The sequence below is a fragment of the Taurulus bubalis genome (genome assembly GCF_910589615.1).
Source record: "Taurulus bubalis genome assembly, chromosome: 8".
Taxonomy (NCBI): domain Eukaryota; kingdom Metazoa; phylum Chordata; class Actinopteri; order Perciformes; family Cottidae; genus Taurulus; species Taurulus bubalis.
In genome coordinates, this window is record NC_136596.1 from 8,425,581 (window position 1) to 8,539,432 (window position 113,852).

At 43.4% G+C, this 113,852-nt stretch overlaps 2 protein-coding genes and 4 pseudogenes across 8 annotated transcripts; 5 read left to right on the top strand and 1 right to left on the bottom strand.

Moving 5' to 3' along the window:
* Positions 1-724: 724 nt before the first annotated feature.
* LOC306740207 (nipped-B-like protein B) lies at positions 725-20,017 on the bottom strand (annotated as a pseudogene). Its single transcript has 23 exons — positions 19,892-20,017; positions 19,693-19,773; positions 19,466-19,566; positions 19,190-19,298; positions 18,985-19,067; positions 18,407-18,539; positions 14,227-14,370; positions 13,598-13,867; positions 13,308-13,406; positions 12,942-13,088; positions 6,344-6,478; positions 6,041-6,143; positions 5,783-5,937; positions 5,545-5,635; positions 5,154-5,327; positions 4,860-5,050; positions 4,471-4,578; positions 3,812-4,012; positions 3,263-3,409; positions 2,891-3,123; positions 2,592-2,766; positions 1,714-1,855; positions 725-1,380 (listed from the first exon to the last, which is right to left on the bottom strand). The product of its transcript is annotated as a nipped-B-like protein B (transcript).
* A 6,034-nt stretch (positions 20,018-26,051) lies between these two features.
* Positions 26,052-74,513, top strand: LOC306740208 (mitogen-activated protein kinase 4-like; annotated as a pseudogene). Its single transcript has 6 exons — positions 26,052-26,064; positions 28,686-28,768; positions 72,504-72,582; positions 72,846-73,059; positions 73,214-73,379; positions 73,563-74,513. The product of its transcript is annotated as a mitogen-activated protein kinase 4-like (transcript).
* Positions 34,132-36,651, top strand: LOC306739733 (mitogen-activated protein kinase 4-like; the record flags this gene model as incomplete). Of its 3 annotated transcripts, none has more annotated exons than XM_079221778.1 (5): positions 34,132-34,329; positions 34,638-34,737; positions 34,980-35,193; positions 35,352-35,517; positions 35,701-35,815. In XM_079221778.1, the coding sequence occupies exons 2-4, from the start codon at positions 34,641-34,643 to the stop codon at positions 35,404-35,406; spliced, it is 366 nt and encodes a 121-aa protein (XP_079077904.1). In that variant the 5' UTR covers positions 34,132-34,329; positions 34,638-34,640. The 3 variants fall into 3 exon arrangements, with proteins under 3 accessions (XP_079077904.1, XP_079077905.1, XP_079077903.1); XM_079221779.1 differs by having other exon boundaries at positions 34,638-34,716; XM_079221777.1 differs by lacking the exons at positions 34,132-34,329; positions 34,638-34,737 and having other exon boundaries at positions 35,063-35,193; positions 35,701-36,651.
* Positions 39,098-43,064, top strand: LOC306740087 (mitogen-activated protein kinase 4-like; annotated as a pseudogene). The gene is made up of 7 exons: positions 39,098-39,129; positions 39,939-40,053; positions 40,362-40,440; positions 40,703-40,915; positions 41,070-41,235; positions 41,419-42,334; positions 43,012-43,064. The product of its transcript is annotated as a mitogen-activated protein kinase 4-like (transcript).
* LOC306740088 lies at positions 46,699-54,559 on the top strand (annotated as a pseudogene). The gene is made up of 6 exons: positions 46,699-47,483; positions 52,156-52,270; positions 52,579-52,657; positions 52,921-53,105; positions 53,260-53,425; positions 53,609-54,559. The product of its transcript is annotated as an uncharacterized misc_RNA (transcript).
* Positions 57,834-60,258, top strand: LOC306740089 (mitogen-activated protein kinase 4-like). The gene is made up of 5 exons (XM_079222200.1): positions 57,834-57,964; positions 58,265-58,343; positions 58,607-58,792; positions 59,074-59,144; positions 59,328-60,258. Exons 2-5 carry the CDS (start codon positions 58,268-58,270, stop codon positions 59,841-59,843), a joined length of 849 nt encoding a protein of 282 aa, XP_079078326.1. The 5' UTR covers positions 57,834-57,964; positions 58,265-58,267; the 3' UTR covers positions 59,844-60,258.
* Positions 74,514-113,852: the final 39,339 nt, after the last annotated feature.

Below are 113,852 nucleotides of genomic sequence, written 5' to 3' on the forward strand. Positions count from 1 at the left end.
CAGCACCACCGCGTCCAACATTACTGTTGTTGTTTGTCTTGTCTTGTCTAATGTCTAATGTATGCACCTTCCACCTAACAAAATTCCTCGTTTGTGTAAACATTCCTGGCAATAAACGGATTCTGATTCTAATTAGCAGCTGAATCAGAAAACACTGACTTCTGTAATTGAAAAAGATTCCAGTGAAAACCCTCAAGCGTTGACTGTCTGACAAACATGCCGAGTGCACTGAAGAAAGAAAAAATAGAAAACGGTACAACGAGCGACGTTGACCATGAACAGGAGAAAGCATTGTGGAGACATATGGCCGACTCGGTTTGAGTCACAAACTCCTAAAATAAACGCTTCCTTTGCCTGCTATTTCATTGGTAATCAGCATTTGCCAGAAACAAGCGAGTCAAATTCATAAATTCCCAGATTATTGGGTTTGGATACCTGGAAGTATAAAGTTGAATTAATTTAGTTCTGATGGAGCTGCAGGAATGCTGAATAAACTCCAGTGTTTGCATTTATTTTGACCAACCTTTAACAAGTGGTGTATCGGCTGTAGACTTCCATTGCAATCTTGAGCGTAAGCAGGAGATTCAACGTAGAAAAACAACTAATACACCTTATATTAGGTGCTTACATCAGTCAAGAGAGATGTTAAAAGGCGTTAATGTCTGAATACTTTATTAAACTAAGTAGATATTGAAGAAACTGCAACATTAACAATAACCAATAGAGGAAAATGTGTAAATATATGGCAACCTGAACACTCGAGTTCTAGCAACCTGAGGCGAGTGCTGCCCTCTAGTGGCTTCGGTACAACACAACTATCAGACGAGGTGCAGTATGAACGGTGAGGATGTTTACAAACAATATATTGACTCCACCTTCAAACAATAATTTTCATCAATATCAAAAACTGAAAAGTGTTGACAAAAATGACACAAAAAACATTAAATACCAGAAATAAAAAGGACATGCGTTAAGGCTTCAAAACCTCCATCTTGATGCAACCGCCAGATATTTTATATTTAAATGCATCTGTATTGGCAAAAAACACCCCGCTGAATAATGTATACAGAGAAAACTGACAGTGACATTTTTGTTATTCTATGGTTCCAAGTCATATGATACACTTCCACAACTTGTTCAGAACTAACAAAGTAAGTTACATGTTTTCAAGATGGATAAAACTATAAACAAGAAATGACAGGGAGAACTCCCCCACACGTCCATCGTCTCTGAAAGACCTCCATCCTCCCTTTACAGGCTGTTTGCTTTGGACGTGAAGCTCTTCAAAGTTTCCCTCAGCTTCTGCACAGCAGCTTCATCCTCTTCCACATCCTTAGAGCAGGCACGTTGCACTCGGCTGTGCAGATCGTCCAGGCACTTCTGTTGTACAAGAACCACAGGAGTCAATGGGGTATATTACACGCATTGATGTATTAGAACGATACAAACGCAGGTACAGATGCGGCATGATAATGGGTATCAGACCAATATGCATGGAAAGGGTTAAGACGTCGAGTCACTGATGGCTACAGTCACATCTAAACCACACTGACAGACTCACAATGTTCGTATATCAGACATGTGCTTGTGATGCTAGAACATTCACACACATTTTCAAATGGTATTTTATAAAATAGTGTGCGTTTCAATTTCTCTCACGCCTGCCGTCTTTTCGTCTCCATCACTATAATCGTCATCAGTCTCTGGCCCTACCTGATTGTGCGTACTGGGTCCTGACATGGGGCCGGAGCCTCCCAGTAGGGCGCTTATGGCTTTGTTTCTGTTGGTGCTGGTCGGACGCTTCTCCCTCCTCATCCTTCTCATCTGGGTCCAGATGTTCCATCAGAACCTTGAACTGTTTGGAGTGGAAAAGACAAGAAACTGACTTTGAGATGTGTCATTTCTTTCAAGCCACCAGAGGAAACGCTTGGGGACAGCGTAAGAAGTGAAGCGCCAAGGCAAGGTTATACACGTCGAGGTTGGACACTGTAACGGAAGATGCCAGCGTCCACTTCAGAAAAGACTAGCCACCACTTTGTTTTGTGGTACGCGTCTACACTCAGCATTACGGAAAGAGCTAGTAAGACCTGTGACCAAGAAATGATTTCAAAACAAAAGTTCACTTCTGGTGAATGTGATCAGTAATTTCAAATTAATTAAGTCCGTCAGTCAGTCAATAATGAATAAATATAAAATAAATAAAACATATATTAATTAAATGAAAGGACTGGAGATTAAAGAAATTAAAGCAGCCAATTTAAATGTGAATTAGGTCTTGGCTAGAGAAAGGTGTCCACCATGAGGCAGAGTAGAATAAGTAAAAGGCACAGCCCGAAACCCACTGCGAGCCTCGTTATAGGTCAAAACATCATTTAACATGGATACTGGACTTCCTTGAACACTTAACCTGATGTTTTCACATTTTACTGCGTACTGTTAACTTTCTTCAGATAGTGAAAAATGACTTTGTATCTAAATGCTGATGCAAGTAATTGGTGAGAAGACCCAAAAAAGCAGATTAACTGGCAATCGGTAATGTCGGCCTACATAACACATTGGCAATGAAAGTCTGATACAGCTTTATTACTTACATCTAGGTACTGTCTGACGATCCGCTTCTTGACATCCATTGACAACGTGGCGCGAGCCATGTTGTTGGCAATGAAGTCAACGGTTTGTCGTGGGTTGAAGTGAACGGTGTTTTTACGGTTCACTGCCTTATCGTACACCTCGGCCAACTCTGTCGGGGAGTACTTCTGAATTTTACTGTGGAAGACAAAAAAAGAGTTAGAGGAGGTCATGGATTTCCCAAATTGGTTCAAGGTTGGAACTGGTCAAACTAATCCACCCTTAAAAATATTAATTTATTGTTTCATCATGTAGATCTCACCCGTCAGAGAATCCATATTGGTTCTTCAGATGCTGTTTGAGAACCAGGAGCAACAGGATGCCTTGAACCGCATTCGCAAAGTCCAAGAGACCGGTAGGATTTTCAGGGACGAGCCTCATTACTTTGTCCACGTCCTCTAGATCCAAATCGTCCAGATCAGATTCGGACTCTGATCTCCCGACAGGTTTTCTGGCCTTCTCCTTCTCCTCGCGCCTCGGCTCCTTTAGCAGAAGCTGGGCAGGAGAAATAAATAAAAATAAAAAAACTCCATATAAATACTTATATAACTATAAAGAATGAACATAAATCCATATTAAGATGCATTTCTATGACGCAGACACATGCAAGATACTTTTCAACATGCTATCCTACCTCTTTGAAGGTCTGCAACAAGTTGCTGCCAGAGACAGACAGGGTGATGTCTATGTGGTGCATGATGAAAAGAGGCTCCTCCTGGCTCTGGTATGGGAAATAGGCCATGTTGTCTGCTACAAACAGCAGCATGTTTACTTCCGTCTTCTGCAGAAAGAAAGAAAAGAGGGGAACAGCACGATGGAGTCAGTGCCTGACAAACTCACACTGAATGTTTGTTTATTTACAATTGAAATATTCATATTTGGCCAAAACAACCTACACTTCTGAAACTTGCAAGACGGTCAAAATAATTGGATTCAACATATTTCGACACAATAGCGTTCGTCTTTTCTCTTTATTTTCTTTGTTATTTTGTCTATATCCCCAAGAGTCATATTTATCACATGCACATTTTATTAAATTCTTGCCAAGACACATTGCTAGCAAATGCGTTTAGAAAAGAAGAAAAAAAAAGTGAGATTTTCCCTTGGCATGTTGTTAATGAGGAAATACTACTTTACAATTAGCAATGCCAATATATGTCGAGACGAGTGCAGGTTTACTCACAGAACTGTCATCGAAGAGGTTCAGCAGCGAGATGAGGAAAGCCCTCCGGTGTTGCCGGTTCCCCCGGATCATAGAGAAGAGGTGGGAGCAGAGGGCCGTGTTGGTCTCGTCCTGTCGGAAACCTCTTATGATGGTCCTACGAGACGACTGGAAGGCCTGCTGAAAGTTCTATGACATCTTCATCCCAGCCACCGCCTCCATCTGTGAAAGAATATGTTGAAAGAGAAGTGCTACAAACTCAGCATTTCAGAGAACGGTGGAGACGGCTGCTGCCAAGACTATCTGTGCCAATAAAATAATAACACTGAAATCTGTGTTACAGTGTTTATTCAGAACTACAAATGCTCCATCCACACTGTGAAAAGAGAAGAAAAAAATATTGTATATAGAATTTGGCTATAATGCTTTTTACATGTGTGCGCTCCAAGAGGTTTATCTGCAGGCCATTAATGGAGGAATAAAGTTCCACCACAGACCATTTCCTTCAGTAAAGCAGCTATGGAACATGACTGTATCTGAAGTGATCGGTATTTTATATTGTCATGGATATATCTTTAGATCACTAACATTCTACCAACGGTGCTGAGATGTTGCTGAAGGGGAGAACTGAAAGGCGAAGTTGGAATTCCTTAACTAGCTGGCATAGAACACAAACTCACATGGATGAATCCTGTGTACTTCTTGTCAATCTCCACCAGCTGCGTGTCAGATTTGTTCCTCATGCTGGGCTCCGGGTCTGTTCCCATTGCAACGAGGTAGGGCACACACTGCACAGACGGGACAAAAAAAATATGTTCATATTTCTGTTCATCAAACAACTTAAGTTGAAGTAAATAAGGGTTTAATTTTAATACAGCACATGAAATATGGATTTTTATTTGTTATGATTTAAGGTGCTCTCGCACACACAAATAAAAATAATTGTTTAATATTATATAAAAATATCGCTTAAATCTATGAACCAAATTCTCTCCATATGCATTATGAGAAAATTTAATGATTTATCAATTCCTAGAGGTGGTGTGGTTCGACAGCTTTTGGCTCTTACCTGCACAGGATGGATGAGACCCTGGTTGAGTGTGAGCGCTATGACGTTGAGAGCAAAGTGCCGCACACTGGACTGGGTGTGAAAGAACGCCTCCAACACCTGCTTTAGATAAAGCTGCATGATGGAGCTGCTCATCCCTGAAGAGATGTCTCCCATGTCCTTCAGATCCTCCTGTTTGGACAGTTTCTTCCCTGCAAGGACACAAGATAGGATGAGTTGCGCCAACTTTTACAGGATGTAGCACTGGAGTGCTGAATCAAACATCTTTTAAAGTACAGCAACAGCTTCACTTACATTCTCTGTCGGCTTCCTGCATCCGTGTGTCTTCCTCCTGAAGGTACGTCTGGAGGTTTTTGAGGATCTGGATTTTGAGGTTGATTGAGGAGGCACGGTCAGCCAGGATGCCGTTGTACAAGGTCTTCACCTCAGGCATAAACATCTGGCTGGGATGCATGATCACAAGGAAGCCTGAGGGGAGAGAATGACAAACAGCAAAGACATGTGAGAACAAGTAAGCAATGCATCTCCATCTACCTCATCTCCACCTGCTGGGGAATGAAAATCTGGATTCAGACACACAACATTCTACGCTGTCAGTCTTTCTGAACACTAATATTTGCACACAATTAACATGGTGACCTTTACATGAGTCAAACCGAATAATATTTAAAAACGGTGTTCTTGCCTAAGCCGATGATGGCTTTGGTCTCGACGTCCTCGTCCTCATGTTTGGTGAAGTATACCAGCAGCTCGAGAACTTTCTCCTTGATAACAACCTGTACACAACACACAAAACACCAAGTTGTGAGATGGTGTACATTTCAGTATTTCTAAATTTCCCAAACTCTAGTTTACTTGCAGCAGAGCCCAAAACTAATATTGCTTTCCACAGCTTAAATGTCAAAGTTGCAATGCAATCCTACCTGGTTTGCTACATTGAACTCCTCCATATCAAAATCAAAGTGCCGTGCCAGGGCACCCACAGTGAAGAGCGATCGCAGCAGGAAAGGCTTGTTCGCTACCAACGTCGTGCTGTTGGGATCCTCATGATGCTGAACCTTCAGCTTGTTAAGTGCTCCTGAAGAAAGAAATAATACATTTGAAGTTACTTGGATTATTGGTGTGTTCTATTTCTTTCCGTTTTTTGTCAAAATTAGCATTCTAATTCTTGAGCATTAAACTCACCACATCAGTGATGTTGAGGATCTTTCTGGTCATGGTCTCTTTGTCTTCATTTGGAGTCGGAGTAAACCACAACTTCTGGAATGTCTCGTTCACCAGTTTCTATAAACAGCACACATTCACGTGTCATTAGTTTTCATCTATACTTTGTACAAAACGTTCAATGGTTTTGGGGATGAATTTATTGGACCAGAGACGTTTATCTTAAAAGAGGCGTAATAAATAAAGAGAATCCTAATGATGAAAGAATGGATCTCACAACAATTAAAATTGTGGAGGTAGGTAGAGCAGCTGATCCATACCTTGATACTTTCCTCATCATTGACCCTGCGAATCATCCTCACACACATCTCAGTAACCTTTGGAAAGGTTGGCTGCTCCAGACAGATGTCTCTGAGGATCCTGATCACCCGTTTTCTTACACTGATACCAGTGTCCTGTAGTGATGGGAAGTTCGGCTCTTTTCTGAGAGCCGGCTCTTTTGACTCGGCTCCCAAAGAAGAGCCGGCTCTTTCGACTCCCGAACGGCTCTTTATTTAGGATCTTTTGTAGCCTATATTTTACCTTAACTTTGAAAAAAAAAAATCATGGTTTATGTGTTGAAAACCCTTTTGCTTTCAGTGTTTTTATGAGAGACCTCATAATGCCTAATTCTGTGCATTTATTCTGTGACAAAACCACTCTTACATTTGTTTATTTCAATTAAACTTTTTTTATTGCACAAATTAACAATAAACTTCAAACAAATCCACAGATTTCGCCTCTCCGTGAGTATCTGCCCTGTTTTGGAGAAGATTCTCTCAGAAGGAACTGATGTGGCAACAATACATAGTCTCCCCTCCATCACCTTCACCAGGAGTGGAAAGACTGAGGCCTTGGCCTGCCACCAGCTCAGTGGGTCTTCTGCTCTCTGGATGAGGGGCTCCTCAAGGTAGCTCCTCATCTCCATTATAGCATCAGCTGTCGGATTTCTCCTTGAAGCATCTCCTGTAGCTTGGTCATCAAAAAGCCTCCAAACAGCAGAGGTTTGCTGCTCCTCCTCCACTTGGCCCTGTAATGGTGGAGCTGGCTGGCTGCTGGGGGTGCATTTTGCTGCTGCTGCTGCTGCACTAATCCTCTGAAGAGCTTCATCAATAGCTCTACCATCACTGAAGGCAAGTTTTTTAAACCTTGGATCCAATAAGGTAGTTTCTGAAAGGACAGTGTTGTACTCCATCCGCAGAAATTTGCGGTCCATGGCTGAACAAAGAGCTGCAACTAATTCCTTCACTTTCTGCACAGTTACTGTCCATTGGTTCTCGGCTGTCACCAGCTGCAGACCTTTGCAAAGCAGGAGCATTTTCGAGGCTGTGACAAAGCTGAAGGAGAGAAAACAGCAACTTTTAGAATTTAGTTTTTTAAAAGTATGTGGCATATTATACGTGATGCATTATACTGTATGTGTTGTGTTTGCAATGTATAATAGTGACTGAATAGTAGTAGAGAAAACAATGCTTCAATGGTTCTAGATACCTGTCTGCACTTATCTCCACAGTCACCTCCTGGAATGGTTGCAGGACGGCGCAGACCTCTTTCACCAGCTCCCATTCCTCTTGGCTTAATGGCTCAATAGATGCGTTGATGAGGGCCAGGGTGGAGATGATGGCATCTTTTATTTCAAGCATTCGTTTCAACATATAAAATGTTGAGTTCCACCTGGTGGCACACTCTTGTTTGGGCCTCAGTTCAGGAATCCCCATTTGGCGCTGTGTGGACTTTAGCTTCTGTGCTGCTACTGTGCTTTTGTGGAAAAACTCCACAACAGCCTTCACCTTATCCACGGTTGTTTTGATCACCTTCAGAGCATCTCTAACCACCAGGTTTAGTGTATGCGCCAGACATCGGTGATGGGTCCACTTCAAAACTTTTATGGCTTTGGTGATGTTTGCCTCCTCCAATGAATCGCCACCTTAACGTGGTGGAGGAGTTTGAGTGGCTCAGTGATCCTGGGAGCTATGTTGTCCGGGGCGTCAGCCCCTGGTAGGGTCTCCCAAGGCAAACAGGTCTCGGGGGAGAGCCCAGACTAAGAGCGATTCAAAAAATCCTGATGAATTGCAGCCCACGGACTAAAGCTACCTCGCCCGGACAAGGGAAACCGGGGCACCCTCCCGGAGCCAGACCCAGGAGGGGAGCTCGTCGGCGAGCGTCTGGTGGCCGGGCTTTCGCCCATGGGGCCCGGTCGGGCTCAGCCCGAAGAAACAACATGGAGCAGCAGTCACCCCGTGGACCCACCACCCGCGGGGAGAATTATCGGGGTCGGGTGCTATGCAGACCGGGCGGCGGGCCAGGCAGGAGACCTGGGCGAGCCGATCGCCGGCAGCATAGACTAGCTCTAGGGACGTGGAACGTCACCTCGCTAGCGGGGAAAGAGCCGGAGCTGGTGCAGGAGGTGGAGCGTTACCAGCTAGATTTAGTTGGGCTCACCTCCACGCACAGCATGGGCTCTGGAACCAAGCTCCTGGAGAAGGGTTGGACTTTGTCCTTTTCTGGAGTTGCCCAGGGTGAGAGGCGCCGGGCGGGAGTGGGGATACTCACGAGCCCCCGGCTGAGCGCCGCTATGTTGGAGTTTTCCCCGGAGAACGAGAGGGTCGCCTCCCTGCGCCTACGGGTTGCAGGGAGTAAAGCTCTGACTGTTGTTTGTGCTTATGCACCGAACAGCAGTTCGGAGTATCCGGCCTTCTTGGAGTCGGTGGGAGGGGTCCTGGAAAGGGCGCCGCCTGCCGACTCCATAGTTCTCCTGGGAGACTTCAACGCTCACGTGGGCAATGACAGAGTTACCTGGCGGGGCGTGATTGGGAGGAACGGCTTGCCCGATCTGAACCCGAATGGTGTTTTGTTGTTGGACTTCTGTGCTAGCCACAGTTTGTCCATAACGAACACCATGTTCGAGCATAAGGTGGCTCATAAGTGTACCTGGTACCAGAACACCTTAGGCCGGAGATCAATGATCGACTTTGTAGTCGTATCATCTGATCTGCGGCCGTATGTCTTGGACACTCGGGTGAAGAGAGGAGCAGAGCTGTCAACTGATCACCACCTGGTGGTGAGTTGGATCAGATGGCGGGGGAGTCGGCTAGAAAGACCTGGCAAGCCCAAACGTGTAGTGAGGGTGAACTGGGAACGTCTGGCGGAGGACCCTGTCCGGGAGGTCTTCAACCCCCACCTCCGGAAGAACTTCTCACAAATCCCGAGGGAGGCTGGGGACATGGAACCCGAGTGGACCATGTTCAAAGCCTCTATTGTGGACGCGGCTGCTCGGAGCTGTGGCCAGAAGGTCATCGGTGCCTGTCGTGGCGGCAACCCGAGAACCCGGTGGTGGACACCGGGGGTGAGGGAAGCCGTCAAACTGAAGGAGGCCTTTCGGGCCTGGCTGGCCCAGGGGTCTCCTGAAGCAGCTGACGGGTACCGGCAGGCCAGAAGGGCTGCAGCTGCGATGGTCGCGGATGCTAAAACTCGGGCATGGGAGGAGTTCGGGGAGGCCATGGAGAAGGACTTTCGGTTGGCCTCAAGGAAGTTCTGGCAAACCATCCGACGGCTCAGGAAGGGAAAGCAGGGCCTACCCCAGGCTGTTCTCAGCAGGGGGGGGGAACTGCTGACCCGGAATGGGGACATCGTCGGGCGGTGGAAAGAGCACTTTGAGGAACTCCTAAACCCGGCTAACATGTCCCCCGGAGAGGGGGCAGCGCCGGAAGACTTTGGGGTGGTTTCTCCCATATCCCTGGCAGAGGTCGCTAAGGTAGTCAAAAAGCTCCTTGGTGGCAAGGCGCCGGGGGTGGATGAGATCCGCCCTGAGATGCTGAAAGCGCTGGACATTGTTGGGCTGTCTTGGTTGACACGCCTTTTCAGTGTCGCATGGGGGTCGGGAACAGTGCCCATGGACTGGCAGACCGGGGTGGTGGTTCCCATCTTCAAGAAGGGGGACCGGAGAGTGTGCTCAAACTATCGTGGCATCACACTGCTCAGCCTCCCGGGAAAAGCTTATGCCAGGGTGCTGGAAGGGAGGCTCCGACCGCTTGTCGAACCTCAGATTCAAGACGAGCAGTGCGGATTCCGTCCCGGTCGTGGAACAGTGGACCAGCTCTTTACCCTTGCAAGACTACTGGAGGGGTCCTGGGAGTTTGCCCAACCAGTCTACATGTGCTTTGTGGACTTGGAGAAGACTTTCGACCGGGTCCCTCAGGGGTTTTTGTGGGGGGGTGCTGCGGGAGTATGGGGTGCCGGACCCGTTGGCACGGGCTATCCGGTCTTTGTACGCCTGCAGTAGGAGCTGTGTTCGTATCCTCAGTAGTAAGTCAGACACGTTCCCGGTGGGTGTTGGCCTCCGCCAGGGCTGCCCTTTATCACCGGTCCTGTTCGTGACCTTCATGGACAGGATATCTAGGCGCAGCCAGGGGGCGGAGAGGATCCGGTTCGGGAGTCTCGGGATCGCCTCTCTGCTGTTCGCGGATGATGTGGTCCTGTTTGCCTCCTCGGATTGTGACCTCCAGCATTCACTGGGGCGTTTTGCAGCCGAGTGTGAAGCGGCAGGGATGAGAGTTAGCGCCTCCAAATCTGAGGCCATGGTGCTCTGCCGGAAACCGGTGGATTGCTCCCTCCAGGTGGGGACAAACTGCCTACCCCAAGCGAAGGAGTTCAAGTATCTCGGGGTCTTGTTCACGAGTGAGGGTAAGGTGGAGCGGGAGATCGACAGACGGATCGGTGCGGCTGCAGCAATAAAACAGGCGCTGTACCGGTCCGTCCTGGTGAAGAGGGAGCTGAGCCGGAAGGCGAAGCTCTCCATTTACTGGTCGGTCTATGTTCCAACCCTCACCTATGGTCACGAACTCTGGGTCGTGACCGAAAGAACGAGATCTCGAATACAAGCGGCCGAAATGAGCTTCCTCCGCAGGGTGGCCGGGCTCACCCTTAGAGATAGGGTAAGGAGCTCGGACATCAGGAGGGAGCTTGGAGTCGAGTCGCTGCTCCTTCGTGTCGAAAGGAGTCAGCTGAGGTGGTTCGGGCATCTAGTCAGGATGCCTCCTGGACGCCTCCCATTAGAGGTTTTCCAGGCACGTCCAACTGGTAGGAGACCCCGGGGAAGACCGAGGACACGCTGCAGGGATTATATCTCCCGGCTGGCCTTGGAACGCCTCGGGATCCCCCAGAATGAGCTGGAAAGTGTTGCGGGTGAGAGGGAAGCCTGGGTCAGCCTGCTGAACCTGCTGCCACCGCGACCCGACCCCGGATAAGCGGCTGATAATGGATGGATGGATGGATGGATGGATGGTGATGTTTGCAGCATTATCACTCACACAGCACACCACTTTGTCCTCTACTTGCCACTCTTTTGCCACTCTTAGTAGCTCCACTGTCAAGTTTTCTGCAGTGTGTCTGTCGGTGAACTCGAAGCAGTCCAGAAGGCAAGATGTCATCTTGTAATCTTCAATAAAGTGGCAAGTGACAGACATGAAAGAGCAGGTTGTTCTGGAGGTCCAGCAGTCAGTTGTCAGGCAAACTGATGGAGCTTTTTTCACCCTTTCTTGCCATAATGCACGTTCTGTGTCATATAGTTTTGGGATCATTGTTTGGGAAAGTGTTTTTCTACTGGGTAGAGTGTATGTGGGATTTAGGGCTTTGACAAAGTTTTTCATTCCTTTGTCCTCCACAATGGAAAAGGGTTGAAAATCAGAAGCTACCATTTTAGCCAACTCATCATCAATACTGTGCTGTTTGGCTGGGGTCATCAGTTTAGGTACAAACTGACTTATTTTGCTTTGAGTTGCAGTAGGAGAGGTTATACTTGCACGCATGGGGATGGCAGTAGACGTTACAACAGCTGTTGTTCTGGTATGAGACACACCAGGATCAGTAGATGGTGAGCTGGCTTGCCCTCTCTCCTCTAACTGCACTGTAGGATGGACAGTTCTGGTATGTCTATGCAGGTTTGTGGTGGAACCTGCTCTTATAGTGACCTTCGTTTTGCAGTGAAGGCACTCTGCTTTGTTGTTCCCAATATCTTTAAACTGCAGCCAGATGCTGCGTCGCTTTCTAGTGTCACTCATAGTTAAACTACACGACAATGCGAGACGCACACACGCTCCTCAGTCCTCTGTCTCTCTCTTCACTTGCAGTGGAGTCAAGTGGTGTGTCTGCCCCGCCCCCTCTCTGTTTACACATCCTTAATTCTCGCGTGAATGCCGCATGCTGGCCAATCATAACAGACCTCTGTCGTAACCAGAGCTGGGACTGAGCAGCGCTCAGTGAGCGCACTGAATCGATGCGAGCCGGCTCTTCTGATTCACTACAAAGAGCCGGCTCTCAGAGCCGATGCTTGTGCGCATGACCCATCACTAGTGTCCTGTGCACCAAAACAAACATTTGCTTGGGGTGTGATCGCACTTTTCTGACAATAGGTGGCAGTATAAGACCGTAATGAAGAGTGAACTTCCCATGAACCCTCTTGAGCATTTCCATGACAACAGGCACAACAATTTTAATGTGTTCATCTCTCAGATGCAGAGCAAAGAAAGAGCACAAAGTGTGTGTGCTGTACTTCATTTCAATATTGATCGCTTATATTACCACGGCAAAGACAATGACCATATTGTAATTATATCCATGCAAAAGCAAACTTGAAACATCTAAATGAGCCTTTTTTTTTAATAGCAAAACTGCCCTGCTATGTAAGAGCCCTGAACGGGACAAACCTCCAGCCTGAGCCCGACATTTAAATAGCACGACATACCATAACATTATTGTCAACAAGGCTCATCAATTAAAGAAGTTATCAGAAAAAAAACATCATGTGTTCAGTTCATACTGCGAATGTAAGTCCTCACAACACAATAACGAGTCTCCAATGAGTCTGAATGGGCAACTTACCAGTATCCTCTCTATGAGCATGTCATAGTACTGCTCGGTGAGTTGGGGTCTGCTCAGCACCAATTTGCCCAGCAGCTTCACAGTTGCCTCTCTCACACTGGTAGAGTTGTCCATCAAACGGCCGTGGACACCACGCTGCATGTCGGACTGCAGAGAGAGAAGAGTGTGTCAGTATACAGTGAAAAGACAACAGGATAACTTGCATGCACAGAATAGCATAGGTACAATAAGCAAGTACATCTTAAAAGAGCAAAAATGTGACTAGAACAGAGACTAGGACAGCAAACATTGTGTGCAGTATGTAAAGCGTATGCACTATTTGGACATTAGAGAAAATTGTCTTTGGTGAACACAGCTGTAACATACCCTTGCCATTATGCTGGGGTCCACAGCCACAACCTCAGACAGACATTTCATGGCTTTGGTTCTTAGAGCGATGGCATTTTCTCCAAGGACTCGCAAGATCTAAAAAAGAAAGAAATGCACCAGCCGATTACAAAAACTGATCTTTTTCCATTCAACAGTTAACAAAACAGACAAACCAGTGAACCTTAATAACACCTGTACCCTACTGTGAGTGACTTATAGATTATTTTACGTCGCTGCTGTGATTCATTCAAAAGACAAAGATACTTAAAGTAATACTCAAATCTTACCTGTGTTAAATAAATATTAAAGCTCTGGGCGAACGGCCTCATGGAGGCCAAATGACGCACAATCAGACAGGAGTCCTCGTAATCAACAGTATCAGAGTTCATTCTGGGGAGATGGGCACGCTGCATAATGTCACCGGTGGTCTCCATCTCCTTGGCATGTTGTGGTCCGTCCGATGAGTCCTCACCATTGGAGTTCTGGTTCCTCATGGACTTCTCAGCTTCTGTTGTGGCGTCCCGAAACCACTGGGCAACGTAGAACTTTCTGGCAAACTAGAGGACATTAAAGGTCTCAGTATCAGAGTGAGCGGATTAAAAAAAAAAAAGATTTATTTAGAGCAATTAGTCAGTGAAAGAAAAATTCCATTAACACGTATGAGTGATACTATGATTCAGTTTTGTTATGTGAGCCTGGGGATATTTATTTGAGCAGGCCAACAATTCAAATGTTTGGTTCATCAGTGTTGTGGTTACATAAGGTGATTCTTTCATGTGGGCAAATAGCTCAGTTAATGGAATACATTAAAAGTCAATGTCATACATCTGATGCTCCAACAGTGTTTACAGTCACCACTTGTCTTCTTAAGATTCAGGAGATAGTGAGGTCAGCAAATGTGAAGTTGTTCTTCTACCTCTTGCAGGATTCGATCAATTGATCTCTGGTCCATCTTGCTGGTGACGCCGTCCTTCCTCAAATGGGCGGCCACCGTGCCCAGGTAGTCCAGAGATGCTACTCTCAGAGCCATCTCTGTCTGCTTATTACTGAACTGGTGGACCTGATGGGAGCAGAGCATTTTTGTATTTTTTTTTACACTTCAGATCAAGATGGACTTTTACTTTAACCTTAAAAGAAAAGAAAGTACCAATCTTATGTCTGCATTCAAAATGAATAACTTTGTACTTTAATGCATCCTTTTAAGTCGTTAAATACTTCACTGCCACGAATCAAAAAGTAATTCTGTTGATGGCTGACATCCAAAGCTAGTGTTATAAAGAAAGTGTCGGGGAAAACATAAACTTAAACGCTTTCTGTGTGTTATATCACACAACATGTGATACTGAAGACCTGTGCATTCAGCAACCCCCAGAATCCCCCAAAAACGAAAATCCTTCTGTGATTTGTTGAATCATATGTCCGTCGCCATTTCGTGAACTAAACAACCAATGTACACTCAGGAAGTCTCAAAGCACTACCCACCTGAGCATATACACACGCTACAGTTTTCAGTCAGAAAAAAGCGACATCATGACGACAAAGAGATTCAACACGGAGGAAGCAAAACGCATGATTCTGGAGAGCAGCGAGGAGGAGGACGACATGGCTTCGTCAGAGCTCGAAGGCTTTAGTTCTTCTGAGGAAGATGGGTAAGTGTAGTTACTAAACTTTGTTACGCGTCTGTAAGACTGCATGGTGCAAACTAGTAATGTGTACACTGTGCACGCGGTGCACACTGCTGCTCACGTTACTACCAGTCATAATCTGAGTAATATTTACACATAGTATGCGGAGCACTCTGCTCAATCGTTACGTCATCTTTCTTTCAACTGACTAGTATTCATTTATTTTACAAAGAGGAGTACCAGCCACAAAGAAGTCACCGAGAGGCTCAATCCTCATGCCATGGCATGAGGATTGAAGCAAAGCAAGCCATACTTGTATATAGTCTGACTAGTTTTTGTTCTGTCTGTTTATATACTATATACTATATATATATATATATATACATATACACACACACATATATATATATATATATATATATATATATATATATATATATATATATATATATATATATATATATATATATATATATATATATATATATATATATAGTACATTTTTTTTAATACATATTTTTATTTCCCCAAAAAAATTGTTGTTAAGGTAATTTTTCATTTGCACACACTCCATGAAGCTTTATCTGCAGTATGAAGTCATTTCTCAGTCCCAGTTTTATCATTTTGGTGAAAGGTCTGAAAGACCATATTTCTACTCAAAAAACGCTAATAAAAAAAATTTAGTTTTAGACATTTACTTACATGCATCTACCATTTTATTCATACATTTCACTGCTTTTGTGAATCTAAAATCTTTTGTAAACCAATTTCCATCACCTAAACAGAGTTACCACATGAGTAAAGTTAGGTTTTTTTTCAAGCGATCTGAATAATTTCAACAAAAAAAGAGATTCAATTTTTCAGCTTTAGTGTCATATTGTAACATTTTTCTCTTTACACTTTTGCCTTATGACAATGGTGCCTTGTATAGATAGCTGAGATTGTTCTGCAATTTATGATGTAAAACATGGGTATGTATCTTATATGAAAGTGCCTTAAAAAGGTGAATCTAAGAAAATTAGGTCAAATCGAGAAAATCGACTGAAAATGACCTCCAGTGTTCAGTGTGTTAAGCTTCAGCTATTCTGTTAAACTTGGTCAGAACTTCTACCTCCTCACTGTAGGTGGTTGGAACCTTCTGAACCATTCAGCTGAATGTGCCATGATTCCTGTCTGTACTATGGCTCATGTGATGACTTGTAACCTTGTTATATTCTTTTATATCTTATATCTTTTATATCTTAGCTGGTGGACACCGGGGGTGAGGGAAGCCGTCAAACTAAAGAAGGAGGCCTTTCGGGCCTGGCTGGCCCAGGGGTCTCCTGAAGCAGCTGACGGGTACCGGCAGGCCAGAAGGGCTGCAGCTGCGATGGTCGCGGATGCTAAAACTCGGGCATGGGAGGAGTTCGGGGAGGCCATGGAGAAGGACTTTCGGTTGGCCTCAAGGAAGTTCTGGCAAACCATCCGACGGCTCAGGAAGGGAAAGCAGGGCCTACCCCAGGCTGTTCTCAGCAGGGGGGGGGAACTGCTGACCCGGACTGGGGACATCGTCGGGCGGTGGAAAGAGCACTTTGAGGAACTCCTAAACCCGGCTAACATGTCCCCCGGAGAGGGGGCAGCGCCGGAAGACTTTGGGGTGGTTTCTCCCATATCCCTGGCAGAGGTCGCTAAGGTAGTCAAAAAGCTCCTTGGTGGCAAGGCGCCAGGGGTGGATGAGATCCGCCCTGAGATGCTGAAAGCGCTGGACATTGTTGGGCTGTCTTGGTTGACACGCCTTTTCAGTGTCGCATGGGGGTCGGGAACAGTGCCCATGGACTGGCAGACCGGGGTGGTGGTTCCCATCTACAAGAAGGGGGACCGGAGAGTGTGCTCAAACTATCGTGGCATCACACTGCTCAGCCTCCCGGGAAAAGCTTATGCCAGGGTGCTGGAAAGGAGGCTCCGACCGCTTGTCGAACCTCAGATTCAAGACGAGCAGTGCGGATTCCGTCCCGGTCGTGGAACAGTGGACCAGCTCTTTACCCTTGCAGGACTACTGGAGGGGTCCTGGGAGTTTGCCCAACCAGTCTACATGTGCTTTGTGGACTTGGAGAGGGCTTTCGACCGGGTCCCTCGGGGGGTTTTGTGGGGGGTGCTGCGGGAGTATGGGGTGCCGGACCCGTTGGCACGGGCTATCCGGTCTTTGTACGCCTGCAGTAGGAGCTGTGTTCGTATCCTCGGTAGTAAGTCAGACGCGTTCCCGGTGGGTGTTGGCCTCCGCCAGGGCTGCCCTTTATCACCGGTCCTGTTCGTGACTTTCATGGACAGGATATCTAGGCGCAGCCAGGGGCCGGAGAGGATCCGGTTCGGGAGTCTCGGGATCGCCTCTCTGCTGTTCGCGGATGATGTGGTCCTGTTTGCCTCCTCGGATTGTGACCTCCAGCATTCACTGGGGCGTTTTGCAGCCGAGTGTGAAGCGGCAGGGATGAGAGTTAGCGCCTCCAAATCTGAGGCCATGGTGCTCTGCCGGAAACCGGTGGATTGCTCCCTCCAGGTGGGGACAAACTGCCTACCCCAAGCGAAGGAGTTCAAGTATCTCGGGGTCTTGTTCACGAGTGAGGGTAAGGTGGAGCGGGAGATCGACAGACGGATCGGTGCGGCTGCAGCAATAAAACAGGCGCTGTACCGGTCCGTCCTGGTGAAGAGGGAGCTGAGCCGGAAGGCGAAGCTCTCTATTTACTGGTCGGTCTATGTTCCAACCCTCACCTATGGTCACGAACTCTGGGTCGTGACCGAAAGAACGAGATCTCGAATACAAGCGGCCGAAATGAGCTTCCTCCGCAGGGTGGCCGGGCTCACCCTTAGAGATAGGGTAAGGAGCTCGGACATCAGGAGGGAGCTTGGAGTCGAGTCGCTGCTCCTTCGTGTCGAAAGGAGTCAGCTGAGGTGGTTCGGGCATCTAGTCAGGATGCCTCCTGGACGCCTCCCATTAGAGGTTTTCCAGGCACGTCCAACTGGTAGGAGACCCCGGGGAAGACCGAGGACACGCTGGAGGGATTATATCTCCCGGCTGGCCTTGGAACGCCTCGGGATCCCCCAGAATGAGCTGGAAAGTGTTGCGGGTGAGAGGGAAGCCTGGGTCGGCCTGCTGAACCTGCTGCCACCGCGACCCGACCCCGGATAAGCGGCTGATAATGGATGGATGGATGGATCTTAGCTTGTAATAAATTGGTCGAAGGCTAACTTGTTCAAAGTACTGTTGATTTCTCAAAAGGAAACAATTAGTTTCCACCACAGAAAGTACGAAATCATTAATAAAATTAAAAGATACATACAACAAGAGGATGTATTTTAAACACAATGAGTTGCAACCTCTTTCGTCTAAGCCTCAGTGTTAAAAGGAAGGTAAATCTGTCCCCTGCTATCAGTCTGGATCACTGCAGCAAAAATAGTTGCATTTCCAGTCGAAAGAAAGCGCTCTGTCATACTAACCAGTAGTCGACCAAGCAGACTGAGCAGCAGCTCTGCAGCAGGCCACTCTGGTTTGTTGACTGTCGAGAGCAGGTCCTGGACAAAGTTCTCAAACAATGGCCGGTAATCTTCTTCTGCCTGCTTGCTGCCACATCTTGAGGACGGGGAAAGAAGAGGAAACAGAAACAATTAATGGAGCAAAAATGATCAGAGGCAGAAAATAAAGCAACCCAAAATTGAAAACAGTAAATTGATGCGTGAGGCCTAAATAGCCGTACTATTGATGGACTAATTCCATCAAACATAAGGAAGTGTTTGAGACTTGGAGCAAGTAGGTCCCTGAATCGTTTGCATCTTGTGCAATACCCAGCATGCACACCATAGGATGATGGTGGTTTGATATATATTTCTAGTGACTACAGAGGGCAGAACTAACGATGACAGTAATGCATGGGAAAGAGAAACGTTCTTGATTCTCAAGCCTTTTTCCTCGTGCATTACATTAGTCTTAATAAACACTTGTGATGACAGCTTTCGTACAGTGCAACTTTGCAACTATAAGCCTATTTGAAGGCTGTACAGACTGGAGTGGTAATTACTTTTTGAGGAAGACTGAGAGGAAGTTGTGTGCTGTTCTCATTGCCGTCTCATACGAGTTGGTTATCAACACATCTTGATCCACCTAAAAAATAAAAAAAGGACACAAAAGGACTTGTGAGGACTTCTGAATGTGTGTCTGTATTTGTATACATTGTACGTTAGCTTGCCTGTGTGGTAGTTTTGTGTGTCTGCTTGCAGTCCTACCGTGTCTCTGTCGTTGGTGAGATGGACCACACACTGGATCAGCTGCAGCACCAAAGCAGTCGCCATTTGGATGTACAGCGGCTCTCCATCCTGGTCTGAGCTGTTCAGCCTGAGGACACAAGGGGCAAAGATACACGGTAAGTTACTATTATGGGTAAATAAAATCTTCGCCTCAGCGATTATTCTGCTACATTAATGGCCAGACAATAATAATTCAAGGCCTTAGCCCGGCAAACACCATGTGGGTGTAAATCAATGTATGGTTAAAAAAATTACCTGAAATTCCTGAGGGAGCGCTTGCTGGTGGGCAGACTGGCCAGAGAGGTAAAAATCTCTTCAAAGATCAACTGTCGATGCTTTTCATAACGCGAGAACACCTGGAGACAGAAAATATGAAAGGTGGCGAGTCTCTTCCTTCAGTTTTGTAGAGCAGTAAAAACCTGCACTTCAAGGGATGTACACCAAAAAAACTACAATTGAGTGTGTAGGAAAAACAAACTTACTGCTGTGACTAGTTTGATGGAACACAACTGCAGCTCACTGACATTCTCCACAAAGAACGGAGTGAATCCCAGAGAAGAAACCTGGAAATGAAAAAGAGAGAATGGCATAAAATCATCATCTGGCTTGCAAAGAAATTGTATGACTTCATAAACAGATGCCTGCAGTCCGATATTATTTTCAAGTGCTCTCAGTTTTTACCTGGAGGATGGTGGTGTCCGTAAGAAGCTCGATGTCTAGGAGCTCCAAGATGTTGCTGACAATGTCGCACACTTTGTTGTACAACATGACAATCACGCGCTGCTTGTGTGGAGCTCGACAGGCCATCTGGATGGACAAGAGAAACCCTTGTAAATTCTTTGCAAAGTGTTTTTGATCATGATACCGGCTTTTACATGCTAAACATTTTCCATTTCTGTTCATGAAAAAATTAAAAAGTTGTGTATTACTTTGAACGACAGTTCAATATCATAAGAGTTAACAAATTACATAGGTTTCTTAAATATGATTCAGGGAGTCATTGGCTGCTTGCGATGAGATGCTAGAGTTTAGTTACAGTTGTAATTTCCTCTCCAGGTCATAACGTTTGTGCTTAAGATATATAGTAGCAGTTCTTGGATAGGTTTATAAACAAAACTCATGGAAGGTTCTAACATATTAATCAGCCACATTCCAAAACTTTCACTCAGACCCCAGAGGCTCTGCCACATATACAATTTATCTTGGCGGACTCGCTGCACAGTTCACTCAGCTGGTGTGCGCCAAGCAGAAATTCTTGAGGTATATCGTTACCATCTGCCTTTGCTGGAAAACACAAAACCAAAAGCGGAATAAAATACTGCAAGGTTTCTGCATTTAGATTTTTAAAGAGACAGTCAGCCCTTATTGTTGAGTTAATTATTATTTAGTCAAAATTACGTTACTTTGCCAAAAGAAAAAGAAAAAAAAGGAAAAGAGGAAAAAAGAATGCACCGCCAGTAGGCCAGTGCAGGCTGCTGATCACTTAATTGGAAACACCTGCAACGGGAAGGTCTGACCAGTGTTCCCAACTTGGAGACTTTCTCGCTATATCTGGCGACTTTCCAAACTCTCTTGGAGACTTTTTTTGTGTGTTATTGGAGACTTCCTGGTGTCTTGGAGACTGACGAGAAAGCGCTGCACGCATCGTCCTACAGTTACTGTCCTCAGCGAGCAGCGGGTGCTGCTGTGAGCCCCTCCGCCGTCCCAAAGCACTCACAGGTGGCCTCAGCCGAGCGAGTAGCGCACCAGTAACGGCAGGGAGGAGAGAGACCCACACGTCTCTGCGTCCAGACTAAAAATGTATCGCGCATGCGCAAAGCCGCCGCCGCATACTGCATACTGCCTGTACTGTGAAGCAGATTTATGTCAAACTTTGTGTTATAAATAAACACATGCCAACTGAAAAACATACTCAAAAGGCAAAGCAACATTATAACAGTTCCACGCAAATCAAGCTGCCATTAATGAGTAAAACAACTGCTATATCACAATATTCCTGTCTCCTACAGCTTCCATTACAATTATGCAAATTAGGCAATGAACGTTGGGCCAGAGTTGACCGAAAAATACGTGGGAAATTGACACTCATACTTACACATTGCAGTAAAATTCACATCCTCCAGATACTCCAGTATGTTGTCAATGCAGTTTATGAATCGCTTGCATGTGGACCGCTTCTCCATTTTTCTGGCAACTGAGTGGGAGAGTGACAATCAAGACTTGTCAGACAACAACAAACAAATCAGGCAACTCACCGAAATATAAATCCATAACATTCCAACGACTAAGTTAGTCCGGTAAAGTTGGAAAGAGATTCACAGATTCGGACTTCCAGGATCAATAACTCGCTGTAGGGATAACATTGGTCTCTATGTGCAGCCGGCTGTGAGACGAGTGCGAACAGGGGCGCAGGGACCGTCTGCAAAGTGCAATGCAGAAAATACATACTACAAAAATAATCAATGACTTCACTATTATGAATTGTAGCATTACCAAAATAATGAAATTTTTGTCTTTTTAAACTGTATTACTGTGACCAGTGGCGGCTGGTGATTCTCATACAAAGAAAAACAGGAAAAGCACACCCAAATCACAAAGCGCAATAAATACACGCTGCCTCCATACACATTACCAGGTTCATCACCAGACGTATGAATGAGAAGAAGAGAGGTTTTGAGCAGAATATTCTAAAAAAAAACAACGCTTTATTTCAAGAAAACACAGTGCTCAACACTGTCCAATAACAACTATTAAACTGTAACTTTGGGCATGAGAGGTTCAGAGCAGAATGGTTTAAGAAACATTGGGTTGGGTTTCAGAGGTTTGCAGAATAAAAGGGGTGCCCAAACACTTACATGAAAGAGGGTTAGAGCAGAATAGATTCAGAAAGAGAGACATCACATTTTACATTGGGTGTTTGACAGAGTAGGCCACACTACTTGTAAAGACATGTAAACTGGGGGCCCTGCAGTAAGGTGGCACTGGTGAGGTGGTCTTTGAAGGCAAAGCGTTCCCTGGTGTGTCCAGGTATGGTGTCACAAATCTACAGATAAATATATATAGAGAGAGACAGATAAGATGTGGGGAAATATCTACTACAAACAGGCTTCATACTACAGACAAAAGCCAAGAATCAGAGTTGACAAAAAACTATGTTTTGTGTGTCTTGATGGCTCATCAACAGACAAAAGGCCAGGAGCCACCTTGATGCTCTAGCCTGGAGCTAACACACACACACACACACACACACACACACACACACACACACACACACACACACACACACACACACACACACACGCACACACACTCTAACACAGGCATCTGCTGATTTTGACACTCACCTCTGCAGCAATCCTTCCAAGCTCATCTTGCTTCATAGCCCGGCGCTTCCTCGGCTGCGCAGAGCCACTGCTTTGCTCCACACTTAGCATCCAGCTAACCAGCTCCGGTTAGCATATAGCCTTGAGGAGAAGCTCCCGCGGTCAGTGCTTTGCTGCTGAAGTTTTAAATCCGGACGTTCGGGTCCCAACTCTTTCAGCCTCTTCTTGTCAACATCTGACCGTCGGTTGAAAGGTGTTTCGCGTAGAGATACCACAGAGTTTTCAGTCGCCATACTGACACAATCAAAGTCTCTGCTAGTGTTACTCGCGTAGATACGTGGGAGCTGTATGGGCTGTGAGGGAATGATAAAGGTCTCTGATTCGACGAATATTCCATTCACGTTGCAATAAGAAACGATGTCATTGGCTAGGGCGCACTTTTGTGCGCCTGAAGATTCTCGTTTCATCCGCCAATGAGAAGCTGTCCTTGCCGTAACTCCCCTGAAATGTTTGCTCGCTTCCATAGACTTCCATTTGGCCGGCGCCCCGAGAGGGGAGGGGCTTTCCTCAGTGATGATGAACGGCGATATATTATATTTGGTCACATTTAACTGGTTTTAAGTGGTTGTTGACAGGGGCTTACGGTCTCCCACACACATTTAGCGCGTTTACAGTAGTTACGACAGCGTGCTCTTGTTTCCGTCTTTACGGTAACCAGAAAGAGAATCCCAGCCTGTGATTGGACGAGCGGCCAAGTTCCTCGACACGGCGTTGTGCGCCTCCTCACTCACTCTGCTGCGTCTCTGGCAGCCGTTAAAGGACAAACCAAGCGGTCAGACGACAGCATTTATTCAGCAAGCCCCCTGGAGAAATATGCTTTATTAACAGAAACCTATGCCACGGGAGTAACTGCAGTATCATATTACTTAAGAAGCAGGTAAGCCGAGTCGCTGTTCTCTTAAAACACTTAAGAAACTTTCCGTTTCTGAGCGGGCAATGAGCGTGAGTGGGTTAGGGGAGGTCCGGATGAATGACAGCATGCAAATCATCAGGCTATCATCCGGTGTAACGTTACTGTCTCCGTTTAACAAACGGTGAACCTGAACCGGTGCTCGGATAACGACACGGCTCGGTCCGTTTTAGTTGTATGCTAGCGTCTTTTAGTAGATGCTGGAGGCTAATATTAATCAGGCTAGCTTACAGTTGTTGTTGTTGTTGTTGTTGTTGTCGTACATACGTATTGAGTTGTTGTGCTCACAGTTAGCCGTAACATTCCCTCCTACCAGCATCTCCAAACTGAAGATGTAAATATGTATTTAATCCCTTTGAGTTGTGCAGTAAGCGCAATGAGAACATGGACATGAGACATAACTGATAAGACCAACGGGTTTTCTGTCCGGATGTTAGTACGCAGCAGTGTCAGGTGTTGCTGCGGTCAAGTGAGCCCACATCCGCCGAGTGAGCCGCAGTTGCAATTCTAAATGCACCTCTATTCAAGGTGTTACGGTACGGGGGCCAGCTCAATGTCACAATATTCAAACAGCTATAAAAACAGTTCCATAGACTTTTACATAGATATTCCACTGCAGTCTTGTTCAGGGGGACCTCTGCTATGCCCATGTGCATGGCCTTAAAATATTACTGTATAGTTTTTGAGAAAATTTAATTCAAAGTCAGCTTGAATTTCATAGTGATATTCACAGTTTCACAATATCATAATATTCAAACAGCTATAAAATCAGATCCATAGGCTTGTACATAAATATTCAACTGCAGGCTTGTTAAGGGGGACCTAAGCTATGCCCATGTGCATGGCCTCAAAATATTACTGTACAGTTTTGGAGAACATTGCATTCAAAGTCAGCTTGAATTTCATAATGATATTCATAATTTCACAATATTCAAACAGCTATAAAATCAGATCCATAGACTTGTACATAAATAGTCCACTGCAGGCTTGTTCAGGGGGACCTCTGCTATGCCCATGTGCATGGCCTCAAAATATTACTGTACAGTTTTGGAGAAAATTGCATTCAAAGTCAGCTTAAATTTCATCATGATATTCATAATTTCACAATATTCAAACAGCTATAAAAACAGTTCCATAGACTTGTATATCAAAATTACACTGCAGTCTTGTTCTGGATGACCTCTGCTATGTCCATGTACATGGCCTCAAAATATTACTGTACAGTTTTGAAGAAAATTGAATTCAAAGCCTGCTTAAATTTCATAATGATATTCATAATTCCCCAATATTCAAACAGCTATAGAAACTGATCCTTAGATTGTATATTGAAATTCCACTGCAGTACTGTTCAGGGGGACCTCTGCTATGCCCATTAAGACGTCATATAATATTACGTAGACATTATCGAATTGATCGTCGAAATTGAGAATCGACACTTAATGGAAGCGTTTGTCTATTTAGTCATTTTGTATAAAGATACATTAATATTAATAGTTTTATTGTTAGGGTTCGGCTTTGGCTGGGCCCAAGCGCAGACACAGGGACGTCAAGGTAGGGTGACGGAATGGACTTTATTTACTAAACACAGGTGATTTGGGTATAGCAGGAGTTGAATGCATGTTGAGCGGTGAAGTGATGGGGTGGCTGGGCAGGAATGCAGGCACGGAATCCTGGGCACAGGGAACAGGAGTTACTAACAGTCAAAAACAATGTATAGCATAAGAGTAGTCTAAATCGTTGAGAGGACTAAAAGAGGCCCAGAGTCAACATACTAATTGAAATGGTGAAATAATCTGGCAACTGGAGAGATGGAGCCAGGGGTATTTAACAGGAAGGACTTGATGAGATGACAGGTGCTGAAGGTGATGTGCAGGTGTGGAGAAGAGCCCAGGTGCTGTAAGCCACGCCCACGGCACGCACAAACACACACACGTAACAGAGACCAACAGGAGACACGAGACACATAAAAAAACCCCAAAAGGACCAGACTATATCTAAAAAGAGCCCCAAAACCACAAGAAACAATGTTTGTTGATTTATTTGCACAAAATGCATTTCCAATAACATTTGTTGATCAGTTCAGTTTTGTTTTGTTTATCTGCAGGCAGTCGGCATGAAACCACCTGTTACATGCATCACACTGAATCTGAAAAAGAAAAAATGAAACAATTGAATTTGAGAATTTCATTAAAACATGAATTGACCCCAAACGCAAATCGCATCTATTTGCAATTTTTCATTTTCTAAACAAATATTTAATTTTATTGTCATGTTCATTGCTTGTAATTGACTGACAATCACTATAGCACAGGTACTATTTTAATTTTGCAGCTGCCATGGTACAAATGCAAATAAAATAGCAAGGCAGAGTACATGGACATATCCGAGTGGCTCGGATGGACAATAAAGTCTATTTGTCCAATGTTTTTTTATTTTTTTAATACACACATTCCTCAAATTTTTTAACAAAATAAACCATTTTGTTTGCATTTCCAAGATTAAAACAAGGGGTGTCCCAATGGCGGAGGGGTGAACCGCGATTATTTATATGGCTCTGGATGGTGACTTTTGTTACATAACGTTCCAATTCTCTCTCTACCCCCTCATTTCCTGTCCACTGTCAATTAAATCTTCAAAATGCCAAAACTAAAACTTAGGTCCACAAATCAAATGAATTAAAACAACACATTACCCATTCAGTGACTGGAGGCCTCGGAGTGGGTGGCTTTTTTGCCGAACACATTGCACACTGTGTTTCGATGTCAAAAACTAATGAAAAGAATTATAGAAATGTTACATCTTTTGTAGTACAATATCACAATATAAATTAATATGAAGAAAAGCTGTCACACACCTGATGCGCGGAGTAATTCAAGTGCTATGTTTTGTCGTTCCTCAACAATGTTGTCCAATTGTGTCCCAAAGGCCATGCACATGGACATAGCAGAGGTCCCTCTGAACAAGACTGTAGTGGAATATCGATATACAAACCTTAGGATCTGTTTTTATAGCTGTTTGAATATTGTGAAATTATGAATATCATTATGAAATTTAAGCAGGCTTTGAATTAAATTTTCTCAAAAACTGTACAGTAATATTTTGAGGCCATGCACATGGGCATAGCAAAGGTCACCCTGAACAAGACTGCAGTGGAATTTTGATGTACAAGTCTATGGATCTGTTTTTATAGCTGTTTGAATATTGCGATATTGTGAAATTGTGAATATTATTATGAAATTCAAGCTGACTTTGAATTCAATTTTCTCAAAAACTGTACAGTAATATTTTGAGGCCATGCACATGGGCATAGCTTAGGTCCCTCTGAACAAGCCTGCAGTGGAATTTTGATGTACAAGTCTATGGATCTGTTTTTATAGCTGTTTGAATATTGCGATATTGTGAAATTATGAATATCATTATGAAATTCAAGCTGACTTTGAATTCAATTTTCTCAAAAACTGTACAGTAATATTTTGAGGCCATGCACATGGACATAGCATATGTCATCCTGAACAAGCCTGCAGTGGAATATTTATATACAAGTCTATGGATCTGTTTTTATAGCTGTTTGAATATTGTGACATTGAGCTGGCCCCCGTACCGTAACACCTTGAATAGAGGTGCATTTAGAATTGCAACTGCGGCTCACTCGGCGGATGTGGGCTCACTTGACCGCAGTTCAGGTGTTGCCTGAATCTAACTGCTGCAAATGGCCGTTGATACTCAACAATGTTAATAGTGAGAGAAACAAATAGATGGACAAGTCCTTGAAACGACTGCGAGTGAAGCTGCACCCACAGTCACCTTGAGGGAACATAACTACTTGTACTCCAGTACTGAAGCTGTTGCTTCACACCAGTATACTCTACTGGTAAACTTCCCCTCATAGACCATAGAAAGCTTGCACATGAATCTGTGTGTGTTGGTGTGATTGGTTGCTTGTTAGACTGTAGTAGTACAAGAGCAACGGCTTTCTGTCATTTCCACTTCTTTAAATGCAGACACTGTTTGCACACATTATTTCTATATTAAGAGTACTTCCAGAAACAGTAATGCAATACTTTGTATCCTGTTTTCCTCATGAGTATTAAAACATTTACTAGTACCTAATAGTCGTATGAGACGTGCTTTTATTTCTAATTCATTCCCTCAGGCTCCATGTGTTCTAGAAACGAGATGGAAGCAGAAGTAGACGTTAATATGACAAAAAAAAAAATCAAATCAACAGAGCATTCAAATGTGTTGATTGTTGGCGCTGCTCATAAGGTCTTACACTTTGGTACAGCTTTGATGCGGCTTTCTAGGCAGTGTTTCCTGGACATGTCGTTGTAAGCCAAGACTCAGCTGGCTCTGCTTGTACTTTCTTTCATCAGATATTCTGGTCAAAGAAAGTCGGTGCATGATCACACCACAGTGTGACCTCTTAAACTGTTCTTTTCCAAGTTCAGGCGAATGTAAAAATCACATCCATGGTTTGCTAGGAACTCTTTAAGGTCAGTGATAATTTATAAACTATCTTCGTTGCGCATCGTGATTCAACACAGAGATTAACGTAAACAAATAATGGTGGCTACAAGCACTGTTAGATGTGGCATGATTCGGCCACTAAACTACAAAAATCTAAATTAGAAACTGCATGTGACAACGGTCACGTTGCTGTTCCCCACATAACTTGCTTACAGGTTCAGTTGCATTTCCTCTGGGTCAGGTCTTGACTTTAAGGAAGGCCAAAAGCTGTTTGGGCTGGACAATAGAAGTCCTTTAAAACCAGAGCCAGAGCAAAAATTCTGAAATTTCAACCTTTGATATTCTACAAGTATTTTAATCAGGGAGGATTACCTCTTCAACAGATCAATGATCAAAGGGAGGAGGGAAAAAATAAGATGCCAGAGGGGACTATTTATGTGATTTCAAGCACTGGAATTCAAATGTAAATTGCTGTTATAAGGGGTCTTAGAGTGGTTATTTCTAGTTTAAATTGAAAACCATTTAAATAGTGGACTGCAGAGTATTCCATCCTATCTGATTGAACCTCATACCTAATCCATGTCTTTCACTCGACAGTTCACACTTTCTAGTTATACCTGTGTTTGACTCTAATTGGTCTAATTTTGTCTTTCTTATGTAACTGATCCTCTGTCTGCTCTCTACTTGCTTCTGATTGGCCGGTTCCCTCTCCCAGGAGCTCACGAGCTGGAGCAGATGCAGCTGATTCTCGATACAGTGCCAGTGTTGAGAGAAGAGGACAGGCAGGACCTGCTACAGGTGACGCCTCAGCGGCTGCTGCTTGTCCTATGTCTGCAAACTGATCATTTAAATATGGAGCAGGGTGTCATTGTCATGTAATATTTTTCAGCGTCAGACTGAAAAAGATTCAGTCGACAGATAAGTGTGCGCTAAGTCTTTTCCATCAGGGGGCTTTCTGTGTTTTGCTTTCAACTAGAATATGCTTTATAGTGAGCATATTCAAGTTAACTAAAGTGGAGTGTCTTGAAATGTACAAAAAAAGAAAAAAAGACAGCAGAATTCTGCACATATTTCAACCCACGCTGTCATCCTTTTTCCAGGTGATGCCTTCATATGTCAGTCATGGATGGAAAGTCAAGAAGCCCTTTTCTGAATTGCTTCCTGAAGTGGATGCTCAGGGTGAGCAGAGGGAATTGAGTGGTAAGAAGAGTAATTTCAAGCAGTTTGAAATAGAACAATAAGAGTGAAAAAGATACAGAAGACAGCAGCTTCTTTTAGCTGTGAACGATAAAGAGATGATAGGGTAGGCTGGAGAGGTTTGGAGGTCTAACACATATAATTTAGCACTGAGAGAAGATGGTGCATTATTACTTCATGGACACACATTTTGTCTCCTCCTCCTCTTTCTCCCCCACTGATCCCCTTTTCCTTCTCCTCTCAGCTGTGGACTTCCTTGAGCGCATCTTGACCTTTAACCCCATGGATCGGCTGACAGCTGAAGCGGCGCTATCCCACCCGTTCCTCCAGCAGTACTCCTGTCCGGAGGACAAACCCACCTCATTGCATCCCTTCCGCATCGAGGACGAACTGGAGGACAGCTCGTCACCGAGCAGTGCCTCAGCAACAGTCGGGCCTCCAGCATCCACTGGGAGAGGTGTGTAGATTGTTGTTGTTTGCTGGAACAGAAAAGTCTCGCAAAGCACAATGAGACACCTATTATACAGTAAATCATCATATTCGATTGAATAAACTGCACATCCAAGTTATTATAAGATTAATATTAATACTTAATTTCTGCCCGTCTGCAGGTACGAGAACAGCTCATCAACAGACGTGTCCTGGCAGCAGTCAGGCGGGAGGTGACACTGCATGCCCCCTGGCCACGTGACTTCTGACCTGGGAGACACGACATAGGATGAGGAGGTGCAGAGAGACCCCCGGGCCAGTTCCACCGCACTGTTAGAGGAGGCGCAGGTTGGATAATAAGCTTTGTTATTTCCCCCCATACCGATTAACTTACCTAATCATTATCTTTTTTTAATATAAAGAATACTTATTCGATACTAGTAACAAACTAGAATAAGTCAAAGCACTTAAACACACAACATGCATATGTCCTCCTCACCTTTTTTATCACCTTCTCCATCCCCACTACAGGTCGACCCACGTAAGTATTCCCACAGCAGCTCAGCTGAACGCTTCCTGGAAAACTCTCACTCCTCTCTGGAACGCGCCTGTGGTTTGGCGTACGGGGAATTGGACTGTGGCCGCTCCTGTGACTACAAAGTGGGCTCTCCTTCGTATCTGGACAAAATTGCCTGGAGGGAGGGCAAGCCTCAACATTACTCAGAGCCTAAGCTGATCCTGGATCTCTCTCAGTGGAAGCGTAACACTGGCAGCCTCCTTGTGCCTGCTGAGTCCATTGGTAGCAGCGTGGAGGACCTGGGAGAGATGAAGGAGGAGGAAATAGAAGAGGAAGAGACGGGGGATTTATTCCAGGAGATCTCTCGCTGGGTTGAGAGCACCCAGTCTCGCCTGCACTCACCCAGTCCCAGTCCTTCTTTGGAGCCGCGTTCCCTCTCCTGCTTCATCTCCTCTCCCCCTCTCCCTCTCTCCCCAACTGACCTCCCAACTCCAGTCTTCCACTACACGGAAGTTGTGCGGCAACCGTCAGATGAATATGACGAAGACAGACTGAGCCCACTTCAGCCTGTCATGTGTCCCTGTAATTCCCTTCCCTCGCTTCTCCCCTCATCTACCACCTCTCCGCTTCCTACTCCGTCACCTCAAACAGCGTCACCCCCCAACTCGCCACTTTTTCCTTCCTCAGAGTCTCAACCCCTTTCCTCGACTTCCTCCATTTCTCAGCCAGTAAATGACGACTCCTTGGTGGAGTCACTTCCTGTCAAGCAAAAAGAGCGGCTGTTCGACCTGGACGTGTTCATATCCCGAGCGCTGAAACTGTTCAGGCAGAATAAGGAGAAAGCAGAAGGGAAGAGAGGAAAGGAGGGAGGATGGAGGGAAGAAAGCAAACAGCTGAATATTAACCGAATGGTGCCCAGGCTTCCAGAGCACAGGACTCCACCACCACAGACTCCCAACTCTTGATGTTCAACTTCAAGTCCACCACAGTGTGGCGCTCATGATGGGTAGCACTTCCAAATGCTATAGTGCTTTAGGGGTTTTCGTGGTTGAATAAGCTGCTTCAGCATTAGACCTCAGTGTTAGCAGTCGTTATGTCACTATTGCAATGACACGCTACACACGACGACTAATCCAACAATCCTGTAGCTTTGCAATACGAGGTCAGAAAGCATTTGGATTTAACATAATTAACCATGCTTAGCATTGCAAATATCTAGGATTTGTTCGACGTGAGAATATTTAGAAATACTTTTCTAATTGATGATTATGGTATTAGTGGTTTGCGGTCATTTGGCACCTTAAAGGTGGGTCAGACCTTGACTCGATAGCTACTCATTCTGTGACACAAACATCTGCCTATCTGACTATAACAAGAGTTATAAAGGCTATGTTAGACTGCATAACAGTAACACATGGGGAGAGATCACTTAGCTGGTTTTAAGTGTGCGTTAGATTTGTGTTTCTAAAGATCCCTTGCTGTCAGTCAGTCAGCAAATCTTTCAAAATGTCAGACAGTCTTCCAATAGTGATGTTTACCGAATAATGATAATGACACGGACAATGCTTTTTCCAAATTTCTCTCAATGTATAAACCGAAAACAATCAGTACCATTATGCGAGCTGCTGAACCATGAGGATTTTATATCAGTCCTGCAGTGACTTATGAGCTCCATCACGGCTACATGCCTTGTAAACTTGTATACAACTGTTGTTATATTTAATGATATAGTATAATTCCCACATTAATAATGGTATTGTGTTTAAGTATTCTTTGCTGAATGTTCGGATACAATTTCTGTTTATTTGGAGTGGGTTGTATTTCGTTTAAATGTGGAATGCTCTATCAGAATAGTTTATGCTCTTGTTTACTTCAAATGGTTTCCTATCCTGATACCAAGGTCATCATCTGCTTTACATTTGGCGAAAAGATACTATCCTCTCCGTAGTAGACAGTCAGATATCTGTCACAATTTTGCTCACTTAATTGTTAGCCACAGAAAGCTATAACGCTAACAACAGTAGCCTATATTTTGGAGAAAGTGGATGCTTCACAACCTTTTTAGGAAGTGATTTGTACTCAAAACTCCTCAATGCTAACCAAATAACCAAAACATGTATTTTGAATTACTTTTCTATCCAGCGTGGAAGACAGCAGACCCTCAGAATGGTATTTATTCTGACATGCAAAGTCTCCCCGTCAAGGTAACGGAACCAGGGAGAAGATACAGTCAGAGTTATGAGCAGATGTAGGCTGTAGGCGTGTGCATCAGGCTTTGCACAGTGCACAAAGAGAAATACAATAAAAGTGCAATAACCCAATGAAAATGACTCATGAATGCCCACATGATTGATCCCTCTATAAAAACTCTTTAAGCTTGAGTTTGAAATGATCCACAACACATCATGCATGATATTGTACTTTAGTGGTATATTCCTAAACAAAAGTAATAAACCAAAAAAAAAAAAAAACCAGACCTCCAATGCCTTCTCCTGTATAGCAAACAATGATATAATCTTGCGTCACTCTTCTCTGGTGCACTGTTTTTCTTTTTGTTTGTTTTGCACAAACAAAACAACAAAAAGGCAAAACATCTTTATATAGGTTGTGAGGGGAGAAAAAGTCCAAATTGTTGACAGATAGGAGGATAATGAATGTTAATTTATCATTTGTAAAAGTTATAATTTAAATAGTATACAATAAAATATAAAAAGTTATAATTAAAGTTGAACAATCCTTTAACCCCTTATTGACTGAATTTATTTGCAATTATATTAAACAATTATTTGTGTTTTTTGCTTTCATACAGATGCTAAATTAAGTGGAGATTGTAAATTTTAATATAGCACATAGAATAGATGAAAATGTAGGTATGATGCAAATTAGTGACATTAGGCACATTAGGTATAATTGGGCATAATAGTAAATGAACACATTTTCCAATGTCAGGTATGTAGATTATTTATCAAAAGCAGTTTGAAACATTGAATTTTTAACATTGCACTTTTTATTACATTTTTAATATGTGAATACAGTAAATACAAAACAAAACTCAGTGGAAGCCTGATTTGAAGTCCACCAGCTCGCTTCCCATAGAAAGTGGTTGTGTCCATTTTGTTCTGCCAAAAAATAAAGGGCAGACATTGCATTTATATATATATATATTTTGAGGATGAAACCGGATTCTGTCGCAAAAATCCATGAGGTCTGAGGACTTGACTTCCGGTTTCGTCAACCGGATGTAGTTTCCGCTCCGCCCACAAAATGCCGGCAAAATTCATCCAATACGATCCTTGGTATGTGTAAACAATGCAGCAACAGGCGATAGAGGGATACGCACGTCACCTTGGCTGCATTAAGACCGGAAGAGGTTTGATGCAAATTCGCGACAACCGTCAACAAGGGGTTTTAACAAAACCACTAAAACTAAGATAAATATGAACATCTACGTATATATATTTGTCTAACACGGTGGTTAAATGGATACGTGGTCCGCTTGACCCACGAGAGCTCCGGGTTCGAAACCCAGGTACCTGTCCGGTATATCGGAGGTCCTGCAAAATCAGACATGTGCGCGGGATGCAAGTGCGATCAGTGTGTCCTGGTGGCTGCACTACAGCTGTGTTAGGCCGTGTTGGAGCGCAGGTTAACTGTACTCCAGCTAGTTTTTTTTTTTTTTTTTCCTTCCTCCTTTCTTTCATGTCCGGTTACTCAGTTGAGGAGAAATGATTCTCAAAATGTGACTGCCACATAAGACTGTCATAAGATTGTGAGATAAAGTTGATATTACAATTCACTAGTTCAAAAATAAAGTTGAACAATAAAGTTGAACAATCCTTTATTATAATTCACTAATTCATTGAGCACACATTATATTGTAACGGACTGAGGGAAATGTTGTGTTATAAATGTTATGTTCAGGATGTCAGTGAACGTCTCATGAGCTGGTAGCTGTGAAGCGTGTCTGTGATTGGAGAGCGAGGATGTTGTTGTGTTGTGTGGTGTTGTGTTAGGAGCCGTTCGGAGCAGAGTCTATGACCCGGAGCAGACGTGAAGCTGGTTGAGAGGCTTTCACGGGGTTTTGCTGTTGTTTTGGCGTAGGCTACGGCCAACAGTAGCCTGTCTATGTTCCCCTAAACACCCTTTACGCCTCGCCTCACGAGCTGGAGCAGATGCAGCTGGCTTGAGAGAAGAGGACAGGCAGGACCTGCTACAGGTGACGCCTCAGCGGCTGCTGCTTGTCCTATGTCTGCAAACTGATCATTTAAATATGGAGCAGGGTGTCATTGTCATGTAATATTTTTCAGCGTCAGACTGAAAAAGATTCAGTCGACAGATAAGATTAAATGTGCGCTAAGTCTTTTCCATCAGGGGGCTTTCTGTGTTTTTCTTTCAACTTGAATACGCTTTATAGTGAGCATATTCAAGTTAACTAAAGTGGAGTGTCTTGAAATGTACAAAAAAAGAAAAAAAGACAGCAGAATTCTGCACATATTTCAACCCACGCTGTCATCCTTTTTCCAGGTGATGCCTTCATATGTCAGTCATGGATGGAAAGTCAAGAAGCCCTTTTCTGAATTGCTTCCTGAAGTGGATGCTCAGGGTGAGCAGAGGGAATTGAGTGGTTAAAAAGAGTAATTTCAAGCAGTATGAAATAGAACAATAAGAGTGAAAAAGATACAGAAGACAGCAGCTTCTTTTAGCTGTGAACGATAAAGAGATGATGGGGTAGGCTGGAGAGGTTTGGAGGTCTAACACATATAATTTAGCACTGAGAGAAGATGGTGCATTATTACTTCATGGACACACATTTTGTCTCCTCCTCCTCTTTCTCCCCCACTGATCCCCTTTTCCTTCTCCTCTCAGCTGTGGACTTCCTTGAGCGCATCTTGACCTTTAACCCCATGGATCGGCTGACAGCTGAAGCGGCGCTATCCCACCCGTTCCTCCAGCAGTACTCCTGTCCGGAGGACAAACCCACCTCATCGCATCCCTTCCGCATCGAGGACGAACTGGAGGACAGCCTCGTCACCGAGCAGTGCCTCAGCAACAGTCGGGCCTCCAGCATCCACTGGGAGAGGTGTGTAGATTGTTGTTGTTTGCTGGAACAGAAAAGTCTCGCAAAGCACAATGAGACACCTAAGATTCCTACAGTAAATAAACATATTCGACTGAATAAACTGCACATCCAAGTTATTATAAGATTAATATTAATACTTAATTTCTGCCCGTCTGCAGGTACGAGAACAGCTCATCAACAGACGTGTCCTGGCAGCAGTCAGACGGGAGGTGACACTGCATGCCCCCTGGCCACGTGACTTCTGACCTGGGAGACACCACAGAGGATGAGGAGGTGCAGAGAGACCCCCGGGCCAGTTCCACCGCACTGTTAGAGGAGGCGCAGGTTGGATAATAAGCTTTGTTATTTCCCCCCATACCGATTAACTTACCTAATCATTATCCTTTTTTAATATAAAGAATACTTATTTGATACTAGTAACAAACTAGAATGAGTCAAAGCACTTAAACACACAACATGCAAATGTCCTCCTCACCTTTTTTTTCACCTTCTCCATCCCCACTACAGGTCGACCCACGTAAGTATTCCCACAGCAGCTCAGCTGAACGCTTCCTGGAAAACTCTCACTCCTCTCTGGAACGCGCCTGTGGTTTGGCGTACGGGGAACTGGACTGTGGCCGCTCCTGTGACTACAAAGTGGGCTCTCCTTCGTATCTGGACAAAATTGCCTGGAGGGAGGGCAAGCCTCAACACTACTCAGAGCCTAAGCTGATCCTGGCTCTCTCTCAGTGGAAGCGTAACACTGGCAGCCTCCCTGTGCCTGCTGAGTCCATTGGTAGCAGCGTGGAGGACCTGGGAGAGATGAAGGAGGAGGAAATAGAAGAGGAAGCGACGGGGGATTTATTCCAGGAGATCTCTCGCTGGGTTGAGAGCACCCAGTCTCGCCTGCACTCACCCAGTCCCAGTGCTTCTTTGGAGCCGCGTTCCCTCTCCTGCTTCACCTCCTCTCCCCCTCTCCCTCTCTCCCCAACTGACCTCCCAACTCCAGTCTTCCACTACACGGAAGTTGTGCGGCAACCGTCAGATGAATATGACGAAGACAGACTGAGCCCACTTCAGCCTGTCATGTGTCCCTGTAATTCCCTTCCCTCGCTTCTCCCCTCATCTCCCACCTCTCCGCTTCCTCCTCCGTCACCTCAAACAGCGTCACCCCCCAACTCGACACTTTTTCCTTCCTCAGAGTCTCAACCCCTTTCCTCGACTTCCTCCATTTCTCAGCCAGTAAATGACGACTCCTTGGTGGAGTCACTTCCTGTCAAGCAAAAAGAGCGGCTGTTCGACCTGGACGTGTTCATATCCCGAGCGCTGAAACTGTGCAGGCAGAATAAGGAGAAAGCAGAAGGGAAGAGAGGAAAGGAGGGAGGATGGAGGGAAGAAAGCAAACAGCCGAATATTAACCGAATGGTGCCCAGGCTTCCAGAGCACAGGACTCCACCACCACAGACTCCCAACTCTTGATGTTCAACTTCAAGTCCACCACAGTGTGGCGCTCATGATGGGTAGCACTTCCAAATGCTATAGTGCTTTAGGGGTTTTCGTGGTTGAATATGCTGCTTCAGCATTAGACCTCAGTGTTAGCAGTCGTTATGTCACTATTGCAATGACACGCTACACACGACGACTAATCCAACAATCCTGTAGCTTTGCAATACGAGGTCAGAAAGCATTTGGATTTAACATAATTAACCATGCTTAGCATTGCAAATATCTAGGATTTGTTCGACGTGAGAATATTTAGAAATACTTTTCTAATTGATGATTATGGTATTAGTGGTTTGCGGTCATTTGGCACCTTAAAGGTGGGTCAGACCTTGACTCGATAGCTACTCATTCTGTGACACAAACATCTGCCTATCTGACTATAACAAGAGTTATAAAGGCTATGTTAGACTGCATAACAGTAACACATGGGGAGAGATCACTTAGCTGGTTTTAAGTGTGCGTTAGATTTGTGTTTCTAAAGATCCCTTGCTGTCAGTCAGTCAGCAAATCTTTCAAAATGTCAGACAGTCTTCCAATGGTGATGTTTACCGAATAATGATAATGACACGGACAATGCTTTTTCCAAATTTCTCTCAATGTATAAACTGAAAACAATCAGTACAATTATGCGAGCTGCTGAACCATGAGGATTTTATATCAGTCCTGCAGTGACTTATGAGCTCCATCACGGCTACATGCCTTGTAAACTTGTATACAACTGTTGTTATATTTAATGATATAGTATAATTCCCACATTAATAATGGTATTGTGTTTAAGTATTCTTTGCTGAATGTTCGGATACAATTTCTGTTTATTTGGAGTGGGTTGTATTTCGTTTAAATGTGGAATGCTCTATCAGAATAGTTTATGCTCTTGTTTACTTCAAATGGTTTCCTATCCTGATACCAAGGTCATCATCTGCTTTACATTTGGCGAAAAGATACTATCCTCTCCGTAGTAGACAGTCAGATATCTGTCACAATTTTGCTCACTTAATTGTTAGCCACAGAAAGCTATAACGCTAACAACAGTAGCCTATATTTTGGAGAAAGTGGATGCTTCACAACCTTTATGGGAAGTGATTTGTACTCCAAACTCCTCAATGCTAACCAAATAACCAAAACATGTATTTTGAATTATTTTTCTATCCAGCGTGGAAGACAGCAGACCCTCAGAATGGTATTTATTCTGACATGCGAAGTCTCCCCGTCAAGATAACGGAACCAGGGAGAAGATACAGTCAGAGTTATGAGCAGATGTAGGCTGTAGGCGTGTGCATCAGGCTTTGCACAGTGCACAAAGAGAAATACAATAAAAGTGCAATAACCCAATGAAAATGACTCATGAATGCCCACATGATTGATCCCTCTATAAAAACTCTTTAAGCTTGAGTTTGAAATGATCCACAACACATCATGCATGATATTGTACTTTAGTGGTATATTCCTAAACAAAAGTAATAAACCAAATTACCACAAAACCAACTGAAACGCAGAATAGGTCTGTAAACCTTAAGCAGTTTGCACACTTCGCCAGGTTGGCAATCCACCCCGACCCTTGTCATGTAGCCAATTTGCGGCAAAGTTACACCAATGCATTGTGAAATTTGAGGTGAGGACCAATTCAAACCAGACGTCCAATGCCTTCTCCTGTATAGCAAACAATGATATAATCTTGCGTCACTCTTCTCTGGTGCACTGTTTTTCTTTTTGTTTGTTTTGCACAAACAAAACAACAAAAAGGCAAAACATCTTAATCTAGGTTGTGAGGGGAGAAAAAGTCCAAATGGTTGACAGATAGGAGGATAATGAATGTTCATTTATCATTTGTAAAAGTTATAATTTAAATAGTATACAATAAAATATAAAAAGTTATAATTAAAGTTGAACAATCCTTTAACCCCTTATTGACTGAATTTATTTGCAATTATATTAAACAATTATTTGTGTTTTTTGCTTTCATACAGATGCTAAATTAAGTGGAGATTGTAAATGTTAATATAGCACATAGAATAGATGAAAATGTAGGTATTATGCAAATTAGCGACATTAGGCACATTAGGTATAATTTGGCATAATAGTAAATGAACACATTTTCCAATGTCAGGTATGTAGATTATTTATCAAAAGCAGTTTGAAACATTGAATTTTTAACATTGCACTTTTTATTACATTTTTAATATGTGAATACAGTAAATACAAAACAAAACTCAGTGGAAGCCTGATTTGAAGTCCACCAGCTCGCTTCCCATAGAAAGTGGTTGTGTCCATTTTGTTCTGCCAAAAAATAAAGGGCAGACATTGCATTTATATATATATATATTTTGAGGATGACACCGGATTCTGTCGCGAAAATCCATGAGGTCTGAGGACTTGACTTCCGGTTTCGTCAACCGGATGTAGTTTCCGCTCCGCCCACAAAATGCCGGCAAAATTCATCCAATACGATCCTTGGTATGTGTAAACAATGCAGCAACAGGCGATAGAGGCGATAGAGGCACGTCACCTTGGCTGCATTAAGACCGGAAGAGGTTTGATGCAAATTCGCGACAACCGTCAACAAGGGGTTTTAACAAAACCACTAAAACTAAGATAAATATGAACATCTACGTATATATATTTGTCTAACACGGTGGTTAAATGGATACGTGGTCCGCTTGACCCACGAGAGCTCCGGGTTCGAAACCCAGGTACCTGTCCGGTATATCGGAGGTCCTGCAAAATCAGACATGTGCGCGGGATGCAAGTGCGATCAGTGTGTCCTGGTGGCTGCACTACAGCTGTGTTAGGCCGTGTTGGAGTGCAGGTTAACTGTACTCCAGCTAGTTTTTTTTTTTTTTTTTTCCTTCCTCCTTTCTTTCATATCCGGTTACTCAGTTGAGGAGAAATGATTCTCAAAATGTGACTGCCACATAAGACTGTCATAAGATTGTGAGATAAAGTTGATATTACAATTCACTAGTTCAAAAATAAAGTTGAACAATAAAGTTGAACAATCCTTTATTATAATTCACTTATTCATTGAGCACACATTATATTGTAACGGACTGAGGGAAATGTTGTGTTATAAATGTTATGTTCAGGATGTCAGTGAACGTCTCATGAGCTGGTAGCTGTGAAGCGTGTCTGTGATTGGAGAGCGAGGATGTTGTTGTGTTGTGTGGTGTTGTGTTACGAGCCGTTCGGAGCAGAGTCTATGACCCGGAGCAGACGTGAAGCTGGTTGAGAGGCTTTCACGGGGTTTTGCTGTTGTTTTGGCGTAGGCTACGGCCAACAGTAGCCTGTCTATGTTCCCCTAAACACCCTTTACGCCTCGCCTCACGAGCTGGAGCAGATGCAGCTGGCTTGAGAGAAGAGGACAGGCAGGACCTGCTACAGGTGACGCCTCAGCGGCTGCTGCTTGTCCTATGTCTGCAAACTGATCATTTAAATATGGAGCAGGGTGTCATTGTCATGTAATATTTTTCAGCGTCAGACTGAAAAAGATTCAGTCGACAGATAAGATTAAATGTGCGCTAAGTCTTTTCCATCAGGGGGCTTTCTGTGTTTTGCTTTCAACTAGAATACGCTTTATAGTGAGCATATTCAAGTTAACTAAAGTGGAGTGTCTTGAAATGTACAAAAAAAGAAAAAAAGACAGCAGAATTCTGCACATATTTCAACCCACGCTGTCATCCTTTTTCCAGGTGATGCCTTCATATGTCAGTCATGGATGGAAAGTCAAGAAGCCCTTTTCTGAATTGCTTCCTGAAGTGGATGCTCAGGGTGAGCAGAGGGAATTGAGTGGTAAGAAGAGTAATTTCAAGCAGTATGAAATAGAACAATAAGAGTGAAAAAGATACAGAAGACAGCAGCTTCTTTTAGCTGTGAACGATAAAGAGATGATAGGGTAGGCTGGAGAGGTTTGGAGGTCTAACACATATAATTTAGCACTGAGAGAAGATGGTGCATTATTACTTCATGGACACACATTTTGTCTCCTCCTCCTCTTTCTCCCCCACTGATCCCCTTTTCCTTCTCCTCTCAGCTGTGGACTTCCTTGAGCGCATCTTGACCTTTAACCCCATGGATCGGCTGACAGCTGAAGCGGCGCTATCCCACCCGTTCCTCCAGCAGTACTCCTGTCCGGAGGACAAACCCACCTCATTGCATCCCCTCCGCATCGAGGACGAACTGGAGGACAGCTCGTCACCGAGCAGTGCCTCAGCAACAGTCGGGCCTCCAGCATCCACTTGGAGAGGTGTGTAGATTGTTGTTGTTTGCTGGAACAGAAAAGTCTCGCAAAGCACAATGAGACACCTATTATACAGTAAATCATCATATTCGATTGAATAAACTGCACATCCAAGTTATTATGAGATTAATATTAATACTTAATTTCTGCCCGTCTGCAGGTACGAGAACAGCTCATCAACAGACGTGTCCTGGCAGCAGTCAGGCGGGAGGTGACACTGCATGCCCCCTGGCCACGTGACTTCTGACCTGGGAGACACCACAGAGGATGAGGAGGTGCAGAGAGACCCCCGGGCCAGTTCCACCGCACTGTTAGAGGAGGCGCAGGTTGGATAATAAGCTTTGTTATTTCCCCCCATACCGATTAACTTACCTAATCATTATCTTTTTTTAATATAAAGAATACTTATTCGATACTAGTAACAAACTAGAATGAGTCAAAGCACTTAAACACACAACATGCAAATGTCCTCCTCACCTTTTTTATCACCTTCTCCATCCCCACTACAGGTCGACCCACGTAAGTATTCCCACAGCAGCTCAGCTGAACGTTTCCTGGAAAACTCTCACTCCTCTCTGGAACGCGCCTGTGGTTTGGCGTACGGGGAACTGGACTGTGGCCGCTCCTGTGACTACAAAGTGGGCTCTCCTTCGTATCTGGACAAAATTGCCTGGAGGGAGGGCAAGCCTCAACATTACTCAGAGCCTAAGCTGATCCTGGATCTCTGTCAGTGGAAGCGTAACACTGGCAGCCTCCTTGTGCCTGCTGAGTCCATTGGTAGCAGCGTGGAGGACCTGGGAGAGATGAAGGAGGAGGAAATAGAAGAGGAAGAGACGGGGGATTTATTCCAGGAGATCTCTCGCTGGGTTGAGAGCACCCAGTCTCGCCTGCACTCACCCAGTCCCAGTGCTTCTTTGGAGCCGCGTTCCCTCTCCTGCTTCACCTCCTCTCCCCCTCTCCCTCTCTCCCCAACTGACCTCCCAACTCCAGTCTTCCACTACAAGGAAGTTGTGCGGCAACCGTCAGATGAATATGACGAAGACAGACTGAGCCCACTTCAGCCTGTCATGTGTCCCTGTAATTCCCTTCCCTCGCTTCTCCCCTCATCTCCCACCTCTCCGCTTCCTCCTCCGTCACCTCAAACAGCGTCACCCCCCAACTCGACACTTTTTCCTTCCTCAGAGTCTCAACCCCTTTCCTCGACTTCCTCCATTTCTCAGCCAGTAAATGACGACTCCTTGGTGGAGTCACTTCCTGTCAAGCAAAAAGAGCGGCTGTTCGACCTGGACGTGTTCATATCCCGAGCGCTGAAGCTGTGCAGGCAGAATAAGGAGAAAGCAGAAGGGAAGAGAGGAAAGGAGGGAGGATGGAGGGAAGAAAGCAAACAGCCGAATATTAACCACGGGGTTTTGCTGTTGTTTTGGCGTAGGCTACGGCCAACAGTAGCCTGTTCTATGTCCCCCTAAACACCCTTTACGCCTCGTAGCTTTCCTGACCCAGAGTCGCTACATTTGGTGTCAGAAGTAAAACTTTCGCTATCATCAACATCGCCACGCGAGTTAGCAGCAGAGAAGCTAAGTGGCTAACGCTCGTCAACGGTGAGAAACATGACGTCGGGGAGTCGTCTCAAGATTAAACGGGAAGGAGAAAGTGACGAACGAGAATGGGACGGCGCAGCCGGGGCTTGGCAGACGACGGAGCACCGATAGCGGGTAAAAGAAATGACCACAAGGATGGCTGTGGAGGCTGGCTTTGGCCACTCGGGCCGCGCCGCTGAGGGAAATGGCGGCCGTAGAGGAATGACTGCGGCCGCAGAAATGTACATGACTGAGCACACTGAGACACGCAGAGAAACTATTCCGTCCACAATCAAGACCCCCAGATATGACTGTAAATCCAACTGGGAAGCTTTTAATGCACAATTTGAACTATTAGGCCATGCCAGTAGATGGTCCACTGAAGTAAAAGCTCTCCAGTTAGCGATGTGCCTCACTGGGTGACGCTTTATCAAGCCTGCTGCTGCCGAGTCCCGATGATAGGAGTGATTATGATGCTCTAATTGGGGCTCTAAAGCGACGATTTGGACAATGCTCTGCCACTAGCCTGCTCCGCTCTGAACTATGCAGCAGACAGCGACGGCCAGAGGAGCCGCTAAGGGAGCTCGCTAATGACATTGAGGGGCTTGTTCACCGCACCTACGCCCACATGCCTCCGTCCATTCAGAGCGAGCTAGCTAGAGACCATTTCCTCCAGGCCCTGCTGCCAGCTGACCTGCACATCCAGACACTACTTGCTCACCCTGGGTCTCTCCAGGAGGCTTTGGAGTCAGCAACGGAGAGAGAGATGCTGTGTGCTGGCGCCATGGGTAAAGTGGTTGAAAAAGCACCAAAGGGGAGCGCTGCTTGTGAGACGGAAAGGGAGTTGGCGCAGCCTGCCTGGGTGGGGGAGCGAACCCAGCTGGTGAGGGCTGCCACTTTGAGAGATGAGAGGCAAGACAAGCCAAGACCAAGAGTCTGCTGGGGGTGTGGCCAGCCTGGCCACCTGGTCCGACATTGCCCCCGTTCCACCGCGAACAAGGGCAACGGGCCGGGTACGCTGTCCCAGCCCCCTCTAATTAACGAAGCTACGCAGCCGTCTGACCAAATAGGGGCAACCAGACCACCGGAGGATTTTGATGGTCAACTAGAGCGACTTGTGGTGCTGGGTCGATCCTGGATAGGAGACTGTTGGTATGCACCGCTCACCATTGGAGGGACATGCTGCTCTGCACTGGTAGACACAGGTTCATCAGCAACCCTGGTGAGGCCCCATGTGGTGACAAATGGAACTGACATTTTTCCCACTATAGTGAAACTGCAGTCAGTCACCGGTAGGGATTGGTATCGTTTGGGTTTTTTCCGATAGCGGTGCTAAACCGATACTTTTAAAACGATACCGGTGCCTGAACCGATACTTTTTTATTGCCAAGGCAATTTTTTTTCTTCAAATTGAACAATATTATTAACTGTTTAAAGTATACTATAGATATAAATAAGTACATACAAAACACACTTCAAACTACAGCTTCAAACCTTTTAACTTAACGTGGCCTGATGGGACTGGTGCAACAGAACTCAGAAACTGTTGGATTCTACAAACTGCTGCTTTACTGGACTACACGTCATCAGTAATATCAACTGGAGAGATTTGTTCCATCAAGCCGAGGACGGACGTTCAAAAGCTCGTGCTCGTGTCTCCAGCGATCTCTGTGTGCGCGCACTGTGTGTGTGTGAGCGCTGGAAGCCCCGCCCCCTCGAGCCCCGCTCTGCATGCAGGCGGACAGAGAGCAGAGCAGCAAGTGTGCTCTGATCCGCGCTATTTTAATAATCGTTTTTAGCGTGCGGGCACCTTGCTACCTTTTTAGTATCTATATACCGTGCAACTTTACAGAGTAGTGTAAAAAAAAAAAAAAGTATTTAAATCAGCTCAGGCACCGAAATCTGCGTTGCTTTTCGGTCTGGTAGGTACCGGACGTGTTGGAACCGGTGCCATACTGGCACCGGTTCTCGGTACCCAACCCTAGTCACCGGGGAGCGAACTCCCATGGTTGGGGAAGCAATAGTGACTCTGGGGCTGGGGAAAAAGTCTATCCGCTGCCCGGTGTGGGTTGCTAACCTGGAGGACTGTACACTGGGACTGGATATTCTCGGGGCTTTGGACTGTGTCATCAACACAAAGAGAGGAACTCTCACGTTCCCTGATGGCCATGTCATCCAGATGTGGCGCCAGCCACCCCAGTCTGGCTGTGTTGCGACCCACACCGTTGCCACACTGACGGCTGAGACAACAAATTATGCTGCCCCTAGCTGCATCCCTTCAAATGAGCTACCCACACTGCCCTCCACCCTGCCAGCTGCTGAGTTGCACCCATCCCCAGCCTCTGTCCAGCCAGCTGCAAGTCCACACACACAGGTAACAAACGCCTCTCCATGTGACGACCGTGAAAGAGTCTTGGCAGTGAGGGAGGTCTGGCAGACAAACTGTGGTGGTCTGACTCCTAGCGAACAAGATCTGTTGTGGCAGCTGCTTCTTGAGTTCAAGGACTGTTTTTCAATGTCGGAGGACGATGTGGGCCGCACAGATCTCATCCAGCATTACATCGAAACAGGAGATGCACGGCCGATTAGGATGAGACCTCGACGCCACCCACTGGCCAGGCAGGACAAAGCCCTGCAAGAGATGCAGCGAGCGGGAATCATCGAGCCTTCCACCAGCCCCTGGGCCTCGGCGATCGTCATGGTCCCCAAAAAGCAGAAGGAGGCGTGGCGTTTCTGTGTGGACTTCAGGGCCCTCAACAAAGTGACAAAAAAGGACTCCTGCCCCCTTCCACACATCGACGAGGCCCTCGACACGGTGGTAGGGTCAGCCTGGTGCTCCTCTTTGGACCTGCGGAGTGGGTATTGGCAGGTCCCTCTCAGCCCTGAAGCTAGGGCCAAAACTGCCTTCATCACTAACGGGGGCTTGTGGCAGTTTAAAGTCCTTCCGTTTGGCCTCTGCAATGCTCGTGCCACGTTCGAGAAACTAATGGACAGGGTACTCGCGGGTATCCCTCGGCAGGAGTGTGTTGTGTACCTGGACGACATACTGGTGCATGGTGACTCCTTCCAGGCGGCTCTCGAGGCCCTGAGGCGGGTGCTGGAGAGAGTGGCAGCAGCAGGTCTAAAGCTGCACCCACAGAAATGCTCCTTCATGCAACGGGAGGTCACATTTCTGGGGCACAAGCTTGGGGGTGGCGGTGTCGGCACCATGGATGATAAAGTGCAGACGGTGAAGGATTGGCCTACCCCCAGCACTGTGCAGGACCTGAAAAGCTTCCTGGGCCTGGCCTCCTACTATAGAAAGTTTGTGAGGGGTTTTTCCTGCGTAGCTGTACCACTGTTCCGCCTGCTGCAAAAAGGGGTGGTGTTTGATTGGACAGAGGAGTGCCTTGCAGCTTTCACTTCACTGCAGAGAGCCCTCGTGGAGGCCCCAGTCCTCTCACCGCCTGACTCCACCCAGCCTTTTATCCTCGACACGGACGCCAGTAATGCAGGCGCAGGTGCTGTGCTGGCCCAAGTAACTCCTGAAGGAGAGAGAGTGGTGGCGTATCACAGCAGACAGTTTAACAAGGCTGAACGCAGCTGCTGTGTCACGAGACGGGAGCTGCTTGCTATGGTCTGTGCCATCCGACATTTCAGATATTACCTTGGGGCCCTCCACTTCACAGTCCGGACCGACCACTCTGCCTTAAAGTGGCTCATGTCTTTTAAGGAGCCAGAAGGCCAGCTGGCACGCTGGATTGAGGAGCTACAGGCGTATGATTTCACTGTGGTCCACAGACCGGGGGCATGCCACGGAAATGCTGACGCGCTTTCACGCTGGCCTTGCAGCGCTGATGGCTGCAACTACTGTGAGAAAAGAGAGGCGCAGGAAGAAGAGCAGCTGCAACCTGATGTGAAATGTGCTGCCGTGGGACCGGTGGGCACGCCAGCAGGCCATGGACTGACAGCTGTGGACGCAGCAGAGTGGGGGTGCAAACAGGAAGAGGATGTCAACATAAGGCCAGTGCTCGCTTGGGTGGGATCCCAACAGCGACCACCTTGGGGAGAGGTTACCATGTGTTCTCGAGCCACAAAGGGACTCTGGTCAATTTTTCAAGCCCTGCGACTGCGTGATGGTGTACTGCAGGAGGGTGGAAAGAGCCGGCGACTGGAGAGACACAGTTGCAAGTGGTGGTGCCCAGGGCTCTGAGAGAGACAGTGCTCCGGGCAATGCATGGAGCTCCGGGATCTGGTCACTTCGGCGTTACGAAGACCCTCCATCGCCTCCGCCAGGGGTTCTACTGGGGCCAACATAGGCGGCATGTGGAGGACTACTGCCGCCGCTGCGACAGCTTCACAGCGAAGAAAGGCCCTGCAGACAGATCTCATGCCCAGCTCCAGCAGTTTCCAGCTGGGTGTCCCATGGAGAGGGTGGGGATTGATGTTCTTGGACCGTTTCCTCACTCAGAGAGGGGCAACCGTTACATCCTCACTGCCATGGACTATTTTACTAAGTGGCTCGAAGCTTACTGCATGCCGAACCAGGATGCGGAGACGATTGTGGATGCTCTGGTGGGGGGAATGTTCAGCAGATTTGGGGCCCCTGAAGTCATCCACACAGATCAGGGCAGAAACTTTGAGTCCCGTGTCTTTGCCGCCATGTGTGACAAACTGGGATCCCACAAGACCCGCACTACACCCCTCCATCCACAGAGCGATGGGCTGGTCGAGAGATTCAACCGCACGCTGGCACAGCAGCTGGCCATAGTGGCAGCTAAACATCAACGCGACTGGGACGACCACGTGCCTCTTGTACTGATGGCTTACAGGTCTGCTGTGCAGGACTCCACTTCCTGCTCTCCTGCCCTTCTCATGCTCGGCAGAGAAATCCGGACGCCAGGGGAGATGATGATGGGGGAACCTCCTGACGCCGCTTTCTCTTGTCACTACAAGCTGTTTGGTTCATTTGAAGTTGCTCTCAAACGCTCGACACCCACAATATTTGCACCGTCCGTGTAGGTAACATACACCGGTTGTGAGCAGATCATCACAACATAGGATGAGCCATATTTGCAACGATAGCAAAGCCAGGTATATTATTTTATATTCACAATAGACATGAAGCGCATTAGAGTTACTAGCACATTCAGAAATACAGTTTTTTCCTCAGTGACAAATGAAACTCCAATGTTGTCAATGCTGATTTGTAGGGCTGCAACAACGAATCGATAAAAATTGATTATCAAAAGTGTTGGCAACGAATTTCATTATCGATTCGTTGTGTCGCGCGATTATTACGCCGGGTAATAAGTCGCGGAGAAGAAAAAAAGAGCGCAGCAGAGCAACTGGCCGGCCAGCGTTTCTGAGATTGGAGTGAGACACGAGAAAAGCTGAGGTCGTGATGTTCTCAAAAAAAGAAGATCTTTGACAAGTCGAGTCTTGGCCAATCAGCGTCTTCATGTTACTCAAACTTGTTTTTAATGGAAGCTAGTCAGCTTGCTATCGCGTTAGCTAACGTGTTTGGTTGTGTATTGTCGTTAAAGTTACGTTATGTTCCGTTACAGTTCAATCTTGCTTGTAAAAAAACGTAACGTGATGAAACATGCCGTCACTCTCCGGTCTGGTTCAGTTCACGCTGTCACTCATTAACGTTAAACCGGCACACCGGCGGATCTGGCTGCAGGTTTGTTTTTTTTTTTTACTCAAAGTAGAATGAAGCAAATCACGTAGTCGGGCTTAGCCAACAACGTGATGTCGTGGTCATAAGAGACCCAGAATGAAAGAGTTTAAGGAAGAGGACGCTCTATATGTAGCAGTACAGCTTCCCTCTGTCCCAGTATTTCATACATATTGATAAAGCAGGGTATGTAAATGCAGCCTCTGGAGGGATCAATTACAGTAAAAAGGGCTCACATTTGGCAGATGTAAAGCATAGATGTGTATGTTTTTAGTGTTAGTCCATTTTGTTGTTTTAATTAACAGCTCAGGGATGTTCAAGGAGCAACCTGTTTGTGCACTTTCTGAAGATGTTTTGCACTGTCACTTCTGTTTTTGAATAAAGGGTTGGAAATGAATGCTTTTTTGATAAAAAATTTTTTTTATCCGATTCATCGATTAATCGAAAAAATAATCAACCGATTAATCGATTATTAAAATAATCGTTAGTTGCAGCCCTACTGATTTGTATTAATATTGTATACCTCTAAGGCAGGCCTGGCCAACCCGCGGCTCCCGAGCCGCATGCGGATCATTGCCTGGTTTCATGCGGCTCTTGCGTTCATATCGAAGTTTTTATTTTATTTTTTTATCTTTTTATTGATTTTTCAAATACTTTAGACCACTGGTGTCGAAATCAAGGCGCAACGGCTTGAAAGCCATGAAATCGCGGACCCGTTTTCAGTCATTTGCGGACCCGTTTTCAGTCATTCGCGGACCCGTTTTCAGTCATTCGCGGACACGTTTTCAGTCTTTCGCGGACACGTTTTCAGTCCGTCAGGACGGTCATTTTACATGGGCAAAAAAAAAAAAAAATCGTGTGCTTTTATTTTGAAGGTATTTTTTAATATGGCAGAGTGCAATTTATTCAATTTCAGTCATATTGATGTCATGTGTTGTAACTCTGTTACGTTGTTCATTCTGGTCACATGACATCTATTGCTTTTGTTCATCCGGGGAGAGGGATCCTCCTCTGTTGCTCTCCTGAAGGGTTCTTCCTGTTTTCCCTGTGAAATGGTTTTTACTATCTTTATTTGGGGAGTTTTTCCTGATCTGGTGTGAGGTCCCGGGACAGAATGTTATTTGTACAGATTGCACATTTTAATTTGTGATTTTGGGCTATATAAAATAAACTGAATTGAATTGAATATTCACACACTCCTCAATGCTGCGTTCACAACACACTTTACTTGCGTGAGTTTACACATCGGACTATTTGTGATAGTTTGCTTCATTCCCAACCTTTTTTTTGTTATGTTCAAAAAGGTGAAGCTGAAGTTATAACATTATTATGTGTGTTGTATTACCTTGTATCCTTAAGAAGCACTTTTGGGTTTTTAATTGAGTGTGAAAGGGAATATTTCTGTTTGGCATACTGTGATACTATCTCAGGTTCAAACCTAGGTGCCATATTTTCATTAAATCAAATTGAGAAGTTGAAAATGTTCCTCGCTTTGGTCGCGGCTTGTCATTCAGGGTGATGGTGGGTCCTGCAGCCAGATCAGTTAAACCACTGCCCCAGACCACATGCATGTTCTTAGAGTTATGTCCTTCTCAACTGTGACAAAAAAGCTTTGAACAAAGTTAATATAATTACATGTGTTTAATCTTTGACTTTGTTATTTTCATCTGTTTTAAGTTTGATCTTTGATAGAGTAATGTTGGTTTCTTAACCCTAAATTAAATGGATTTATGTCGTAGTAACAGAGACATTTCAATTTGGCTCACGGGGGGAGGGGGGGTATGATGTGGCTCTTTGCAGTAACACAGTAAAAAATGTGGCTCTTAGTCTCTGACTGGTTGGCCACCCCTGCTCTAAGGTATACAATATATTGATTGATAATATCTCTTTTTGCAGTTTCTGTTTTTGCTGAAGAATTAATAAAACATTACTTAAACTATTATTTGACTTCACATTCTCTATTGCTGGTGTATTTCTCAATTCAGATAAGACATATTGCTGTAATTATTTATTCAAGGATATGTTGTAATTGATGAATGTAAATATTCATAAACACATACAAAACAGCACAGTGCACAAAGAGAAATACAATAAAAGTGCAATAACCCAATGAAAATGACTCATGAATGCCCACATGATTGATCCCTCTATAAAAACTGTGTAAGCTTGAGTTTGAAATGATCCACATCATGCATGATATTGTACTTTAGTGGTATATTCCTAAACAAAAGTAATAAACCAAATTACCACAAAACCAACTGAAACGCAGAATAGGTCTGTAAACCTTAAGCAGTTTGCACACTTCGCCAGGTTGGTAATCCACCCCGACCCTTGTCATGTAGCCAATTTGCGGCAAAGATACACCAATGCATTGTGAAATCTGAGGTGAGGACCAATTCAAACCAGACCTCCAATGCCTTCTCCTGTATAGCAAACAATGATATAATCTTGCGTCACTCTTCTCTGGTGCACTGTTTTTCTTTTTGTTTGTTTTGCACAAACAAAACAACAAAAAGGCAAAACATCTTAATATAGGTTGTGAGGGGAGAAAAAGTCCAAATGGTTGACAGATAGGAGGATAATGAATGTTCATTTATCATTTGTAAAAGTTATAATTTAAATAGTATACAATAAAATATAAAAAGTTATAATTAAAGTTGAACAATCCTTTAACCCCTTATTGACTGAATTTATTTGCAATTATATTAAACAATTATTTGTGTTTTTTGCTTTCATACAGATGCTAAATTAAGTGGAGATTGTAAATTTTAATATAGCACATAGAATAGATGAAAATTTAGGTATTATGCAAATTAGCGACATTAGGCACATTAGGTATAATTGGGCATAATAGTAAATGAACACATTTTCCAATGTCAGGTATGTAGATTATTTATCAAAAGCAGTTTGAAACATTGAATTTTTAACATTGCACTTTTTATTACATTTTTAATATGTGAATACAGTAAATACCAAACAAAACTCAGTGGAAGCCTGATTTGAAGTCCACCAGCTCGCTTCCCATAGAAAGTGGTTGTGTCCATTTTGTTCTGCCAAAAAATAAAGGGCAGACATTGCATTTATATATATATATATATATTTTGAGGATGACACCGGATTCTGTCGCGAAAATCCATGAGGTCTGAGGACTTGACTTCCGGTTTCGTCAACCGGATGTAGTTTCCGCTCCATCCAATACGATCCTTGGTATGTGTAAACAATGCAGCAACAGGCGATAGAGGGATACGCACGTCACCTTGGCTGCATTAAGACCGGAGGAGGTTTGATGCAAATTCGCGACAACCGTCAACAAGGGGTTTTAACAAAACCACTAAAACTAAGATAAATATGAACATCTACGTATATATATTTGTCTAACACGGTGGTTAAATGGATACGTGGTCCGCTTGACCCACGAGAGCTCCGGGTTCGAAACCCAGGTACCTGTCCGGTATATCGGAGGTCCTGCAAAATCAGACATGTGCGCGGGATGCAAGTGCGATCAGTGTGTCCTGGTGGCTGCACTACAGCTGTGTTAGGCCGTGTTGGAGTGCAGGTTAACTGTACTCCAGCTAGTTTTTTTTTTTTTTTCCTTCCTCCTTTCTTTCATGTCCGGTTACTCAGTTGAGGAGAAATGATTCTCAAAATGTGACTGCCACATAAGACTGTCATAAGATTGTGAGATAAAGTTGATATTACAATTCACTAGTTCAAAAATAAAGTTGAACAATAAAGTTGAACAATCCTTTATTATAATTCACTAATTCATTGAGCACACATTATATTGTAACGGACTGAGGGAAATGTTGTGTTATAAATGTTATGTTCAGGATGTCAGTGAACGTCTCATGAGCTGGTAGCTGTGAAGCGTGTCTGTGATTGGAGAGCGAGGATGTTGTTGTGTTGTGTGGTGTTGTGTTAGGAGCCGTTCGGAGCAGAGTCTATGACCCGGAGCAGACGTGAAGCTGGTTGAGAGGCTTTCACGGGGTTTTGCTGTTGTTTTGGCGTAGGCTACGGCCAACAGTAGCCTGTCTATGTTCCCCTAAACACCCTTTACGCCTCGCCTCACGAGCTGGAGCAGATGCAGCTGGCTTGAGAGAAGAGGACAGGCAGGACCTGCTACAGGTGACGCCTCAGCGGCTGCTGCTTGTCCTATGTCTGCAAACTGATCATTTAAATATGGAGCAGGGTGTCATTGTCATGTAATATTTTTCAGCGTCAGACTGAAAAAGATTCAGTCGACAGATAAGATTAAATGTGCGCTAAGTCTTTTCCATCAGGGGGCTTTCTGTGTTTTTCTTTCAACTTGAATACGCTTTATAGTGAGCATATTCAAGTTAACTAAAGTGGAGTGTCTTGAAATGTACAAAAAAAGAAAAAAAGACAGCAGAATTCTGCACATATTTCAACCCACGCTGTCATCCTTTTTCCAGGTGATGCCTTCATATGTCAGTCATGGATGGAAAGTCAAGAAGCCCTTTTCTGAATTGCTTCCTGAAGTGGATGCTCAGGGTGAGCAGAGGGAATTGAGTGGTTAAAAAGAGTAATTTCAAGCAGTATGAAATAGAACAATAAGAGTGAAAAAGATACAGAAGACAGCAGCTTCTTTTAGCTGTGAACGATAAAGAGATGATGGGGTAGGCTGGAGAGGTTTGGAGGTCTAACACATATAATTTAGCACTGAGAGAAGATGGTGCATTATTACTTCATGGACACACATTTTGTCTCCTCCTCCTCTTTCTCCCCCACTGATCCCCTTTTCCTTCTCCTCTCAGCTGTGGACTTCCTTGAGCGCATCTTGACCTTTAACCCCATGGATCGGCTGACAGCTGAAGCGGCGCTATCCCACCCGTTCCTCCAGCAGTACTCCTGTCCGGAGGACAAACCCTCGAACTGGAGGACAGCTCGTCACCGAGCAGTGCCTCAGCAACAGTCGGGCCTCCAGCATCCACTGGGAGAGGTGTGTAGATTGTTGTTGTTTGCTGGAACAGAAAAGTCTCGCAAAGCACAATGAGACACCTATTATACAGTAAATCATCATATTCGATTGAATAAACTGCACATCCAAGTTATTATAAGATTAATATTAATACTTAATTTCTGCCCGTCTGCAGGTACGAGAACAGCTCATCAACAGACGTGTCCTGGCAGCAGTCAGGCGGGAGGTGACACTGCATGCCCCCTGGCCACGTGACTTCTGACCTGGGAGACACGACAGAGGATGAGGAGGTGCAGAGAGACCCCCGGGCCAGTTCCACCGCACTGTTAGAGGAGGCGCAGGTTGGATAATAAGCTTTGTTATTTCCCCCCATACCGATTAACTTACCTAATCATTATCTTTTTTTAATATAAAGAATACTTATTCGATACTAGTAACAAACTAGAATGAGTCAAAGCACTTAAACACACAACATGCATATGTCCTCCTCACCTTTTTTATCACCTTCTCCATCCCCACTACAGGTCGACCCACGTAAGTATTCCCACAGCAGCTCAGCTGAACGCTTCCTGGAAAACTCTCACTCCTCTCTGGAACGCGCCTGTGGTTTGGCGTACGGGGAACTGGACTGTGGCCGCTCCTGTGACTACAAAGTGGGCTCTCCTTCGTATCTGGACAAAATTGCCTGGAGGGAGGGCAAGCCTCAACACTACTCAGAGCCTAAGCTGATCCTGGATCTCTCTCAGTGGAAGCGTAACACTGGCAGCCTCCTTGTGCCTGCTGAGTCCATTGGTAGCAGCGTGGAGGACCTGGGAGAGATGAAGGAGGAGGAAATAGAAGAGGAAGAGACGGGGGATTTATTCCAGGAGATCTCTCGCTGGGTTGAGAGCACCCAGTCTCGCCTGCACTCACCCAGTCCCAGTCCTTCTTTGGAGCCGCGTTCCCTCTCCTGCTTCACCTCCTCTCCCCCTCTCCCTCTCTCCCCAACTGACCTCCCAACTCCAGTCTTCCACTACACGGAAGTTGTGCGGCAACCGTCAGATGAATATGACGAAGACAGACTGAGCCCACTTCAGCCTGTCATGTGTCCCTGTAATTCCCTTCCCTCGCTTCTCCCCTCATCTCCCACCTCTCCGCTTCCTACTCCGTCACCTCAAACAGCGTCACCCCCCAACTCGCCACTTTTTCCTTCCTCAGAGTCTCAACCCCTTTCCTCGACTTCCTCCATTTCTCAGCCAGTAAATGACGACTCCTTGGTGGAGTCACTTCCTGTCAAGCAAAAAGAGCGGCTGTTCGACCTGGACGTGTTCATATCCCGAGCGCTGAAACTGTTCAGGCAGAATAAGGAGAAAGCAGAAGGGAAGAGAGGAAAGGAGGGAGGATGGAGGGAAGAAAGCAAACAGCCGAATATTAACCGAATGGTGCCCAGGCTTCCAGAGCACAGGACTCCACCACCACAGACTCCCAACTCTTGATGTTCAACTTCAAGTCCACCACAGTGTGGCGCTCATGATGGGTAGCACTTCCAAATGCTATAGTGCTTTAGGGGTTTTCGTGGTTGAATAAGCTGCTTCAGCATTAGACCTCAGTGTTAGCAGTCGTTATGTCACTATTGCAATGACACGCTACACACGACGACTAATCCAACAATCCTGTAGCTTTGCAATACGAGGTCAGAAAGCATTTGGATTTAACATAATTAACCATGCTTAGCATTGCAAATATCTAGGATTTGTTCAACGTGAGAATATTTAGAAATACTTTTCTAATTGATGATTATGGTATTAGTGGTTTGCGGTCATTTGGCACCTTAAAGGTGGGTCAGACCTTGACTCGATAGCTACTCATTCTGTGACACAAACATCTGCCTATCTGACTATAACAAGAGTTATAAAGGCTATGTTAGACTGCATAACAGTAACACATGGGGAGAGATCACTTAGCTGGTTTTAAGTGTGCGTTAGATTTGTGTTTCTAAAGATCCCTTGCTGTCAGTCAGTCAGCAAATCTTTCAAAATGTCAGACAGTCTTCCAATAGTGATGTTTACCGAATAATGATAATGACACGGACAATGCTTTTTCCAAATTTCTCTCAATGTATAAACCGAAAACAATCAGTACAATTATGCGAGCTGCTGAACCATGAGGATTTTATATCAGTCCTGCAGTGACTTATGAGCTCCATCACGGCTACATGCCTTGTAAACTTGTATACAACTGTTGTTATATTTAATGATATAGTATAATTCCCACATTAATAATGGTATTGTGTTTAAGTATTCTTTGCTGAATGTTCGGATACAATTTCTGTTTATTTGGAGTGGGTTGTATTTCGTTTAAATGTGGAATGCTCTATCAGAATAGTTTATGCTCTTGTTTACTTCAAATGGTTTCCTATCCTGATACCAAGGTCATCATCTGCTTTACATTTGGCGAAAAGATACTATCCTCTCCGTAGTAGACAGTCAGATATCTGTCACAATTTTGCTCACTTAATTGTTAGCCACAGAAAGCTATAACGCTAACAACAGTAGCCTATATTTTGGAGAAAGTGGATGCTTCACAACCTTTTTAGGAAGTGATTTGTACTCAAAACTCCTCAATGCTAACCAAATAACCAAAACATGTATTTTGAATTACTTTTCTATCCAGCGTGGAAGACAGCAGACCCTCAGAATGGTATTTATTCTGACATGCAAAGTCTCCCCGTCAAGGTAACGGAACCAGGGAGAAGATACAGTCAGAGTTATGAGCAGATGTAGGCTGTAGGCGTGTGCATCAGGCTTTGCACAGTGCACAAAGAGAAATACAATAAAAGTGCAATAACCCAATGAAAATGACTCATGAATGCCCACATGATTGATCCCTCTATAAAAACTCTTTAAGCTTGAGTTTGAAATGATCCACAACACATCATGCATGATATTGTACTTTAGTGGTATATTCCTAAACAAAAGTAATAAACCAAATTACCACAAAACCAACTGAAACGCAGAATAGGTCTGTAAACCTTAAGCAGTTTGCACACTTCGCCAGGTTGGTAATCCACCCCGACCCTTGTCATGTAGCCAATTTGTGGCAAAGTTACACCAATGCATTGTGAAATCTGAGGTGAGGACCAATTCAAACCAGACCTCCAATGCCTTCTCCTGTATAGCAAACAATGATATAATCTCGCGTCACTCTTCTCTGGTGCACTGTTTTTCTTTTTGTTTGTTTTGCACAAACAAAACAACAAAAAGGCAAAACATCTTAATATAGGTTGTGAGGGGAGAAAAAGTCCAAATTGTTGACAGATAGGAGGATAATGAATGTTAATTTATCATTTGTAAAAGTTATAATTTAAATAGTATACAATAAAATATAAAAAGTTAGAATTAAAGTTGAACAATCCTTTAACCCCTTATTGACTGAATTTATTTGCAATTATATTAAACAATTATTTGTGTTTTTTGCTTTCATACAGATGCTAAATTAAGTAGAGATTGTAAATTTTAATATAGCACATAGAATAGATGAAAATGTAGGTATGATGCAAATTAGCGACATTAGGCACATTAGGTATAATTGGGCATAATAGTAAATGAACACATTTTCCAATGTCAGGTATGTAGATTATTTATCAAAAGCAGTTTGAAACATTGAATTTTGAACATTGCACTTTTTATTACATTTTTAATATGTGAATACAGTAAATACAAAACAAAACTCAGTGGAAGCCTGATTTGAAGTCCACTAGCTTGCTTCCCATAGAAAGTGGTTGTGTCCATTTTGTTCTGCCAAAAAATAAAGGGCAGACATTGCATTTATATATATATATATATATATATTTTGAGGATGACACCGGATTCTGTCGCGAAAGTCCATGAGGTCTGAGGACTTGACTTCCGGTTTCGTCAACCGGATGTAGTTTCCGCTCCGCCCACAAAATGCCGGCAAAATTCATCCAATACGATCCTTGGTATGTGTAAACAATGCAGCAACAGGCGATAGAGGGATACGCACGTCACCTTGGCTGCATTAAGACCGGAAGAGGTTTGATGCAAATTCGCGACAACCGTCAACAAGGGGTTTTAACAAAACCACTAAAACTAAGATAAATATGAACATCTACGTATATATATTTGTCTAACACGGTGGTTAAATGGATACGTGGTCCGCTTGACCCACGAGAGCTCCGGGTTCGAAACCCAGGTACCTGTCCGGTATATCGGAGGTCCTGCAAAATCAGACATGTGCGCGGGATGCAAGTGCGATCAGTGTGTCCTGGTGGCTGCACTACAGCTGTGTTAGGCCGTGTTGGAGTGCAGGTTAACTGTACTCCAGCTAGTTTTTTTTTTTTTTTCCTTCCTCCTTTCTTTCATATCCGGTTACTCAGTTGAGGAGAAATGATTCTCAAAATGTGACTGCCACATAAGACTGTCATAAGATTGTGAGATAAAGTTGATATTACAATTCACTAGTTCAAAAATAAAGTTGAACAATAAAGTTGAACAATCCTTTATTATAATTCACTAATTCATTGAGCACACATTATATTGTAACGGACTGAGGGAAATGTTGTGTTATAAATGTTATGTTCAGGATGTCAGTGAACGTCTCATGAGCTGGTAGCTGTGAAGCGTGTCTGTGATTGGAGAGCGAGGATGTTGTTGTGTTGTGTGGTGTTGTGTTACGAGCCGTTCGGAGCAGAGTCTATGACCCGGAGCAGACGTGAAGCTGGTTGAGAGGCTTTCACGGGGTTTTGCTGTTGTTTTGGCGTAGGCTACGGCCAACAGTAGCCTGTTCTATGTTCCCCTAAACACCCTTTACGCCTCGCCTCACGAGCTGGAGCAGATGCAGCTGGCTTGAGAGAAGAGGACAGGCAGGACCTGCTACAGGTGACGCCTCAGCGGCTGCTGCTTGTCCTATGTCTGCAAACTGATCATTTAAATATGGAGCAGGGTGTCATTGTCATGTAATATTTTTCAGCGTCAGACTGAAAAAGATTCAGTCGACAGATAAGATTAAATGTGCGCTAAGTCTTTTCCATCAGGGTGCTTTCTGTGTTTTGCTTTCAACTAGAATACGCTTTATAGTGAGCATATTCAAGTTAACTAAAGTGGAGTGTCTTGAAATGTACAAAAAAAGACAGCAGAATTCTGCACATATTTCAACCCACGCTGTCATCCTTTTTCCAGGTGATGCCTTCATATGTCAGTCATGGATGGAAAGTCAAGAAGCCCTTTTCTGAATTGCTTCCTGAAGTGGATGCTCAGGGTGAGCAGAGGGAATTGAGTGGTTAAAAAGAGTAATTTCAAGCAGTATGAAATAGAACAATAAGAGTGAAAAAGATACAGAAGACAGCAGCTTCTTTTAGCTGTGAACGATAAAGAGATGATGGGGTAGGCTGGAGAGGTTTGGAGGTCTAACACATATAATTTAGCACTGAGAGAAGATGGTGCATTATTACTTCATGGACACACATTTTGTCTCCTCCTCCTCTTTCTCCCCCACTGATCCCCTTTTCCTTCTCCTCTCAGCTGTGGACTTCCTTGAGCGCATCTTGACCTTTAACCCCATGGATCGGCTGACAGCTGAAGCGGCGCTATCCCACCTGTTCCTCCAGCAGTACTCCTGTCCGGAGGACAAACCCACCTCATCGCATCCCTTCCGCATCGAGGACGAACTGGAGGACAGCCTCGTCACCGAGCAGTGCCTCAGCAACAGTCGGGCCTCCAGCATCCACTGGGAGAGGTGTGTAGATTGTTGTTGTTTGCTGGAACAGAAAAGTCTCGCAAAGCACAATGAGACACCTAAGATTCCTACAGTAAATAAACATATTCGACTGAATAAACTGCACATCCAAGTTATTATAAGATTAATATTAATACTTAATTTCTGCCCGTCTGGAGGTACGAGAACAGCTCATCAACAGACGTGTCCTGGCAGCAGTCAGGCGGGAAGTGACACTGCATGCCCCCTGGCCACGTGACTTCTGACCTGGGAGACACGACAGAGGATGAGGAGGTGCAGAGAGACCCCCGGGCCAGTTCCACCGCACTGTTAGAGGAGGCGCAGGTTGGATAATAAGCTTTGTTATTTCCCCCCATACCGATTAACTTACCTAATCATTATCTTTTTTTAATATAAAGAATACTTATTCGATACTAGTAACAAACTAGAATGAGTCAAAGCACTTAAACACACAACATGCATATGTCCTCCTCACCTTTTTTATCACCTTCTCCATCCCCACTACAGGTCGACCCACGTAAGTATTCCCACAGCAGCTCAGCTGAACGCTTCCTGGAAAACTCTCACTCCTCTCTGGAACGCGCCTGTGGTTTGGCGTACGGGGAACTGGACTGTGGCCGCTCCTGTGACTACAAAGTGGGCTCTCCTTCGTATCTGGACAAAATTGCCTGGAGGGAGGGCAAGCCTCAACATTACTCAGAGCCTAAGCTGATCCTGGATCTCTCTCAGTGGAAGCGTAACACTGGCAGCCTCCCCGTGCCTGCTGAGTCCATTGGTAGCAGCGTGGAGGACCTGGGAGAGATGAAGGAGGAGGAAATAGAAGAGGAAGCGACGGGGGATTTATTCCAGGAGATCTCTCGCTGGGTTGAGAGCACCCAGTCTCGCCTGCACTCACCCAGTCCCAGTGCTTCTTTGGAGCCGCGTTCCCTCTCCTGCTTCACCTCCTCTCCCCCTCTCCCTCTCTCTTTGCTGAATGTTCGGATACAATTTCTGTTTATTTGGAGTGAGTTGTATTTCGTTTAAATGTGGAATGCTCTATCAGAATAGTTTATGCTCTTGTTTACTTCAAATGGTTTCCTATCCTGATACCAAGGTCATCATCTGCTTTACATTTGGCGAAAAGATACTATCCTCTCCGTAGTAGACAGTCAGATATCTGTCACAATTTTGCTCACTTAATTGTTAGCCACAGAAAGCTATAACGCTAACAACAGTAGCCTATATTTTGGAGAAAGTGGATGCTTCACAACCTTTATAGGAAGTGATTTGTACTCAACTCCTCAATGCTAACCAAATAACCAAAACATGTATTTTGAATTACTTTTCTATCCAGCGTGGAAGACAGAAGACCCTCAGAATGGTATTTATTCTGACATGCAAAGTCTCCCCGTCAAGGTAACGGAACCAGGGAGAAGATACAGTCAGAGTTATGAGCAGATGTAGGCTGTAGGCGTGTGCATCAGGCTTTGCACAGTGCACAAAGAGAAATACAATAAAAGTGCAATAACCCAATGAAAATGACTCATGAATGCCCACATGATTGATCCCTCTGTAAAAACTGTTTACGCTTGAATTTGAAATGATCCACAACACATCATGCATGATATTGTACTTTAGTGGTATATTCCTAAACAAAAGTAATAAACCAAATTACCACAAAACCAACTGAAACGCAGAATAGGTCTGTAAACCTTAAGCAGTTTGCACACTTCGCCAGGTTGGTAATCCACCCCGACCCTTGTCATGTAGCCAATTTGCGGCAAAGTTACACCAATGCATTGTGAAATTTGAGGTGAGGACCAATTCAAACCAGACCTCCAATGCCTTCTCCTGTATAGCAAACAATGATATAATCTTGCGTCACTCTTCTCTGGTGCACTGTTTTTCTTTTTGTTTGTTTTGCACAAACAAAACAACAAAAAGGCAAAACATCTTTATATAGGTTGTGAGGGGAGAAAAAGTCCAAATTGTTGACAGATAGGAGGATAATGAATGTTAATTTATCATTTGTAAAAGTTATAATTTAAATAGTATACAATAAAATATAAAAAGTTATAATTAAAGTTGAACAATCCTTTAACCCCTTATTGACTGAATTTATTTGCAATTATATTAAACAATTATTTGTGTTTTTTGCTTTCATACAGATTCTAAATTAAGTGGAGATTGTAAATTTTAATATAGCACATAGAATAGATGAAAATTTAGGTATTATGCAAATTAGCGACATTAGGCACATTAGGTATAATTGGGCATAATAGTAAATGAACACATTTTCCAATGTCAGGTATGTAGATTATTTATCAAAAGCAGTTTGAAACATTGAATTTTTAACATTGCACTTTTTATTACATTTTTAATATGTGAATACAGTAAATACAAAACAAAACTCAGTGGAAGCCTGATTTGAAGTCCACCAGCTCGCTTCCCATAGAAAGTGGTTGTGTCCATTTTGTTCTGCCAAAAAATAAAGGGCAGACATTGCATTTATATATATATATATTTTGAGGATGACACCGGATTCTGTCGCGAAAATCCATGAGGTCTGAGGACTTGACTTCCGGTTTCGTCAACCGGATGTAGTTTCCGCTCCGCCCACAAAATGCCGGCAAAATTCATCCAATACGATCCTTGGTATGTGTAAACAATGCAGCAACAGGCGATAGAGGGATACGCACGTCACCTTGGCTGCATTAAGACCGGAAGAGGTTTGATGCAAATTCGCGACAACCGTCAACAAGGGGTTTTAACAAAACCACTAAAACTAAGATAAATATGAACATCTACGTATATATATTTGTCTAACACGGTGGTTAAATGGATACGTGGTCCGCTTGACCCACGAGAGCTCCGGGTTCGAAACCCAGGTACCTGTCCGGTATATCGGAGGTCCTGCAAAATCAGACATGTGCGCGGGATGCAAGTGCGATCAGTGTGTCCTGGTGGCTGCACTACAGCTGTGTTAGGCCGTGTTGGAGTGCAGGTTAACTGTACTCCAGCTAGTTTTTTTGTTTTTTGTTTTCCTTCCTCCTTTCTTTCATATCCGGTTACTCAGTTGAGGAGAAATGATTCTCAAAATGTGACTGCCACATAAGACTGTCATAAGATTGTGAGATAAAGTTGATATTACAATTCACTAGTTCAAAAATAAAGTTGAACAATAAAGTTGAACAATCCTTTATTATAATTCACTAATTCATTGAGCACACATTATATTGTAACGGACTGAGGGAAATGTTGTGTTATAAATGTTATGTTCAGGATGTCAGTGAACGTCTCATGAGCTGGTAGCTGTGAAGCGTGTCTGTGATTGGAGAGCGAGGATGTTGTTGTGTTGTTGTGTTACGAGCCGTTCGGAGCAGAGTCTATGACCCGGAGCAGACGAGAAGCTGGTTGAGAGGCTTTCACGGGGTTTTGCTGTTGTTTTGGCGTAGGCTACGGCCAACAGTAGCCTGTTCTATGTTCCCCTAAACACCCTATACACCTCGTAGCTTTCCTGATCCAGGGTCGCTACATTTGGTGTCAGAAGTAAAACTTTCGCTATCATCAACATCGCCACGCGAGTTAGCAGCAGAGAAGCTAAGTGGCTAACGCTCGTCAACGGTGAGAAACATGACGTCGGGGAGTCGTCTCAAGATTAAACGGGAAGGAGAAAGTGACGAACGAGAATGATTTGGCGCAGCCGGGGCTTGGCAGACGACGGAGCACCGATAGCGGGTAAAAGAAATGACCACAAGGATGGCTGTGGAGGCTGGCTTTGGCCACTCGGGCCGCGCCGGTGAGGGAAATGGCGGCCGTAGAGGAATGACTGCGGCCGCAGAAATGTACATGACTGAGCAAACTGAGACACGCAGAGAAACTATTCCGTCCACAATCAAGACCCCCAGATATGACTGTAAATCCAACTGGGAAGCTTTTCATGCACAATTTGAATTATTAGGCCATGCCAGTAGATGGTCCACTGAAGTAAAAGCTCTCCAGTTAGCGATGTGCCTCACGGGTGACGCTTTATCAAGCCTGCTGCTGCCGAGTCCCGATGATAGGAGTGATTATGATGCACTAATTGGGGCTCTAAAGCGACGATTTGGACAATGCTCTGCCACTAGCCTGCTCCGCTCTGAACTATGCAGCAGACAGCGACGGCCAGAGGAGCTGCTAAGGGAGCTCGCTAATGACATTGAGGGGCTTGTTCACCGCACCTACGCCCACATGCCCCCGTCCATTCAGAGCGAGCTAGCTAGAGACCATTTCCTCCAGGCCCTGCTGCCAGCTGACCTGCACATCCAGACACTACTTGCTCACCCTGGGTCTCTCCAGGAGGCTTTGGAGTCAGCAACGGAGAGAGAGATGCTGTGTGCTGGCGCCATGGGTAAAGTGGTTGAAAAAGCACCAAAGGGGAGCGCTGCTTGTGAGACGGAAAGGGAGTTGGCGCAGCCTGCCTGGGTGGGGGAGCGAACCCAGCTGGTGAGGGCTGCCACTTTGAGAGATGAGAGGCAAGACAAGCCAAGACCAAGAGTCTGCTGGGGGTGTGGCCAGCCTGGCCACCTGGTCCGACATTGCCCCCGTTCCACCGCGAACAAGGGCAACGGGCCGGGTACGCTGTCCCAGCCCCCTCTAATTAACGAAGCTACGCAGCCGTCTGACCAAATAGGGGCAACCAGACCACCGGAGGATTTTGATGGTCAACTAGAGCGACTTGTGGTGCTGGGTCGATCCTGGATAGGAGACTGTTGGTATGCACCGCTCACCATTGGAGGGACATGCTGCTCTGCACTGGTAGACACAGGTTCATCAGCAACCCTGGTGAGGCCCCATGTGGTGACAAATGGAACTGACATTTTTCCCACTATAGTGAAACTGCAGTCAGTCACCGGTAGGGATTGGTATCGTTTGGGTTTTTTCCGATAGCGGTGCTAAACCGATACTTTTAAAACGATACCGGTGCCTAAACGGTGCCTGAACCGATACTTTTTTATTGCCAAGGCAATTTTTTTTCTTCAAATTGAACAATATTATTAACTGTTTAAAGTATACTATAGATATAAATAAATAAGTACATACAAAACACACTTCAAACTACAGCTTCAAACCTTTTAACTTAACGTGGCCTGATGGGACTGGTGCAACAGAACTCAGAAACTGTTGGATTCTACAAACTGCTGCTTTACTGGACTACACGTCATCAGTAATATCAACTGGAGAGATTTGTTCCATCAAGCCGAGGACGGACGTTCAAAAGCTCGTGCTCGTGTCTCCAGCGATCTCTGTGTGCGCGCACTGTGTGTGTGTGAGCGCTGGAAGCCCCGCCCCCTCGAGCTCCGCTCTGCATGCAGGCGGACAGAGAGCAGAGCAGCAAGTGTGCTCTGATCCGCGCTATTTTAATAATCGTTTTTAGCGTGCGGGCACCTTGCTACCTTTTTAGTATCTATATACCGTGCAACTTTACAGAGTAGTGTAAAAAAAAAAAAAAGTATTTAAATCAGCTCAGGCACCGAAATCTGCGTTGCTTTTCGGTCTGGTAGGTACCGGACGTGTTGGAACCGGTGCCATACTGGCACCGGTTCTCGGTACCCAACCCTAGTCACCGGGGAGCGAACTCCCATGGTTGGGGAAGCAATAGTGACTCTGGGGCTGGGGAAAAAGTCTATCCGCTGCCCGGTGTGGGTTGCTAACCTGGAGGACTGTACACTGGGACTGGATATTCTCGGGGCTTTGGACTGTGTCATCAACACAAAGAGAGGAACTCTCACGTTCCCTGATGGCCATGTCATCCAGATGTGGCGCCAGCCACCCCAGTCTGGCTGTGTTGCGACCCACACCGTTGCCACACTGACGGCTGAGACAACAAATTATGCTGCCCCTAGCTGCATCCCTTCAAATGAGCTACCCACACTGCCCTCCACCCTGCCAGCTGCTGAGTTGCACCCATCCCCAGCCTCTGTCCAGCCAGCTGCAAGTCCACACACACAGGTAACAAACGCCTCTCCATGTGACGACCGTGAAAGAGTCTTGGCAGTGAGGGAGGTCTGGCAGACAAACTGTGGTGGTCTGACTCCTAGCGAACAAGATCTGTTGTGGCAGCTGCTTCTTGAGTTCAAGGACTGTTTTTCAATGTCGGAGGACGATGTGGGCCGCACAGATCTCATCCAGCATTACATCGAAACAGGAGATGCACGGCCGATTAGGATGAGACCTCGACGCCACTCACTGGCCAGGCAGGACAAAGCCCTGCAAGAGATGCAGCGAGCGGGAATCATCGAGCCTTCCACCAGCCCCTGGGCCTCGGCGATCGTCATGGTCCCCAAAAAGCAGAAGGAGGCGTGGCGTTTCTGTGTGGACTTCAGGGCCCTCAACAAAGTGACAAAAAAGGACTCCTGCCCCCTTCCACACATCGACGAGGCCCTCGACACGGTGGTAGGGTCAGCCTGGTGCTCCTCTTTGGACCTGCGGAGCGGGTATTGGCAGGTCCCTCTCAGCCCTGAAGCTAGGGCCAAAACTGCCTTCATCACTAACGGGGGCTTGTGGCAGTTTAAAGTCCTTCCGTTTGGCCTCTGCAATGCTCCTGCCACGTTCGAGAGACTAATGTACAGGGTACTCGCGGGTATCCCTCGGCAGGAGTGTGTTGTGTACCTGGACGACATACTGGTGCATGGTGACTCCTTCCAGGCGGCTCTCGAGGCCCTGAGGCGGGTGCTGGAGAGAGTGGCAGCAGCAGGTCTAAAGCTGCACCCACAGAAATGCTCCTTCATGCAACGGGAGGTCACATTTCTGGGGCACAAGTTTGGGGGTGGCGGTGTCGGCACCATGGATGATAAAGTGCAGACGGTGAAGGATTGGCCTACCCCCAGCACTGTGCAGGACCTGAAAAGCTTCCTGGGCCTGGCCTCCTACTATAGAAAGTTTGTGAGGGGTTTTTCCTGCATAGCTGTACCACTGTTCCGCCTGCTGCAAAAAGGGGTGGTGTTTGATTGGACAGAGGAGTGCCATGCAGCTTTCACTTCACTGCAGAGAGCCCTCGTGGAGGCCCCAGTCCTCTCACCGCCTGACCCCACCCAGCCTTTATCCTCGACACGGACGCCAGTAATGCAGGCGCAGGTGCTGTGCTGGCCCAAGTAACTCCTGAAGGAGAGAGAGTGGTGGCGTATCACAGCAGACAGTTTAACAAGGCTGAACGCAGCTACTGTGTCACGAGACGGGAGCTGCTTGCTATGGTCTGTGCCATCCGACATTTCAGATATTAACTTGGGGCCCTCCACTTCACAGTCCGGACCGACCACTCTGCCTTAAAGTGGCTCATGTCTTTTAAGGAGCCAGAAGGCCAGCTGGCACGCTGGATTGAGGAGCTACAGGCGTATGATTTCACTGTGGTCCACAGACCGGGGGCATGCCACGGAAATGCTGACGCGCTTTCACGCCGGCCTTGCAGCGCTGATGGCTGCAACTACTGTGAGAAAAGAGAGGCGCAGGAAGAAGAGCAGCTGCAACCTGATGTGAAATGTGCTGCCGTGGGACCGGTGGGCACGCCAGCAGGCCATGGACTGACAGCTGTGGACGCAGCAGAGTGGGGGTGCAAACAGGAAGAGGATGTCAACATAAGGCCAGTGCTCGCTTGGGTGGGATCCCAACAGCGACCACCTTGGGGAGAGGTTACCATGTGTTCTCGAGCCACAAAGGGACTCTGGTCAATTTTTCAAGCCCTGCGACTGCGTGATGGTGTACTGCAGGGGGGTGGAAAGAGCCGGCGACTGGAGAGACACAGTTGCAAGTGGTGGTGCCCAGGGCTCTGAGAGAGACAGTGCTCCGGTCAATGCATGGAGCTCCGGGATCTGGTCACTTCGGCGTTACGAAGACCCTCCATCGCCTCCGCCAGGGGTTCTACTGGGGCCAACATAGGCGGCATGTGGAGGACTACTGCCGCCGCTGCGACAGCTTCACAGCGAAGAAAGGCCCTGCAGACAGATCTCATGCCCAGCTCCAGCAGTTTCCAGCTGGGTGTCCCAAGGAGAGGGTGGGGATTGATGTTCTTGGACCGTTTCCTCACTCAGAGAGGGGCAACCGTTACATCCTCACTGCCATGGACTATTTTTCTAAGTGGCTCGAAGCTTACTGCATGCCGAACCAGGATGCGGAGACGATTGTGGATGCTCTGGTGGGGGGAATGTTCAGCAGATTTGGGGCCCCTGAAGTCATCCACACAGATCAGGGCAGAAACTTTGAGTCCCGTGTCTTCGCCGCCATGTGTGACAAACTGGGATCCCACAAGACCCGCACTACACCCCTCCATCCACAGAGCGATGGGCTGGTCGAGAGATTCAACCGCACGCTGGCACAGCAGCTGGCCATAGTGGCAGCTAAACATCAACGCGACTGGGACGACCACGTGCCTCTTGTACTGATGGCTTACAGGTCTGCTGTGCAGGACTCCACTTCCTGCTCTCCTGCCCTTCTCATGCTCGGCAGAGAAATCCGGACGCCAGGGGAGATGATGATGGGGGAACCTCCTGACGCCTCTTTCTCTTGTCACTACAAGCTGTTTGGTTCATTTGAAGTTGCTCTCAAACGCTCGACACCCACAATATTTGCACCGTCCGTGTAGGTAACATTCACCGGTTGTGAGCAGATCATCACAACATAGGATGAGCCATATTTGCAACGATAGCAAAGCCAGGTATATTATTTTATATTCACAATAGACATGAAGCGCATTAGAGTTACTAGCACATTCAGAAATACAGTTTTTTCCTCAGTGACAAATGAAACTCCAATGTTGTCAATGCTGATTTGTAGGGCTGCAACAACGAATCGATAAAAATTGATTATCAAAAGTGTTGGCAACGAATTTCATTATCGATTCGTTGTGTCGCGCGATTATTACGCCGGGTAATAAGTCGCGGAGAAGAAAAAAAGAGCGGAGCAGAGCAACTGGCCGGCCAGCGTTTCTGAGATTGGAGTGAGACACGAGAAAAGCTGAGGTCGTGATGTTCTCAAAAATAGAAGATCTTTGACAAGTCGAGTCTTGGCCAATCAGCGTCTTCATGTTCCTCAAACTTGTTTTTAATGGAAGCTAGTCAGCTTGCTATCGCGTTAGCTAACGTGTTTGGTTGTGTATTGTCGTTAAAGTTACGTTATGTTCCGTTACAGTTCAGTTTTGCTTGTAAAAAAACGCTGTCACTCGTTAACGTTAAACCGGCACACCGGCGGATCTGGCTGCAGGTTTTTTTTTTTTTTTTACTCAAAGTAGAATGAAGCAAATCACGTAGTCGGGCTTAGCCAACAACGTGACGTCGTGGTCATAAGAGACCCAGAATGAAAGAGTTTAAGGAAGAGGACGCTCTATATGGAGCAGTACAGCTTCCTACTGTCCCAGTATTTCATACATATTGATAAAGCAGGGTATGTAAATGCAGCCTCTGGAGGGAATAATTACAGTAAATAGGGCTCACATTTGGCAGATGTAAAGCATAGATGTGTATGTTTTTAGTGTTAGTCCATTTTGTTGTTTTAATTAACAGCTCAGGGATGTTCAAGGAGCAACCTGTTTGTGCACTTTCTGAAGATGTTTTGCACTGTCACTTCTGTTTTTGAATAAAGGGTTGGAAATGAATGCTTTTTTGATAAAAAACATTTTTTTATCCGATTCATCGATTAATCGAAAAAATAATCAACCGATTAATCGATTATTAAAATAATCGTTAGTTGCAGCCCTACTGATTTGTATTAATATTGTATACCTCTAAGGCAGGCCTGGCCAACCCGCGGCTCCCGAGCCGCATGCGGATCATTGCCTGGTTTCATGCGGCTCTTGCGTTCATATCGAAGTTTTTTTTTTATTTTATTTTTTTATCTTTTTATTGATTTTGCAAATACTTTAGACCACTGGTGTCGAAATCAAGGCGCGACGGCTTGAAAGCCATGAAATCGCGGACCCGTTTTCAGTCATTTGCGGACCCGTTTTCAGTCATTCGCGGACCCGTTTTCAGTCATTCGCGGACACGTTTTCAGTCTTTCGCGGACACGTTTTCAGTCCGTCAGGACGGTCATTTTACATGGGCAAAAAAAATAAAAAATCCTGTGCTTTTATTTTGAAGGGATTTTTTAATGCGGCAGAGTGCAATTTATTCAATTTCAGTCATATTGATGTCATGTGTTGTAACTCTGTTACGTTGTTCATTCTGGTCACATGACATCTATTGCTTCTGTTCATCCGGGGAGAGGGATCCTCCTCTGTTGCTCTCCTGAAGGGTTCTTCCTGTTTTCCCTGTGAAATGGTTTTTACTATCTTTATTTGGGGAGTTTTTCCTGATCTGATGTGAGGTCCCGGGACAGAATGTTATTTGTACAGATTGCACATTTTAATTTGTGATTTTGGGCTATATAAAATAAACTGAATTGAATTGAATATTCACACACTCCTCAATGCTGCATTCACAACACACTTTACTTGCGTGAGTTTACACATCGGACTATTTGTGATAGTTTGCTTCATTCCCAACCTTTTTTTTGTTATGTTCAAAAAGGCTGAAGTTATAACATTATTATGTGTGTTGTATTACCTTGTATCCTTAAGAAGCACTTTTGGGTTTTTAATTGAGTGTGAAAGGGAATATTTCTGTGTTTGGCATACTGTGATACTATCTCAGGTTCAAACCTAGGTGCCATATTTTCATTAAATCAAATTGAGAAGTTGAAAATGTTCCTCGCTTTGGTCGCGGCTTGTCATTCAGGGTGATGGTGGGTCCTGCAGCCAGATCAGTTAAACCACTGCCCCAGACCACATGCATGTTCTTAGAGTTATGTCCTTCTCAACTGTGACAAAAAAGCTTTGAACAAAGTTAATATAATAACGTGTGTTTAATCTTTGACTTTGTTATTTTCATCTGTTTTAAGTTTGATCTTTGATAGAGTAATGTTGGTTTCTTAACCCTAAATTAAATGGATTTATGTCGTAGTAACAGAGACATTTCAATTTGGCTCACGGGGGGGGGGGGGGGGGGGGGGGGGGGGGGGGGGTATGATGTGGCTCTTTGCAGTAACACAGTAAAAAATGTGGCTCTTAGTCTCTGACTGGTTGGCCACCCCTGCTCTAAGGTATACAATATATTGATTGATAATATCTCTTTTTGCAGTTTCTGTTTTTGCTGAAGAATTAATAAAACATTACTTAAACTATTATTTGACTTCACATTCTCTATTGCTGGTGTATTTCTCAATTCAGATAAGACATATTGCTGTAATTATTTATTCAAGGATATGTTGTAATTGATGAATGTAAATATTCATAAACACATACAAAACAGCACAGTGCACAAAGAGAAATACAATAAAAGTGCAATAACTCAATGAAAATGACTCATGAATGCCCACATGATTGATCCCTCTATAAAAACTGTGTAAGCTTGAGTTTGAAATGATCCACATCATGCATGATATTGTACTTTAGTGGTATATTCCTAAACAAAAGTAATAAACCAAATTACCACAAAACCAACTGAAACGCAGAATAGGTCTGTAAACCTGAAGCAGTTTGCACACTTCGCCAGGTTGGTAATCCACCCCGACCCTTGTCATGTAGCCAATTTGCGGCAAAGATACACCAATGCATTGTGAAATCTGAGGTGAGGACCAATTCAAACCAGACCTCCAATGCCTTCTCCTGTATAGCAAACAATGATATAATCTTGCGTCACTCTTCTCTGGTGCACTGTTTTTCTTTTTGTTTGTTTTGCACAAACAAAACAACAAAAAGGCAAAACATCTTTATATAGGTTGTGAGGGGAGAAAAAGTCCAAATGGTTGACAGATAGGAGGATAATGAATGTTCATTTATCATTTGTAAAAGTTATAATTTAAATAGTATACAATAAAATATAAAAAGTTATAATTAAAGTTGAACAATCCTTTAACCCCTTATTGACTGAATTTATTTGCAATTATATTAAACAATTATTTGTGTTTTTTGCTTTCATACAGATGCTAAATTAAGTGGAGATTGTAAATTTTAATATAGCACATAGAATAGATGAAAATTTAGGTATGATGCAAATTAGCGACATTAGGCACATTAGGTATAATTGGGCATAATAGTAAATGAACACATTTTCCAATGTCAGGTATGTAGATTATTTATCAAAAGCAGTTTGAAACATTGAATTTTTAACATTGCACTTTTTATTACATTTTTAATATGTGAATACAGTAAATACCAAACAAAACTCAGTGGAAGCCTGATTTGAAGTCCACCAGCTCGCTTCCCATAGAAAGTGGTTGTGTCCATTTTGTTCTGCCAAAAAATAAAGGGCAGACATTGCATTTATATATATATATATATTTTGAGGATGACACCGGATTCTGTCGCGAAAATCCATGAGGTCTGAGGACTTGACTTCCGGTTTCGTCAACCGGATGTAGTTTCCGCTCCGCCCACAAAATGCCGGCAAAATTCATCCAATACGATCCTTGGTATGTGTAAACAATGCAGCAACAGGCGATAGAGGGATACGCACGTCACCTTGGCTGCATTAAGACCGGAAGAGGTTTGATGCAAATTCGCGACAACCGTCAACAAGGGGTTTTAACAAAACCACTAAAACTAAGATAAATATGAACATCTTCGTATATATATTTGTCTAACACGGTGGTTAAATGGATACGTGGTCCGCTTGACCCACGAGAGCTCCGGGTTCGAAACCCAGGTACCTGTCCGGTATATCGGAGGTCCTGCAAAATCAGACATGTGCGCGGGATGCAAGTGCGATCAGTGTGTCCTGGTGGCTGCACTACAGCTGTGTTAGGCCGTGTTGGAGTGCAGGTTAACTGTACTCCAGCTAGTTTTTTTTTTTTCCCTTCCTCCTTTCTTTCATATCCGGTTACTCAGTTGAGGAGAAATGATTCTCAAAATGTGACTGCCACATAAGACTGTCATAAGATTGTGAGATAAAGTTAATTTTACAATTCACTAGTTCAAAAATAAAGTTGAACAATAAAGTTGAACAATCCTTTATTATAATTCACTAATTCATTGAGCACACATTATATTGTAACGGACTGAGGGAAATGTTGTGTTATAAATGTTATGTTCAGGATGTCAGTGAACGTCTCATGAGCTGGTAGCTGTGAAGCGTGTCTGTGATTGGAGAGCGAGGATGTTGTTGTGTTGTGTGGTGTTGTGTTACGAGCCGTTCGGAGCAGAGTCTATGACCCGGAGCAGACGTGAAGCTGGTTGAGAGGCTTTCACGGGGTTTTGCTGTTGTTTTGGCGTAGGCTACGGCCAACAGTAGCCTGTCTATGTTCCCCTAAACACCCTTTACGCCTCGCCTCACGAGCTGGAGCAGATGCAGCTGGCTTGAGAGAAGAGGACAGGCAGGACCTGCTACAGGTGACGCCTCAGCGGCTGCTGCTTGTCCTATGTCTGCAAACTGATCATTTAAATATGGAGCAGGGTGTCATTGTCATGTAATATTTTTCAGCGTCAGACTGAAAAAGATTCAGTCGACAGATAAGATTAAGTGTGCGCTAAGTCTTTTCCATCAGGGGGCTTTCTGTGTTTTGCTTTCAACTAGAATACGCTTTATAGTGAGCATATTCAAGTTAACTAAAGTGGAGTGTCTTGAAATGTACAAAAAAAGAAAAAAAGACAGCAGAATTCTGCACATATTTCAACCCACGCTGTCATCCTTTTTCCAGGTGATGCCTTCATATGTCAGTCATGGATGGAAAGTCAAGAAGCCCTTTTCTGAATTGCTTCCTGAAGTGGATGCTCAGGGTGAGCAGAGGGAATTGAGTGGTTAAAAAGAGTAATTTCAAGCAGTATGAAATAGAACAATAAGAGTGAAAAAGATACAGAAGACAGCAGCTTCTTTTAGCTGTGAACGATAAACAGATGATGGGGTAGGCTGGAGAGGTTTGGAGGTCTAACACATATAATTTAGCACTGAGAGAAGATGGTGCATTATTACTTCATGGACACACATTTTGTCTCCTCCTCCTCTTTCTCCCCCACTGATCCCCTTTTCCTTCTCCTCTCAGCTGTGGACTTCCTTGAGCGCATCTTGACCTTTAACCCCATGGATCGGCTGATAGCTGAAGCGGCGCTATCCCACCCGTTCCTCCAGCAGTACTCCTGTGCGGAGGACGAACCCACCTCATCGCATCCCTTCCGCATCGAGGACGAACTGGAGGACAGCCTCGTCACCGAGCAGTGCCTCAGCAACAGTCAGGCCTCCAGCATCCACTGGGAGAGGTGTGTAGATTGTTGTTGTTTGCTGGAACAGAAAAGTCTCGCAAAGCACAATGAGACACCTATTATACAGTAAATCATCATATTCGATTGAATAAACTGCACATCCAAGTTATTATAAGATTAATATTAATACTTAATTTCTGCCCGTCTGCAGGTACGAGAACAGCTCATCAACAGACGTGTCCTGGCAGCAGTCAGGCGGGAGGTGACACTGCATGCCCCCTGGCCACGTGACTTCTGACCTGGGAGACACGACAGAGGATGAGGAGGTGCAGAGAGACCCCCGGGCCAGTTCCACCGCACTGTTAGAGGAGGCGCAGGTTGGATAATAAGCTTTGTTATTTCCCCCCATACCGATTAACTTACCTAATCATTATCTTTTTTTAATATAAAGAATACTTATTCGATACTAGTAACAAACTAGAATGAGTCAAAGCACTTAAACACACAACATGCATATGTCCTCCTCACCTTTTTTTTCACCTTCTCCATCCCCACTACAGGTCGACCCACGTAAGTATTCCCACAGCAGCTCAGCTGAACGTTTCCTGGAAAACTCTCACTCCTCTCTGGAACGCGCCTGTGGTTTGGCGTACGGGGAACTGGACTGTGGCCGCTCCTGTGACTACAAAGTGGGCTCTCCTTCGTATCTGGACAAAATTGCCTGGAGGGAGGGCAAGCCTCAACACTACTCAGAGCCTAAGCTGATCCTGGATCTCTCTCAGTGGAAGCGTAACACTGGCAGCCTCCCTGTGCCTGCTGAGTCCATTGGTAGCAGCGTGGAGGACCTGGGAGAGATGAAGGAGGAGGAAATAGAAGAGGAAGAGACGGGGGATTTATTCCAGGAGATCTCTCGCTGGGTTGAGAGCACCCAGTCTCGCCTGCACTCACCCAGTCCCAGTGCTTCTTTGGAGCCGCGTTCCCTCTCCTGCTTCACCTCCTCTCCCCCTCTCCCTCTCTCCCCAACTGACCTCCCAACTCCAGTCTTCCACTACACGGAAGTTGTGCGGCAACCGTCAGATGAATATGACGAAGACAGACTGAGCTCACTTCAGCCTGTCATGTGTCCCTGTAATGCCCTTCCCTCGCTTCTCCCCTCATCTCCCACCTCTCCGCTTTCTCCTCCGTCACCTCAAACAGCGTCACCCCCCAACTCGCCACTTTTTCCTTCCTCAGAGTCTCAACCCCTTTCCTCGACTTCCTCCATTTCTCAGCCAGTAAATGACGACTCCTTGGTGGAGTCACTTCCTGTCAAGCAAAAAGAGCGGCTGTTCGACCTGGACGTGTTCATATCCCGAGCGCTGAAGCTGTGCAGGCAGAATAAGGAGAAAGCAGAAGGGAAGAGAGGAAAGGAGGGAGGATGGAGGGAAGAAAGCAAACAGCCGAATATTAACCGAATGGTGCCCAGGCTTCCAGAGCACAGGACTCCACCACCACAGACTCCCAACTCTTGATGTTCAACTTCAAGTCCACCACAGTGTGGCGCTCATGATGGGTAGCACTTCCAAATGCTATAGTGCTTTAGGGGTTTTCGCGGGTGAATATGCTGCTTCAGCATTAGACCTCAGTGTTAGCAGTCGTTATGTCACTATTGCAATGACACGCTACACACGGCGACTAATCCAACAATCCTGTAGCTTTGCAATACGAGGTCAGAAAGCATTTGGATTCAACATAATTAACCATGCTTAGCATTGCAAATATCTAGGATTTGTTCGACGTGAGAATATTTAGAAATACTTTTCTAATTGATGATTATGGTATTAGTGGTTTGCGGTCATTTGGCACCTTAAAGGTGGGTCAGACCTTGACTCGATAGCTACTCATTCTGTGACACAAACATCTGCCTATCTGCCTATAACAAGAGTTATAAAGGCTATGTTAGACTGCATAACAGTAACACATGGGGAGAGATCACTTAGCTGGTTTTAAGTGTGCGTTAGATTTGTGTTTCTAAAGATCCCTTGCTGTCAGTCAGTCAGCAAATCTTTCAAAATGTCAGACAGTCTTCCAATGGTGATGTTTACCGAATAATGATAATGACACGGACAATGCTTTTTCCAAATTTCTCTCAATGTATAAACCGAAAACAATCAGTACCATTATGCGAGCTGCTGAACCATGAGGATTTTATATCAGTCCTGCAGTGACTTATGAGCTCCATCACGGCTACATGCCTTGTAAACTTGTATACAACTGTTGTTATATTTAATGATATAGTATAATTCCCACATTAATAATGGTATTGTGTTTAAGTATTCTTTGCTGAATGTTCGGATACAATTTCTGTTTATTTGGAGTGAGTTGTATTTCGTTTAAATGTGGAATGCTCTATCAGAATAGTTTATGCTCTTGTTTACTTCAAATGGTTTCCTATCCTGATACCAAGGTCATCATCTGCTTTACATTTGGCGAAAAGATACTATCCTCTCCGTAGTAGACAGTCAGATATCTGTCACAATTTTGCTCACTTAATTGTTAGCCACAGAAAGCTATAACGCTAACAACAGTAGCCTATATTTTGGAGAAAGTGGATGCTTCACAACCTTTATGGGAAGTGATTTGTACTCCAAACTCCTCAATGCTAACCAAATAACCAAAACATGTATTTTGAATTATTTTTCTATCCAGCGTGGAAGACAGCAGACCCTCAGAATGGTATTTATTCTGACATGCGAAGTCTCCCCGTCAAGGTAACGGAACCAGGGAGAAGATACAGTCAGAGTTATGAGCAGATGTAGGCTGTAGGCGTGTGCATCAGGCTTTGCACAGTGCACAAAGAGAAATACAATAAAAGTGCAATAACCCAATGAAAATGACTCATGAATGCCCACATGATTGATCCCTCTATAAAAACTGTTTAAGCTTGAGTTTGAAATGATCCACAACACATCATGCATGATATTGTACTTTAGTGGTATATTCCTAAACAAAAGTAATACACCAAATTACCACAAAACCAACTGAAACGCAGAATAGGTCTGTAAACCTTAAGCAGTTTGCACACTTCGCCAGGTTGGTAATCCACCCCGACCCTTGTCATGTAGCCAATTTGCGGCAAAGATACACCAATGCATTGTGAAATCTGAGGTGAGGACCAATTCAAACCAGACCTCCAATGCCTTCTCCTGTATAGCAAACAATGATATAATCTCGCGTCACTCTTCTCTGGTGCACTGTTTTTCTTTTTGTTTGTTTTGCACAAACAAAACAACAAAAAGGCAAAACATCTTAATATAGGTTGTGAGGGGAGAAAAAGTCCAAATGGTTGACAGATAGGAGGATAATGAATGTTCATTTATCATTTGTAAAAGTTATAATTTAAATAGTATACAATAAAATATAAAAAGTTATAATTAAAGTTGAACAATCCTTTAACCCCTTATTGACTGAATTTATTTGCAATTATATTAAATAATTATTTGTGTTTTTTGCTTTCATACAGATGCTAAATTAAGTGGAGATTGTACATTTTAATATAGCACATAGAATAGATGAACATTTAGATATGATGCAAATTAGCGACATTAGGCACATTAGGTATAATTGGGTATAATAGTAAATGAACACATTTTCCAATGTCAGGTATGTAGATTATTTATCAAAAGCAGTTTGAAACATTGAATTTTTAACATTGCACTTTTTATTACATTTTTAATATGTGAATACAGTAAATACAAAACAAAACTCAGTGGAAGCCTGATTTGAAGTCCACCAGCTCGCTTCCCATAGAAAGTGGTTGTGTCCATTTTGTTCTGCCAAAAAATAAAGGGCAGACATTGCATTTATATATATATATATTTTGAGGATGACACCGGATTCTGTCGCGAAAATCCATGAGGTCTGAGGACTTGACTTCCGGTTTCGTAAACCGGATGTAGTTTCCGCTCCGCCCACAAAATGCCGGCAAAATTCATCCAATACGATCCTTGGTATGTGTAAACAATGCAGCAACAGGCGATAGAGGGATACGCACGTCACCTTGGCTGCATTAAGACCGGAAGAGGTTTGATGCAAATTCGCGACAACCGTCAACAAGGGGTTTTAACAAAACCACTAAAACTAAGATAAATATGAACATCTACGCATATATATTTGTCTAACACGGTGGTTAAATGGATACGTGGTCCGCTTGACCCACGAGAGCTCCGGGTTCGAAACCCAGGTACCTGTCCGGTATATCGGAGGTCCTGCAAAATCAGACATGTGCGCGGGATGCAAGTGCGATCAGTGTGTCCTGGTGGCTGCACTACAGCTGTGTTAGGCCGTGTTGGAGTGCAGGTTAACTGTACTCCAGCTAGTTTTTTTTTCTTTTTTTTTTTTTTTTTTTTTTTTTCCTTCCTTTCTTTCATATCCGGTTGCTCAGTTAAGGAGAAACAATTGTCATAATGCATGCAATTAAGAGAGGTTCATAAGATTTGGAGATAAAGTTGATACTATAATTCACTAGTTTGATAATGAAGTTGAACAATAAAGTTGAACAATCCTTTATTATAATTCACTAATCCATTGAGCACACATTATATGTAACTTTGCCTGTTCATATTAAGCCTGCAGAGAATTCAGTCCATAGCACAGCTAGTATTTTTTTTTCTTTTTCCTTCCTTTCTTTCATATCCGGTTACTCAGTTGAGGAGAAATAATTATCAAAATGTGACTGCCACATAAGACTGTCATAAGATTGTGAGATAAAGTTGATATTATAATTCACTAGTTCAAAAATAAAGTTGAACAATAAAGTTGAACAATCATTTATTATAATTCACTAATTCATTGAGCACACATTATATGTAACTTTATTAAGCCTGCAGAGAATTCAGTCCATAGCACAACAAAAAATGTTATATCTAAATAAAAGAAATATATATCAACTGAGCATATCGGATATCGTAAAAACAACAACAACACAGTGCTGTGTTGGGTGCCATCACCACGAGAGATCTCTCTGTATCCTCGGGCTGTGTGGATTTCAACCCATATTCTATCTCAACTATATAAACAACAATAACTCGCCGATAACATGCCGCTGACTCGCCGCTGTCCTGACGCCTGCCACACGCTCGCCGCGGACTCGCCGCTGCCAGTGATCGCACTCGCTGTCTCTCGAAAAGTTTGACCAAAGATAGACAGTTTTATTAAAATCATTCAACCACACATGATGACTCCACCAAAAAGGGAATTAAACCAGACTGTAGTGGCCATTTGTCCCGTAAACCAAATAAATAAATATAAATTAAAGAAAATAAACCAATATCAAAAGCCACTGATGCACCGTAGGTTATGTTATTGACGCAGCCAAAATAATGCAGGGTCCAATGCAGGAGTCTGGTTTTATTTCTATTTATTGTAACTTAAAATAATCAAACCAACAAATAAACAAACAAAACGCCCCATGCTGCCTCTCCTGTGCTGACCTGTCCTATCGCTGCTGCTGGCTGGTAAAAAAGGCTCTGCCGTTCCTGGTGCTCGCCGCCGCCGGGGACTCCCGCGGGTACTTCGGTGAGCTGCGGAGAGAGGCGGCCAGTCGTTGGTCCAGATTTACCGTCCTTCAGGCGGCGCAGCCGGCGTGGACACCTGGCTGCCAGCCACACACCGGCACCGACAGGACACGCGTGGGACTTTAACTGGGATAAGTACGTGTCTTTACGCGCGCTGTCCGAGTATTGGAACACTGTCAGTAGCGTTGTTTCTACTGATCCTCATCTTAAATCATATTGTGTTAACCCAGTTTTTCTGCCATTGAGGCAGGTGGACATTTTATCAGCAGAAGAGACATTGATTTAGGTTCGACAATACAAACCAGAACCCAAGAACAGCTGCCCTGCTTGGTCTTCATGCTACTATCTTTCAGCGGATTTTGAGCGTCTTTCTTTTAAAAGCGTATTAATTATTTCAAACTCATCGTAAATGAACGTCATGATTTTTTTTTTTTCTCCAAGGACTTTTCCAGGCCTGGAAATAACCATTTTAAAATTCCTTTCCTGACTTTTCCAGGTTTTCTATGACCGCTGAGATCCTGTGTATACTTTCTTCAAATAAATGTTATATCTTTTGAACAGAAGTAAGAATTATTAGTCATTTCTTTTTTGTTCTGTGTTCACTCAAGAAACGGCACAATGAGGTGGAAATATATGGTAACAGCAACAACTCTACACACACATGACTTTGATTAAACTACATGACGAACTGTGTTGCATTAGACAATGAAACGATTAATTGAAAAGTTGATTCGTGTACATAATATATACATGCACATTAAACTGCCTGTAGTCACTACTGTTAACATATCCAGGTTTATTTATTTATTTATATTGATTAATTAATGTTCTTCTAACATTAACGTTTGGTTTTCTCGTATTTTCGTTTTTGGATTCAGACGCCAGAAACGGAAAACAAACGTCAACCTTCCAGAAGAAGGACGGGAGTCACACTGGCGTCTCATCAACATAAGTGAACATTGTATGTAAACTAAACTAAAATGTTTTTATGTTTAATAAATTATTAAGATCTGATGTACTGGAGTTTGTTGTTTTTTCCCCTGCAGACATGTTTTTGTTGTATTGTTTTAAGTGTTAGCTGGTCATGGTAAAGTGAGAAAATGCACTTCATAGTTATTCTGTTGAAGAGTTAAAAAGGAGTCAATTGAAAGTAAGTAAGTGCTGGATAAAAAGTACACTAATAGGGAGTAAATACAAGAGTAAATATGTTTTAACAATGGCAAGAGTCAGTTAAAACAACACTTAGTGTTAAGTAGGTCTAACACTAATGAAGAGTAATGTTAGAGTCTTAGAGTCAAATGTAAATAACACTACTAAGTGTTATTTACATCATAGTGTAGAATCTGAGTAACACTTCTCAGTGTAGTGTAAAATATGAACTCTTACCAGAGTTGAATTGACTCTGAAATGTTAACACTATGTTCAGTGTAACTTTAACACTGTAGATAGGGACCATATGTTCACTAGTTTAGTGTTACATTTGACTCTTTAAGTGTTGCACTAACACTGACAATTTTAATGTGCACCCTCTGGTGTCACAGACTTTACCAACTTCACCAACAGTCATAGCGGATTAATGACTCGATTGACTTTGTGCATAAAACTAAACATTGTGCATAAAACTTTTGTTTTTTAGCCGTATTTCATTTTCCAGCATGATCTGGCACCTGCCCACAGTGCCAAAACCACCAGTAACTAGTGTACTGACCATAGCATTACTGTCCTCGATTGGCCTGCCAATTCCCCTAACCTGAACCCCATAGAGAATTTGTGGGGTATTGTGAAGAAGAAGCTGAAAGACACCAGACCCAACAATGCAAATGAGCTAAAGGCCGCTATTGAAGCATCCTGGGCATCCATACAACCTCAGCAATGCCACAGACTGATTGCCTCCATGCCACGCCGCATTGATGCAGTAATCCGTGCAAAAGGATTCCCAACCAAGTACTGAGTGCATTAATGGACATTTTCAAATGTTTGATTTTGTTTTGTTGTTATAAATCTTTTTTTTTAACTTGGTCTGAGGAAATATTCTAATTTTTTGAGATAGGATTTTTGAGTTTTCTTAAGCTGTAAGCCATAATCAGCTATATTAAAACAATAAAAGGCTTGCAATATTTCAGTTGATTTATAATGAATCCAGAATGCATGACATTTTTGTTTTTTTAATTGCATTACAGAAAATAAAGAACTTTATCACAATATTCTAATTTTCTGAGACAGTCCTGTATATATACACAATATATATACAATGATATGTGTATGTCTGTGAAACCAGTACAAAAACAGCAGTGTTGTCACATTTTGTTTGACTGTAAAAATACTTTACAGTGAAGAATCAGTTACTCATGACAACAACAGCTGAAGTGGTGACGTCATCAAGTCAGCTGCTGTTCCATTTGCAGAAAGACCGTCCTGCGTTCTCCTGTCTTTTGGAGTCTGGACTCCCAAGTCCAGACTCCAAAAGTTCACAAGTACGTACTTGTGTACTTGGGTATTGAGAAACAGCCATTAATGTTACATACAGGGTGTTCGGGTCCCGGGCTAATGAAAGTGTAGAAATTGTAGGTCCTGTGTACCTTCAGTCTGTCCTCCTCATGTCTGGGCCTGCTGTAAGTGTGTGTGTGTGTGTGTGTGTGTGTGTGTGTGTGTGTGTGTGTGCTTGTGTGTATGTGATTGGGCCTGCTGTAAATCTGTGTGTGTGTGTGTGTGCGCGCAATGTGTAAGTGTTTGTGTAATACGTCAAACACAAACATAATCAGGGAGGAGATACGTTTCTGATCAAACGTAATTGGGAATGCGTATTAGTTCTGGGGGAACGTAATTTTTAGGAGACAGGGTTGATTAGTCTTCTATGCGATGAGCAAACACAATGTACCATTAGAACACTGAGTGATAGTTGCTGGAAATGGGCCTCTATACACCTATGTAGATATTTCATTAAAAACCAGACGTTTCCACCTAGAATAGTCATTTACCACATTAACAATGCATAGTGTATTTCTGATTAATTTAATTCATTGAAGAAAACAGTGCTTTACTTTGAAAAATAAGGACATTTCTAAGTGACCCCAAACTTTTGAACGGTAGTGTGTGTGTATATATATTTTGTAGACATAATACTTACAATATGCAATACTGCTGTACTATACTGAATATTGTTTTGCTACTACTACATTTCACTTCATAATATTACACTTATATGCAATAATATGTATAATGTACTAGCCTTTTTATTTTATTTGACCATATTATGTCATACTGTTATACCACTTTACTTTGAGGAGACGTCACTGTTAGTCACTGAATAATGTTTCCACCAGTAAACCTGAACATGCACACCTCTCTCTGTATGACATCTCCTGGCTGATGTCACACGCTGCCACGGACTCTCCGCTGCCAGTAATCTCACTCGCTGTCTCTCCAACAACGTTAGCTAACGTGTTAGCTAGCTGACTAGCTTCTATTAAAAAACTGGTGGGAGGGAAATGAAGCCGCTGTAGACATCTGAACGCTGATTGGCCAAGACTCGACAAAAATCTTCTATTGCTAAGATGATCACGACCTCAGTTTTTTTCCGTGTCCCGCTCCAATCTCTGAAACCGCAGCCAGTTTAACTATCCAGTTGGAATCAGTTAGATTTGCTCACTTAGGATTCTACGAAGTTAGTGCTTTGTAGAGATGGGCAAACAATACCAGAGCTCCGTAGCTTGTGTCAGTCTACTGAACCGCCGTGTGTCGGCGCAAAGTGTCGGAGCTTGTATTAAATGCTTCAAGTGCTTCACGAAGCGTTTCATTGGTTTGACAGCTTGAACGTTTTGGCACCAAACTGCTTCATAAGATGCCTCAGTGTCAATCAACAATGTGGGGTTTGAGAGAGGAGATAGCGATAATTGTGAGTTCATAAGCCACACTAAAATGAGCTATAAAGGACAAATACTATTCATAACTATGTTGGCATAAAGGTTTAGAGCGATAATATTAAGAAATCAATTCAATCATGAATCTTTCTATAGTCTAGTGGGTTATGCACGCAAAATGATCTTTTCCGTTCTGTGTGGAGAGGTTTGAATCCCATCATGAACACGTCGTTTCATATTATTGACCTGCATTTAGTTTTAGACAACGCCATTGTTGTTGGAATGTTATGTATTTATGGATCGGTGAGTTGCCTTATTTTGCTATCGTTTGTTTGTTTTTGTCTGACAAGTCTTGATTGTCACTCTCCCACTCAGTTGCCAGAAAAATGGAGCAGTCCACATTGAAGATTTACCTTAATCGCATAGACAACATCCTGGAGGAGGCTGATTTTACTGCAATGTGTAAGTATGAGTGTCATGTTCCCACGTATTTTTTGGTCAACTCTGGCCCAACTTGAAATGACCTGGTACATGTGATCCAAAGGATGCACGGGACAACTAGTTTCCAACACAGCTCAATCTTTATTGTTTTTCTCATTTCTCAATTGTTGGCTGGTTCGTCCATTTAGGTTGAAAACCTTCGAATACAAAAAGCAAAAAGTTATACAACCAGAATGTAAATAAACTAAACAATTTTCTCCAACAAAATAAATAAATAATAGCTACAGTACCAGTGGCTTCTTTGGCTGTACCATCGGTTGACTCCTTCCCTCTCCGTCTCAGCTGAAATGTTCACGGTCAGACCTTCCCTTCGAGGTTTATTGGCGGTTGGCAAACAACCGTTTGGTGCATTACCGCCACCAACTGGTATGGAGTGTGGATCAAGATGTCTAGAACTTGCCCCGTCAACAATTAACACTACTACATAAAACAAAAACCACCAACAACATAACAAAACAAAACACATATGTATATACACACATATATATATACATATATATATACATATATATATATATATATATATATATATATATATATATATATATATATATGTAGCTTCAACAAAACAAATCATAACTAACCAACAAAACAACCAAAATAAATACCCTAGGGCTCATATTCTCTCAATAATCCTTGTTATTCTAAGATACTGCAATAGTGCTTTATAGCACCCACTGGAGTTTCCTTGCAGCACACACGCCGTATCCAACTGTACCCCCTCCTTGCTGAGGCCTCCAACTAGCTGTCTCCTTTCATTCACATACCTTTGACAGTGTAGAATAACATGTTCGATTGTTTCTACCTGCCCACAATAGTCGCATCTGCCCGTGTCGTGTTTCCCTATTTCCCATAGCATGCCGTTCAGCCCAGTGTGTCCAAATCGTAGCCTTGAAATGACAGTTTCCTCTCTCCTGTTCCCTCCTGCACATCTCATTCCCCCCACTTTCCTGTGGACTCTGTACAACCATTGCCCTTTTCTGTCCTCCTCATGCCGTGTTCACACCGGACGCGGCGCGAATTTGCGGCGCGACCAGATTACATGTTAAGTCAATGCACAGTCGCGTTAGGTTGCGAAAAAGCGGATTTTTCGCCCGGCGTCGCGATAGAGGTGAAACGGCGTTGCGAATATTCGCAACTCCGCTTTTTCGCCGGCGTTGAAATATTTCAACTCCAGCGAATAATTCGCATGACGCGGAGTTGCGAAAGCCAATCAGCGTTGAGAAGCTCCGCCCGGCATCACCGCCGTTACTGAATGAAACTTCTGGTCCGCTGAAGGAGCGCTGGAAACGGCTTCATTCAGACACTCGTCCTGGAGGAGTCGGAGCTGTGTGTGACTACGGATAATATTATGAACCCAGACACGGGGCGGTTGATGTTCCGACGTGTGTGGGACTTCCTCAACAAGTATAAAGCAGAACTAGTGGTTATTTACCTGGTGGATGAAGGAAATAGTAAACGTTTTCAAGACACAGAGATAAGCCCTGCCCCTTTTCCCCCAGCGATGGTTGCGAAAAAACAGATTAACCACGCAAATTTTTCACCTGTGGCGCGATATAGGTGAAGTGGCGTTGCGAAAAAGCCAAGATAAAGGCCATGGGCATCTCCAGCTGGGTACTGTGTATAGTATATCACTACCAAGAGAGTTTGAGTGTTATGTGGTGCTGTTTCAGATGGAGGTCTAAATAACTGTCTCTGTTGTTGTAGATCCCATCAGACAAGCTGGTGAAACTGCTGATCATCCTGGAAAAGAACATCCTGGATGGGTCCAGGCTCTCCACCATGATGAGCCATGTGAGCTCCCTCCCTCCCTCTCTGTGTTGAATATACTTCAAAGTGGTGTTTAACTAACATGATAATTCTGTAACATTCTGTACGAAAACAAAACAAGCATTATAACAACGGCAGGCAAACGGCCTTCGCCTCCCGGTGCGGCCGACTCTCGGTCTCCCGGTGCGGCCGGCTGTCACTGGCCGGCTGTCACTGGCCGCTGTCACTGGCCGGCTGTCACTGGCCGGCTGTCATTAGCCTCACCCCGCCCCTCTTTTCTTTTTTCTCCGCAGAGTTTAAAAATTAAAATATGCTTAAATAAAGCAACAAAACAATAACACAAACACACGATTATGAACGTATTTGTAATACGTCAAACACAAACATAAAAACAATAAAACAAAAATACGTGTATAATCTACATACGTGTTTAATCAACGTATACGTGTATAATCAACGTATGTGTAATACGTCAAACACGAACATAATCATGGAGGAGATATGTTTCTGATCAAACGTAATTGGGAATGCGTATTAGTTCTGGGGGAACGTAATTTTTAGGAGACAGGGTTGATTAGTCTTCTATGCGATGAGCAAACAATGTACCATTAGAACACTGAGTGATAGTTGCTGGAAATGGGCCTCTATACACCTATGTAGATATTTCATTAAAAACCAGACGTTTCCACCTAGGATAGTCATTTACCACATTAACAATGCATAGTGTATTTCTGATTAATTTAATTCATTGAAGAAAACAGTGCTTTACTTTGAAAAATAAGGACATTTCTAAGTGACCCCAAACTTTTGAACGGTAGTGTGTGTGTGTATATATATTTTGTAGACTTAATACTTACAATATGCAATACTGCTGTACTATACTGAATATTGTTTTGCTACTACTACATTTCACTTCATAATATTACACTTATATGCAATAATATGTATAATGTACTAGCCTTTTTATTTTATTTGACCATATTATGTCATACTGTTATACCACTTTACTTTGAGGAGACGTCACTGTTAGTCACTGAATAATGTTTCCACCAGTAAACCTGAACATGCACACCTCTCTCTGTATGACATCTCCTGGCTGATGTCACACGCTGCCACGGACTCTCCGCTGCCAGTAATCTCACTCGCTGTCTCTCCAACAACGTTAGCTAACGTGTTAGCTAGCTGACTAGCTTCTATTAAAAAACTGGTGGGAGGGAAATGAAGCCGCTGTAGACATCTGAACGCTGATTGGCCAAGACTCGACAAAAATCTTCTATTGCTAAGATGATCACAACCTCAGTTTTTTTCCGTTTCCCGCTCCAATCTCAGAAACCGCAGCCAGTTTAACTATCCAGTTGGAATCAGTTAGATTTGCTCACTTAGGATTCTACGAAGTTAGTGCTTTGTAGAGATGGGCAAACAATACCAGAGCTCCGTAGCTTGTGTCAGTCTACTGAACCGCCGTGTGTCGGCACAAAGTGTCGCCACCTTTCATATTTTCTGTCTCCAGGTGTTCTCGCGTTATGAAAAACATCGCCAGTTGATCTTGGAAGACATTTTTACCTCTCTGGCCAGTCTGCCCACCAGCAAGCGCTCCCTCAGGAATTACAGGTCATTTTTTTAACCATACATTGATTTACACCCACAAGGTGTTTGCAGCTGATCCAGTGTGTGGTCCATCTCCCCAACGACAGAGACACTGTAGGACTGCAAGCAGACACACAAAACTACCACACAAGCAAGCTAACGTACAATGTATACAAATACAGACACACATTCAGAAGTCCTCACAAGTCCTTTTGTGTCCTTTTTTTTATTTAGGTGGATCAAGCTGTGTTGATCACCAACTCGTATCAAATGGCAATGGGAACAGCACACAACTTCCTCTCAGTCTTCCTCAAAAAGTAATTACCACTCCAGTCTGTACAGCCTTCAAATAGGCTTATAGTTGCAAAGTTGCACTGTACGAAAACTGCTGAACATCCTGGAAAAGAATATCCTGGATGCCTCAGGAAGCTGAAGCAGGCTCACCTTCCTCAACACCTGCTGATAAACTACTATCGGGCAAACAATGGGAGCCTCGTGACCTACTGCTGCACTATGTGGTTTGCTAGCTGCACAGTGGAGGACAGGAGGGATCTGCAATGGGTGGTGAGGATGGCAGAAAGAGTGATTGGGACCACATTACCCCCCTCAGTGACCTATACGCTTCACATCATGACCTCGCAGCACATGCCGAAGGCTGTCTACATCGAAGACGTCGTAGAGAGGGTTTAGAACATTTTATATCTCTTTATAGGATTTCAAATTTTTAGGAAAAATTAAATCAAAGTATTCAAATTAGTTGTTAATTAAGGGAATGTAAAAGAACGGGGGAAATAAATATTCATAGTGATTATTTGAGATAGAGCACACGTCAGAGGAGTGTGCCAAAGACCAATAGACGCCATTCCTCCGACAGACTTTTACGTTCTAGAATCCCACTTTCACTGATTGCTTTGAATCAGAAGACACTGCGCTCAATTTGGACATTAAATAAAACTTATTTGGAATCCACATGGAACACAACATTGCCATAATACGTCATAATAAATAGCTGAATTTGGCTGATAAGAAATATGTGAATGCTCCCAAGGCTGATCCTGCAGCAACACTACGCCTGACTGTTTTCCTCCCAGGGCAACCCTGTCTCCTAAAAATTACGTTCCCCCAGAATTAATACGCATTCCCAATTACGTTTGATCAGAAACATATCTCCTCCCTGATTATGTTTGTGTTTGACGTATTACACATACGTTAATTACACACGTATACGTTGATTAAGCACGTATGTTGATTATACACGTATTTGTTTTATTGTTTTTATGTTTGTGTTTGACGTATTACAAATATGTTCATAATCGTGTGTTTGTGTTATTGTTGTGTTGCTTTATTTAAGCATATTTTAATTTTTAAACTCTGCGGAGAAAAAACAAAAGAGGGGCGGGGTGAGGCCAGTGACAGCCGGCCGGGCCGGCCGCCGGCCGCACCGGGAGCCCGAGAGTCGGCCGCACCGGGAGGCGAAGACCGTTTGCCCGCCGTTGTTAGGCCGGTCATTAGACTGCTTGCACCGGGGCTCGGTCTTCAGACGCTTGGCCGCCGCCGTCAGGCCGTCGGTAACAGCCTCCTCTGCGCCGGCTCCGGTCTTCTCTGAGTTGGGTTGTTCGTGAATGCAGCCCAAAGTGTGTGATGAACTCCATCTAGTGCAGTAAACCACTGCGATCATCAGCAGACACTCGGATCTCTGTGGTCACATCAAGTGGAGAATCTTCCGTGAAAAATATTCAAACGGGCGGAAGGAGTCACGGGACCCAACATCCGGTTTTCTAAATACTAACTGATATGAATGTGTTCAGAACATTTCTGACCACATCCAAACATCTTAACTGTACTGGTCTTACAGAAATATTGTAATATGTCAAACACAACGTACTGTTGCAGTTAAGATGTGTGCGAAGGAGTGTTACCGACGACCTGACGGCGGCGGGCAAGCGTCTGAAGACCGAGCCCCGGTGCAAGCAGTCTGAAGACCGGCCTAACAACGGCGAGCAAGCGGTCTTCGCCTCCCGGTGCGGCCGACTCTCGGGCTCCCGGTGCGGCCGGTGGCCGGCGCCCGGCCCGGCTGGCTGTCACTGGCCGGCTGTCATTAGCCTCACCCCGCCCCTCTTTTCATTTTTCTCCGCAGAGTTTAAAAATTAAAATATGCTTAAATAAAGCAACAAAACAATAACACAAACACACGATTATAAACATATTTGTAATATGTCAAACACAAACATAAAAACAATAAAACAAAAATACGTGTATAATCTACATACGTGTTTAATCAACGTATGTGTAATACGTCAAACACGAACATAATCAGGGAGGAGATACGTTTCTGATCAAACGTAATTGGGAATGCGTATTAGTTCTGGGGGAACGTAATTTTTAGGAGACAGGGTTGATTAGTCTTCTATGCGATGAGCAAACAATGTACCATTAGAACACTGAGTGATAGTTGCTGGAAATGGGCCTCTATACACCTATGTAGATATTTCATTAAAAACCAGACGTTTCCACCTAGAATAGTCATTTACCACATTAACAATGCATAGTGTATTTCTGATTAATTTAATTCATTGAAGAAAACAGTGCTTTACTTTGAAAAATAAGGACATTTCTAAGTGACCCCAAACTTTTGAACGGTAGTGTGTGTGTGTATATATATATATATATATATATATATATATATATATATATATATATATATATATATATATATATATATATTTTGTAGACTTAATACTTACAATACTGCTGTACTATACTGAATATTGTTTTGCTACTACTACATTTCACTTCATAATATTACACTTATATGCAATGATATGTATAATGTACTAGCCTTTTTATTTTATTTGACCATATTATGTCATACTGTTATACCACTTTACTTTGAGGAGACGTCACTGTTAGTCACTGAATAATGTTTCCACCAGTAAACCTGAACATGCACACCTCTCTCTGGATGACATCTCCTGGCTGACGTCACACGCTGCCACGGACTCTCCGCTGCCAGTAATCTCACTCGCTGTCTCTCCAACAACGTTAGCTAACGTGTTAGCTAGCTGACTAGCTTCTATTAAAAAACTGGTGGGAGGGAAATGAAGCCGCTGTAGACATCTGAACGCTGATTGGCCAAGACTCGACAAAAATCTTCTATTGCTAAGATGATCACGACCTCAGTTTTTTTCCGTGTCCCGCTCCAATCTCTGAAACCGCAGCCAGTTTAACTATCCAGTTGGAATCAGTTAGATTTGCTCACTTAGGATTCTACGAAGTTAGTGCTTTGTAGAGATGGGCAAACAATACCAGAGCTCCGTAGCTTGTGTCAGTCTACTGAACCGCCGTGTGTCGGCGCAAAGTGTCAGAGCTTGTATTAAATGCTTCAAGTGCTTCACGAAGCGTTTCATTGGTTTGACAGCTTGAACGTTTTGGCACCAAACTGCTTCATAAGATGCCTCAGTGTCAATCAACAATGTGGGGTTTGAGAGAGGAGATAGCGATAATTGTGAGTTCATAAGCCACACTAAAATGAGCTATAAAGGACAAATACTATTTATAACTATGTTGGCATAAAAGTTTAGAGCGATAATATTAAGAAATCAATTCAATCATAAATCTTTCTATAGTCTAGTGGGTTACGCACGCAAAATGATCTTTTCCGTTCTGTGTGGAGAGGTTCGAATCCCATCATGAACACGTCGTTTCATATTATTGACCTGCATTTAGTTTTAGACAACGCCATTGTTGTTGGAATGTTATGTATTTATGGATCGGTGAGTTGCCTTATTTTGCTATCGTTTGTTTGTTGTTGTCTGACAAGTCTTGATTGGCACTCTCCCACTCAGTTGCCAGAAAAATGGAGCAGTCCACGTTGAAGATTTACCTTAATCGCATTGACAACATCCTGAAGGATCTGGAGGAGGCTGACTTTACTGCAATATGTACGTATGAGTGTCATGTTCTCACGTATTTTTCGGTCAACTCTGGCCCATTTGAAATGACCTGGTACATGTGATCCAAAGGACGCACGGGGACAACTAGTTTCCAACACAGCTCAATCTTTATTAGGGCCCGAACACTGACGTAGTCAGAGTCGAGGACCTATTGAAATGCTATTATTCTTATTCTTATTGTTGACCTATGCGCAGGGAAAAAAGGTGCTTGGGATAAACCTACATTCTTCAAAATTTGCACACCCATCCGACTCGGCGAAAATTTTTATATAATTTGGGTGTCGACCAAAAGTCTGAGAAAATGTCTCTATAGCGCCCCCTTTAGGCTGAAAGCCCACGCTTTTTGCCAACTATGGCCGATTGCAATGGCATCCCCATCGCCGTCCCGCTTCCAACGGCCTAACGACCCCAAAGCGAAGGCTATCGCGCAAGCATTTCAACTGCTGAGTGCAAGTTACTGCCTGTGTACTCATACCACCTAATATTTGAAGATACCTTCTATCACAGGGTTGTCATTTACTCTCTTGTGTTTCATCCACAGTTTGCCATCAAAGATGAGGCCGCCAATAGACGTGACCTCTACGCGACGTGTTGAAACGTGCCATGATGCGCTAACTCACATCAACACGTTGACCCAAGTCAACAAGAGTCTGCGTGCGCAGAACCAATACCTGCACAACGCCATTTCCAGGACGGCACTACTTGCAACAACGCAAGATGGACAAAACAGACGCCCCACTACACCCCCAGACGGTAAATATCAATCACCCTGCTTTTCTTACTCATTTAAAAAAATAACACATATCTTATATACACTTGATGCTCACCACACACACCCAACCAACACATCTGACACTCTGCTTACTTGTGTTTGTCAGCAATAACAGACGAAGAAATGGGTACAATCCCATTATCGACAATGCAGAGTGCCGACCTGGACCAGACTGACGCCCTGGACCACACTGACGAGGCCACCTGCTAAAGATCTGTTCCGAATATATGTACATATAATGCATGCCACTTTATTTGCACTTTTTCCTATTTTTTTAATAAACCTTTATTCAAATGTGTATATATTTATTTTATACACCTAAATATGTGTGCCTTGATCACAGCAAATAAATATTTTTTTGCCCTATTTCTCTACTTCGCTTTCCTTCTAATAAGGTGACACTTGCAGATATCATCAATATATCCTACTCGTGTGTGTGTGTGTGTATATATATATATATATATATATATATATATATATATATATATCTTCCTCTAAATTAAAGCTGCTCGCAGCTGTGACTGCGCTTGAAGCGAGGGCCCAGTCACAGCTGTGAGCAGCTTTAATTGTTTTTCTTATTTCTCAATTGTTGGCTGGTTGGTCCATTTAGGTTGAAAACCTTCGAACACAAAAAGCAAAAAGTTATACAACCAGAATGTAAATAAACTAAACAATTTTCTCCAACAAATTAATAAATAATAGCTACAGTACCAGTGGCTTCTTTGGCTGTACCATCGGTTGACTCCTTCCCTCTCCGTCTCAGCTGAAATGTTCCCGGTCAGACCTTCCCTTCGAGGTTTATTGGCGTTTGGCAAAAAAACGTTTGGTGCATTACCGCCACCAACTGGTATGGAGTGTGGATCAAGATGTCTAGAACTTGCCCCGTCAACAATTAACACTACTACATAAAACAAAAACCACCAACAACATAACAAAACACATATGTATATACACACACACACACACACACACACACACACAGACACACACATATATATATATATATATATATATATATATATATATATATATATATATATATATATATATATATATATATATATATATATATATATATATGTAGCTTCAACAAAACAAATCATAACTAACCAACAAAACAACCAAAATAAATACCCTAGGGCTCATATTCTCTCAATAATCCTTGTTATTCTAAGATACTGCAATAGTGCTTTATAGCACCCACTGGAGTTTCCTTGCAGCACACACGCCGTATCCAACTGTACCCCCTCCTTGCCGAGGCCTCCAACTAGCTGTCTCCTTTCATTCACATACCTTTGACAGTGTAGAATAACATGTTCGATTGTTTCTACCTGCCCACAATCGTCGCATCTGCCCGTGTCGTGTTTCCCTATTTCCCATAGCATGCCGTTCAGCCCAGTGTGTCCAAATGGTAGCCTTGAAATGACAGTTTCCTCTCTCCTGTTCCCTCCTGCACATCTCATTCCCCCCACTTTCCTGTGGACTCTGTACAACCATTGCCCTTTTCTGTCCTCCTCAGACCTTCCCTTTGAAGGTGTTTCCAATTTAGTGATCAGCAGCTTGCACTGGCCTACTGGCGATGCATTCTGGGACATGCGGTCTTTTTTCCTCTTTTCCTTTTTTTTCTTTTTCTTTTGGCAAAGTAACGTAATTTTGACTAAATAATAATAATAATTAATTAACTCAACAATGAGGGCTGACTGTCTCTTTGAAAATCTAAATGCAGAAACCTTGCAGTATTTTATTCCGCTTTGGTTTTGTGTTTTCCAGATGATGAGATACCTCAAGAATTTCTGCTTGGCAAAAACCAGCAGAGTGAACTGTGCAGGGAGTCCGCCAAGATAAAGGCCATGGGCATCTCCAGCATGGTACTGTGTATAGTATATCACTATCAAGAGAGTTTGAGTGTTATGTGGTGCTGTTTCAGATGGAGGTCTAAATAACTGTCTCTGTTGTTGTAGATCCCATCAGACAAGCTGGTGAAACTGCTGATCATCCTGAAAAAGAACATCCAGGATGGGTCCACGCTCTCCACCATGATGAGCCATGTGAGCTCCCTCCCTCCCTTTCTGTGTTGAATATACTTCAAAGTGATGTTTAACTAACATAATAATTCTGTAACATTCTGTACGAAAACAAAACATGCATTATTCCTGTTGAAAAATACCCACCGCCTTTTAAAAATTTAAAAGGAATTGTTAAAATGCTGCAAAAGATTTATTTGCAAGAATTAAAAAACAACAACATTGGATAGTAGTTTATTTCTTTAAAAAGCATTCACATAGCTTTCCTTTCCAACCTCAGGACCAGGATGCTGAAGATGAGGAGAAACTTTGGATAGTCACAAAGTCAGCAGACGCCTGTCTGACAGCGCTTCATATCATGACCTCGGTGCACATGCCGAAGGCTGTCTACATTGAAGACGTCATACAGAGGGTGCTACAGTACACCAAGTTCCATCTTGAGAACACGCTGTATCCACTGTACGACCCAGTGGACCCTTATGGAGGTGAGGATGAAGACAAGAATGCTTTGTTTCATTAAAATTTGTATATGTGGCAGAGCCTCTGGGGTCTGAGTGAAAGTGGCTGATAAATATGTTAGAACCTTCCATGCGTTTTGTTTATAAAACTATCCAAGAACTGCTACTATATATCTTAAGCACAAATGTTATGACCTGGAGAGGAAATTACAACTGTAACTAAACTCTAGCAACTCATCGCAAGCAGTCAGAATGACTCCCTGAATTATATTTAAGAAACCTATGTCATCTGTTCGCTCTATTATGATATTGGACTGTCGTTCAAAGTAAAACAACAACTTTATTTTTTTTCATGAACAGAAATGGAAAATGTTTAGCATGTAAAAGCCGGTATCATGATCAAAAACACTTTGCAAAGGATTTTCAAGGGTTTCTCTTGTCCATCCAGGTGGCCTGTCGAGCTCCACACACAAGCAGCGCGTGATTGTCAACAACAACAAAGTGTGCGACATTGTCAGCAACATCTCGGAGCTCCTAGACATCCAGCTTCTTACGGACACCACCATCCTCCAGGTAAAAACTGAGAGCACTTGAAAATAATATCGGACTGCAGGCATCTGTTTATGAAGTCAATTTCTTTGCAAGTCAGATGATGATTTATGCCACTCTCTCTTTTTCATTTCCAGGTTTCTTCTCTGGGATTCACTCCGTTCTTTGTGGAGACTGTCAGTGAGCTGCAGTTGTGTGCCATTAAACTAGTTACAGCAGTAAGTTTGTTTTTCCTACACACTCAATTGTAGTTTTTTTGGTGTACATCCCTTAAAGTGCAGGTTTTTACTGCTCTACAAAACTGGGAAGGAAGAGACTCGCCACCTTTCATATTTTCTGTCTCCAGGTGTTCTCGCGTTATGAAAAGTATCGACAGTTGATCTTGGAAGACATTTTTACCTCTCTGGCCAGTCTGCCCACCAGCAAGCGCTCCCTCAGGAATTACAGGTCATTTTTTTAACCATACATTGATTTACACCCACAAGATGTTTGCCGGGATAAGGCCTCGAAATATTATTGTCTGGCCATTAATGTAGCAGAATAATCGCTGAGGCGAAGATTTAACCACAACACTGATGAACCAAACATTGTAATTGTTGGCCTGCTCAAATAAATATCCCCAGGCTCACATAACAAAACTGAATCATACGTGTTAATGGAATTTTTCTTTCACTGACTAATTGCTCTAAATAAATCATATTTTTTTTAAACCGCTCACTCTGATACTGAGACTTTAATGTCCTCTAGTTTGCCAGAAAGTTCTACGTTGCCCAGTGGTTTCGGGACGCCACAACAGAAGCTGAGAAGTCCATGAGGAACCAGAACTCCAAGGATGAGGACTCATCGGACGGACCACAACATGCCAAGGAGATGGAGACCACCGGTGACATTATGCAGCGTGCCGAGAAGCGCAAGAAGTTCCTGCGCAACATCATCAAGGCAATGCCGGCTCATTTCGCCACACTGAAGTAAAGATTTCTTTGTTGTTGTGCCAGCTGACTGTCAGTTGCAGTCTCTCTGTCAGTTGACTGTATGATGCCAGTATTATCCTATAACGTTCGTCTTCTTTGCCCATCTCCCCAGAATGAACTCTGATACTGTTGATTACGAGGACTCCTGTCTGATTGTGCGTCATTTGGCCTCCATGAGGCCGTTCGCCCAGAGCTTTGATATTTATTTAACACAGGTAAGATTTGAGTATTACTTTAAGTATCTTTGTCTTTTGAATGAATCACAGCAGCGACGTAAAATAATCTATAAGTCACTCACAGTAGGGTACAGGTGTTATTAAGGTTCACTGGTTTGTCTGTTTTGTCAACTTTTGAAAGGAAAAAGATCAGTTTTTGTAATCGGGCTGGTGTATTTCTTTCTTTCTTTTTTAGATCTTGCAAGTCCTTGGGGAAAATGCCATCGCTGTAAGAACTAAAGCCATGAAATGTCTGTCTGAGGTTGTGGCTGTGGACCCCAGCATAATGGCAAGGGTATGTTACAGCTGTGTTCACCAAAGACAATTTTCTTTAATGTCCAAATAGTGCATACGCTTTACATACTGCACGCAATGTTTGCTGTCCTAGTCTCTGTTCTAGTCACATTTTTGCTCTTTTAAGATGTACTTGCTTATTGTACCTATGCTATTCTGTGCATGCAAGTTATCCTGTTGTCTTTTCGCTGTATACTGACACACTCTTCTCTCTCTGCAGTCCGACATGCAGCGTGGTGTCCACGGCCGTTTGATGGACAACTCTACCAGTGTGAGAGAGGCAACTGTGAAGCTGCTGGGCAAATTGGTGCTGAGCAGACCCCAACTCACCGAGCAGTACTATGACATGCTCATAGAGAGGATACTGGTAAGTTGCCCATTCAGACTCATTGGAGACTCGTTATTGTGTTATGAGGACTTACATCCAGTATGAACTGAACACATGATGTTTTTTTCTGATAACTTCTTTAATTGATGAGCCTTGTTGACAATAATATTATGGTATGTTGTGCTATCTAAATCTCGGGCTCAGGCTGGAGGTTTGTCCCGTTCAGGGCTCTTAAATAGCAGAGCAGTTTTGCTATAATAAAAAAAAGGCTCATTTAGATGTTTCAAGTTTGCTTTTGCATGGATATAATTACAATATGGTCATTGTCTTTGCCGTGGTAATATAAGCGATCAATATTGAAATGAAGTAGAACACACACACTTTGTGCTCTTTCTTTGCTCTGCATCTGAGAGATGAACACATTGAAATTGTTGTTCCTGTTGTCATGGAAATGCTCAAGAGGGTTCACGGGAAGTTCACTCTTCATTACGGTCTTATTCTGCCACCTATTGTCAGAAAAGTGTGATCACACCCCAAGCAAATGTTTGTTTTGGTGCACAGGACACTGGTATCAGTGTAAGAAAACAGGTGATCAGGATCCTCAGAAACATCTGTCTGGAGCAGCCAACCTTCAACAAGATTACTGAGATGTGTGTGAGGATGATCCGCAGGGTCAATGATGAGGAAGGTATCAAGGTATGGATCAGTTGCTCTACCTACCTCCACAATTTTAATTGTTGTGAGATCCATTCTTTCATCATTAGTTAAGATAAACGTCTCTGGTCCAATAAATTCATCCCCAAAACCATTGAACGTTTTGTACAAAGTATAGATGAAAACTAATGACACGTGAACGTGTGCTGTTTATAGAAACTGGTGAACGAGACATTCCAGAAGTTGTGGTTTACTCCGACTCCAAATGAAGACAAAGAGACCATGACCAGAAAGATCCTCAACATCACTGATGTGGTGAGTTTAATGCTCAAGAATTAGAATGCTAATTTTGACAATTTTGCACAAATGTCTAATAGGATAAAAGGATGAGGCGATGGCATGGTTTTAAACAGCAACGTGACTGGTTGGCCGACGCCTACAACCACATCATTCTGGTTGCTTGATGGTGAAGTCATTTTAATTCTCTCGTCACTTCTTCAGGTTTCAGCGTGTCGAGACACCGGTTATGACTGGTTTGAGCAGCTTCTTCAGAATGTAAGTATTGGATTTTCTTCTTCTATCAAAGTTTAAAAAAAAGAAGAAGACTATTGTCTTTCTGGCTTTAGCTTCTCAAGGCTGAAGAGGATGCAACGGACAAGCCAGCCAGAATGGCCTGTGTTCAGCTCGTTGACAATCTGGTCGAACACATTCAAACTCTTTCAGGTTTGCAATTTGATTATTTGACACCAACTTAAACTGTGCCGTAATGCAGCAGTTGACTTAAACCACCGTCTATACTGCTAGATTACAATTTTAAAGTGAAATTAATTGATGTCCTCTTTCCTCTGTAGACACCAAAGGTGTGAACTCAACACGGCTAGTGTCGTCCATCATCACCTTATACTTATTCAGCAAGATCAGGGCCCAGCTCATGGTAAAACATGCCATGACCATGCAACCCTACCTGACCACAAAGTGTAATGTAAGTTGTCTACACCTAATCATTTAGTTATTGCTTAATTATTTAGAAAACGTGCTTACTGTGAAATGAAGGATCCTTTATATCAGCGTGGCAAAATAAACATAAAGGATCCCCAATCTAGTCATTGATGCTGCGTGATCTATCACAGCTTCCCCAGTAGTGACTGTTGTGCTGTTTCCCCTGCAGACTGCCAACGACTTCATCGTCATCTGCAACGTGGCAAAGATCTTGGAGCTCGTGGTTCCTCTGATGGAGCACCCCAGTGAAACTTACCTTGCCACCATCGAAGAAGACCTCATGAAACTCATCATCAAAAGTGGCATGTCGGTGCGTGGCAGTAGCTTGTTTTTAGAAAAAAGTATCAGATGCAACATTGTAGAACCAGGTTTGCTCTGTGAAATGTGAAATGTAATCAGTGTTGTCATAGAGATGACATGATGTCTTCCTTTCCTTTCCTCTAGGTGGTCCAGCACTGTGTGAGCTGTCTTGGAGCTGTTGTCAACAAAGTCACGCACAACTATAAGTTTGTCTGGGCCTGCTTCAACAGATTCTATGGTGAGATATACCGTTAGCAACTCTGATCTCCTGTGCTCAGTTTTGAAGTCTGCAGTGTTGAGCCTAGAAGTGTCACTTTTACCACATTCCAAGATGAGAAAATATAACTTGCATTTCAACAATGTATCAATTTAGAAAAGAGTAGACCACCATTGTTATAGAAAAAACATGAAAACGGAAAGAAATAGTACACACCAATAATCTTAGTAACTTCAAATGTATTATTTCTTTCTTCAGGAGCACTTAACAAGCTGAAGGTTCAGCATCATGAGGATCCCAACAGCACGACGTTGGTAGCGAACAAGCCTTTCCTGCTGCGATCGCTCTTCACTGTGGGTGCCCTGGCACGGCACTTTGATTTTGATCTGGAGGAGTTCAAGGGCACAAACAAGGTAGGATTGCATTGCAACTTTGACATTTAAGCTGTGGAAAGCAATGGATTTCAACCGTACGTTCAAATACTAGTTTTGGGCTCTGCTGCAAGTAAACTAGAGTTTGGGAAATTTAGAAATAATGAAATGTACACCATCTCACAACTTGGTGTTTTGTGTGTTGTGTACAGGTTGTTATCAAGGAGAAAGTTCTTCCTTTCTGCTGTGAGCTGCTGGTATACTTCACCAAACATGAGGACGAGGACGTCGAGACCAAAGCCATCATCGGCTTAGGCAAGAACACCGTTTTTAAATATTATTCGGTTTGACTCATGTAAAGGTCACCATGTTAATTGTGTGCAAATATTAGTGTTCAGAAAGACTGACAGCGTAGAATGTTGTGTGTCTGAATCCAGATTTTCATTCCCCAGCAGGTGGAGATGAGGTAGATGGAGATGCATTGCTTACTTGTTCTCACATGTCTTTGCTGTTTGTCATTCTCTCCCTTCAGACTTCATTCCTCACACTTAACCAGGGTCTCATCCATCCTGTGCAGGTAAGAGCCAAAAGCTGTCGAACCACTCCACCTCTAGGAATTGATAAATAATGAAATCCATTTTCTCATAATGCATATGGAGAGAATTTGAGAATTTGGTTCATAGATTTAAGCGATATTTTTATATAATATTAAACAATTATTACAATGGTTCTTGTACAACAGAAGTGCCTGGACGATCTGCACAGCCAAGTGCAACGTGCCTGCTCTAAGGATGTGGAAGAGGATGAAGCTGCTGTGCAGAAGCTGAGGGAAACTTTGAAGAGCTTCACGTCCAAAGCAAACAGCCTGTACAGGGAGGATGGAGGTCTTTCAGAGACGATGGATGTGTGGGGGAGTTCTCCCTGTCATTTCTTGTTTATAGTTTTATCCATCTTGAAAAAATGTAACTTACTTTGTTAGTTCTGAACAAATTGTGGAAGTGTATCATATGACTTAGAACCATAGAATAACAAAAATGTCACTGTCAGTTTTCTCTGTATAAATTATTCAGCGGGGTGTTTTTTACCAACACAGATGCATTTAAATACAAAATATCTGGCGGTTGCATCAAGATGGAGGTTTTGAAGTCTTAATGCATGTCCTTTTTATTTCTGGTATTTAACGTTTTTTTGTGTCATTTTTGTCAACACTTTTCAGTTTTTGATATTGATGAAAATTATTGTTTGAAGGTGGAGTCAATATATTGTTTGTAAACATCCTCACCGTTCATACTGCACCTCGTCTGATAGTTGTGTTGTACCGAAGCCACTAGAGGGCAGCACTCGCCTCAGGTTGCTAGAACTCGAGTGTTCAGGTTGCCATATATTTACACATTTTCCTCTATTGGTTATTGTTAATGTTGCAGTTTCTTAAATATCTACTTAGTTTAATAAAGTATTCAGACATTAACACCTTTTAACATCTCTCTTGACTGATGTAAGCACCTAATATAATGTGTATTAGTTGTTTTTCTACGTTGAATCTCCTGCTTACGCTCAAGATTGCAATGGAAGTCTACAGCGATACACCACTTGTTAAAGGTTGGTCAAAATAAATGCAAACACTGGAGTTTATTCAGCATTCCTGCAGCTCCATCAGAACAAAATTAATTCAACTTTATACTTCTAGGTATCCAAACCCAATAATCTAGGAATTTATGACTTTGACTCGCTTGTTTCTGGCAAACGCTGATTACCAATGAAATAGCAGGTAAAGGAAGCGTTTATTTTAGGAGTTTGTGACTCAAACCGAGTCGGCCATATGTCTCCACAATGCTTTCTCCTGTTCATGGTCAACGTCGCTCGTTGTACCGTTTTCTATTTTTTCTTTCTTCAGCGCACTCTGCATGCTTGGCATCTATATCCAATCCAGATATCTTGTGGCCATCTGTTCACAGTTCAAACCATAATCTGTTTGCTTTAAGTTTTCAAAAGCATATTTCTTTTGTGTATCTGATATTAGTTCTGATCCAGTGTTTGTCAGACAGTCGACGCTTGAGGGTTTTCACTAGAATCTTTTTCAATTACAGATGTCAGTGTTTTCTAATTCAGCTGCTAATGTTGGACGCGGTGGTGTTGATTTATGATTTTGCAGAAGTGCATCTTTCTCCAATTCACTCATTTAAAGGAAGAAACTGTCCTACAACCTGACACTTAAAATACCACCTTTACTTTTCTGGGTTCATCATTTTCTTTGGTTTTGCATTTTGTTATAGTTCCAATCGAAAAATGTGAACGTGAACAGGACTGGATGCATCAACATGAAGAGACAGCAACATGTTAAAGCAGGACCTCAGTACTAAAAGTCTTCATTTTAAGCAAAGAGTTGCACTAAATTGCTTTGATTCATCACAACCTGCGTTTTCCCAGCCAATAGTTGTTTTGTTGCTCCTTACCTCTGATAAAAAGCATGGTGGGAACTGTAGTAGGAGATTACTGTTCAATTTAATATCAAATGAAGTAGAATAATGAAGTTTATACAAGGGCCTGACCCTCAAAAGTCCACTTTGTGTCAATACAGTAAAGTGGAAGAAATTTTTACATGGGGGACGCTTGAAAACTGCCGGGGCTGCGAGCGTGAGAGAAATGTTTTGGCAGATGTGATGAGAAAAGATGAGGTGATTGTGAGCGGCTACATGGAGAGAGGGAATGAAACGTGATGGATAACTTCCACCACTAGCGGAGACAACGTATATGTGTGTGTGTGTGTGTGTGTGTGCAGGAAGTCAAAGCAAAGGAGAAAGGCTGGTGCCGTGTGTTACTACGGAGACTTAATTCCACCAAACGGGACAAACCATGGTGTGTTTATCAGAGTCCATATGGACAGGTGGCATCCATTGCCATCCAAATGCCATTTTGCAAGACTTTGAGTGCGTGTATGCGTCTTTGCATGTGTGAGAAAATAAATGTCATGATTTGTGTATCTTTTTACCCCCAGAGGCCTGTGCATGCTGGCCTGAACGTGTGTGCGTGTGACTCCTCGTGCATCGTTTCTGCATAAACCTGTGTTTGTAGTTGTGTTTATTGTGTGTGTGTGTGTGTGTGTGTGTGTGTGTGTGTGTGGGTGGTGCCCTATTGCCTGTGGTCCTCAGCCTGCATGGACCTATTCTGTCATGGATCATTGCATTCAAAGATATGCACCACGAATTCTGAATACACTGTGTGCTCCCACTCTCACACAGGGGGAGTCAACTTAACCCGGCCGTGGGGCGAAGACCCAACTCTTCTAGGGATTTTGTGTGTGTGCGTGTGTGCGCGTCTAGTTCTCACGGGGCCTCTAATAGAAGGGAGCTGTAAGGAGGCGGGGATGTGGCGGTGTGGATGCGCATTTGACAGATGTAGACATACAAGTTAAATTCAAAGGTTATCTTGGTCCCTGCTCTGTGACCTGCAGAAGGTGTGTGTTGTTGCTCTACCGTGGACCACGAGGCTTTCAGCAGCTAATCTGTCATACCAGAGACAGCCAGACACACTAGCGGCGAGGTGTTAATGTGGAGTCTTATTAGGGGTTAATCTCACCCATCCGCCACCAGAATGATCTGTTCTACAGATGTGGGAAATGGGAGCAGAACGGGGAAGATATAGAGAGAAAGGGAGCTCAGTCTTTCCATGCGCTACTATTTCTCTGCCTCCCAGCTCCCTTTCAAAACACCATTGTGCGGCTGAAATCTGTCTTCCTTCGACCGACATTATGACTATCGCTCTGGCATTTTGATTTCTGCTCCGGCAGCTAATTGTCTCCAGATTTAGAAGACAAATCCACTTCTGCTGTTAGCTCTGGCACAAACACACACAGAACATGAAGCAACTGCTGTAACGAGATTCAGATTTGAGGAACTCGACTCCGGCACAGACATTAATAACAATAATGCATCATTTTGTGGCTGTTAAATATACGGTGTGCTATGTGCAGTGTTTGCTCTCGGCAGAGTGCTTGTTTGAGCCGATGTGAAAGAAAACACGTGTGCAGGTTTCCAGCGGCAGAGCCTTGGTTAGGGTTAGTTTATTCTTTGTGTGCTGGAGAATCTGCAACGCGTGCTTGTCCTCATGAATTAAAGAGGAGTGCTCACAGACTCAGGTAGGAAACTTTACTTGGTCAAAAATCATGTCGGCTGAAAATTGTTACATTTGAGTGTCTGCTTCTTTGACATCCTCCAATTGTGCCGGATGGACAGGCGTGTGGCCTTTCCGTCATGTTTTCTTTTAGGTCCTAATTTTTAAGTGTAATAACATTTAGTTTTTACATGAATGTGCATCAAGACATATTGTATCTTTTGTCTGTGGTTTTCACAGGTTATTTGTGTGGAGATGCTTTTCAATGCTCAATACATGTCAACGTTTTCCTGTTGAAGGGCTGAGTAAACAGTCTTAACTAAGTTTATAAAGGTTCGCTCACTGCTTTGGGCGTTCACCGGACTTCGGAGCACCAATGAGACTCGATGCTTCCCGTCTCTCCTCCCTGTGCATGCTCTTCTGGTTGGACTGTATAGCTCAGCCCCCAACACCATCAGGCCCACTGAGCTGGTCATAGAACCAGCTGATAATCGGCCCACATCCACTGGCTACGGGATTCTTGACTTTCTCACCACAATCACAACTGCCCATTCAGCCCTTAAAGGGGCACTTCACTGACTCACACGTGACGATCAGTTTAGTCATCATGGGGAATATTACACAGCCAACCTGTTGTTATTTTGCTTGAGGGGAGCTTTGTAAAACTAAGATAATGACCCTGATGATGTCATCATGGCTTAGAGGCTATAAATGTAGTGTAGACAATCTAAATTACAAACGGGTTGCATGCACATGGCAGAGAGGGTCTATATAACAAGATTGATCGATCATATTGCATTATGGGAATTGTCGCATCCAATTATAGGGTTTACAAGTCAGGACATCTCGGCCTCTGCTGCTTTTGATTTTGATTATTGTTTTTCTTAAACTGTCTCCGGTGAGTCCCCCGACTTCATGGAAATGCAATACTGAATCGCTGGAGTATCCCTTTAAAAAAAGTAGTATTCAGACAGTCCTCAGCTTGCTCTCCAGCAATGATGAAACGTCATATATGCAGCTGATTATATCACAATATAGCTGGACAGAGTAGACGAGTTAAGTGTTTACTTGTGTGTGTGTGTGTGTGTGTGTGTGTGTGTGTGTGTGTGTGTGTGTGGCAGCTTTTTCCACTGCTCCTGATGTGTGTGTGTGTGTGTGTGTGTGTATATGTGTGTGTGTGTGTGTGTGTGTGTGTGTGTGTGAGGCCAGCGGTTCCTTCTTGTTTTGAGTCCCTCCATCACAGTGTGCTGCGTTGACATTATAGCAGCGTCCTGTTTGACTTGTGTGTTCAGCCTCAGTGTGAAGTGCTGTAATCAGGGTATCTTTGTTGAATAATAGATTCAGTGAGTGACCGGTTCACAGTACAGAGCAGGTTTTTTCCGTTTTAGCTCGCTCATAACTCAGCTAAGGCATGAAACATAACAGTCTTCATTGTTATTCTTTTGTGTCAGGACAATTTATCCACCAAATCCCCAGATTTAGCCATAAAACATGACAGGAAGTGTGTCCCACAGTGATGCCACAGTCACTTAGTGCTCCACAAGAAATAAAGAAAGGCAGCTGGAAACCTACTTAGACTTTACAGATGGTGCTTCTTTTGTTTTTTACTGGTGATTAGAACATGCTTTGTTGTTTCCTTCCGCCATACAGCTCATTTTAATATAGAAACAAAATACAGCTTGGCCCTGCTCTCTATGTATTAAAAACAAGCATTTAGAAGAATTCAAAAGGCTTCATTATTTTTTTCACAGTCAGCTACAGTTTTTTTGTTTTACACTTGGTGGACATGTGAACAACAAACTAAAAAAAGACGTCTGACAGTCCTTCGTATGGTTCAACCTCCAAAAACACTGGATCGCTTCCCATAATGCAACTCAACGTCATCTTCTCCCTGGCTTACGGTTTCCCCTGGTTTCCAGTTTTTATGCTAAGCTAAGCTAACCAGCTAACGTACAGGACAAAAAGGTGGTATCCATCTTCTCATCAAACTCTCAGTAAGAAAGTAAATCAGTGCATTTCCCAAAATGTTAACCTTTTCTATATTATTATCATGGTTAACTGGACTGCGGACGTTTTGCAAAACCTAAAATAAGCTATTAGGTTAAGTGTCTTTTGGAGAGTGCAGGAAAAACAGGTGAAAAAAGGCTGTAATAACTAAAGTTATTAACTCGGCTCTAAGAAGCCTGTGGTCGGGATTTTGTGTTTCCATCTAGAGTGGATAGGAGCTGTTTTTTTTAAACCGTTGCTGTTGTTCTGTGTACCTCAAAGGTTAGAACATGGCAGTAACATTACAGAGGTCAATGTTTTATTTCCCGTTGTGGTAATCTATGTTAAAAATGTGTCCACTTCCCAGTGGCAAGGGGAACTTTCCACCATGTGGCATAACTTAAAATGAATCAAAGGGCAAATAAACATGCCATGCTATTATCCGACTTCTGCTTTTCACTTTGCAAGATCACGGTCACAAGTAGCCTTAAAACAGTTATACATCGGTCACTGTGTGTGTGTTCATATGTATGTGATGTGTCCGCTAACTGTTGAATGTACATGCTTGCAATCTGTTTCTGGAGTTCTGTCAGAGCTAGATGATGATGTGTGTTACAGGGCAACTGAGCAGGAGGTATCAGATTTCCATCAGTTCTGTCTCTGCTCACTCGGGCTTGGATGGGGGTCATAAGAAGGTCAGTCTAGACTATGAGAGGTTATAGAGGGGTTATAAAGGGACTGTGAGTCAGAGGTTTGAACTGTTTGCGCCCTGCTTTTACTCTGTGAGTCACTTTCTGGCTTAGTAGGATCCATTTCAGGGTCTGTTCACCTCAGGGGGGAAACAGATGTCTGTTAGAGGCTTGTAAATACTACTTGATCAGGAGCTAATAACTGCAACATTTGGTGGAAAGCTTGTTTTTTCATTGAATTCACATTCCAGTGGACTACGAAGGTGTTCACTCATTGATTTTGGCGCATTTCTTCAGTTGCCTTTTCAGTTTTCTCGCACCCTTCTGGATCAGTGGGCTGATCTGGATGTGCGATCACAATGTTGTGAGTCTGGATTTGGCCTCGTTCTCTGCAACATCTCTCCTGTTTCTATCATCTGCATGCTTTTGAGTAAAGCAAATACAATATGAACATGGCCATAAATAGTGAAATTCAAATATTTAGATTTCATTGAGGTCTAAATTTGTTTTCTATCTTAAAACGACTCCTATATTTTAGTTTTCGTGCTGTTAAAAAGGAGAAAAAAGAGGAAACACTTGTGCAGTGCAGTTATCACAGAGGAATGCTCGCTTGTAGAAGCCCTTACTGTTCCAGTGCCCTGATGAGCTGTACATCCATATACACACATGGTTTGGTGCTATGTCAATTCTTGGCACGCTGCAGTGTGTTTTTTTTCTCCATTTGGAACGAGTTTAGATTACAGATGTGGTTTGTGTTAGATGATAAGGACATAGTACTTATATTGTCAGTTACATTCTAACGCCAACCTGCGTAATGTTTTCATCAGATTTACAGTGCTGCGTCTCCTTCTCAGATAAAGAGCAAAGACAGACGTTGAGAAGGAAGTTCATAAAACTTTGATTTAGTTTGCCGATGAAATACAATGATTAATTAAATACAGGAAACGAAGCATAAATAAGGCCACAATTACAATTTTGTGATGATGAGAAAGACAGTGATTTACAAGTAGACCTAACTCTCATCCCAGGAAACCAAATATAAAACAAAATCCAGAATAACTACACCGCATGAATGGACAACAGAACAGAATATGCTTTCTGTGAACATATGTGGCACACCTAATTATGGATCCAGTTCTCAGGACTTGTTATCATATATTTATATTATGGCTCTATTAGATCACAGAATATAACGTTAGCTAGCGTTAACCATAGCCATACTTTCTCATAATGAAATATTTTTTGTGAAAACAAATATTTAGCTCTTTCTACATTAGGTAAGGCACGTTTATTTATATAGCACATTTCAACAACATTCAAAGTGCTTCATATAAAACCGTTAAAAGCATCAAAACATAATGCAGAAGAAAACAATATTTTAAAACAATTAAGAACATTCATTTTAAAACATAAAAAAAGCAAAAAATAGAATAAAATTTGCAGTGCAGTTTTACAAAATAAAATGCACTAGTGAGATGAAGAAATTGATGAGTAATCAAATTGATGAGAAATCACACATGGCACAAGTCATGAAGTCTTGTTAACTTTGTTGTCAAGTTTATTTTTAACTCTTAGTTACCAGCATGGTGTGCCTTAAAAGTTGGTGAAATTTGAATGAGATTCTCTATTGATCCCATTTATAATTCAGCACGGTGAATGCTTGCTTTCACGGAGTGGACTGAAGCCCAGTAGTTCTCTACAATCCTTCAATGAACAAATTCTTTTTGTCTTTTGTTTTTTAATGCTGTGCCAAGAACTGTTTTTCCCAGGGTATGACTACTCTGGGAAAAACTAAGACGTTTCCATAACTGCAGATGTGTCTTATTTACGAGGCATAACTGCAGTTGCATCGGGCGGAGGAGTCAGAGGTGCTTGCTACAGATCCTTTGCATACCACTGAGGTGTTTATGGAGGAAGTGAGAGGGTCCTCTCTTTGACACCAGGGAATATACAGTCAGACACACACACACGCAAGTGCATGTAGACTAACAGGCACACACACACAGGGAGCTGCAGACAGTATGAAAAGTCATGAGTTCATTCACAAAAGAGAACATGGAAACAGGAGGGCTGAGTGCGGTGGACATTAATCGATGAATTAGGGTTAAAGGACATCAAAACGCAGGGGGCCGAGAGGAAGAGGAAGAGGGATAGAGCAGGAGAATGATAGTGAGACAATGGTCTGGTTTGCCTCCTGGACACACACACACACACACACACACACACACACACACACACACACACACACACACACACACACACACACACTCTAACTACTGTGTTTACAAAGGAGATTAGACAGTTCCACCCTGTACCTTCAGAGCCAGATGTGTACACGATGAGAGAAATGGTGTATTGACCAATGCATGCTGTGTACATTTTGTAATATTTCAAACCTCTTTCTCCCCTGAGGGAACAGCTGTAGTTGGCTATGTTGTCATGCAATTCCACAATTGTGGCTGTTACAGCTGTTTAAAGTTTGTGTTTGATGTTTACCGTAAATGCCGTTTTTAGGGATTTAGGTTTTGACCCACGACCACAGCAGATAAACAAACACACCTAGAAAGCTTCTTCGTCATGTTCCAGGAAAACACATCTAAAACACAGCTATACACATGAAGTTCGCATTCTTGACCTAAGAAATAGCACAGATGCTTTTCATCCGTTTTCAGTAAGGTAGGATGCACAATGTTGTGGATTTGATTATCTGCCTAATTAGTTTCACCTGTCCCTCGTTAGCCCTGTAATCACCAGGTCTGCTGCTCACCTGCTCCAACTTCCACATTAGTCACTATTTATACTCTTCTTCTTCTTCTTTTCTTCTATATCTGCTTTTGGGTCCTTCTGCAGTTCAGTTTAGGACTTGAACGTTTGTTCAGGTTAGCTAACATGCGGTCACCATATTTATATTTTCAAACCCCCCCAAACTGGGACCATTAAGGGTACTGCATGCTTTTGCGTGGGCTTATAGACACACACCATGAGCAGCGCCTCAGCAGACACAAAAACACAAACATGTTTTGTCTCCCCATATTCACCAAAACAGAGTTTATTTGAAAACTGGCTACTAAATGTTCGACTGTGACACATTCTCTACCAGCTATTGTAGATTACTATCTGGCTGTTCAGGCTGTCCACTGTGTGCGAACCAAAATGTAGCCTTATTTTGCAGTGTGTGCAGAATGCAGCATTATTATTGCCGGGAGTAAGCCTCCTGAAGTTTACAGACAAATCAGTGTTGAATATATATTGGGTAAGGCAATAATGAGTGGGACAGAATATAAGTGGTCTACGTAAGCTCTGAAAATTTTAATGTTTTACAAATATTTGTTAAGACTCGAGACACCTGGCTTGAACCGGAACGCTTGTTTCCTGTTAGCTTATAGTTTAGTTTTGCTGCTATCTACAACAGTTTGTTTTAGGTTAGTTCATTGTTTTTTCTGAATGAACTAAAAAATTCTAGACACACATCTGAAGCTCTTGACAGTAGGGTACACAATAAAAAGCTGATCTGAGAAACAAGAGGTCGGTGAATACATTTGACAAGTAGAAATGCGCCTAAGCTGTACATGCATTTGTCATTCTGTAGTCACAAGCAAGTACATTATTGAAGCCACTGTGCTGAAAGCAGTACAGTTTTTAATAAATCCAAAGACAACTTTGTGTGTGCTCGCACGTCTTTGTTGGTGCCATACAGGATCACACTGTTTTCAAGTAGGCCGTCACATCATCTCAGCAGTTTCCTCTTTGCTTGACGTAGTGTGTCACATTGGAGCGGACACCTTCCACTCCAACAGGGCTCCTGTCCAGTCTGCCTGTGAGCTGTTTCTTATCATTAAACTTGAACAACACAGACAGAAGTGGAAGGGAAATCACGTCAGAAACCTTCCTGTCAAAAAACCTTTGCCGGTGCGAGGGCATTAATACAGAAAAGGGTTTCCACTCAGGTAGTCCCAAGAGCATTTGAAACAACTTCTATTATTTGTCATCACTGTTGGGCTGGAGGGCTGCAGAACACAGTCACAGAGCAGTTTCTCATTGCAACTTCTGCCATTTAAAAGACATTAAAACGGTAAAATCTTACAATAAAATCTATTTATACTGGCCCTCTGCCACAACACTCAAACAGAGATTGAAATTTCCTGCATGAACACACACACACACACACACACACACACACACACACACACACACACACACACACACACACACACACACACACACACAAACAAACAATCATGTACCACAGGTGTGAGGCTGAGACAGAGCCTTGTAATGCACATTCTCAGGTTGCACTTGAATATTTAACCATCTGAGCGAACACCTCTCACATAACAACACGCAGGCGATAGTGTTACATTCACACCTCTTGACATTTCTAAAAGTCAAATGTCAAAAAAGTGCATCCACCAAAGGCGCATCTGTGTCTGAGCCACATAAGGCTTACTCAAGTTTACTGAAGTTCAAATGACTCATGTCACTTAAATTAAAGAATATCAAGTGCCTGCATCATACGTATAAGTAGCTTGATAACCTTTTCTTATATTCCACAATAATCACTCTTCTGCAAGCCCACAACATATTAAAACCTCTGCAAAATGCCATACATATTTCAGAGAGGCTGACATTTTAAAAATAGAAGGTTTTCGGTAAATACCAAGCCACTGTCTTTATGGTGTTTTATGATGGTGTCGATTGTTTTCTTCTTCTTTCTTGGTGGCCATTGGGTGAATGAGCGTATATTCCATCTGCAGTTCACTATAGCAATGACATTTTTAGAGTTCATTGACTTGTTCTATCATTTGTAGGCAATCATAGCTTTTCCTCTGAAGACATTTCATATTGCCTGCCTGAATATTATACTGTCATTGGAGTGTCGTTCATGACCTGTTTAGAGTCCAGCAGCGTTGGTGACAAATAATAATTTGCAGCTCACAACTACGTTAATGTGTGTGCTAATTATAGATATTTACATATATACTGCTTATAACCCTCACTGCTATTTGTGTGTGGGTGGGTGGTAGTAGTGATGAGCGGGGAGCCTTTGGCTGGTGGTCCAGACTGGGGGTTTGGCGATAGGCCAGTTGACGATGATCAGTGCAGTGCTGTTAGAGCTCTGTGGTAATCCCCTCTGCCTCTGCTTTGTGTTGTAGCAAGTCCAACGACAGCACAGTAGTGTTTCTTAAACTGTGGCTCAGAGCCTGTTTCTTGTATGAATCACTAAAATACCAGTGTTTTCTTTAGACTTTTTACTATCTTAATTTAATTTAGCCAAACCGTGGCGCCAAAACCCTTAGACCTCCCTTCTCTTTTTGTCTTTCTGTTTATGACCTTCAAGTTTTTGAAAATTTCAGATTAAAAGACTCACAAAAGACAAACTACTTCATCCGATTGTGAGTATGAGAAGATAACACATCTTGGAGTCTCTTTTGATCTTCTAAACAGGGTGAGACAGCGTCAGTGTGGTGCTGTCGTTATAAGTCTTGACTTGGTAGCTGGTATTGTTTCCATCTGTGATGCCTCCTTCTGTGGTTGTCTTTACAATTGACTCGTCATGAGTCACACTGACAGATTCCAGTGCAGTGGCACAAAGAGCTTCTTATGGTTTGACATCTCTCATGAAGACCCGAGACATGTCTGATATCCCCGTGATTGCACTTAGGTTATCATTAGTATCTTTTCTCACGCCAGCTGGCACAATGTCTTCCTCTTGAAAACCAGCTGGTCACTGATTTAAATCGTATGTTTTGAAGATTTGAGCTATGGTGATCTTTTTTTTTAAAACCATCATGCTGAGAAATTACATTACATTTCATTTAGCTGACGCTTTTGTCCAAAGCGACTTACAGTAAGTGCATTCAACTATGAGTACAAACTCAGAACAACAAGAATCAGGAAAGTACAATTTCTTCAAGAAAGCCGAACTACAAAGTGCTATAAGTAAGTGCCATTTAAGTGCTACTAAAGTGCTATTTTCTTTATTTAAGGTATAGTATATAGAGACACCAAGAAAGCTGGATTTTCTCCTGAAAGTTAAACAGGTCGACTTTTGACAGCAGCCTCCACAGATTGGTCTGGAAATCATGGGAGAAAGGAACTTCACGTTCTCTATTTACCCCCTTTGGCTAAAAGTCTTTCGGCTGCTCTGGCAGGTTCACGATAAAAGTATCCTATGGAAAATTCAACAGAATTAGTTTTTCTCAAAGCAGCGCTGTGGTTACTCTGGATAACCCACAGACCTACTACATGTAAGTGTGAAGGTAAGTGTGAAACTATATTGTGCTTTAGGTGAACCAACCCCGTTCTTAATGTAACATGAGTGCATCAACACGTACAGTCCTGCCAGTATTTAGCACCTGTTTGAAACGCCATCCTCTTAACCGCTAACACTTGTGTTGTCTTACACTCTGTTGGAACATTATCCTTTATTACAAGCTCCTCTGACACCATGAACAAAAGAGCAGTGGACTCATCTGACTAATGACACTATCCTCTGACAGTCAGTTAGCTCTAGTGGTTCCCTCTGTTGTCCACAGCTAACACTAATGAAGTTGCTAAAGGATTGGCACTGCAATATTTAACTCAGGAATATTTTTAAATTGGTCCCATTCATGACATTTGGCCAAGCCGACCTGTGTTATGTTCAGAATTTTTAGATTCTATACTTCTATAACTGACTTTCATTTCTCCCACTAAATTAATTAGTGGGAGAAATGAAAGTCAGTTTTGACTCGTTCTCTATGGACTGCATTTCTGGGTTCAAAATACAATTCAATATGGCGCTGATTTTAATTAAAGATAATTTTTATTTTATGAACATGTTGGTATTGCGAGTAACCCATCTGGTACTAAAGTTACTGGCTGCAGATTTGAACTGTCATAATGTCACAAAGGTTCAGCATCTAATAAATTAAAATGCCAAGAACAGGGATGTAAACATCTTCATGAAAAAGTTTCTTAGTGCCTGCGGAGCAGAGCTGTAGAACTAAACACGTCTAACAGTAAAACCTCAGCTGTCAAACAGTATTAATCACCGGCTCAGGAGCTTCACCGGTGTATCAGCTCTGGTTGCAAAATGTCTCACAGAGAATCACAGCATCATTTATAGACACAATGAGTTGCATAAGAAAATACGAGCGACTTGGCGAGCCCAGTTTTTCCCGTAGTTGTTGAACCAGAGAGAGCAGGGGATGGATCAGATATCGACCACACACATTAGTTAAGCAAGACACGTAATCTCTTCTCATGTTCTCTAACTCCTCCATCATTGTCTTCTTTGGATGGTCGCCACCTTTTACTCAAACCGCCTTTTACTCAAACCGCCTTTTCATTATCCTCCCTCCCTCTGCCAACATATACTTCAGCTCTTAACTCCATGGCTCATCCTTCCATGTTCTTTTCTTTGTGTTGTAACACTCATCTTTCATCCATTTATCTTCCATCCCTCACTGTTCGTCTCACCTTCCTTTTATTCTATAGGTGCTATATTGTGGGTATGGACACGCCATCCTCTCCTGTGTTTAACGCCTGTTCTTGTCATTTGATCATATCAGTCTATTCTTCTATTACAAAGGTAAATCCCCAATGCCCCATTGCTCTCTTGTTCCTCTCCCTCTTCTACACAAAAGGTGACAAAAATACAATAATTAATTTCTGTTACCTAATCTATGTATATAAACTGTATAGCACAATGTCGGAGTTTTTTCTGAGCACAGCACGTCTTGTTGTCTGCTAAACTCATCCACACAAGGCCGAAACACAAAATCCCATGTGTAAGAAATTGCAAACAGAATACACTAAACTGTGTAGAATACATTTATTAATAATTAAATGAGACAATTTAAAAGTAAATACCGTATAAAAATAAAGCTGTAGTTATGTTTCTAAAGTGAGGAAATCTTGTTTCACTTACACAGCAATTCATCTGAGGGAGGACATGAACTGAGTAGTGAAGAAACAACAATTATTTTAATCATGAGGACGGAATGTTTTGATATAGCTTTTCTCTCCTCATAATTAAAAACAAAAACAGGAAACAATGCAGTCAAACTAAACTATTGGAACATTGTAAACACTTAGATACTGAGGAAGGTTTTCCTGTGAGGTTTTTGACCACTAATAGTGCTAATGACCAACGTTTTCTTTAGAGGGGATCCTCGTTTTGTGTGTATTGTATAAGCAGGTGAGCGATGCATACACCGTCCTGCCACCGGTTCCAGATATTCCACTGATGGACAATAGGTGCCGGTAACAAGCTAAGTAGCAATGCAACAGTGATGGCAAAGAAGAAGTAGACAGCAAGCTTGTGAACATGGATGTAAAAAATGCTCAATTAAAACATATTTTTTAAAGAAATCGGATTTGCAAATGTTTTATGAGAAGGAAAACATAATAAACTGTTTTGTTATACATCAAGAATACAAAATGTATTTTGATGGGAAACACCGAATGCACTCATAACTTTGATTGTTTACAAGAGAACTCCACGGGGCAAAAGATACTTTTGGAATGTAAACCACCTGGTATTTTTTTATATATATAAACCTTTGGCACACTCTGAGATATCACACTGCAGTAATAAATAACATGTATTCCTTTTATAAAAACAAAATAAATATCAATAAGTTAATAAATTCAAGATTTCATAAATACATTTCATATGTGTATAAAGTTTGTCATGTAACATG

Excerpts from the sequence above, each read along its gene's own strand:
- LOC306740089 (XM_079222200.1), top strand. The coding sequence starts at position 58,268 with ATGCCTTCATATGTCAGTCATGGATGGAAAGTCAAGAAGCCCTTTTCT. Across the intron at positions 58,344-58,606 it reads TCCTGAAGTGGATGCTCAGG|CTGTGGACTTCCTTGAGCGC; the intron begins GTGAGCAGAGGG and ends TTCTCCTCTCAG. Across the intron at positions 59,145-59,327 it reads CACTGTTAGAGGAGGCGCAG|GTCGACCCACGTAAGTATTC; the intron begins GTTGGATAATAA and ends TCCCCACTACAG.